The 144179-nt window shown below is 42.8% G+C and overlaps 1 long non-coding RNA gene and 1 pseudogene across 1 annotated transcript; both read right to left on the bottom strand.

The window, feature by feature from the left end:
• Window positions 1–60966: 60966 nt before the first annotated feature.
• On the bottom strand, window positions 60967–143912 carry LOC120096293 (uncharacterized). Its single transcript, XR_005492569.2, has 6 exons — window positions 143698–143912; window positions 118561–118665; window positions 113105–114502; window positions 91380–91448; window positions 76628–76712; window positions 60967–62595 (listed from the first exon to the last, which is right to left on the bottom strand). It is a non-coding gene; the product is annotated as an uncharacterized LOC120096293 (long non-coding RNA).
• On the bottom strand, window positions 89359–89651 carry LOC134481519 (large ribosomal subunit protein eL28-like; annotated as a pseudogene).
• Window positions 143913–144179: the final 267 nt, after the last annotated feature.

The following is a 144179-nucleotide window of genomic DNA, read 5'->3' as shown; positions in this document are numbered from 1 at the left end:
TCCTTGTTAAGTGTATGCTTAAGTAGTGGATGCCGTGTCTATGTGAGCATGGCGGGAGGTACCCATGGTAGAGATGTGGCCAACACAAGCTGATCTAATATTCACTGTGTTTCATTCCTAGAATGTGAGAGATTCCTATGGATTAAAAAGAAAAATGTGGCTAGTTACTCCAGTTGAGCACAGATCTTCAGAACTAGAAAAGCAAGCATCCAGGAATGAAATGTTGGCCTCAGTCTGACCCTCACATGCTCTCCTCACAAGGACCATCACCTACCCACACACACCTAGCTCAGCAGAGCTGCGTCATCAGCAACAGTTGAGCTGTCTGTCTGCTAATCTCTGTCTCTGTTGGCAGAGGCCATCTCAGTCTCTCTGTTGGAAGATAAAGAAATGGGAGGGGAGGGAAGAGATTTTCTTCTTTCCTCACTCAAGACATTGTCAATTCCAGAAACTGAATAAGATCGTGCTGGACTTTTAAAGGGGAACAGAAAACTGTGAGAAAACACCCATGGAGCCATTACTAGAGATGAAAGTTATTCTGACATAGATTGTCTGAAAACAGCGATCAGAGGAAGAATAATTGCTTCAAGTCTGTGCTGTGCTGAGTTTAGAATGTTGACAAAAATGGTTACATATCTAACTAAAAAATAATGATTAATTTTTTTTCTGAAGCACTCTGGAGCTCATATAGACAAATAAGTGTTGTCACTCAAAGTAATCCCCAGGGCCACACTATTCATCCAGAAGTGTTCCCATTGCTCAAAACATTTTTGGAATTGCCTTCTGAGTCAGTTTATGGGCCAAAAAATAAAATATCACTTTACGGCCACAGCTCAGCCTTCCTTGGATTACTACTTTATTTCTACTCCTCTCCCTCTCTCTGGCTTTATTCAGCATAACTCCACACTCCTCCCTCCCATTCTGTCAAATAGGCCAAGTGCATTTCATGCTTGGTCTGCAGAGGCCTGTGTGGGTGTTGAGGGGGATAAAGGTTTTGGAAGATGAAGACAGGAAGCAAAGGTTTTATGAAAACAACCCATTCGGATATTGTGTCCTAAAAGCAGGAAATTGCTAGTTCAGGCACGGGTAGCTGACCATCATAGCTGGGATTCCCCTAGAGTTGAAGACCTCTGCATTAAAAAAAAAAAAATACAAGCAAACAAACAACAACCATTTTGGTCATTTAAAAAACTGACTAAATTTTAAAAGAGTCAAGTCATAGAAAAAATGTCCTCTGATCACAATGAAATTACACTTAAATAAACAATAACCATTTTGGTTGTTTAAGAAAAAAATCTGACTAAATTTTAAAAGACTCAAGTCATCCAAAGTATGTTCTCTGATCACAATGAAATTACAGTTAGAAATCTGTATCAGAAACAGGAGATTTCCCGAGACCTCACCCTGAAGAAGTAGGGAGAGGCAGTCATTTTTCTTGAGTGGTCTAGCCACTGGTAAGCTGCCCATGCTCCAGAAAAAAACCCCATGCCCATGTTCCTGCAAGCAACCCTAGTGAAACTCGGTGCAGCATTTTAAAAACACATGAAAGGAAAAGAGGGACTTGGCAAGAAGTTTAGACAGAGAGTGGGAGGGTAGTTGGAGGGATCATGACCAAGTACATTACAAGTGTATTGAGGCTGTTGGAGAATAAATTTTAAAAATATTTTAGGTAGTATATACAGGAAATAACTCAAAGTTTTTAGATATTAAATAAAGCAGTTCCAACTAACTCATGGATCGAATAAGAAAGCAAAGGGGAAGTTAGAAAGTATTTTGAATTGAAGGAAAATTAAAATACTTCTTCCCAATTTCCCTTAGAACATGGGCAAAGAGGGGCAGAAGTGTGGCAAAACATTGGGCCTTTCAGACTTAACCGACAAACATAGAAACAGTAAATCACGAACATAGATGCCCTCCACCCAAGAGTAAAGAGGAGCGTCAGGATGTAATTGTGGAGCTGTTGGCAAAAGTGTAACCTCGCAGTTACAAATGGCTACGCATCACCACCAGGAAGTGACCTCTCTATGACAAGGACCAGAAGACCCACAGAGACACAGAGCATGTTTGCAACTCTAGTAGGTTACTGAAAATTAGAACAAAGTAGAAGCCTGTTCACACTGGCAGACCCCTAAGATTTTATCCATCGCGTCCTTTGCTCTCTGAGAGGTAGTGGGAGTTGGAAGTTGCCCTGAGAAGAGCAAGAGTCCCTCCCCTGGCTATTCTGCCCAAGCTGAGGTTTTAAATATCTGCATCTCTCTTATCTGCAAAGTACTGGTAACACCCGCCCCACCCCCTCTCAGGGAAGTGTTGGGAGCTGAGATTTACATAATTAGTGCAAAATTAGTGCGCTTTACATTAAAATAAAGACTAGGCAAACTTACAGTGCTCATGTATCTATGAGAATAGTAGTGACAAGAAATAGTAATTCTCCTGTGTTGCACGCTGTGTGCGTGCCTATAGGAAAGAAGGGAAAATGGCAGAAGTTATACTTGCATTATAACCTTCCAGCTTTTTCCTTTTGTTTCTTTCTTCTCCTGCAATTCTCTTTGCTTTTAATTTACCACTTCCTATCCCCAAAGGCAACCATTTTCAACTGTTTCTTTGATGTCTATGGTTTTCAGCTTAGCTTTGGTCCTGAACTTAGCATTTCTTCTCCCATGGTATCTCCATGTTTCTTCCTCATCTATGCTGGTATCGGACTCTTCTTACTTGAGACCCAGAAGAGCAAGTCTTTTCTCTTCTGCTAAACTTTCACGGATGTACACATTCCTGTGCACTTATGCACACTCATTGATAAATTCCCTAGCTCCTGTCAATTCTCTTGCACGGTGCCCCTGGAATTCATCTCTTCATTCCCTCCCCTGCAGCACTGACCCAATTCAGTTGCTGTTATCTCGATAATTCTCTGAATACTTATCGGGAGTCTTCTATGTGCCAGCTATCATGAAAGATACGGAGGATGTGATGGTGAATAAGACATGAGTCTTGCCTGAAAGTTTCTCAGAGCTGACTGCCCTCAGAGACGTTCTATAAAAGGAGCGCACATTAGGTGGCAAGTTTAATGACAAAGGTGATAAGGGAATATTAATAGAAAGAGGTATGGACAATGATAAATTTCTATAAGAGATGAGACCCAGCATGAGGTGAGTGATCGGGCCTCCTGGTGGAAGGGAGTAGAACGTGAAGGTTGAATAGTCAAAATGTACTATGTGGAATGGAGGGAAGTAGGGAAAGAGAAAAATTCCGATCATACCCATACAAGCAACACTAAATGGAGCCTGTATGCTGTGTTGACATATTTATGCATATATGGTTGCAACAATAATAATCAAAGGAAAAGAGACCAGGAACTTGGGAAGGAAGAAGAGAGAGGCTAAAGGAAGACACAGAGGAGGAGTTGGAGGGAGGGAGGGGATAGTTCCCCCGCTATCTAACTTCTGAAACCCACATATCCCAAATTCTTGCCCTATGTTCTCCAAATCTCTATTTCATCTTAACTCCTTCAGTGTGTGTCTCTTTATACTTCATCACAATGTTCTGTCACCCCCACACACATACTGTCATGTCCACTCACTTCATTCAGAATTAGAAGTCAGGCCCAGAATCACCTTGCCTGCAACTCCCAGACCAGCATCTGACTATCTCACGTGCCCAGACCAGGTTCTTGCTCCTGTGCTGTCTATTATCTACTGCCCTTGCTGCTCTTCCTCTGATGATGTCACCGTATCACTAAGTCTTGACACTCTACTAACTAGACTGGATCATCCCTGACTCTCTCGATGGCAGACATCTTCCCTACTCAGAGACTTTGTTTTTAGCAGAAATTGTTTCATGTTCAAAGAATAAATTGTCTCCATCATAAAGCTCTGCCCTCCAGTTCCTGCACTCAGCCACGCCCATAGCACCAGTTCTTCTCTGGGATTCCCAGCCAAGTGACCTCTCTTCCCTCTCTCACTCCATGTAAAAGCTGATGTGCTGTATTGAATCTTCACAGAGCTAATGCAGTGAGCATTTCACTTCTCAAAACCCATATTCTGAGCTGAATAAGTAACCCTGAGTTTAATGATTCCAACCAATGTCATCAGATTCCAAGCTTCTTTCCACTCCAAAAAGAAAAAAGAAAAAATAGCTCTCACTCATTTTCTTTTTTTTTTTAAAGATTTATTTATTTATTATTTATATGAGTACACTGTTGCTGTCTTCAGAGACACCAGAAGAGGGCATCAGAGCCCATTACAGATGGTTGTGAGCCACCATGTGGTTGCTGGGATTTGAACTCAGGACCTTTGGTAGAAGAGTCGGTGTTCTTAACCACTGAGCCATTTTCCAGCCCACTCATTTTCTTAAGACTTGGTTCTGCTTTCCCTGTTACCTTGATCTAAAAATCTTCAAATCATGCAAGTTCAGCCTCCTGAGACTTACATTCACCTGCTTTCTGTTCTTATCTCTGGTTCTGGCCATTTATATCTTCTTTGGGGTCCTTTCTCTGTTCGTGCTGATGTTACTTCAGAGCCCTGTGGCCAATATTCATACCCTTTTCTCTGATCCCTCTAGCCTTCCATACCTATTCCAATCCCTACCCTTGAAAGGCAAGTGCATATAGTTCTGCTTCCCCTCTTAAATGCACTCAGGATTTATCTTGAATTGTAGTTGCCCCGTCTTGTTCTCTCTCAATGCTATGCCTCACTCAAACCTTTCCAGATGTTTCTGGAAGATCATAAGGGTTTTTCACTTCCTTATTGTAGCCAGGGTTTTGTCTTTCTTGGTCCAGTCCCATCAGCAATGTTACCCACAAGGTACTCACCATATGGTGACTCCTCCACTGAGTGGTACAGCCATATCTACATGTGTAGTTCTACTCTATGTATCTCTTTGCTAGTTCCACTCAGAGCTGAAGATGCACCACTCAAGAGAAAAACGATTTCCCAACATCCACAAGCCCTTTGATGCCATCACACAATATAACCTTACAAGAGAGCTTCTAGGCATTTCTAATATCCCTAGGCATGTCCACACCCTAATTGTAGCTTCTCTCTTCCCATTCAGATGTAATATCATAGAGACTGGCTTGCTGGCAAAAATTCTCAAGTTGTTCCTTTCTACACTATCCTGCAATTGAGAGATGTTGGTTCAAAGTGAAAATCTCTGCGTCGTTTAATGGAAAATTCTAGTTCATAGTCCAAAGCCTTGTCCCACCACCGGTGACCTTGGGAGAGAGAGTGTGATACAATTTTTTGACCTACATGTGGCACTGGAACAGAAGTAACCGGGGTGATGCAGTGAATAAGACTATAAATGTCATGAGCTGCAGCATGCACAGAAGTCAAGACCAGAGGTCTCTGAAAATCAATTAACCTTACAAACCTCAGTTTCTCCAACTGTAAAATAGGTCAAAAAATCATCTCATAGGGACAGTTTGAGAATTAAATGAGATGTGGTTTCTTAATAGTGCCCTTGTAACTAGAAAGTAGTCACAAACCTGAGTATCGGTACAGTGCAGACAAAGTGGTTATAATCCACAGAGGATAAGGGCACAGGCCTATTCCGAAACCTGGGGCTATCAGCCAGCTTTCCACTCAAGTGCCAACCTTGCCCAACAATATAGAAAGAAACAAGATTCGACTATCTCCTAGGAAAGGGGCTTTAAAAGTTTTCTACATTAGGATATTTTCCAATACTCATAAAATATCATTCCACGTAATGGCATATATAATTTGAACATTTCAAAATCTATTTAAGATGCTACAAAAAAATCTATTGCTTCATGCAATAGATATATACAATGTGCAATGTTGGCATATTGTACAGACATACTTTTATAACATCAGTTTAATTGTTCTGAGCCAAGTTAATCTCCATTTTTCTGTTGGTAGATTTTTTTTAACAAGATCTAATTTGAGACTAAACAGTCCAATATAAGCAGAGCGGAAAAAGCACCACGGGGCAATATTCTATTTTCTGCACATTGTGTCTGGCCCCATACATTTTTAATATTATAAAATTGGCTTGTTCTGTAATATTTTGATTGGAGATTTATGCATAGTGTTGCCACATTCCTTAAACAGATGTGCAGTAAATTTGATGAAATAAAAACTCTGCCTCCTGAAACTAGGACACTTACTCATTTAAATAATGCCCGACAACAGTCACTGTGGACGTTTCAGAAACCAGGTGTTTACAGAGGGAAAACCTCAACGTGTAGTCACAGATTCATCCCTATTCCTTCCAGATCTTCAGAACATCTAACTTACATATCGCTAGATTCCCACCATAGCCTTTTTTCCCTATTGTCTCCTGCGAAATGACCACACAAAGCGTCATGAAATAAGTGAGAGGTTGCTCTCTGGGCCATTTGGGAATTTGAGATTCATGGGCTTCAAAAGATCCTGTATTTAGGACTCTAAGTCTTCCTTAAAGGCTGTATCAAAAAAGTAGAGAGCCAGGTTTTTGAAATTAAACAGCTTGCATTCCAACCCCAGCCCTCAAACTTAGTATGAAACTCTCATCCTCTTCAGTTCTTATCTACAAAATAATTGAAGTCATAAAATTTACTTTACACGGAAGTTAAAAGAATTTATTTAAAATCTCCCCTGAAGCCCAGAGCAGCACATGGCCCATAATAGATTCTCTTGTATTTAGTATATTTATGCATTTTGTTATAGTTACTATCTTGCTAATGGATATGTGTGATCCAAATGGGCTCTAGGAAATAGAGGGAAAGAATCCTTATAAATCTACACCTGCTATTAGGGAAAAAACCAAAATCTCAGGACCTGTTCCCTACTGAGAAGAGATCTCATATGCAGAATAACAATTACATCAGGCATCTCCCGGTATGCTTCCCTAAAGCCATGGATAGAAAAGACTTTTACCTATTACTCAAAAACCTCCCTAATTTCGGAAACCGTACACTCTAAAACACCTGAAATAATTTACACATTCCGTGTGATGTTTTTATTCAAAGCTCCATCGTTTTAAACCAAGGGTAATCCCAAATCTCATTTAAATGAGTTGTTTCTGACTCCTCCCCAGCTGAGTCTTTTACTAAATAATCTTCTCTAGCATCCGAAGGGACTGATTTGAGTTCTTCCTTCTTTGGCGAAGATGCTAATGAACACCACTTGTCAAAAGCCTAAATGCTGAAAATAAAGTAGAAGGCTGCACCAGCTACCAAGGATAAACCTTTAACCACAAATATATTTTAATTTTGTATATTACTTCTTGTCCTTACATTTGAGGTCACATTGTCAATCAAATCATCCCTTACCCCACAGTTCCTTCCTGTTACCTCTCTATTTTGCTGCCTGAATTTGAGTGTGTGTGTGTGTGTGTGTGTGTGTGTGTGTGTGTTTGCGCGCATGCATGTGCGTGTGTGCATGCCTGCGTGTGTATGCGAACTTGTGCACGAATGCAGGTGCCTGCCTAACTAAGACCTGAAGAAGTACAACACCGATAGACACGCTAACATTAAAAGCGAAAATCTCACAGGGCTCACTGATAGACAAAGACCTAAAGGCATCTAAGGAATGCTGAGACTGGGAGAAATGCCTCCTCAGAGATCTCCTCCTAACCTGCTGTCCAGGACCAAAGGGCAGACGTGAATATACACACAAAGTGCACTTAGCATGCATTTACATACACATATATCCTTGCTGACACACACATGCCCAGACATACACACATACATGCTTGCTCCTAACAGTAGTAACTAAAGAAGAGGCCATGATTTTGAGAGAAGAGTAAGTGTGGGGGGTTACTTGGAATAGGTTTGGGGGTTAAGAGAGAAGGAGGTGAATTATTTAATTATATTTTAATTTAAAAGAAGTGATCTCTGGAAATAAGCTAAAGAGCATTAAAATTTAAATGAAATTTTGCAGAGTTAAGAGGAGATGATGTTAGAAGGAGAGTGGAGGTGGGGAGGAGTTATCAGGAGGAGTGTGATCAAGATTGTGTCAAACTCTCAATTATTAATAAAAAAGGTTATAAAAGAAAAGTTTTAAGCAGCATTTATACCATACCTAAAAGCACAAATAATTCAATGACTACGTGAATACTTAAGTAAAATATTACCAATACTGTTGAAAATATCCTTGTTTCCCTCCCAAATTGCTCAGTCTTCTCCCATTTTCAGTAATGTGTATCCTGAACTTAGTAGCTTTTCATTTCCATGTCTATCTTTATATAGTATTACATAGATTCCCCTAATCAACATTTGTTTACTTACTTTGGGGAATAGAGTAATGATTCAGTGGTTAAGTACACTTTTTGCTCTGGTACAGGACTAACATTTGGTTCCAAGAACCTACATGCCCCCACCTCACAACCATGTGTAACTTCAGTTCCAGAGAATCCAGTGCCTTCTTCTAGCCTTCATAGCATACCAGGCATGCATATGGCACACAGAATTCCCTACCCAATTCCCTATAAGATCCCAAAGGCTAATCAATGAAAGCCCAAGGCCAGCAATTAGTTACCTGATGTGGTTTTGTTGGTCAGTGAGTACCCATAAACCTCTAAATATTATAGGCTATAGCTAATGCTATTGATTCCCCTCCAGAACTTGACAGTAAGACCTCATTGCTGAAGGTGTCACATACTCGAGTTATAGAACATGGAACTATCATGTTGGTGCTTACCTGGAAGCTTCAACCCTATTGGGTTGCTTTCTTAGTACTAAAAGGAAAAACAGTGAATCACCAATCTTACCCAGCTGCACAGTCTGCAGCAGTCTGGCAAGGCATACCCACTAGCGTAATAGTGGTATAACTGTCATGGAAGTAATCAGCCACTTTCTGACTGGTTTGAAGGTCTGATCCACAAAATAAAACCCACATCTGACACTATTGACAGGCCCAGGATCCTGGAGTTAGGTCATGGACCCTAGGATGTGAGCCTACTCTATTATTCTGCTAAATAGACATAATATTAAACTGACCTCTAATGCCTTACTGTTGTACACAAAAACACATCTTTAAAAACATGAATAAAAAGGAATAATGATGAATTCATAATAGAAAGTCCTGGCTTCACTGTTCAGTTTCACCAAACTTAAAGGAAACAAATCTGATTCTCCATCTTTTTGAAAGAATTAGAAAGTACCCTTTCAAACTTACCCTCTGAGGCCAGTATTACCCCGTTACCAAAATCTGACAAGGACACAGCAAAGAACTGTAGGCCAACATCACTGATTAGGAACACAAAGAAATGCTATTTACCCAGACAGGAAACTAACAAAAGAAATTATTTCATCCAAATCCAGATTAGTGTACCAATGAATTTATTAGCTATTTACAGGATCGGGGGAGAATCAAACGCAGCTGCCTCACTGAAAACCAAACACTGGGGTGACCTAAGAAAGCTGTGTTCCTGCAGTTCAACCTCCCTCAGTGTCCTGTGCCCTGTTTTGCTCTAGCAGACCCTGAGACCATGCGCAGATAGAGCAGAACCCTGCACAGTTGATGAAGAAGGAGGGAATATCAAATGACAGTGTGATGACTCCCCCATCCTTCTGTGAGAGGGTGTTAATAGGTCTGAGTGTCTTTTGTGATTAAGTAGCTGCTCTTACATCAAAATGGCAGTGCCCATGTCAGACCCAGAAGACAGAGTTCCAATGTGCCCATTTATATGTACAATTAATATGAATTCATTTAAACATGTCCATAGTTACGGGGTAAGAGAAGACACGGAAAAAAGATAAGTCAGTACCTTCCAAAAGGTGAAGGGTCAGCTTTGAACTGAACTGTAGGGAACAGAGAGTGAGCTTAAAGGGGAGAGAGCACCTGCCTAGACTGAGAGAGACACGCAGAGAGGCACCTTAGTCCAGTAAAGCCTTCACAGAACCTGAGAGGGAAATGCCTAAGAAGGAGCTTGCTAAGGAGACTAGAAAGCCAGGCAGAATATCAGAAACTTGAGTCTATTCTAATCCAACGGTGCAGGAGATGATAAACTAAGGGGCTAATGACCCTCTGGAGTCTTCCAGGATACTGCACGAGCCTAAACAGCTACCAACCTCAGCTGGAATTGGCTGGCAACCCTGAGCAGCTCACACCAGCTGGACCCAGGAAGCAAAACCAGCACTTTCAGAATGAGTCCCATGGACTGAGATGCAGCTAATGCCGAAGGAAAAGTCCTTTCCCAGAGACGAGGAAGGCTGATGGCCTCTTCGTTTCTGTGGCTTCCATCTGCCTCCATTGCCACCTAAACACTTTGTTTTTTTAACAGTCTGGCTGCGGTCTGTGCCTATTAAGCACTTCTGGACACTGAGAAGTGATATCGATTCGTTTTGCTTCCCCCTCAGGGGGAATTTATTCCTATTTGCACCTTTGCTTCTTCATCCTGTTTTTAATACCTACGTGTAGACCTTAAAGCTGATGACTTACGAATTGATGACCTTTGGAGGAAGGGTCATCGATGTTCATCATGATTTCTTGGAAATAGATGGAGCATGCAGTCATCCCTGACTTGACTAGGCAAAGAAGACTCTTCCTGGCTTCTGTGAAGAACTGCAATTATTCTGATCTTGGGAGTGCCTCTTCTGAGTAATTATAGCTACTCTGGTTTCCAGATGACAATGGTCATGTCAGAAATCGATGTCAGAGCACAAGGAAGAATCCTTGACTTCCAAAAGATTAACTAATTTTTTTTTAAATTCTAGACTGAGTAAGGAACGTTGAGCTTATAACAAAAACAAATATGAAAGAAATCCGGCCTTAACCCCCCCCCCAAAAAAAAACCCTCACAATAAGAATTAGATATTTCAATAAGAAGGGCATTGCTTTAACGGGTATGTGAATTCTATGAAGATCAGTGGAAGCACATAAAGGAGTACTTGGGTCATCCCAGAGAGGTCGAGAGGATGTAAGGGAAGAGACTTGCAATGAAGACGTAGGAGTTGGAGCCACTGTGCAGACGGGGAAAGACAGGCATTCACAGGGCAGTACCACGTGTCTAATGCAGTCTAAAAAGACCTCTCCCTCCCCTGCATACCAGGAACAAAACCAGGAACAAAAAATCAGCAGCTCATCTCACACAGGCTACTCTGAAAAGACAATTCAATGATGGTTTTGTAAAGAAAGCATGTATACCAAAAACGCTTAGTTTTCTGTTTTAATCAAACTGTCTCCACCATGGTCTTGGTTTCTAAAATTGCTGGATGTCTGGCCAACCCTGATTCTAGAAGGCTTTCATTGATCTCATAAACCGTCTTCACTGACACCAGCACAGTGGTCCAGGACAGAGAGAGCCATTGGCTTTGTTAATTGATGAAGCCATAGGGAGGAGACAGGAAGTAGGTACGGGACCGGATTATAGAAAAGAAGGCAGGACACAAGAAGAAAGAATCAAGCTTCCTTTGAGAGCTAAGGAATGTCCCACTGGAAAGTGCTTAGTCTATTCAGCTGATACCTTGCCATACTCCTAAGTCTACTGAGGAAAGAAGTCTGCTATTTCGGGGACTTGCTCACCCAGAAACAGAAGGCCTGCTTTCTCAGAGCCCTTTAACAATCTGTACAAACATTCTAAAGCACAGCAAGGGGAAATGACTCCAAACATGAGAAGACAGAACCGCACTGAAATTAACATCAAATTGGAGGTCTACAGGGTGCAACATTATGTCAACTTCACTAATTGTTCAGTCTAATATTTACCCCAAAACAATCTTACTGGAAATGGTCATTTGAGGTTTTCTCATCTGGCTTCTTGATTATGAGCATGCTTGCCAAAAATTCACCCATCATAAATAATGTTTAAGCCAGAATCAGAAAATAATTTAAAAATTTACAGCAAATAGATATGTAATAATAATAATAATAATAATAATAATAATAATAATAATAATAAATGTAGTGGAGAGCATGGAGACCAATTTCATCATACTGTATGTTAAGCATATTTGTAAGATTTTGGGTTGATGCCTCCAAGGCAGGAAAGCATAGGACCTGAAAATTCTTAGAAGAGCCCTGACTCTCCTCCAGAGTCATTCATCTTTTACTAAGGCTTTTTGACCAGCATCTCTCAGACACCAAAAGCTATCTTAAACTTGTGGGTGATTCAAAATACTTCCTTGTAATAAATAGCCCTCACTTGAAGCTATGGTTCATTGTACTAAAAGTTCATGTTCCGGGAATGCCTTCCGGAATTCCCAATGTGTACAAAACACCCTTCCCAAAAATCACTTTTCTCGAAGGTGAGATTTATTTGCTAAGTAATGTGTTGAAGAATCCATGTTACAGAGAAGTACATGGTTAATTTGTTTTTAAATTTTTAAATGTATTATCTATTTAATGTGTATGTATATGTTGCTTGCATGTATGGCACCAGTTTTTATTACAAAAAAAAATACTGTTTAGTACTAAATGATTTTGCTGTTCTCATTTAACAGTCACATATCTCTAAAAAAGAAAACAGTGAGACAATGAAACAGAAATTGGGAGACCAAGTAAGGAACTCGAGACTGTGAATCTAAGATGTACTAATGGCATTTGAATCTACTAATACCTCCTCCTCCACACACCCAAATTCCATCTGCTTTACTCTATAATCCTTGGGGTTTTAATAGACAATGCTCCCACCACGAGTTTGCATGCTGCAAGTATGTGGCCTAGGGAGAGGAAATAGTCACTAGGGGAGTCATGTGCGAGGAGCCTCCCCCTCCTCCTCTTCTTTCTGTCTGCCATCGGTGAACAAGATCTCCCCACCATATACTTACACCACCATGATGTTCTGCCCAAGTGCATAAGGACATTCAACTACAGACTAAACCCTCCAAAACTGCAAGCCCAGTTAATCCTTCCTCCATGGAGTTGTCTACATCAGATAATGGCTATCGTTATTGCTCCTTTGGGAGTCTTAAGATGAATGACCCTCAAGTGGGACAGACTGCATGCTTAGAACTAATAAACACTGAAGGATATCCCAGACCAGCCTATTTGGATGTTTTCTACCCCTGGGCTGTCTTTAGTATAAAGCAAATATCCACTGGCTATACTGTAAAGTCAGAAGGGGACAAAAACCAATGCAAAAGCAGAGTCAACGCCCACTTCCACCCCGAATCCTTCCTGGAGCCGTAGGAGGTAGTAGAGAAGACAAAGTCTGCACAGCAAAAACATCTTTTCTTCCAGGCCCTTCCACTAAGTGGTTATGTTCCCTCAGTCAGATATCTGTGCCACCCTGGATCATCTCTATGGCCCTCTACGGTGCTAATATCCTCTCCACCTAAGTGCCCAATCTCACTTCAACCCTTTCGCCATCCCCAGAGATGTGCCTTTTCTCAAGCCAGGGACCATTTCATGTCCTGCAGCAGAGGATGAATTACCTCAGGAATCATAGCCTTAACCAGGATAACCGCAAAAGCAGCTGTTATTCTTCCACCCCTTTGAAAGCCCAGCTAACCGCCTGCCTCAGTTAATAGCCAGCAGGTTTGGCTTCCTCATAGGTTAATTATACATTGTGTGGAAAGCATTTCCTTTCATCAGTTCTAAATTTGCTCCCTTTTAATTTTGTCAAGTGCCGCTTCTTTCTCAGATGAGGGGAAAGGGCAAGAAGGAGCCAGCAATTGGCTTGCTGCACCCCATTCATTATACTCAGCACCTCGGAGAGCGCTCACCCCTTTACTTCACTCTTTTCAGAACTAAATATGTCATCTTTCTTGGTATGGGAAGAATGCCTCCCCCCCCACACACACACACACACATCCATCCGTTTTGCCCTCCCAGGAACCTTTCCTATTTCTGCTCTGTCCTGTCCAAGATTAGGTGACCTGCAAAGTGAACGAGGCAGTCAAGGTGAGGTTAGAGTGCGGATTTACCAGCAGGAGTCCCAGTGCTTTCTAATCATGCCCCAGTTCTTTCTTAACACAGATACCTCCCCTGCTTGTCTCGCCAATTACCTTTTCTCTTTGAAAGCAGAGTCCACTAGCATGTCCGAGATAAGCAGTGGATCCTTTTCAGCTCAGAGGGGGCTGACAATTTTACACTAAAACATAGCAGTCTGAATGATGGGAATGGCCTTAGGTACTGTGCTCTTTGAAGATAGATGCAAGAGGGAAGAAAGAATCTACTTAGACAACAAAAGAGAATCCAGAGGACCCAGAACCCTCAGAGCCCAGGCTCTAGTTTGGCTTCAGTGATAAAACACACAAGCAACTTGGTGAGGAAAGGGTTTATTTAGCTTACGCATCCTAATGATGCTCCATTATTCAGGGAAGTCAAGGCAGGAATTCAAGCAGGATCAGAAAGTCGCTTGCTTGTGTATTCCCCTGGTTTGCTCAGCTACCTTCTAATATAGTCCAAGTTCACCTGACCAGGAATGGCACTGCACACAGTGGGCTGGGCTTCTCACATCAATAAGCAATAAAGAAACTATCCCTCACTAACTGGTCGGATAGAGACAACTCCTCAATTAAAAGTCCCTCTTCCCAGGTGCCTCTAGTTTATGTCAAGTGAAGAAAAATTAACCAACACAACACTAAGCATTGTTGGATTGTATAGTGGTTTACAAATCCTTCAGGGCTTTTATTAAACCTTCTTACAAGAGTGATCACATATCTCACAAAATACCGTACCCCAGTCCTTAGGACGGGGGTGGGGAGTAAAATGCAAGGATTGATAAAACAGAAACCTTACAGCTAACAATTCTGAGAACTCACCAAGCATCTCCATTGACAACTTCAGCTCATGCCATCCTCTCCTCAACACTTAGTATTTACTTCATTTGTTTCAGGGCCGTGGACCATGAGAGGAAGCCTGCTAAGGTCGAGCTAAAGGCTAGAAGCCCCAGAGACCCTGAAGGGACAGTAGGAGCTTCGCTTGCTCCCCGAATCAGGCCCCTGTCATGTAGCCACAGCCCCCCATAGATTTGTGGCCATCAGTCCCATAAGGTAACGCCCCAAGCCCTTCCACAAGTAGATGAGGCATCCCTAACATCTCGAACCAAGATAGTAGGAAAAGAGACCTGGCCACAGTCAAGTAGGCTCAAAACAGAGTTCTCCCCGCTAATGAAGTGCCTGGTAGTCCAAAGAACGTGCCAATCAGCTTCCCTTCTGAGACATTCCTCCCGGAGAAAGGTGTTTAGTCTCGGACCCACCCTGAGAAATGGAGTATGGCTTTAAAGACCCAGGTTTGGCCATAACAACAATAAACTGTTTGGAACCATGGACTGCTTCTTTTCATTGAGATCCACCATGGGGAGCCATGAAGAAGGCCTTCACCTACAGAGCCACAGCCTGGTCTCCTGTAGAAGGCCTCTCTGCATTCCCAGCCACAACTGCCACGAAGCCTGCTGCTACAGTCTAGCCAAGGATTGACCCTGCTGGGACTAACCGGAGCTCTCCCTTTCCCCCAGATCCAGGGCTAGACGCAGTCTGTGGGCCCCCAACTCCATTCTCTTGCTCTTTTGTGACTCCCAGTGGTGCCTGGATGTCCAAGAGTCTGAGAACTCCATGGCCCAGGCCTTGTCCCAGACCCGGGTAACCCTGAGCCAGCTCCAGTCTTACCATGCCTAAGACTGTACTTTCCTACCAGGAGAGCAGTGTCTCAGAGCTTCCTTACAGCTCAGCACCCACCCTGGAGGCATCGTGTGATAAGCAATGTCAAACTCCATGTTCCGCCTCCCCAAGCAGCCATGCCCTGTGGTGGAGCAGACACAGGGCAACACAACCCAACAGTTTGTGTCAAGAAACTGAGGCACAGAAAAGTTAAAAGCTTTGTCTTAGCTCTCATAGCTAATGAGTATAGATTTGGGAGTCAAACTCAGCAGTTGAAAGTTCATAGAGAATCTCCAGTCAGCCCTTTCCTGACTCTGCCTCAGCTGGTGACCTGGAGCCCTCGAAAACCTTCTTGAGAGCTGATATTGGGATAAAGGTCTTCTTGCTATGCGTCATAGATTACTTCTTTGGTCCCTTTGTACTCAGCCGCACTGTGTTCATTGGTGGCATTTTGACTGGACCTAAATCTCACATTGATACCACAAACCTAGTCTAAAACCATACAGAATGTTTGTACATAAGAGTAAAAAATTACAGTCAACACCATGAATATAACCCACAAGGGCCTGTTCTACAAATTAGGTACCAAACTCAAAGCAGGGACACACCAGGACTTTGCTGAAGTGGGATGATCACCATGCGACTCCCCAGAAGGAGCCTCCATGGAGGAGCTATGAGGACATATATAAGTTCTTGATCATGGGAAGAATAGCATGACTAGCATCCAATGAGTACTCAGTATGTCCTGGGCACTGTAGGGCGCTAATCATAGCCCAGGCTTTCCTTCAGTTAGTCCCCTAATAAACCTCTGAAGTACTACTACTTGATTTACTAGAGGAATTTGAGGCACAGAAAGCTGAATTAACTTGATCTTAACAGAGGACACCTCTCTGTGAAACCTAAAGGAAAATAAACTCAGCCAGGCATGGTGGCTCATGCCTGTAATCCCAGCATTCACATGGCTTAGGCGAAAGGACTGCCATGGATCTGAAACCAATCTGTTTTCATAGTGACTTCTAAGGCATCCTAGGTTATAAATACTATTAAAAAGGAGAGAGAGGTGGAGGGGGAAGAGAGTCAAAGATAGTGGGGGATTTGTGGCTCAAAGACAGTGCAGATCTCTTATATAGAGCCAGTATTTGTGTCTCCTCCATCCATACATGGGCCTGGGATTCAAGAGCTCAGAAGACCCCTGACTGTCCCCAGTGGCCCTGCCTGCCTGATGCTGTGACTATTTATTAGTGACTCTTCTAGGTCTAATGGGAGTCAAATTTTTCATTAATTAACCATATAAATAAATAAGTGGATAGGAGAGAGAGCACAATGGTGGCATGTTGCCCAGAAGGCTTTACTAAAAGCAGCCAGTTTGTCCATCATTGGTATCCTTGCTCTCTGCAAACCTGCTAGCACGGCCATTCTCTATGAGGCACACCCAGGGAACTCCAACACCAAGGTCATCCTTCTATTCTCAACTAAGTGTTTTCCATATTTCTGATTGGGTCTGAAGATGCCCCAGTTTCCCCCAATTCCATGGTACCTCTTCAGCTCATCCACTCTCTTCCTACAGTGCCTTCAAAAACAAAGGTCATTTCTGCAGATGCAGGGGTCCCCGGGATCACCCATGCTATCATAATGTCCTCTTGTTCGGCAATGATTCACCCAGTGGCTAACGTTTGCTATTTGGGTTTTTTTTTTTCCTCAGCTAAATCTTGATGCTCTGGAGGTCAAAGCTCTCTTCTCTAACTTGCTCTGAAAGAGCATTGCTAGAGGTGAGCGTTTTCCCAACAGACTGCTGCCGTAGAACAAAAGCAAATGGTAGAAGGGAGAAATGAAGGAGGCAGAGCAGCAGGAAACCCATTCCACCAAGCACACGTGGTTGCCTGTGACACTGGGCACTTGACTGGAAACAATAGTGGTAGAGGCCATGCCTTCTGCCCTCAAAGGACAGGAGACAATGCGACGGCAGGCAGTGTTTCATAAAGACAAACTGTGTGGCCAGTAGAGGTAAGCAGGAAAGAGAAAGACTCCAGGTACCTATCAAGGGGTGTGAAAGCTGGGCGACTAACTTCTTTCAACTCAGAAACTAGGCTGGAAGTTTGGTGTTTTGTTTTGTTTTTGTTTTTTTGTTTTTGTCTTTGTTTTTTTTTTTGTTTTTGTTTTTTGTTTTTTGTTTTGTTTTTTTTTTGCAAAATTGTCTAGGCAGAACAAGCCCACTATTTACTTTGCTGTGACTCTGATGGAGTCAGTGGAGACAAGGGCTTGATAATTCCCAACAGGTGGCCTCTTGGTGGCACTGCTCTAACTGAGAGTTAGACAATCGGAAAGAAGAAACTTGTGCTGGGCCAAAAAAAAAAAAAAAAAAAAAGAGTCTTTTCAGAGTCCTCGTGAAGGAACCGAGTTAACAGATAAAATGGATAAATATGGCCAGAAATTATAAGTAAATGACTTGTGGCTGAAGACATGGGACCAGATTCCTGACTTCAATTCCTCTAAGAGGAGGCATTTACTGAAATTGTGGTTCCTAAAATTGAGTGGCCAGTCAATAAACAGACATGGTTTGACTCCAAGAAATGGCTTGAATAGTTTTATTAAACATTTTTCATGTAACTTTGGGAGGGGGGTAGATCTTTTAAATCTTAAACTCTTTAAGTTTGGGAACACTCCTTACTTGACCACAGCATACATTCTGACTATCACAGTGTTTTTAAGGAAGGCAGCTGGGAGTATAGAAAACAGGGAGGAAAATAAAGAGAAATGGCCAAAAATTCCTGCAAGTAATCCATGTGCCCATATGCATTACACATTTGAAATTATTGTATATAACGGAGTAGTATATATGGATTTTTTTTTCATTGTAAGATGAATACAATGTAAAAACAATCAAATCTGGGTTTGAAATTTCCCCTCCGACTCAAGGACTTGGGTTCACTGATCAATACAAACCAGAAACACCATAGGAGTTTGAGGGTCAGGTGAGGACACAGAACACATCCCTGTTCTCAGCCCCACCTCCCACACTTAGTCTCAATTCTAGACTCTGCAGGCACGGGTGAGATTCCCTACAGTCAGCCATATCCACTCATCACAGTAGCTCCAAGCTACTGCTCTTGTAAATATTGCTGTTCACTTTTGGATTCTTTGATGTTAGGTTAAATTTCAGAGCCATTACCTTAGTAGTTAGGAGACCAGGGTATGTGAAAAAGCTCGTCCAGCATTTGTAGCTTTCTTGTCAATTAAAGTGCAAATCATATCTATTTCATTTTTTTTCTCCCTCTCCACTCTTGCTCAGACTCTACAGAGGTGTCAGAGGCTAAGCCAACATGCTTGATTGTTTAAATGAGAAAGGAGCGACTATTCTTAGCCTCGGACAGGCACTAACAACCTGCCACTCATTCCCCCTCCTTCAGGGAGCAAGCATCTCTCTAATGTGGCCCAATTGCATACTGTAATCACCTGGGGTACTTTTTTGTAAAAGTACTGATGTCTGAGGACAGCCCTCCGAGACTCTGGCTTAATTGCTCTGGAGAAAGGTACTAGTATTCAGCCAGGTTAAGAAAAACTGCTGTAATGCAGGAAGGAGATTATTAGTCTATTTCTCCAACTCTCAACAATCAGCTATCACCTCCCAAGTTCTGCAGCAGCAGCTATACTAATACTTTGCCCACCTTGTGCTTCATTTGGTTTGAAGCTGTTCTTTAATGACGATATTTAATGATCAGGGACATACCAAAATATCGCAAAACCTAATGTATCCCTCTTTTGACAACAATTAAAAAGAGGACAAAAGCCCCTAGATTTCAAAACAGAATGAATATCTAAAATTCTGTGAGTCGGTGAAACACTATGACAGATACTTGGCATATGTCATCCAATCTTTCCCACCTGTAAATGGTATCAGAATGACCAGTGCCCTGCTCAGAGCCACATGTAAAACCATATTACTGAGTAGCATTCTAGTTCAGTAAGTCCGGAGTGAAGGACAGGAGTGCAAAGCGAAAACAAGTTGTCAAGACTTGCTTGATGTATAGAGGCCAGTTCGGGTAGACCATTGGACAACTTCTCTCTAAACTAAACAGGTAGAATGCCTTGGCTTCTACAGAATTTTTCTTCCTTTAATATGAAAAGTGTGAGTTGTGTTAATAATGTTTAATGCCATTTTCCCAGCACCCCTCATAAAAATGTAATATATCATAGATTTTGTACACTTAGAATTTGTGTTTAAAATTATAAGAACGAATTTAGGGCTAAGATGAGCTAAAACTATAGACCACCCAGTGAAAAATGATTGACTTTAAAGTGTCAGACTGGGAAACAACAATGAGTACGTGTCTGAATTAGAAGTGACACAGAAGAGAAAAGGAAATCTGGGAAGGACTTGACACTTTCCATGCTCTGGTCATGAAAGGGTGAGCCTAGTAGAAGCCATCCTTTTCATCCCTTCTCTTTACTTCCTTGTTAATTCCTCAATGCAAACCAAATAAGAGAAGCCTTAAGAGAACTGGGGGGCTGGGATGATAACTCGGCTGTAAAAAGGTTGTCTTATAAGCACAAGGACCTTGAATTGATGCCCAGAACCAAGGTTTTTGTGTTTTAGAGTCAAAGGTGGCACGTGCTTGCAATCACAGGGCTGAGGATGTGGACATGTGAATTCATGGATCTTGCTGGCCAGTCATCTTACCTTACTGGATAAGTGTGAAACCTATGAGAGAATCTGCCTCAAAAAGCAAGGCCTACTGTGTATCATAAATGACAGCTGAGGTTGTCCTGTGACCTCTATGTGATTATGAACACACGAATATACTATATGCACTGAGACACACAGACACAAGAAGTATATGCATGTGTGTGTGGAGGGGGTGGAATAAGGTAGAAAAGAATTTGAGAAGGGACAGAAAAGAACCCCAGTAAGAAACGACAGTGTTATACTCAATAAGAGTTTGACATTGAGAAAGAAAAAAATCAAAGAGATAGCAAGATCTATTCCATGTTCCATCTCAGAACACTGAGACTCCAAGCCTTAAGCAGGAAATGCCCCATCTGTAAAATTGTATAAACCTTAGGCAGTCCAGAAAGTCTTTATCCTCAAGGCAGTGTCTACCACGAGGGTGTAAAATGGGGCTCTACCATCTTGGTCACCTAGCTCCCTTGTCAATTCACAGTCTGTCCCTCCGCTGCCTTCCTTCTACAGAATTTCTGAGAATGAGCCTACACAACCCAGTCCATTGGATAGAATCACACATAAAAGCATTGAGGCTAGAGGACAAGGGGAGAGTGCTTGGAGCACTTGTCACCAATTCTCTCTAGTCTTACCTTTCATCTTAGAGATCACGCAAAGATAGACATATCATCTCAGTCTATCCTCTGCCCTGTCCTAAGAAGCAGGATCATCACTCATGCCTTACAGATGAGGAAATCAAACTTGAAGAAATGATATAAGCAATCCAACCTGGAAGAGCCAAGGTCAAACCATCTTCCATTTCCCTGCACCCTTGCTCCATTGCACCATTGGCCTCATGCTTTGGGTTTTGATCCAGTGACTTGAATGTTATCCTTTATCCCATTAATTTTCAGAATATATATGAGCCATTTATGCTATAATTATTAAGAACCATAACAGACTTAGGAGACAGATGTATCAGAGGCCATCTCTTATTACTTCAGGGTTTCTTTTCTAACTTCAACTCTCACAACAGCCCATTCCTGTTCCCTGTCTTCTATTCTGAATAATAGCCTAGCAACATTCCCGTGCTGATGGAGTATGCCTGGAGTTACTCATAAATACAAAATAATTGTTATATTTAACAGGTATTGAATACTTATATCAGCGAAACAACTGAGGGTCAATGATAGAGCTCAGAAGATAAAGGTGCTTGCTGATCAATGGTACAAGGCGGATAATCTAGGTTGAATTGTTGGAATACACATAGAGGTGGAAGGAGAGAATTGACTCCGCAAAGTTGTCCTCTTGTGTTTGCTCACACGAATATCATGATGTACACACATGTGCACACAATAAATAATAATAATAAAACAAAAAATTTAAAACCAACTAAGCTTCTTATAGACACTGTCTCCTTTTAACAAAATTTAATGATCAGTCCAATTGAGATTTCTATTTCACTCTTGATTAAACCAAGACACAGTGTTTCTGTCACCCAAGTTCTCACATCCAGTTAATGGTCATTCGGGAGATCTAGATCTATGTCAAACTTGAGAGCTGATGTACCTACACCAACTTAGACGAAACCCTGAAGATCTCAAGGAAGATCTTTCAGAAGTAGCAGATGGCCCACAGTAGAGTTCTACAAAAGGAATAAGCATGAGATTACAACAATAAATAAAATAACCAATAAAAAAATTAAAGGAAGACAACTCCAAAAGAACAAAAAACAACAACAACAACAAAAAAAAAAACCAGAAGTCAGTCAGTGGTGTAGACATAGAAGAGATGGCACTTGTTGCCTTAAATCACATTAGCAAGGAGACCCCTTTACAAACTATAGGCCTGGAATGGCCAGAAGACCAACCATGTTCTCTCCACCGAAAGTTGACCCCAGTAGCTTATGGCATGGTTATCTGATCAGCCATGTCCTCCAGAATAAGAGATAGAAACAATTTTAACCTCAGCTTCCAGCATCAAGATGGAGTAAAATGTCAAAGCCAGTTAACAAAGTGAATGAAGGAGGATTGAGAGAGAAAGGAGATAGACACAGAGAGAAAGACAAAGAGAAGCTAACATTTGGTCACCACACTAAACACACAAATATAATGCTAGACTCATCCACTGGAATATAAATCCACTCACGTTAATTTTACTTTCTGAATCCATATACATAAAAACTAGAAAGCCTGATTAAGTTTAGAGAACTCAAAGACACTATCAGTTAAAAGAAATGAATAAAGTCACCATTTCCATTTTTCAAGTGCTACAAATTATGACTAGGGAAAAAATATATATATTCCAGTTTGAAAACTTACAGATAAAACATTATGGGACAAACATGTAAAGAGGAAGTTAATAAGTTGAAAAAAGCTATCCTGAGAAAAATCACTCAAATGTTACCACAGAATTAATGAAGATATGACGTGAAGCAGTTGAGAAGCACATAGAGGAGAAGGAGAGATTCCTCACAGAATGAGAAATGTATCCACCAGAAGAAAGCAAAAGGAATAACTAACAATTCTCCAAACCTATGGTGAGTGTCATCTAATCAAAGTTATCTCTGACACCTGCTCAGGAAAGGAGCACAAATAGATACCTGACCTTTTCAGTGAACCTTCAAACATCATAAAGAAAGGGGAGGAGAAAGCTCTCAAGAGCTACACAAAGGAAAGTCATATTACTTAAAAAGCAAAAGTACTTGGAATGACAGCTGACTTCTCGGCAGCAACAAAGAGGGGCGGGTGACGATGGAGTCATGTCCTGGCAGTGCTAAGAGAAAAATATGTGTGTTCGAGAGTATGAACCAAAACAAGGTAATTTTCCATTATAAAAAATTAGGTTGTATTACCTATATGTCTTCAATACCAAGAATCACAAAAGGATACACTTCAACAGCAACAACGACAAAAAAGTGAATTTAGAGGGTCATTATAATACAAGACAAAAAATGAAAATAGTAAATCAGACCAAAAAATTTGACCCTGTAAACCATAAAAATTGATAACATTTCGTATGTCTTAAAAGAGGGAAGCTAAAGTTCAGACAAGAGCAAATCATGTTGCACCCATTCCTGTTTAACAGGTTGAGGTTCTTTACCCACATTTACAATGAAAAGCACATTTTTAAAGGGCAGAGTAGGCTATCTATGAAGGGTACTATATTCTTTATCCTCCAAACTAGCAGAGAGAATGCAAGAGCCTAGTGGTGAGAATACAGGGACTTTTCAACCGACAGAAAGAGAAAGGAGGAAAAGGAAATAGAATTGAGGAAGAATGATCAAAAACATAAAGTCTGTCTAAATATACCACAGTAGATATACAGACAAAACAATAAAACAAGGGTTTTCATACCAGAATTTATTTTTAACAGACTATTGTTGCTTACAACTGAACTGTTCAAAGCAAAAAAACCCATGAAAATTAATATGGGAAAGCCATTTAGGACAGCAAATCATCACTATCTAGAAAATTTTTAAATGAACAAAAGTTCTCACTTTGAATATTTATACAACAGAACAGCTTTTTTGTTTTCAAATTGCATATTGTGATCCATTTCTAGATCATAGAATCAATTTAGGCAGCCATAGCTAGAATTCTTTGGATTAAAAATGAATATGAAGTCAAAAGAGTAAAGCTGAAAGGAGAAGAAGGGTGGAGGCTAGAGAGATGGCTCAGCAGGTAAAAGCAAATTCTTGCAAATGACCCAGGCTCAGTTCCCAGCAGCAATATCAGCTTACAACTATATTTAACTCCAGGTCCCATGAATCTGTCGCCCTCTGCTGGTCAGCATGGGCACTGCATATACATGTGTCTACATACCCTCAGGCAAAACGCTCATACACATAAAATAAATAAATATTGTTTTAAAGACAGAATGGAAAGAGTGGAGTAGGACAGAGTAGGATAAAACAGAACAGGATTAACTAGTTACCAGACTATATATCAGAGCACTCCATGGATACAGCGAAAGTATCGCTTCATAAAACTTTTATTTGGAGATAGGAATGACTTATATAAGAAATGCTACGTAAAATCCATTTCCACTTTGTTTTAAGATGTGATAACTCGAGTCTAGAGAATCTTTTGCATTCATTCAGGAGGATACATACTTCCGAATGTACACTGCAGTGTGATTTGTTGTTTTAAAAATTAGAAACATGTTCAGAAGTACAGTGCTGGGTGAACTGAGGTCAATAGAAACTCAGAGAAATGTTATACAATAAAGAAAATGAACTCACATATATGTGCCGATGGGGAAAGAAAGCACAACAATGCTTCACGTTCTTATGAACACACACCAGACCAGCACAGCAATGACATAAAAACACGTAGGGTATGATAAATATCAGATCTGTAAGAGTAAAAATTTCTTGGAAACAAGAATATGAAGGACCAGGAAGTAAAATTGGGAAGGTTTACATGAGAAGCCTCAGCTGAATCCATAATGGCTCCTTTTTTAAAAGGATGAGGATAAATATGAGGAAAATGTTAACGTTTAAATAACTTATTTCTTCTATTTTTCTACATGTACTTTTGGTCCAAAATTATGAAGTTTCAGAATTGGTCTAATACAAACCTCTATGCTCCGAAACCTTCCATACTTGGTTGACTCTTCCCTATTCTGGATATTGGTCTTGCATCTCACTCCAAAGCAAGAGCCATGGTCAACCATGAATTCTAATTAATTAATTGTGACTCAAAATCATTTTATATGGAGCCAAAGTAGAGTTATAACCTGGAAACACAGGTGCACGTACACACACGCACACATAGATGCACATGCATACCCATGTACTCACACACACATATGCATACATACACTCGCGCGCGCGCGCGCGCGCACACACACACACACATACACACACACACAAACCACAGAAAAGCTGAGTGCAACTGAGGTTCCATTGTGCTTCCGATGAGTGAAGATGAATGCGATCACTTTTCTTCACCTAATGAACATTTCAATCTTCTAATAAACATCCTAATAAAGAAAAATTGAGACCTAACTCACTTTTATTATCGTTACTGACATGCCAAAAGGTCTTAATTGGGCTGAAAACAGCTTCCAATAATAATACCCTCTTTAATTGATTCATTAAAGGAGCCCCTGCTGAGAGAGGAGTGTTAACTCCGAGAGAAGAAATGAAATAGAGCCCTGGTTCCCACTGAGTAGCCATGATCTCTCTGCCATCAACTCCCTAGGCCATTGAAGAGGGTGTTAAGGGTGTCCAATGCCTGACATCAGTCTCCATCCCAAAAAGGGCCCAGAAGGGAAATGGCGTTTCCGTGTGTCCCCACTCCTTTATGGGGCAATGGGAAGCCAAACTGGAATCACAAAACATTTTGCCTCACAGTGTGACGAGTGTGCAAGCAGGCAAAGAGATTCATTGACAGCAGAAGATCAAACCTCTAGGTTACCACATCCCTGCATGGTAGATCAGGCGCAGGCGAAGCAGGCTAAAGGCAGGACAATCATGTTTGCAGGAAGGGTGGTTTTGGTCATATCACAGAGACAATAGCGCATTCAAAGCCATGAGGTCTGAAGTTATGCAGATATGGGCGACTCTGCCACTAACTAGCTGTTACTTTGGAACGATTACCCAACCCATGCTGTAGCATAAATAGGAAGAATACACTGGTTATTCCGCCACAGCTGCCAGAGTGAACAAGATCTTTTCCTTTTGCTCAAAACCCTTCTGTTACACCCCATTGCGTTTCTCCATAATTCTCCCTCTCCCCCAGTACCTCCCTGACCTTCCAGTCCACTCCACAGTGCATTCCACCCAACTGCTCCGCAAACGCATCCAGCGCTCTGCCACCTCGGCCTTTGACTAGCTCTGCCTTTGCTTCCAGCGCTCTGCCACCTCGGCCTTTGATTAGCTCTGCCTTTGGTTCCATCTCCCTCCTCGATCTCCTCAAAGTCTCTGATGTACTACCAAGCCCTTCATGACTGCTTTACTTAATGTCTGCTCACTCCGAATATTTTCCTATTCATTCTTTTCCCATGGCACTTATGACGTTCTAGTGTTCTATATAATTTATTTATTATGACAGCTGCTTGTTATCCCCTGCTGTCTCACGCCCAGACCCATCCTAACTGCCTAAAATGATGGGGAGCGGGTGCTTAATTTGTGTTACATGAAAACCTCTTCAGATTGGTCTGGTGACCAAACTAAATGATGCTCGTCAAGCACCTAGCTCAACAGAGACATGCCGAAGTGCTCAATAAATAGACCTTGCTGTTCTGTCATGATTAGTATTATTGTTGGAATTATTAGCTTTTGTTCAGCATAAAAGATGTAAACTAGCCCCCCATTCATTTTTTACCATAATAAAACTTTTCCTATTCCTGTATTAATTAATTAGGGTATGGTTCTCCTCACCCCTGATTTAACTAGTTTTCTGATACTGTAACACACACACACACACACACACACACACACACACACACACACACCCCACTAGCTAAGTATCAAAGGTGATGAGTCATCCCTCCTTCCCTCCTTTGTCTGTATGCAATAGCAACTAGGTCAAGGATACTTGTTGCAATTGGAAGCTACTTCCCCTCTTGTCTCTGTAGGACTCTGTTGCACATAAACATCTCCACGGCACCTATACGCCAGCAAGAGACTGGTTTTCACATTTGCCAAAGCGTGAGGCAGGAAGCAGGAAGGAAGCCGCGTGACTTGCTTGCTAGCTTAGAGTCCTCACAATTGAAACCGCTGCCACACAGTCTGAGACACTCGCGCTTCTCTCCAGGAAAAGAAGGAAACAGCCACCATCTGGCCAACCCATAACCTCCCAGGCGCTAATGAGACGCCTTCTTTGTCAAACACTTAGGAGCCTCTGTGATAAAGCACCACCCTGGGTAAATAATGAATGGAGAAGACCCATTAACTCAAAGTTTGACTGCATCTTCTGTTTTCTTAACATGAAGGAAGACAGGAGCAGCCGAGGCAATGAGCCGTGCAGCACTGGGAGCCAGAGCCTGCTCTCCACTTCTCGGCGATAAACCATGTGAGGTACACATGGCAGCCCAGTCACCGAGAGCTGATTTCTGTCTCTCTCCCATCGCATCCAGACTCCTTTGTTCTGTGAATGGCACCCGTGTGAGGGAACCTGGCTTGGTATCTCTCGGCACACTGATGATCTCATCAATGCGGCTGTCTACAGAGAGCTAAGGAGGCAGGGAAAGGAGGCAGTTAAAAGAGTAAGTTTCTGAGAAAGAAATTCTGGTGTTCAACTCCTAGATCTGTCAGTGAGCATCTCTGTGAACCTCAGGCCAGTTTCTTCACCTCTTGGAGCCTCAGTTTCCATATCTGTTCATGTAGCAATTCCAACACTTGACCCATAAAACTTGTGGCGCTGTAGATGAAATAATTCATGAAGTCATTTAGCACTCACTCTGAAGACCAGCAAGTACTCCATATAGACTACCCATCTGAAGAGTCGCAAAGAAACCAAAAGCCAGGGTTCTGTCAGTCAATAATCCAGTTGTGCCACAAATACTTATTCTACATCTACTGTTCCTGAGTTCCAATTTAGCCACCAAAGATACAGCAGAAAGCAAAGAAGACAAGATACCTTGCCCTTACCACGATTGTTGACTGATAGATGACGACAATGATGGTGATGATGATGATGGTGATGGTGATGATGACAATGATGATGATGATGACGACAACGATGATGATGATGATGACTGATAAATGATATGATCATGCTACAGTATGATGTATACTTTACCTATATTGACTTAGTTAATGTTGCAACCACCCTGAGGCATATCATAATCATCACCATTGTCATCGTCATTGTGGTCATTACCATCATTTCCATAAGACTTATGAATCAGCTGAGACACAAATGGTAAAGTAACTGCCCCAGGTCATGAAGCCTCTAGGCATCAAGTCTACTCTCTTGAGCAATTATACATAGACATATATTTCCCGGTAGAGCTGCTAAGCAGTGAACTGTTTGTAGATAGAAAAATGTGTCTCATTCATTTGTGTGTGTGTGTGTGTGTAAGGGGCGTGGTGAGGGTGTTTAATGATGTGCACTTGGAGAATGAAGGACAGGTTTTCTCTGAGGTACTGGAGCCTCTTTCCTTGTGCACCTCCCCATAAACCCTGAATATATAATGAAAACATACTCCTATACTCTCAAATGCAAACAACATAGGTTTGAGAGGGTTCTCACAGTCAGTGATAAAATACATGGTGAAATGTGCCCATTCTTTAACTTTGGAAACCAACATAACATCCCAACTAAATCCAGTGCCTGTCAAAAGCTTGCACATGCCAAAAGCCTGCGCATGTCTATAATCCCAGAGCTTGGAAAGCTAAGACAAGAGGACCAGGCATTTGATGCCAGCCTTGGCTACACAGCAAGATATTGCCTCAATAAAAGAAAAGAACAAATCTCGCACGTAAGTTCTCCGACTCAAGTGCTTCTAACTTTGTTATTTTGGGGGATATTTAAACAAAAAATTAGTTGAATTGAAAATGAAGAAGACAGAGACAACTATTTCACTGAGGGGGATGAAGGCAAGAGACTGGTACTGTACTGAAAATGCTTGTTGTCTTACCTATAACAGTAATGACTTTTATATTAAGTCCACAATATACTGTATTATATATATTTCAATATATGTTATTATTTTTTCATAGTTAACAAATGACATGTTTAAAATTAATCTAAACCCATCTTACTAATCAATTATAATAATATCATGTTGCATAATATTAAACTATTAATATAATAAAAGTACATTTTACCAAAACTCCCGTTTATTAATAAAGTCTACTGGGTTCTGAATTTTCCACATTGTCTCATTTAAACCCTATCATAATCACGAATAAACAGTAGCAATACAATCTCTATTAGTTAAGAAATTAAACTAAGTTGCTATAACTATGACACCTAAAAATATAGTTATTTAAACAAGAATCTCTAACTGTGTAACAGTTAAGAAGCAGTGCCATATACAGTTTAAGCTGCTCTGACAAGGACACAGAATAAGTGGCTTGCTGAAGATAAGTTTTTTTCCTTGTATTTTTCTTCTTGTAGTGATCCATGACTGCTAAGTCAGCCGCCATCACCCAAGTGAGTGACGCCTCATCTCATGTAGGCACATCCCAGACAGCTAGCAGTTGGGAAGAGCAATGAGAGAACATGCCCGCTTCTTTTTATGAACAAATTCCAGAGGCAATTCACATCCCCTGTGTCTCCTTGACAGGAACTTAGCCAAAGAGGAATGTAAGGAACGAGTAAGAAAACAGTGGTTTTCATAGAAATGTCCATTTCTCATCTTCCTCTTTTGGACATTGGTAACTTTAAAAACAATACTCATATCATCGTTTGAGTTCTTACTCAATCAAAAATTCAGACCCTGGGCTGGGGAGAAAGCTTGGTCAGTAAATCATTTGCTTTATAAGCAAAAAGCTAGACATGGTCATGTATACTCATAATCCCAGCAGTGGAGATGTAGAGACAGGAGGATTGCTGGAGTTCATTGGCCAACTAGTTGAGTCTGATTGATGAGCTCCAGGCCAGTAAGAGTCCTATCTTAAAAGAGGTAGACTGTTACTTAGGATAATAAATGAGGCAGTCCTGTGGCTTCTATATTTACATGTACATACACATACATACATATATACACACACACACATGTTTACCTTCACACACATCAATAGACACATACATTAAAATATTCAGACTACCATAGACAGAGTGGTCTCGTCGCACCCCTAAGGATTATGGGATATCCTTCTTGCACCATGTTAGGCTCAACCATGGAACCTACTTTGTCCCATGGAATGTTAGTGGTTATGGTGCAAGAAGAAGGTTTAAATGTATTGACCGGTTCGACTGGGCTGCTGCCCTACAGGTACACTGTAAGAAGGACTTACCCCCAAAGCGTCACTTCCTCTTTCATTCTGAGTGGAAAGCAACAAGCACAATATATATGACTCAAAGCCAACGTACGATGAGGCTAACCCCACTCCCTAGGAAATCTAAAATGGGGCCATTTGCTGTGCCCAGCCTAGATCTGTTGACTAGACTTGGAAATGTGAGCCTACGTGCCTATTGCTGTAGGTCACTGGATTTCAGATAGATACTCTCCCACATCATTGAAACGATAATTGGCAGGCAGAGAAATGGGATCAGAAGTAGGATACTGCCATAATCCAAACCTAAAATATGTACCTGTGACTTGGACAGGTGGTGAGAAAGCCGTAATGGAAGACTGGAGACATGCCATCCCATGCTATTTCAAGAAGAAGTACTTGGCAAACCTCATCTGTAATGGTTTGGAAGACAGAAAATATACCTAATGAACTTGAAGCATTGGACAAGAAAGGATCCGGGCAGAATAGTGATTGTGTAATATATACTTGTTACCAGCTGGGTAAGATACTACGAGACAAAGTGGGGTTTTAAAAAATAACTGGCCAATTTCCAGCAGAATTGAGGGTGAATAAAGAGAGCTCAAAAATTCCAAGGCTTCCACGTCAGAGGACTAAAATTATCTTTCACCTCGCCATTTTATCAGTCTCGGGACAAAGCCTAAATCAAGGGTGTGGCTGTCACATCCTTGTAACAACTTCTGAAAGGACTAAATGATGCCTGACTGTGCTCTTTGGCTGAACAAAGTGCTCCTGGAAACAAAGGCATGGAACTATAGAGACCTAATATACCCAAAGTAGCCCAAATTAAGTCTTAAGAGAAAGAGACATCTCAGGTGCCTCATAGGTCTAACTTTCGGTGCAGGGAATTGACTGAGAGCAAATCCTTTCAAAGAAGCTATATTGATGAAATGCTATCAGCTTGAGATAACTGTTTGAAGTGGAAAATGATCCCTCCCTTCTCAATTTCTAAAAGCAGAAAGCAGGCTTGTAAGAAAGGCTTGAGCTCTAAAGTCCTCATTAGAGGTGGCCATGCATGGTAGATGACAGAAAAGGGAAGGACATCCTGGATAACGGACCCAAAAGAAACAAAGAGAGCTAGAGGGGAAGCTATCCTCAGAGATAAAACAGAGTCACCCACAGTTCAGCACACTATGACCCAAGGCCAAACCCAGATATACTCTGGGTTTGGAAATACCATTATGTTGGAGCACAAACACACACACACAGACACACACACACACACACACACACACACACACTCGTTATCTACACTGTCTTTCTTTTCTTACTTTGTAACAGATATGTACGATCTACAAAACCTAAAATATTTAGTATCTGGCCCTTCATAGTTGACAGTGATGAACAGAACCCCTGCACATACAGGATGAAGCAACCTGACTTTCCTTGTACCGTGAGATTTCAGAATGGCTGTAGATCCTTTATTCCAGTGTCTGCCTTCCCTGCTTCAAGTGGGAATATGCAAGGCATTTTCTCACCTCCATTCAACACTACTTGTTAGGAAGTTAAAAGGCAAATTGCTTGTCTCTTCGGTTTATGGGTATCGTAACGGAAGAGAACAGAAGTCAACAGAAGTCATGTCAGGATTTGCGGTGATTTCAAAATCCCAGACTTCAAGCCTGATATTAACTGAATGAGAGAGTTGAAGGTACTGGCAAGGCAGTAAGTAAATCCTGCATGCAGAAGAACAGTGAATAAGAGGCCAGCTTATAAAGTTTTGTGCTATTATTGAATTCCCATTCATCCTGTAGCCTAATGACATAGGATTGGCCAGGTGACTTGGTTTGGCCAAAAGAATGACATCAGCCTTATCAGTATCTGAGGCTTCATGTGCTTATGTGGTTTTTTTTTTCTTGTATTTCTACTCTTTATCATGAGAAGAGTATCCCATCAACCTGGTGTTTAGAGCAAACACAAACAGAGCAGACCTGAGCCAAAGATGTAGTCTTGGCCAAGCCCAGTGAGCCTGGAGCCTTGAAGCAATGCTTCCAAGTAAGCCCAGACGAGATCACGTAACCAGTCTGCAGCTCCATCCCTGATGACAGGAACGGGGTCCACTGAGAACTGTGGCTTGTTACCCACGTGGTTGACATACAGTGCTTCCACAAAGTGATAAGGTACTTGGAATCCAGCAGATGGTTTTTTTTAGTTTGGAAACACAAAATCCTTCATGCAAATCTCAACTCTGTTGCTCACCTGCTCTTTAATTAGAGAAAGCCACGGCACCTCTTTGAGTCTCGGGTTGATTACAGAATGAGTATAACAGAATCAGTCCCACACCAGTGATATCTGGGTATTCTGGTGGTGGGAAAGAATCGGAAAGAACAGGGTCCACAAAAATAAATTATATGCAAAAATGTCATAATACAACCTATTATTTTATATACCAATTAAAAATAAAATTCTAAATTAGAAGGGTCATTATAAGACTTGATAACATATTTGAAAATGATTGTAAGTAGAATATACAGATATGAAGTTTCTTCAGCATTGTTCTTCTGTTTACATAAAGCTGCCTGGTTCTATCTTTAATTAATGACAGATAGAGAGTTGATGCCATTGATATCTTCTGACCCCCAAATATGGCCCTATTAGGTTTGGAAAGATAAATATCTCTAAGCTGTTAAGTATTTTAATCATCCTTTCTTAATTTTGTTTATCTGATTCCTGATTTTTTTCTCTCCAATGAATATCTATTAATTCTATTATAAGAAAGCAATACAGCATAAAGGTTATTTTTTTGCAATTGGATTGTGCTACCCAGTCTCTTATACCTAGACATCTCCCCAAGTCTCCCCCCCCCCACATGACTAAGGCGCAGTAATACTGAACACAACGACCCAGCTGCCAGATAGAAGGAATGTTCTCTGAGCCCACATTCCTGCCTCAGCACGGAATGGGGAAAATGCAGAACATTCTCCTTTGCACGCCAGCCAAAAACCCCTGAAAACCCAGCCAGCCAACCAGTTCCTAGCAAAGAGCCCTCCACGGGAAACGCTCATTTAAAACTGTGTCCTCCAAATAGCCTTCCCTGTGCCCTGGTGTCACTCGACCAGAGTCTGGGGTGTTACAACCTGATTACATTGTGTTCGTGTCAAAAAATATTTTTTCTGTCTCCAAAATGCCAAAGGGAAGAGCACAGGCTTCCTAGAAATAGCTCTGAACTGTTTCTCCTTGCCCAAGAATGGAAGCAATGTGGGCGCACATGCTGTCCAAAGGGAGGGGGAGAAGGTCAAGTCCACACCACTGATGAGATCCATTCGTTCCACAAAGACAGCCAACCCTGGTTTCTGGAGAGGATTATTTGAAAAATAAATCTACCCACACAGCTCCCCTCAGCCCTCCAGCTAAAGCAGTAGAACCCACCAGAAACTTCTCAGCTTGCTTTATGACCAAGTAGCCAAGCCGCGCAAGGACACCACACTATGGAACCAATGACCAAATTTCCCTCTGGCACAGTGGAATCTGCTCACGAAGGGTTTATTGAATGAGCGGCTGTGTTATGTTAAGTAGCACATCATCGCCCACTGCCGTATTGCCACCCACTACCGTCAACAGGGTGAGAACAGGAGAAGTCAACGGGAGAAGTGAGGCCTGGGGAGATAGCATGCTAAGTGTGGACTGTGGAAGCCTGCTTCCTGTCAGAGGCAGCTGTCACCCACTGGTTGGGTGGCTGTGGACAGCTGCAGAATGGCGTGCGCTCAGTGGTGGAGGTGGCCAGACGATCTCTGAGTTTCTTTGCATCGTGAGGCCTCCGCCTCTCAGTCGCAGGCAGCATCCACTGAGCACTTCACGTAATCCAGGCACTAGGCTAAGCACATGGCCTTCATCGTCGCAGGTGGTACTGGAGACAGCCCTTCGAGCTATTAGGATTATCTCTACTTTAGGTAAGGGAAGACCCAGGTCCTCAGTACCTCCCAGTGGGAGGGGAACTGAGAACTGGAGTTTAAGTTAGGAGTGCACACGCTCCAACATGACACCGCACCGAATCTGCCTCCACAGCACATCTCAGGGTGTTGGCTGCCCTCTGGGGCCACTATGTCTTCCAAAGAGTTCATTTTCCATGTAGCTGGATTCTTAGACAATCGCTTTTGAAATGCCTTCAGCAGAAGGTAGCTCTGCAAGGAAGCCTTGTTGGGCAGCCATCAGTCTCCTCAGGGTTCCAGACATGGCTTGAGGCCCAAAACGACTGTCAAATATCAAAACATCTGAGAAAAGAGAGAGAGACGGGGCAGAGTTACAGAGGGTAGCAACCAGTCTCTGGAATTTAGTTTGAGCCACCTTCAAAACATGCTCTGAGAAGGAAAAAAAAAAGAAAAAGGAAAAGAAAGATAAGTGTCCTTTTTTTTTTTTTTTTCCGAGCAACGTGGTCCAACTGCTAAGATCGTAACCATATTCCTGATTAGGTAGCTCTGCTCTTCATCTCCCTGCGTCACAAATCTACAGAGGCATCCCCCTGCCTGTGACAAGAAGATACAGATAGAATGTCAGGAACCCTTGGAACCTCACTATGGTCTCCAAGCACACACAAGCTGGCCAAGATCAATGACTTTGACTGAAAATTTGGGACAGAAAACAAAAAAATATTTTTTAATATTTTTATATTCTTTGAGGTTATTACATAATCACATCATTCCCCCTTCCTTTACCTCCCTCCAAACTTTCCCATGTATCCCTTGCTCCCTTTCAAACTCATGGCCCCTTTTGCTTTAATTGTTGTGATATATATATTCCTAAATATATAAATACAACCTGCTCAGTCTGTATAATGTTGCTAGCACGCATATGTTTTGAGATTCAGCAGTAGACACATTTTTTTTCCCCAAAGGAAACAGGAAAATCAAATAAATTTTCTTTGAAGTCATACCTGAGGTTCTCAGAGAGCTAAAAATGAAATCCAATGCCGCGCTGTAACACATGCACGGTCCCCCAAAGTTCCAGGTAATGAACATGTGTGCTTGATGAGGAAGAGAAGGGAAATACAGCTCATGTTTAGTGTTTAGAAAAGCAAACGATATTGAGGCGTTAGGCAGGAAGAGTCAGATTCATTAGCGGCCTGCAAGTGAAAAGCCTGTCTCCTAAACCAGATGGCCTTAAAGCCCAAAATAGCAAAGAAAAAGAAAGGGGGGGGGGGTCCTCTGAAAGTGACTGGGTTTGAATTTCTTCAAGAGAAATCTACAAGTGCAAGTTTAATTCTATGGTGTGTGTATAAATGTGTGAGTGTGTGTGTGTGTGTGTGTGTGTGTGTGTGTGTGTGTGTGTGTGTGAGAGAGAGAGAGAGAGAGAGAGAGAGAGAGAGAGAGTTTTCCTTGGTGACAGATGAATAGCAATCAGTGACTCTAGGTGGCTGCTGTTCTTGCCAGTGAGAGGAAGTCCCATTACGTCTGCTAACAAATGAACTCAGCGAGCCTTCTTGTTAGTATCGGGCAAATGATCCTCTGGATATGCCTAATCCAAACCACACAAAGGAGCGAGGCCATAGGAAAGCAGTTTGCTTGAGGCAAAATGACATTTTTCATGCTGAAATTACCTATTCCTCCCCTGCCACCATTCCCCACTTTGAGCACTGAATCATTGAAGCAGTAGGCATTATGAGAAAATAGGCAGGTAGTCAGATGTGGTAGAAGGATCAATGCTTCTGCATTCCTCTGCCTTGACTATTCGGCCACCACCTCCCTCCTGCTCCCTCTCTGAATGAGGCTCCCTGGGAATCCTACTAACCTGCCTCTGTCCTGAGCTGCATAGAAACATCCTTTTAAAACAGCCCCGTCCTCCCTAAATCTGGTCAACAAGTGTACTCCAGATCTGCCGGGCAAAGCAGAAGGCTCACTAAATCCCTGTAACATGATGGGTCCACGAGAGACACAGTAGGTACAGACCACAGGAGCTAGGCGGTAAGGCCATTTCCAATTATTTCCTAGCTGCTTCAAAAACAGCCACTTCCTACCTCCCCGACTCCGAAAATCATATCCACCTAGACTGCCAAAATGTAAACGGCCTGTAGCAGAAATATTAAAATTTAAAGCTCTACAGTGAGTGTGGAGGCTGAAATCTAGGGTGGGGCTTAGATGTATTCCTTGATCTAAAAATTACACATTGGGATTTTTTTAAAAAAAAATCTGTAAAGAGTTTAATGCAAAAGCAGAACGTGAGATGGAGTGAGAAGAAAGACAATGAAAAGAAAAAGAAAGAAGAGCAGAGGGAGGGAGGAGAGGGAGGAAGGCAGGCACCTGTGAGGGTGATACAGTTTCACAACTTCCCTGGCAACTCCCTCACTTTGAGCACAGTAACACTGCCACCTAGAGGCTGAGACCTGCTTCCCTTGACTTGAGCACCACCGTGCAAGACTTGTGTATATTCCTTTAGGAGGCTTGCAAAAGGGGAAAGTCAGTTGTAGGAAGGAGCAGGGTAGGGTATCACCGAGAATTTCAGCATCTAACCATATCAAAGTGGATAGTATTTATTAAGTGGCTACTTTATAGCAAGGCCCAGGCAGCGTTAGGGATGTAAACATAGATATGACTCTACTTTGTCTGCTCAAAAATCTCAGTCTAGAGAGAGGAGACAAACACACACATAAAACATGAAGAATGGGAATTACTTTCAATGTAGAAACGCATCGTGCACATGACGAAGTAAAGGAGAGATTAATTCTGACCAGAGAAATTGGGATAAGTCTGTGATCTAGCCAGAACTCAAGGAAACAACGAAATTGGAATCTGGACACCAGAGGGAAATACAGATTGAAGCAAACACCAAATGGTGCATGACATCTAGAAAACGCACCATGGATGCTCGCTTTGGCTGGATTGCTGTGCAGATATTATCTATAGGAGAAGGGACAATGAAGATCAGAAGACAGAACTGGTCTAAATTGTCCCTGGCTCTAAACGGGAGGCTACAAGAATTTTCGAGTGAACAAGAACAGGGTTTTGTAGGTTTCATTCGGGGATACCCAAAGCTGTGAGGATAGGCTGGCAATCAGCAGATGCTCAATTACCAATCATGTAATAAATGACCATGACAGGAAGCCCACTGTCTTGGTTAAGATTTCACTGCTGTAAAAAGACACTATGGCCATGGCAACTCTTAATAAAGGACATTTAATTGGGAATGGCTTAGTTTTAGAGGTTTGGTCCCTTATCGTCATGGTGGGAAGCAATATAGGCAGAATATAGGTCAGCGTGGTGCTGGAGTTGAAGCCCAAGGCTCTGCACCTTGATTGTAGGAGATCATCTTCACACTGGGTGGAACTCCAGCATAGTAGACCTCAAAGCCTGCCCCGACAGTGACACTCTTCCTTCAGGAAGTCCACACCTACTTCCAAAAGGCCATACCTCCTAATAGTGCCACTCCCCATGGGCCAAGCGATGAAACACAGAATCTCTGAGGGCTCTACCTATTCAAAACATCATATTCCACTCTTCAAAAGTCCAACTTCAAAAGTCTCCATTGTCTATCACAGTTTCAACAATGTTTAAAATTACAAAGTTCAAAGTCTCTTCTGAGATTCTTGCAATCTCCTAACTGTAAAATCGAAAAGCAGATCTCATACTTTTAACATATCATGGCACAGGATATACATTACCATTCCAAAACATAGGGAAGGAACCACAGTGTGGAAATACGGGACCAAAGAAACACCAAAGCCAACGGGGCACACTCTGTATCTTTGTGTCTAATGTCAAAATACGCTTCAGATCTCCACCTCCTTTTAGCTTTGTTGACTGCAACACAGTCCTTCCTCTTTGGACATGTTTAAGTCCCTGTTAGCAACTTTCCTCAGCAGGTATTCCATGGCTCTGGCATCTCTAACCTCTTGAGGTCTACAAAGCAATCCATGTTTCATCTTCACACCTTCATACAATGGCCTCCAGGCATGGACACCCCTGCTACAATCTTAGCTTCAGTGACTTACCTTAACAGGGAGGGAGAATACATAATCCCTTTCTTCTATTCTTGACTCTAAAGGACAAGATCAAAGCTGCCAAATTGTGCTGCTTGCTGGGGCTGGAACATGGCCCCTTTGTTCAATTACATCTTTACCAGCTTTCTGTTTCCATTGGTTTCCTTCAGTACCTAAGTGTGGTTGTTTAGAACTTCCTCTGTAGACCAGGGTGGCCTTGAACTCAGAAACCTACATTTCTCTGTCTGTCGAATGCTAGGCATGTACTACCACACCTGGATCCGTGCTGTTCTTTAACTCCTTTTCATAAGATAGAAGCTTAGCTGGGTAGGATCTTGCCCCAAGGTCACCACTCCCTTAATTCCATTCAATATATTTAATCTGTTTATCTCCTTGAACACAGAATTTAGCTCCATTCCACTTGCTGGTGCCCCTTTAATCCTTGAACCATACATTTTCTATTTTTTCCTTTGTAAGTTTGCTACATTTCATCAAAACACTCTTCCTAAGAGTGAACCACAGAACAGATTCTGAACTAGACTGTTTCAGTATTTCCTTTGCCAATACAATTGCTCTAAATCTCTTCAACCTAGCCTCAGTCAGACTCCTCAGACAAGGGCAAAAAGCAGTCACATTCTTTACCAAAATATCACAAGAATGATCTCTAGGCAACATACTAAAATTCTTCTCCTCGGAAACTTCTTGAGCCAAGCCTCCACAGCTCAAATTATCCTAAGCACCACTCTCTTCCATGTTCCCACTAAAATGGCCCATTAAGCCCCACTTAAAGTGTTCAACTGATTTTCTAATTCAAAGTCCCAGAATCCACATTCCTCCAAAACATAAACAGGAACATAGCCAGCCTATCACAGAAATACCCCAGTCCTGGGTACCAACTTCTCTCTTAGTTAGGATTTCATTGCTGTAAAGAAACACAATGACCACAGCAATTCTTAATAAAGGAAAGCATTTCATTGGGGCTGGCTTACAGTTTCAGAGGTTCAGTCCATTATATCATGGCAGGAAGCATACAAGCCATGATGGTGCTGGGGACAGAGCCAAGAGTTCTACATCTTGACCAGCAGGTAGCAGAAAGAGACTGTCTTCCATACTGGGCAGAACTTGAGCATAGACGACCTCAAAACCCATTCCCACAGTGACACACTTCCTCCAGGAAAGTCATACCTACTCCAACAAGACCATACCTCCTAATAATGTCACTCCCCATGGGTCAAGCATTCAAATCCATGAGTCTATGGAGGCTGTACTGATTCACCAGACCCAAAAAAGTTTTGGGGAAACAGTAACTTAGTAAGTTATGGGTTTTTTTTTAATAACATAAGAAAAAAATTGTAGAAACAGAAAATGAAGTGCTAGAAAGCCATCATTAAAAATTTATTGCCAAAGCCTAGTTGAACAAGAGTCTAGCCCAAGGCACAATGAGGGGGGAAATCAGAAGGCTTAGATGGCCATGCATAATGTTAACAAAGTTTAATCAAGGGTGGGAGTACATACAACACAGAACTAGAGGTTAATGTTAGGTGTCTTTCTTAATCACTCACCACCTTATTTTTGTAAAGAATTAGTTTACGTACGTGAGTACACTGTAGCTGTCTTCAGACACACCAGAGGAAGGCATCAGATCCCATTACAGATGGTTGTGAGCCACCATGTGGTTTCTGGGAATTGAACTCAGGACCTCTGGAAGAGCAGTCAGTGCTCTTAACCACTGAGCCTTCTCTCCAGTCCCCTTACCACCTTATATTTAAGACAGGGTCTCTCAGTAAAGCTGACTCACCAATTCAGGTAGAGAGGCTGGCCACCAAGCCTTGGTGATCCTCAGTCCAGGGGTTATAGATACTTAGTGATTGGGGTTATAGGTGCTTAGTGAGCTCAGAACTAAATCAGGGACACATGCTTTCATGGCAAGTACTTTACTGACTGAACCAGCCCCAGTCAGGTCTAAAAATATTTAGCAGGCATGGGTTAAACCCGAGTGGTGGCACTGGCTGAGATAGGGAATGTGGAAAAGGCCACAGTTTGAGGTAGAAAATAGTAAATTTCTTTTAAGAAATGAAGCCTCTAGTTTTCAAGAGTACAACCAAGTAGAGAATCTGCCAAACAGTTAAAGATACTGTGGGGTTCAAGACTGAATGGCCCTGGCACATACACACTCTGCACATATAAGGACGTGTGCACACTCACATGAACTGAAGGTTACTGTGTTTCTTCTCATCCTGGAGTTATGGCTAAGGTGAGCCTGTGACATTCTTGATATTAAACTTGTACTCTCTGCTTTAGTAGAGCCAGAAGACTATAGAGAGAGCATCCTACGTTTTCACATCTGGAAAATGGAGATTGCTATAAGATTTAGCTGAGCCAACCTATGAGATGCACCTAGCCCACTGCATAGAAAAAATTCATACACAATAACTATTAGAGTACTACCTAACTGTACATGATGAAGTAGGGAAAGATGGTGAGAGTAAAGTTCAAACCCAAGTCTGTCTCCTCGTGACAGTGAACAGGATAACTGGCCTCTCTCAGTCTCATTGGACCAATAAGAATGGAACTACTACCATCTCTACCTCAGGGAATAAAATGAGATACTGCCCATTCGTTGACTGAAAGTCAACTCAGATGTAGGCCAGATGAGTTGTTAAATGGAAGAGCATAGTGGGAAACCCTCTGGGTGTCATGATACTGTGGTTCTAGGTAACCATGTATCTTCTTAACATCCCTTAACCCCAAAGAAGGAGAATCTTCTCTGTCCCCACTGAAGAAATCTTTCCCTGGTCACTTTTCCACATTCCAGACATGCTTTCATCATACAACATTTCCTTTATTCTGTCTTCAATTGAGATTTAAAAAGAAATCTTTGAAACTCCCCAGCTGGTAGAGCCACTAGGGACTCAAAGCCCGTTTGTTCTGGCTTCTACGAATTCCCCACGACACCCACCAATCAAACTCACACTGTTAATCTGCATTGAAAGGAAATGGGTCATTATTTAAAGGAAACAAAGTGTGACAAAGAGGAACAGGAACAAATAAGGTTATTCAACTTCTGACCCACAAAGAGTCCTTTCTGTTTATTCTTGGCCCTGTCCAATCCCTGTAGACCACACCTGTCATGAAAGTCCAAAATCTGGGCAGCTGCTGGTTTCTGGCCTGTGGTTATCACCCCCACACTGCATGTGTGTTTAGGCCATAGGATGCTCCCAGGTTCATTGGGCTGGACCTGAGGAGAATGGAGTATGATGTGACTTTCTCCAGCTTGACTTACAGCGCAAGGCAGGGCGTCTTGTTATTGACCAGCAAGCATTTAGCTTCAGTTTAATCCCTTTGAAACCCAGGTACCGACCTTCGACCTTCGTGTGGAGGATTCAATAGACAGAGTAGGTCTTTAGAAGGCTCTTCTGGGCTTTGCCTCCCTGGTCCTCCTCTGCTCTCAGAGCTGCCCTCTGGTGTGACACGGACCCCTTATCCCCTCAGCCCTGTCTTATCTGAACCCACTAGCCCTCATTTCCTCAAGATGGCCTCATAAGATATGTTCTGCTGCCCCCACTCATTTCTAAATAGTAAAAATATATATCTACAAAGCACATCTGAAATCTCGTTGTTATCTGTAAACCCAGATGGCTCCTGTACATTAAATCCCCAGTCCCATCCTCTCTGCTGTTGGCACCTCATGTTCTCAGCATTCCTGATCCTGGAGACATGGACCCACTCCAAAAGGTTTTCTGTTCCCAGATCCAGTATGTTGCCATTTATTGTTAATGTCCTCTCTTCCCACCACCTCCTTTCTGCATCCTCTGATCTCCAGGGAACTGATGTCAACATACTTGTGCTCAAGTCCTTGTTGTATTCACAACCATTTAATGGTGTTCATGTGGCCTGATTTAAAATACACATAGAACCTGAGCGTGAGCCTTAATTTCCTCTACAGTCTCTGTGTTTCATCTTTCCTGCATCCTGCCTCCTGCCCAACCAGGGTTGTCTGTTGGTCACGGTTCTGTCAGAAAGCGGATAGTTCTAACACTAAAGGTCTAACAGCACAGAACCCACTCTTGGGACCATTAGTAGGGCATGTCTAGCATCGGGAGAACTGAATCAAAGCTGGGGAAAGTGACTTCACAGAGATCAGAAACCAGGTAGAAGCCCTGTCTGTGCTAAACCAGAAGGAGCAAAGGATAAAAGCAGTGTACAGCCATGTCCCCCTGGATTGAGAGGAAGAGGAGCCTCAGAGAAGTGTGCCTGGAGGAGTGTAGCCTCTGCAGAGCCTTGCCTATGGAAGTGAGAGAATAATAGCAAGAGGACAGGGAATACGGCATCCCACCCTTCTTGCCCTAATGCCTTATCATGTTCCCAAGAGATCTCAGGGCAAGAAAGCTTATGCAATCCATCCATAGATGTCCTAGTCCTGAGACACAGAGAAGGGACAGGAAGAAATACAGTAGAGGGGCAGGGTGTACTGGCTGGTTTTGTGTGTCAAATTGACACAAGCTGGAGTTATCACAGAGAAAGGAGCCTCCCCTGAGGAAATGCCTCCATGAGACCCAGCTGTAAGGCATTTTCTCAATTACTGATCGAGGAGGAGGGCCCATTGTGGGTGGTGCCATCCCTGTGCTGGTAGTCTTGGGTTCTATAAGAAAACAAGCTGAGCAAGCCAGGGGAAGCAAGCCAGTAAGCAGCACCCCTCCGTGGCATCTGCATCAGCTCCTACCTTCAAGTTCCTGCCCTGTGTGAGTTCCTATCCTGGCTTCCTTTGGTGATGAGCAGCCATGTGGAAGTGTAAGCAGAATAACCCTTTCCTTCCCAACTTGCTTCTTGGTCATGATGTTTGTGCGGGAACAGAAACCCTGACTTAGACACTGGGAGAAGCAGCTTCTCACTGCATCCTTCCACCCAGTTTTTAGGTAAGTGCCACATCTAACATTTCCTATCTCACATAGCATTGCCTGATCCTACATCCATGTTCACACCCTCTAGCCTCAGGCGAGATTTTCCCATGGTATTTGAGAGGCATTGAGAGATGGACATCTGTATGCCTTTTGCCTAGTGACTTACCTAGTGGAATGACACAGAACAAAGACACAAACATGAGGCTCATCCTACAGAAGAGTGTTCAAAAAGAATCCCACATACCCAAAACCTGTTCTGTTCATTAACAAGGAGAAACAGGGCTGAAAATGGAACTGTGCTCTATGTGTGGCTGAAATATGCCCCACACAGGTTCTCTTCAGGTGCTTTTCAGGCCTGGATGACATCTGCCCCACACCATGCCTCCCTCAACACCTGTCAGCCCTCAACTGTGGGAAAAGGTAAAAACCACTAAAGAAACTAGCGCTTTAGAGCCTGGGCCCTGTAGAACATTGCCTCTGCCCAGCTGCCAGGTCCTGAGAATTGATCAATGGAATAGTAAGACCAGCTCTGCACTGAAAAATTCTTCTTAGAATAAAGGCTTTCTTCCCCATGCAGTTCTTGCCTTTTGTCAAGGAAAAGAAAAGGAGAATCAGCCCAGAGTGAATTCCTTGGAGTGGGAAGTTGGGAGGCAGCAGATGCAGGCGTGCACACAGCGCATTTGTCTGAAGCCTGCACCGGCTGCACCAGGGAGGGAGGCCTCTGCCTCCTGTGCTCCAGCACCACCCTCGCCTGGGGCTTAGTTTTCTTCCTTCCTTCCAGGAACAGAGAGGCTGTGTCTCCATCTAAAGAAGGTATGTGAGGTCACATGAAGATTTTGGGTGTGCTAGTTGGGTCTACAGAGCTGGTGCACCCCAGTTACTGATCAAAAGAATGTTCTCAGGGAGAAGAGTTGGGAGGCTGAATACATGATGAATAATAGTCTTCTCATCATATATTCAGAAAACATTCTTACTAAGCCTCCAATTCTGTAAGAGCACGGGTTCTGATCCTAGCTACCTGATGAAGAGCTTAAGTAATTTGGGTCTTCTGTATGCCATCCTGCTAGAAGCCCTAAGGAACTTAACCCATGTCATAGTAACCAAAGAGCACAGTACCTGACACAGAGCAATAGTTCTCAAGAAAAGAATCAGCTGTGGAGATACATGTGCAAAAGTGAGAACCATGAGCTGGCAGAACACAGATAAGCCACACTCTTGAAAACTTAATAATAGTCACTAATATGTGTTGGTAATTTACTTCATATTGGGCACCTTTATGGTGCCGATGTGTATAATTTTCACTTGATCTTCTGAATGGGTTCCATGTTTGAAAGCAGACATTAGAATGATAGTTGGTTACATAATTTGCCCAAGGTTATTTCAGCTGTTGAGTGCCAGAGCTTAGAATTGAAGATCAGCAATAACAAACAAGCCAGAAGATAAGTTCATAATTACAGTTGGTGAGAAAGCACTAGGGAGGAAAGGAAACATCTGCAATAGCAGAAGAGAGGGTCGAGCCCTGATGGGAAGGTCATCAGGGCCCCCAAGCCAAGGCGTAAAGCAAGAGATGCCATCAATCGTGCAAAGAGGCAAGGTGAGAACTCCAGGCCGAGGGAATAGCATAAAAGTTAGTGCTGATGTGAGGGAGACCCTGGAGTGCTCAAGAAACTTAAATGGGGGAGAAAAAAACAAAAACAACTGGGATGGTGTAAGGCAGAGGCAGAAGGGAGCGTTGGGAGCCTGAAGTACAGACAAAACCAAACAGTGGCCAAAACTCCAATCTGTATGCTGTGTTTTATAAAAAGGGAAAAGAAGCCAGGGGTGTGTTTGGTGGAGGCACAGTGTGGTGTGGGGGAAGGGGGTGCCTCTGTGGGAGGGGAGTTGAGAATGAACATGTAGAGAGAGGGGACAGGGAAGGAATGGGGAGAGAAGGGACAGAGAAGGAAGAGGGTAAGAGAGGAAGAGCAAGAGACTGAGGAGGGGGCAAGCAGCCCCTTTTATAGTGGGTCAGGCATACCTGGCTGTTGCCAGGTAACTGTGGGGCGGAGCCTAGAAGGAATGCCAACACCATATACAGCAGAGAGCTGCTCGAGGGACTTAGTGGAAAGGGTCATCTGATCTGATTGGTTGATGGACTGAGATGTGAGTGAAAGCAGGGGCACTTAGACAATAACTGTAACAATATGGAGTGACTTATGCCAGAAAAACAGCACAATTGTCAAAGACAAGGAACATACTTGGTGACCATGATGAAATAAAGACACAGTTCACCTCCCAGACAGAATCAGACAAATAAAATTCTTTTCTTGCTTTTGTATCATCATCATCATCATCATCATCATCATCATCATCAACAACAACAACAACATCAACATCACCACCACCACCACCACCACCACCACCACCACTATTGCCAGCACTAAGTCACAGGCCATGATGAGAGATTGTCATGACTCCACTCAGGCTCCCAGATGGGGGGCCTACCATCAGAGTGGCATACCTCAGCTACAACACATACACAGATGCCCAAAGAAACCCTAGCTCTAGGAATCCTGAGAAAGAGGCTTACAAATAGCTCCAAGCAGTGTATGGAAGGATGAAGACTTAAAGCAATCATGGGAATTGACTGTTAGATACAACTGACTATTTATCACACTTCTTTTGCCTATATTGCCCATAAGGGACATCACCATGCCCTGCCCTCCTCTTTCAAGGTCTGAATCTTTGATACATTTCTACACAATATTGAGCTACTTATTCATTCATGATACACACAAAAAATATTATTGAGTGAATCTGCTGTACCACTGTATCGAGCATTGGGGAAATAGACAAATGAAACACCACCTCGAGGCTCTTGATTTCACAGTGAAGAGAACAATTATTATACAATACAACCGAAGCCAGCATACAGGGGAGGAGAAACAGCTGAGAAATTCTCAAGATTAGTCATTAACTGAGAGCCAGGGGGCAGACTCTCAGAGAAGGAAAGTGGAGAAACACAAAGCGGGTGAAGCCTGTACTGGAACAGAGAGCCCTTTGGAGCATCAGGAAGAGTAAGGGATTCCTGTGATTCAAGTTCCACATCAAGGAGCAAGTAAGGGTACTTGAGGCAGGCCCAGTCAGGAAAAGCCTTTAGGCTACACTTGCAAATTAGGACATTTACCAGATCCCCTAGGGAACCTTATTTTAAGACATGTGTAATGGCCTTTTTCTCCATTTGTGATCACTCTGTATACAGAACAACTAGAAGAAATGTCACTGAAGACATCCTGGGCAAGATCCCCGTAGTAACTCCGATAAGAAACCAGGAGAATAAGAATCAATGCAGATGCAGAAAGAAGGAGGAGGAGGAGGAGGAGGAGGAGGAGGAGGAGGAGGAGGAGGAGGAGGAGGAGGAGGAAGAGAAAAAGGAGGAAGAGGAAGAGGAAGAGGAGGAGGAAGATGAGAAAGAGGAGGAAGAAGAGGAGAAAGAGGAAGAGGAGGAGAAGGAGGAGGAGGAGAAGGAGGAGGAGGTGGGAGAGGAGAAGAGACAACCAGAGGAGGCTTAGAGGATGCTGTGATCATTTCTATTCTACAGGAAGACAGAAAAAAAGGGGTTATATTTTGTAGCCATGGATAAGAAGTTATGTCTTATGGAAAGCGGTCCTGTGGGTAAGTTTTTACTAAACCTGGCAAACAACAGGAAGACACTAAATATGTTTGAGTAGAGGAGTCACAAGGTAAGACCCTGGGCTACAATGTGGGGAATATGCCCTTAATACAATGGTTGAGGAAGAGTCGGTGGTGGGACAAGATACTGTAGGATGTTCCTATGATAGCACGCTAGGTAGGAAGAGTTACAGATACAACTGTGAAAAGCTGGGGAGTTCAGACCCAAATGTAAGCAAAGGACATTAGTCACTTCACTGTTGCTATGATAAAATGCCCCGAGCAAAGTAACTTAATTAGGGAAGGATCGGTTTATTCTGCTCACGCCCCCCCAGATTATAATCTATCAGGGGAGGGAGGTCACAGGGACAGAATCTTGGTTTGATGTGAAAAAAAATCAATGAAAGCTTGGATCAGCCTAATTTCTCCTTTGTATACGGCCTGGGATCTCTCCAGGGATGGTGTTACCCAAGTGTAATATGGTCCTTCTATGCCTTTCAGGGATGCCCAGAGGGTAAATAACCCCTCATATATGTATCTCCAGGCTTGTCTCCTAGAGGACTCCAGATCCTGTCAAGTTGACAACACAAAACCATCATCACATAAGGTCTTGAAGAGACTGACCAAGAGTAAGGACAACACAGCAGCCTCGGTGAACAGGGGGTATCCTCTGTCATGGGGCACTGCAGAAAAGAAACACCAAAGATCCCTTCTCGGGGTAAAGAGCATGCATCCCAGGCTCTTAGCAATATCTGTAGCCACAGTAAACCAGCCACCGGTGAGTGGTATGCATACGACATGCTTAGATCACGCCAACTCCTAAGGACACAAAAGCGCTCAGAAATTACTGATACGTTAAAAAAATGAATGAAGCTGCAAAACAACACATGTCATGTAATCGTGTGTGCTAGAAACATGTATGTGGACTGCAAAACCCCACCCCAGAATGTTTACAGTTACCGTCTTGGGGAAAAAAAAAGAGAGAATTATGAGTGATTTTTATTTTCTTCTAGATGGTATTTCTATTTTCTACCATGAACAAGCATGACTTTTGTAATCAGAAACCCAGCAGAGTTTAAAATATATTTGTTAAGCTTATATAGCATGGCTGTCTTGCAGAATTGAAGGGAGACCTGTTTGTTAACTTCTTTTTTCCAGTCCATTTATGATCTGAGATGCTGAGCAACTTAGATATTGCTGCAGGGGAAAGCTGGGGGAGAATTTATACTGCCCAGTGTCCCATGTCACTGAGGACAGTCCTCATTACTCACCAGAGGGTCCTGTCCAACCCCTCCCCACAATAGAGAAAGCACTGGCTTCAGGTAACCCATTCTGAGGCATTCCATATCTGAGCCCAGAGAGAGTCAGCAGGCTCTGAACCCTGGGCTCCCCCGGCCCTCAGCACATCTCCCTCCCTCCCTTCCTCCCAGAGGACAACATTGCTTCTCTCCTTTCCCTCTTCCCTCAGGCTCAACTATAAAAGCTCCATCTAGTGATGAGCTCATCCCTCTCATCTCCCTGCTTCTAAATGTTCTTGTTCTCAGATTGTTAAAATGCTATCTAGTTCCCAATCTTAGCGGGAGTGGGAGAGAGGATAAAGCAAATAGACTTGAATACCTTTGGAGTGGAAGGAGAGGGGCAGGAGGCAGGGGGCTTCCAATCAGACCTTGAAGGTTACACTATCTACATTGAGGCCCACTGTGTTCACAGAAGCTTCCTAAATAGTCCTTGTGACTTCAGAGCTATGGACTCCAGTCTCAAGCAACTCTTCGCAGAGGGTTTCCAAAGAAGTGAAGGCTTGGTCCTTTGCAGCAAGATAAATCCTCTCTTTTCAAGGTAGAGGAGTCATGTAGAAGCAAACAAGATGAAAGGGGGGAGTTCTGCTTGAAGCTGCTCCACTGTGACAGATTTCCCTGGTTACTCTTGGGCTCCAGAAATGGGTAGACCCAGAATTCCCCCACAATGACAAATACCAGTGAGTAGGTCCAGTGGCCTCATTCCTCACTCCACCTCACCACATAGCATAGCCTACAGGGATGTCCTCTTATGCTAGCTGCTCCTTTAAAAAAGAAAAAAAAAAAAGACACTTCTATCCTGCATCTCATCCAGCAACTAATCCCGCATTTTCTGAGTTAAGGAAGTAAAATATGGAGAAGTTAAGTGAGGTACCCAAGACACCCACCTATTCACTTTTATGATTTCATTTACCATTCCATATGGTAATACATATTATCTCAGGCCCTGGTGATCTGTCCAGGCACTACTCTGGGTAGTAGGAACAGAGTCCTGCCTTCCTGTGTTTATGATCTGATTAAGACAGGGCAAGGACTCAGGCAGAGAGCATCCAGTGCTGGTCTAGTGCATCTCCTCCTCGTCAGACATTTCCCCAGGGTGCTCTTATTTAGGAAAACTTCATTTTAAAATTAGCAAAACCTTTCAAGCATGCCACTGAACCTTTTTTTTAACTACAAAAGAACGAAGATGGTTAAGTCTAAGCACACAGCATGAAAAACACAACTATACATTTTCAGAGCACATTTCCCTGAACTCCTGAAGTCAAACAAGCTGCTTTTGGTTACATCAGAGAAATCTTAAAATACAAGTGGGTAGGCTTCGGGCTTCTTGGAGAGTTTCCACCTATAACATGCCAGTTCTTCACACGTTGTAGCTTAAATATTGCTTTTGACTCCAGTCTTGAGCAACTGTCTGCAGAGGGTTTCCAAAGGTCTCATGAGGAGAGAGGGTGGAATCTAAGTTTTGAAATCTTAGTCCAGCCTGGTGGTGCACACATGTCATCTCACAACTTGAGAGATAGAAGAAGCACTTCAAGGCCAGCCTGGGCTATATATAAATCCAAGACCAACCTAGGCTAAGACTTTGCTGTTGTTGTTGTTGTTGTTGTTGTTGTTGTTGTTGTTGTTGTTGTTTTAAGTGAAATCAATCATTACCATATGCACAAGTTACCTAGTTTTCTGTCATTTTTGGTTCCCTAAAACTATAGAGAAAAGTTCCCAAGACAAATATTTATAGAATTTATAGAATAAAGATTAGTGGACAAAGGGACCATAGATACCATTTAGAAAAGCCCTGGCTTATCTAGATAAGAAAATTGATGCCGTTCAGTAGAGTTGCCATCCCCATTTCCCAAGTGGATATCAATCACATGCACTGTCAAAATTCAGACTCCATCCTTACTGGAAGTCGGGTCACAGGAGAAAGCCTTGGGGTGACAACCGATGAAAGGATGTGCCCTGGGTCTGTGATCAACTGAGCAGAGGGCTTAAGTTAAGCAGGACAAAGGGACACAATGATCTGAGAACTGTATTCCGCTGACACCCCCAAGATCAAAAGCCAAAAGGAGGCCCACTTGACAAGGTTACCAGCTGCTTGGTTCCAAGGCCACCTCTGCCAACACCAGCCCAGCCCTGACTGAATGTGGTATGACAACAAGTAGCCAAGAAACCCCAAGGAGTCCAGCCAGAGGCAAGCTTCAGCTCTCCGAGGAACATGGAGGGCAGCTAGAGAGCCGTCTAATAATACAGCACCAGTGAAGGGAAGCCACTCATGTGTTTTGATTTAGAGCTTTGTGCTTTTCCAGTCCAGGTCAACTCAGGATCATCATTTTTTTTAACAAACCAAGGTCCCCTTTCTGTCTTCGATGTGAAATGAAGAGCCTTTGTTGCAGGATCAATCATGGGGAGCAAGTGAGGAGAGTCACAAGCCAAGGAGGCTATAGTGGCTGGCTGGGAGGACAGGGGTCTCAGTGACCACAGGCCCCAGAAGCTCAGATAATTGACAAATTTATCCATGGTAGCAACAGGAGCGGTAACTTGGCTCATTTATATCCATGACTATTGTCAAAAAAAATCCCATTGTAGTTAACAGTTACCTTCACTGACTTTAAGAGCTGCTAATAAGGAGGGGAAAAATGTGTGGTCTAAATTTCCTTTCCGATTACACTTCCTTTCTGGTCAAAATGCTAATAAAGATGAAAGGACACAAAGTCCATAGGGAGAAAAAAATGGCAATGTCTTGGAGAATATGAACTATGTGATCAACCTAAAAATACAGGACAACTGATGCTAACACTGATAGGTGACAGTCAGGCACAGATAGGTCAAAGGGTTTCATTCTAGATGACTGTGAAGATTACAAGGCAAGTAACAGAAACACAGGGTGACAAGGAAGACCTGGCCTGAGAACCTGGGGTCACTAGCTGTGGTTCTGGCTTTACATCTCAGCCTTTCCATTTCTTGAACTATAAACCAAAGAATTTCACATAGAAATTTAAAACCCTGAAATTCATGCAATAAACCTACCACAATCTGCAACATTGTATTCTCTCTATACAATGGTGACTGCCACAATCTGCAACATTGTATTCTCTCTATACAATGGTGACTGCCACAATCTGCAACGTTGTATTCTCTCTATACAATGGTGACTGCCACAATCTGCAACGTTGTATTCTCTCTATACAATGGTGACTGCCACAATCTGCAACGTTGTATTCTCTCTATACTATGGTGACTAGGGCAATCTGCAACGTTGTATTCTCTCTATACAATGGTGACTAGGGCAATCTGCAACGTTGTATTCTCTCTATACAATGGTGACTAGGGCAATCTGCAATATTGTGTTCTCGCAATACAATGGTGAAGAGGTCACACCTATTTTCCAAAGTCACCTTGAAGATAAAATGGAAGCAAGTAACATAAGCCCAGGATGAGTCAGCATACAATTTAGTATGCATTGGATTGTTTATTTTCTGTTACCAGTCTGCCTGATAGAGGTTAACTTAATTCCCATTTCACAGATCAGTGTATTGAGGCTAGGAGGAATTGGTGGATGTCTTTAAAGTCACTCGTGGTAATCACAGAAACTGAAACCCCCAAACTAGTCATTTTGAGTTCAAAACCCATGTCATTAGCCTCTGTAAAACATAGCCACTCTGATAAAGTATGGGTATCCAGCAACACAATAGGTTACCAATAAATACCAACACCTTCATGCTCACCCAGTATGATGAAGTATTTTAATATGTCTATTGAATGAATGAACAGCACATCACAAGAGGCTGTTACACCATGAACCTACCCAATCCTGTGGTCCAGCCAATCTAATTACCAAGAGAACTCTAGCACAATTGCCTTTTCAAGGAGTCAGAAGTTAAAGTGGAGAGAGATGCATCCCTCAGCCCCCCAAAAAATGAAACCCCAGACAATTCTGAAGAAAGCATAGCAGCACAGTATTACACTGTCTTAAGGACACCCCAGGACTAAGATTCTAACTTTAAATGAATTTTAAAATGAATAAGTAGACCAGGAAAGAAAGTACCTAATTTACTGACATTTCCTTGCTCGCCTAATTTAATAAAGAAATAAACAAGTCTTAGGTTCCTGATGCCATGCTCTCCCATGTTCCCACTGCTTCCCTAAAATTCTTTTGACTTCATACAATGTCCTCCAGGAGAGTTTTCAGAAAAGCAGTGATGTGGACATTCAAGGCTGAGCTGCTGAGCAAAGTGCTTGCTGCCTTTGGAGCCTGCAGAAGTGAACAGGCCTTTCCAGAACTGTGGTTATCCACTCCACCCCCGCCTCCCACCATTACCCCCACCCCCACCTCCCACCCCAGCTCCTTAGCACAAGCAGAGTATCTTGGAAGTAAGCATTTTTGGAAATGGTAGCTTTTCCTCCCCTACTTTTTTTTTTTTTTTTTTTTTTTTTTTTTTGGCAAAGATGATGGTCGGTGTCAGTGGATGCTAAATGGTCCTGTCTCGGCTCTCAGGATCCCGACAACCACACAAAACAGTCAATGCCAAGAAAGGTGAGCTCTTGCCACTTCATCAACAGAACCTGCAAATGATTTGAAACAAGAAGGAGAGAGAGGAGGAAACAACATTAGAAGTAAATAAATCACTGAGATGTGAAAGGAACCTTTTCCAAATGCACAGACAAACCCAAGGGCAACTGGAGGCAGAGAAATGGAGAACAATGTAAGCTGTCCTCCAGGACTCATGGGGAACTCATACCCATAGAATGTGTTACTCCAAATTGCTAATCAATGCTAGATACCAACACCAGCAACTGCTAATGATGGAAAAAGAATCACCTTACTTCCTCTGTAATTATTTCTGACACAGGTCTCCATGAGGAGTGTCAAGACTCAGGTTAGCAGCTCGGTGTGATAATAACCCAAGATTACCAGAAATTCGCAATGCCGGAGAAAAGGAGGGCTGGAAGAAAGGGAAATGGCAATTAGAAATACTTGTCATGGTAATTGCATTGTGAACAGCGGACATCCACTTCTCAGCAGCCGGTGTAAAGTTTTTTTTCTGACTTTAGAAAAACATCTTCCGGGCAGGTTGTGCAATAGAGGAATAGATCACATTTTCAAAACTAAAAGTGTGGAAAAAGTATTACTTCTCTCTCAATAATGGTGTGTTAGATGATATATTAAAAAGAAGGAGAACTCTTGAAATTCACAAGGCTGAGAGCAGTGCTACTTGACCGGCTAGTGATGTTACCTTAAGCCAAACAGCAGCCCTGAGATGCTGACATCGACCCACATCCACATATTGTCTTCTACAAAGCCAAAAATAGCTCTCGGCTTTATTCTCTCGTCATTCGCTTCATCCAAAACAGCCACATCCAAAGCTCTCCGGAATGGAGTCCATTGAGTATGCGGTGAGAGCTGCTCTCGGGTCTCATCCTATGAGATGGCAGAGCCCACGAGGGGACCCCAGGACACAGGCCTCTCTTCTGTGATCCTTGCAAAGTTGTGAGGAGACACAGACGCTCATGAAGGAGGGTCCTCAGCTCTAATACTGAAAGATGCAACTTACGTTTGTCTTGAAACTCAAGTGAGCCTTCCGAAAAGCAACCCTAGCATCCAGGACTCACATCCATCAGTGGCTTCTATTACCTTTGGAGTGAATGATGGTCTCCTTGGAATTAATGTTCTCAACCTACAAGGTTCTCAGTAAGCTTCTCTCCAAGTCTAAAAAGTCAGCCCTGCTTGCTTGATGAATAGCAGTTCTTCATGTATACCTTGATCCTCAAGCATCCTATTAATTTTATTTTATTATTTTTTTATTTGCCAGGTCATTCTTTCCAAGAATTCTGTTTACCTAGTCAAGACTTACTATGGGTCCAAGACACAATTCTAGAAACCCCCACCCCGTTCTGAATCCTTCCCCTATTCCCCTCCCTCGCTAACCCCTGATGAGTTAATGCAGGGCTCTTTCTGTAGAATCATATTGCATCTACAGCATGTCTGTCCAAAACAATCCTGTGTTCCCTACCTGTCCACACCTCTATAGACTGGGAGCGGTTTAAGGGCCAAAACCTACTTTCATGCCATTTTTAAGCCAGTTATCACAAGGAGCTTGTCAGGCTCAAGGTTGAATAGAAACCACACAAGGAAGAAAAAAAGAAAGAAGACTATAACATTAGATGACCAAGGGAATAGACGGTACATTCAAAAGTAAGTAAACCTCTTTAAGAGGTAATCATTTTGCCACCTCTAGTTATCAGAGACTAAATTGTGTGAGGCAGGATATCAATTATGGCCAGATACCTATATTTTTTGTAGTATTCGAAGAATTGTCTTTAGGAGTTTGTGGAGGTTTAAGAGAGGATTCAGTAAGGACTAAAGACCTTCTAGAGAGGCAGTAGACTCTGATGACCCTGTGCTGGGCCTCCTCTCTGGAGAACTGGTGTCAAATCAACAAAGCACCTGCTGGACCTTGCTTTGAGCATCCTCTGTGGTTCTCTACAGCTCAGTTAGGGCTAGAATGGAGCTGAGGGGTGGGTGGTTGGTTGGTTGGGATTTTTTGTTTGTTTGTTTGGTTGGTTGGTTGGTTGGTTGGTGGGGTTTTCTGTTTGTTTGGTTGGTTGAATTTGTTTGTTTGTTTGTTTTCAAGAAGGGGTTTCTCTGTGTAATAGCCTGGCTGTCTTGGAACTTGGTCTATAGAGCAAAATGGCCTCGAACTCACAGAGAATTCCTCTCCTTCTGACTGCCACTCCACCTGGCCATGGAGCTGAGTTTTAAGACCTAATTCCTATTTCTGAGTCCCTTCAGCAGAGCGAAAGCATCGGCGGTGCTCCTGTCACTCACATACTCAAGCCTCATCCTGAGTTCAATGTCTTGTTCCTTTGACTAGCATAGCCCTAGCAGGACTAAGTGTTCCTCTGGGCAAAGGTGGTTGTAGAGATGGTTTTAGCGAGTCTTTTCCCGACCCCCTTCAAACTCATTTGAACCACATTTGCATAGGTAAACATTATTTCCTGCATATCACTGATAAACAACCCCTGGAGCAAAGCAATCTGAGACTTGACATCAGTTTAATTATTTGATACTGAGTGGTCCCATCCAGCCTGTGTGGAACCTGTGACATTCGCACCTCATACCTGCCAGATACTTAGTTTTATGGAAGATGATTTGCAAGAGTTTCCTAAAGTGGCCAAATTGGGAGTGCGGGCTGGGAGACGCGCAGTAGAGTGGACATCAGGGAAGAGTGGGGATTCGAGGCATAAGATTCTCCATTTGGGCCTTGCCTATTTGAAGGAAAAGGACTGTCTCGTCGGGCTATTTGTGGTGTTCCAGGCATAGCAATTCTCCATCAGGATGCAGGACGCAGTGCAACCTAGCACACAGTATCAGTGTGGTGATGCCAGGAGAGTTTGTCCATGGGAGCATCGAAAGGTAGCATCCTAGTTAGGAAATCAGGAGACTGGCAGCCTCCCTCAAGGGCCTGGAGGATATCAGGATGCTGAGACTGGAAATGCCCAAAAATAACATTGTTATTAAAGCAACGCTAGTTCTACTCTTTGTTAGGGTTTATCTGGCCAGAAACACAAACTGGAAAGGAAAAATGGGAACCCTGGGAAAGAGGAGGAAAAAATAATACTGCGGAGCAGAGCAGCATGTTGAGTGAAGAGAAGCAGTTCTAGAGACCACCACAGGGCGGCGCTACAGCCGCCGCCAAGCAGGACCCATCCCTGAGCCACCTCACCCTGTTGCTCCTGGATAGGCTGGTAGCCCACAGGCTCAGGCTGCAGCATGGAGACACCACTTGCTCGCCCTGCTGTGAGAAGGAGAGCAAGGCCACAGTGTTGCCAACAGGCTAAACACCATGGTTGCCTCTGGTGTGAAGACATTGAGGTCAAGGGCAAGGCAGTGTGTGCAGCAGCTTGGAGCTTCAGCAGGTCCTGCCCCTAGACGTGCTGCTGAACCACGTGATCACCCTGACTCTGAACAACAAGATATCCGAGATGAAGAATGGGTTTTCTGGGTTAAGTCTCCTCAAAAGACATCCATGATCAGTGCTGCCACGGGAAAACCATGTTGCTGTCCATGATCCATCTGTGCTGCCAGGTGCTACAAGCAGGGCAGATTCTTCTGCAGTGGTATCGATGACTGAAGACTTGTACTTGAGAATTAGAGACATGGGGGCTTCTGTGTCCCCCACCCCAAAAAGAAAATCCTGACATGAAGCTATTGAAGAGTCCTTTATGATTGGGATAAAGATGCTGATATGTAGCTCTTCACAGCTGATGGCATCTAGTGAGGGGCAAGAAGGGACATCAGTTTCTTTAAGGGGCTGGTCACTGGGTGTTTGACCATGCTCAAATGGGTATGTGAGCAACACAAATTGGACTTGGTAGGGTTTCTTCTTCTTCTTCTTCTTCTTCTTCTTCTTCTTCTTCTTCTTCTTCTTCTTCTTCTTCTTCTTCTTCTTCCTCTTCTTCTTCCTCTCCTCCTCCTCCTCCTCCTTTTCCTCCTTCTCTTCCTCCTCCTCCTCCTTCTTCCTCTCCCTCTCCCTCTTCCTCTCCCTCTCTCTCTTTTGTTGAAGGGGTACCCAGGATGAATAGGAAGTGGGTGAGATCAGGGTGCTTTGTATGAAATTAATAAAGTAATTAATAAACAATTAGTAACCAAGTAATTAATAAAAAAATTATGTGGGGGGGGAGAAAAAAGTGAAACGTGAGCTGCCATTCCATTGTCTGTTGCAGCTGCATTGAGAGGCAGAACCTTTAACCGATAGTGAGATGGTAAAAAGGGATTAATTAATGCCTTGCTCCGGGAAAAGAATCCTAATTCTCACAGGTGATTACACAATGAAACCCCTTCTCCTGTTCTCTCTCTTTTTCAGGTACCCACTTGCCTCCTCACTCTGACTTAAGTGGAAGCATGAAACCCATACCATGAAACCCACTTCCTCCAGAACTGTGAGAATAGGGGCCTTACTTCTTATTAACACCCCCAGTCCTGGGTATTTTGTTACAGTGAAGAAAGCCCTACTTCCTGTGCAAAGATTATCAAAAGCACATGAACCTATTTCTGGCATAAAGCAGGTACTCAAAAAGTATTAGTCTGAGGTTGAAGAAGGATCATGAGTGATACCATGGTCTGCTGTTCAGCTCAGCCACACTAGAACTATGACACCAAGTGCCTGCCACCAGTGTCCCCTCTGCACAGTGTCTGTGCTATCCGGTCTATTCCTTTGAATACCGCACCTAGATGAGGTACTGGGAGATCTAAGATTACTCTGCCTGCCTGAGGGATTGTCAAAGTAATTCTGAATTGGTTCAAAGCCTGCAGATTCAGGAAGCTCCTCTGAAAGAAAACCCTGGGAGCACCTTTGCAGATCCCTCCTCGCTTGACTTTCCCCACCTACGTTCACCTTCCCATCCACAGCGTGCACGCAGGCTGCATTTCGAGCCTAGTGCTCTTGAGATCTTGTGTCAGGGGAAAAACCCACATCGGTAGCTTGGGAATAACGCAGCTCATCTTTTGTAGCGTTTTGTAAGTTTTGCCCTTAACGTGGGTGCCAGAGTGCCTGACAGTTGTTTTGTGAGGAGTAAGGAAGGGTGTTTTACAGCTCGGCTGCTGGGAGGCACAGATGTTGCCGGCTGTGTCGTGGCGAGGTGGTAAAGGCTGCGAGGAAGGTGCAGAGCATTAATTATCGTTCTGCAGCTGTTCATTAGCCCACAGACACCTCATCCTGCCATCTTCAAGAATGACAACCACACAATTCCACACACACAACAAACCAGGAGGGGTGAAGGAGAAGACAGGAGCTATCTGAAGGTTACAATGAAAAGCAGTGTGCAGGAACAGCTGGGCATGCCCGCTGTGGGCTGCCTGGAGAACAAAGTGATCACAGGGCACTCTGGGGAGTGCCCTGGGGCTCAGCCCTAGTAGGCACAGCAGGGGGCGGGGTGAGATTCTCCAGGGAGACTCCAGGCAAGGCTCCTCTGTGTATGTAGGAAAGGCTGCTTATGGGTGTAGGGAACAAAAGAAAGCTTTCTCCTTTATGAATGTTATCTTTCAACTGTCTTCGAAACACATGGATTCCATCGTGCTGTGGGCTCAACTTGGGAAGATACATGCTCGCCATCTCTGACCCTGAGCATTGGTATATTTAGTCTGCTGAGATCTCGCTCAAACTCCGTCTCATTTTGCTCTACATAGGAGAACTAGGAATAACAGCCTCAGATACTGACTAACCGAGATTCTCGCTAAGTTCCTATGAGCTTAAGTCTAAATACTTAGCTCTAAGCATGGTGAAGCAGGCAAGATAAGTACTTCCCATCTCCATGCATGGTATACCCTTTGGCCTAGGCCCTACCTTCTGTACATCCCTGAAGTGAAAGCAGAAAGACAAACACCTCTTCTTACCCCAACCTGTGCACACGGTCTTGTTCATTCTACATCGCTTATGTACAGAGTTGAGAAGAAAAACCTTGTGTATGGTACAGGGCACCCACCTGCCACAGCCTAGTAGACTTAACTCTAGAGTGTGCAAAAGGTTCCCTACCAGGCATGCAAGTGATTTCAGCAAATGGGGAGGGCTCATCCCTTCCACAGCATTCCATGACGCTTTTGGTAGGGTAAGGTGGAGCTTCTATATGGCCTGCTTCCCAGCATTAGAGACTGTCTTATCCTTAATCACAAGTACTAGAGACTCACTGATGAGCCAGGACCTGGGATTAGCGCACCCTGATTGCCCTCTCCCACCTATCCCATTGTGCTATTACTCCAACCCATGCGTGGTCCCAGCACAGTTCATCCCATGACTGTTTACTTACCATACCCTGCCCCCAGCTTATCACTCACAGCTGTTTCTGTAGCAACCTCCGTTGTTGTCTTCTTAGCGGAAGTACCTCCAGTGCTCCAGGGAGGACACAGAACATGAGAGCTCTCAAGGCAAGGGGAAGTGGTCATCCTCTCCCTCCCACCACCTCAAATCTGGCCCACATCATTGGAGTGAATGGATCTTCACTTTAGGCAATTAGCTGGGCAGACAAATTCTGGATTTTCTGCGTGAAGTTAGACCTTCACTGCAACAATCCTTCCTTTTGTATAAGTCGAACCTGAGCTGAACCTTTGGGGCTGTTTCTCCGGCACTCTCCTCAGTGGTGTGCTCTCTCCTTCTCTACTAAGACTTAATGGCCGAAGCTACAATGAGGCAACATGAGCTAAAGTCCACTTTCAAAATAATAATAATAATAATAATAATAATAATAATAATAGTAACTTGGAAGGCAAGGTATTAAAAGGCCATCTACACCTGCAGCCTGTCATTGGGTTCTGTCTCTTGTCCCAAACTTCCAATCAGAGGTGATCTGTGCTCCGCCAAGTAGAGAGCCTGTTCTCCCCTCCCCTCTAACTCCTGCACTGACAACACAATGCTATTTCATTTTTTAAGTGGTTTTCTTCGTTCTCCGTGGTTCCACTTTGGGCATTTTGCTATTTTTATATTATTTATACGGGTGTGATTCTTTTGTGATGATTATCTGTGATTAATCCTCGCAGCTATGGGAAAAATCAGTGTAGCAGTTTGTGCCACATCTAACAAGAGTTGATGTCTGCATAGCTTTTCTGTGTTAAGCAGCTTTGCAAGTTCACTTTAATTGACAGGAGGAAAAGAGGATAGGCAATTAAAAAGGTGTTTATTATTTATTTTTTAATTTATAATTTATGGGAATTATGTATCCAGTAGACAGATAATAAGGCAAGCTTTCCCCGTGATTTAGTGAAACCAGGTGGCCCGTCAGCCGGGTCCTAGTGCCCTCTGGAGACTGCTTTTGTGTCCCTTCTCCATGGGTAGACTCTGTCATCAGTCAGAAGTCACCCTCTGCCAAGAGGAAGGAGGAGGAGATGCCAATCCCAGGAACAGAGTGACAGCATGGACCACAAACAACCTTTATCTAGAACAGCAGCCACAGCCTAATGCCTGCTCTCCATCCTCACAAAGCAGAACAGGAAGGAGTGAAGTAACCAGTGAGTGGCCATCTCCCAGATGCCAGCATTCGAAGCTTGACTTAAGTATGAAGGGTTAAAGGGGGGAGAGGATTTTTTTTTCCAGAGCCGTATTTCTATCTCTGAAACGCCAGGCAGCTCATATGTATACATTTCTCTCCACTAAGACCTAATTTTCCACCATTTTCCTTGATTTGTGGCTCTCTTTTCCCCATTTCCTTGATTTAATACCCAATTATTTTTTGTCCCATTGCCAGTAAAACAAAATATTTCATAACTGCTTCTATGAGGTTTTAGGATACTATTTTAAATACATAACTTACACTCCTTATATTGCAAAATTGAGGGGACTCTCGTGAACATATGGATTCTTCATTTTTCTCAGCCAGGCTGACCTAAACTTGACAGTTCAGAGTACTGTGCCAAACTTTAACGGATTTCCTGCGCTCTCCCTTCAGGCTTTAACTCAGCACCTTCCCTCGGCATCACCTCGAAAGCACAATAGTGAGACCTCATTTCACCCTCCCCCACATCCCCCACAGGCACTGAGGACTGAGTGACAGAGCCAGTGGTCAGCTGACTGTTTCTATACCTCCCTGGCCCCACATCTGCCACCAATGACCTGCAGTGCAGGCTGGCTCACTGCGCTGGTGTGGCTGTCCCTAGTAACTTGGTATAAGAAAAGTGAGTGTTTAACATCGACTTTCTTCTAGTTTTCTTACAGTTATGAAACTCTGGATTTCTGCCGGTGTCCTGGAAACACAAATTAAAGCCCCAGACCAATGGATCTGGCTTTACGATATGAAGAGGAAGAATCTAAGGCATCAAGAGGCATGCCTTGTGACTATTAAAATCCTTTTCCCAGTCTAAGCTTCCTTCGGCCTGATTTTTGCATGGGACATAGACAAGGACAGAAAAGAACCTTATAGAATCCCATCTCCGTTTTCTTGGACACTCTCACTCCTTTTTTCTGATCATCCTGTTTCATGGTTTGTCGCTCTGTCCTCAAAATAAAGTAAAAGTAATTTTGCTTTTCGAAGTATGTATGAAGTTCAAGAGAGTGTACAGAGATTCTGGGAACACTCTTGGGTGTCAAAAACCATTGTCACCAAACCTCTTCTGGAAATAAGGTCACAGGATGCAGCCTCTTAAACCTAGGCGAGAGAAACAATGAGGAAGGAGATCAGAAACCGCTGATACACAAAACAAGCCCAATGGCTAGAGAGAGAAGAAGCCAGAGAAGCAAAACTGTAATGGTAGTTATAGAAAGCCCAAGTGAAGATTAGTTAGGGCTGGGTAAGAAGGAACTTTCAAGGCCATCAAAGGAAGAGGCCTGGTTAAGAGACCACTGTCAGGTTAAAATGGGCCTGGGCTGCACTATACTTTGTACTGGTTCAGATCAGCCCTGGCTGAAAGGACTGAGAGATGCTGAAGCCACTGATGCTATCCTGATACTTGATAGAAGCATCTGGGAGTCTGTGGGGGAAACTGAAAGAACCTTCTGCTCTATGTGTCTATGGGAGCCAGAGACTCAGCTCAGCTGCAAAATTCTGCAAATAGAATCAACAGAGCCCAGTGCAACTTGATGGACGTGGATATGTTTCTCACATACAAACATCACAGCCAGGGAACAGAGGTCAGTACCCAGCCTGAATGAGGGCCTTGTTCTCCCAGCCCTACCCACAAAGGCAAGTTCACTGAGTGTTTTCTTTATGCAGGATCAGAAGAACTCACAGAGACCAGGGAGACAAGCAGACCACCCCAGAGCTCAGCCACGTATGGCGTTAGCCCTCCAATTCTTCCGCCCTTCTGCAAAATCCCACACTGAAGATTTTCACCAACCCCAGCCCACTGAGCAAAGACAGCAAGCAGTGATCACCTAAGAACATGTACTCATTAGGACAACATGTTCCCACCCTTTACAGGCTTAAAACATAAGATGGCTCAGCCCACAAAATGCTCACTGCACAAGCAGGATAACCTGAGTTCGTTTCCTAGAACCCACAGAAAAGCCAAGTGCAATGGTGTCTGCCTTCAATCCCAGCTCTGGGGAAATAGAAGCCCGAGGATCCGTAAAACTCAGTAGTGAAAATCAGTGCAGTGAATGTTCTCTGTCTCTCTGTCTCTCTGTCTCTCACACTGTGTGTGTGTGTTGGGTGGGTGTGTGGGGTGGGGACTAGGGAGATAATTTTTTAAATGTAACAAGGTGGTTTGGTTCTCATCTCAATTCGAGAAAAGCATCGCCCTCTTCTGCACAAGGCAGGTAGAGTTGCTCATACCTGGTTCTGCGAGCAGGAAAGGGCCTGCTACCTTCCCCCTATATTTTTTAAGGGAAATTTTTAAAGTTAATTAAGTAAAAAGATAGGACCAAGGAGGATTTCTTCTCTCGTGACTCCTTACTTTTTACCGTATCGGGCATAACTATAAAGCAAGGAAGCCGGTCTCCTATAAAGGCAAAGGAAATTTATACAGCAAAATGAACATAGTTGATGGAGTTCTAGAGTGCTAATAAATAATACCTTTTTCCTGCTTCACATGAACGCTAACACCAAATCAGAGAGATACTCGGGAGTCACATAGACAGAATTGAAAATATCACCAATATTATTGACCATGGGGCTTTTAATATGCCCCATGATCAAGGGAGCTTGCTAATACGTAATCACCCAGTCATTCAGACTCACCCACACAGACCTTCCCAATGTGCAGGCCAAGAGATTTGCAAGCCAGAAAATCTTAGCGTAGAACTGGAGCACTGAGCCTCTCACTCCTGCTGTCCATGATCCAATGCTTGGCCTTTCATATAAAGGAGTGGATAAAGGATGGTCACCAATGTCATTCTGGAGAGTAGCCTTCCAAACAGGTCTATATCTACAGCCAAGGGAAGGGTCATCTGGCCCAACCTAATAACATCTCTAAGTGGACATCTTGAGACACAGTCTATTTTAGTGGTCTGTCCATTACTCAGAGTGCTCGTGAGCTCTTGGGGAGCCTATCTAGAGCCTGCAGTTAGATACCTCTGGTCATGGCATAGTCTCATCCCTACATGTGAAATAATTAGGAATTCTTAGAGTACAGCAAGTGGTTACCATTTAAGGTCAGGATGAGTATGACAACTGAAAGACGGACAGCGGTCTTGTGCGAGCTAAATGCTGATGCTGAAATTTGATTGGTGTTTACCTCATGGTAACATTGGAAATGAAGACCTAGTCACTGTAATGAGACTTTCCAAGGCAAAAAGTGGGGGCCTATAGGTTGACCAGACCTTTCCTCTTTCCTTTTTTGATGACATTTCAAAGCTACATCCAAGTATAAGAAGTTACCTCACAGTATAATTAAGAGGCTGGAATATTGGTTCTTCTGTACTATTTGTTTATGAGCAGGAACACATAACTGGCATGGGTAAAGGATTTATAGGTTAGCAAATTTGAAGAGGACAGCTTTCCTTTCATAAAATTTTCCTATAGGGGAAAATCATACTGACTGCATTGTGGGCATCAAGCAAATGTGTGTGGGAGATTTAACGGACAGTGGAACTATCAGCAGGAAGTGAGTACAGGACCACCGGCTGCAATTCAGGAAAGGCGTGGCACTCAGATGAGCAGGCCATCTCTAATCACACCATGGTTTCAAAGGCAGGATTCCTTGTGCTTTCTACATTTTTCCATTGTTGCCCATTAACTCTGTGAACCCGTCTTCCAGATGCTGCACATTGGTAATGGAATTTGGAAGGTGGGCAGAAAGAGAAGGCAGGTTTGAAATGGGATGAGAAGCCAGACACTCAAGGACCAGAAGCAGGGTCTGAAGCCACAGCTTGAACACCGGGATGGTGGAGCTGGGGACAGGGCTCAGTGAGTCAGAGCACCTGACGCACAAGCATGAAGGCCTGAGGTAAGACTTCCAAAACCCAAGTAACAGCAGGGCACGGGGGCTGGAGGGATGGTGTGTCGGTCAAAAGCACTTGTTGATTTTGCAAAGGACCTGGTTGGTCCTCACATGGCACTTCCCAGTACTCACGTGGTGACCAACAAGCCTCTGAAACTCCAGTTCCAAAGGATCTGACGAACTCTTTTGGCCTCTGCAAATACTGCATATATATGGCACAGATGTGCAGGCAAAACACATAAAATAAAAAAATAATAGTTTCTAAAAGCTGTGCCATGTGTGCCTTTAACCCTGGTTGGTGCCGGGTGAGGAGGAATACAGAGACAAGAGGACCTCTCACTCTCTAGGACTTGTTCGCTACCAGTGTACCATGTTCAGTGAGAGACCATGTCTTAAAGGAGTAAGGTAGAGCATGAGAGCAGAACACCCACCTCTAACCTCAGCATGCACAGACATACCCTACAGACACACACACACACACACACACACACACACACACATACACACACAGACATACCCTACACATACACCCACAAATAAACACAGACATACCCTACATATACAAACACACAGACATAACCTATATATACACATACCTACAGAGAGAGAGAAAGAGATCTTACACTCATACACAGAAAGAGACAGACACACACAAACACACTCACAATAGGACATATGCCAGACATACACTTGCATAAAAATGAATTACTTAATTAAAAATAAAACCCTAGTTGTTGGAGAGATCTTGTCTCTTCCAAGTAGAGACGGGAAACCCCGAACCAGGAATCAGGGGCTGAGAGGCACAAACACTGAAGGCTGGGGAAAGCAGGCTAAGAGAGTTTATGATGATCAGAAAGAAATGAGGTTAATGCATTTGAAACTCCTACATCCTCCTGAGAAGAATGAGAGGCTGAATGGTGTTGGCACATAAGGCAGTAGGAAGTTGGGATAAAGGACATTGTTGTAATGCAGGCCTGAAGAAATCAGAAGAGATAGGATGACAGGTATGGGTGACTCATGTCAGTAAACCTGGCCCTCTGGAAGCTGAGGCAGGAGGATTGCTAAAAGTTCCAGATCTGACTGGGCTACAGGAGTGAATTCCAGGTCAGTATTAGCTATGGTGCAAGATTCTGTCTCAAAAAAACAAGGGGTTGTTTCTTACTCCTATCAGAGAAGAGTGACATTTAGGACCTTGCCACTGACATAGTGAGGCTTAGTGGTTCCCATCTGTGCCGTGCAGGCGGGGAACACAGAGGTCCCCAGAGCCACATTAGCATAATGCACTGCTCCTCTATGACATCCTGGAGAACTCCCATTAGAACTTCAGACTGTTCGCCCCTCTGTTCGGAAGGTATTTTGACTGCTGTCCGGAAGGCGGGAACAGCTGGGCTGTTAAAGTCAACAGGCTCCCACTTCCACACAGACCAGACTGTGTCATAATTGGAAATGTGAAATATGCCTTCCACTACTCAATTCTCGGGGGCTGAGGAGGCTTTTTTCCCCTCCAAATCCCAGAAAAGACCAGTGCCAGGCTGAAGTAGATGCCCCAGTTTTGTGTGCTCCCTGCCAGTGTACCCCTAAATCTGTGGGCTTAGCAGCTCTGTTTGGGAAAGAAGGAGATAAACATTCGGGAGGATGCAGGAAAGCTGAGCCGTTTAAATGGACCCTGTCAACACATTAGTCGCACACAGGAAGCAGCCTTGTCTATCCTTCACCTGGCCGTGTGAGGCTTCAGGCCTCCAGGCCTCTGCTGGATGCCTTTGATTCTGTGAAACCCTCCCAGGGATCTCACAGTGTGCTCGCTTCTCTAACGCAAAACCCCAGAATGCCAGCGTTTGCACAGAAACATTACCGAAATCCAGACGGCTTTTCTGTGGACTACACTCTTTCCTGAAGCTTCCTTTACCCTTTACCTTCAGCCCGGATCTCCTTTCATTACCCCCCCAACCCATCCCCGTCTCCCACTGCTCCTCAGCGCCTCCCTCACTCTGATGTAGAACCTACTCCTTTCCCTGGCTCAGCTTGGGTATCATGTGACTTGTTCATATGTCGAAATGTTGTCCATGGAAGACGGATATACTCTGCCCTGCCCTGCCTGCCCTCCCCCCAACAGTGTCTGGGGTCTGAGAGTCCAGTGCAAAAGGGAGACTTTTGCTACCATTAGAAATTGCAATATGTTCCTCCCTGAGATATCCAGACAAATCAGATACACCTCAAATAGCCAAGATCACTTTTCTACCAAAATCCATCACCAGAGCTACTAAACAGACAAACATTTCTCCTGTTGCTATAATTATGAGTTGATTACACTACCAAAAGCCTTTGTTCCTTGTAGCCTTCCTAAAGGGTAAAAGGCTACTGTAGACAGTGCTTTCTCCCCAGTGTCTAGGTTTCTTTCTGGCTTATTTTGGGGGTAGAATGAAGCATAAGTAAAAGAATTATTTTACCACACAGATAGATAATAGATAGATAGATGATAGATAGATAGATAGATAGATAGATAGAAAGATACATGATATATAGATATAAATGATTTATAGATGAATAGATAGATGATTGATAGGTAGATAGATGAATAGATAGAGGATAGGTAGATAGATGGATTGATAGATGGATAGATGACAGATAGATGATAGATAGCTAGATAGATGATTGATACATAGATAGAAGAATAGAAAGACGGTAGGTAGATAGATGGATAGATGATGGATGGATAGATAGATAGATAGATAGATAGATAGATAGATAGATAGACAGACAGACAGACAGACAGACTTCCTCCTCAACAAGAATGCAAGCTGCTTTTTCTGTCCATCAGGATCTAGCCCAGGTAACAGCCCATGTGGTTGTTTAAGAGCTACTTAAGCCATGTACACCCACATGTTACACAGCCTCTGCTCCCTGCCACCACCTTCCTCTAGTTTCTATGGACTGAGTGTAACATTTCTAAGAGCTGACCAGAAAGTTCTCTGCAGAGCACACAGGAGGCTGTTACATCTTGGGAGGTGGGAGGGGGGGGCAAATCCAGCAAAGATTCCTCCCTTCCCCTGTTCTATGGCCATACAGAAAGTGCCCAGACCCTTGAGCAGAGAAATCGGTTCCACAGTCACTTAACATCATCGGCAGTGCTATTGACAGCTCTGTCCTAACCTTTGCCAAGGAATTTGACCCCCAGCCAAAATCCACACTGTGGCCAGAAAGAAATGGTGAGGGGCCAGTCCAGGAGCCTGACTCCTTGATAATTATTTGGCTGAGTGTAAAAACAGGAAGCATTAATAATTTCTAGTCCTTTTGACAGACAAGACTCATGCCCCAAAGCCAAAGCAAGCAGCCAGGGCTCCACACCAATACCAGGCTCAGGCAGATGCTGTCGAGCATTGGTTAGCATTGAGATCTGTTTGGTTCGGTTTCTGTGACATTTTATAAAGAATCCCAATAGAGGGAGAACAACAAATGTGTTGGAAAGCAACAAAAGGTTCTGATCACCCTGATCAGTCTTTCTCACGAGGCATTGTTTCCCATCCCCCATCCTCCATCCCTGAACCCTGATGAGAAGCCCGGAAAACAACTGTACCAGAGCAAGAGAGGACAGGCAGGCAAGTTGAAGAGCAAATCTGTTCATGCGAGGCCCCTTGAAGAGAGCTACTTTCTTTTTCTGAGTATAAATAATGGGCTGAGGGATCAGAATGAAGCCTGACAAGGAACCTGTCAACATTTCCAACCCTCACAGTCTTTAAATATTCAAACACCATGATGTTGAAGGATCTTTGACTTTTCTCTTCATTTTTTTCCCTCTGAATGTCAACAAACACTGTGTTTGCTGAGTGAAGAGCGCAGCTCCGCCTTTCCTTGTAAAATAAAAGAGAGGCAGTATGAGAAAGAAGATAAAAAGATGGGAGAGAAGCTGAAGATGCTCCAGGCTGCCCTGAAGGAAGGACCACAAGCTAAAAAAGGAGGCAGAAGATGAGGGCGGCCTTGCAGAGCTACAGCGGTCTCTCAGAGACCTTGCAGTCCTATGCTTCGTTTACAGGAAGGAAATTAAGACTGAAGACACTTAAATAGGCTCGCAAAGACAAATTTAGAAAATAAATAAAACTAGTTCAATTTCTCAGGCCTGAAACGGATTTCTTTTTACTATGATCTCCTTACACAGAAAGAAAAAGAAAAAAAAGATGTTTCTCACAGGCTGACACAAATATGATCTGCTCTATCTGTAAGCATTTATTGAACCCCTACTGTGATGGTTAATCTTCACTGTCAACTTGACTGGCTTCAGAATCACCATGGAAACACACTTTTGATTGTGTCCATGAGGTTATTCCCAAAAGGGTTTAACTGAAGGGTAGGTGGCTCCTCCCGTGGGCCAAAGTCCTAGATGAGAAGAAGAGGAGACCAAATAGGAGAAGGAAAAGCTGAAAGTGAGCACCAGAATTCCTCCCTCTGCTTCCTGACTGCAGATTCGCCAGGCAGCCAGCCTCCTCAAGTGCTTGAAGCCACACCCTCTCCGCCATGATGGAACAAGTCTGACGTGGACAGGGAACGAGTCATGAGGAGGAGAAAAACAAGAAAGAAAGCTGTCAAAGGAGATCTTCTTCATCCAGGTTCTTTTAAACTCTATGAGAAGCAGTTACAGTGTAGGTGTTGGTGAGCTGTTGGCAATGCCCAGAGATACAGCCCAATAGGTAATTATGAAATTAATTCATAATTAGTGTGGATGGAAGAAGAATGAGCCTGGAGATGGTGGGGAGGTCAGTGTGATGGTCCAGCTGAACCAAAAGGAAATGTCCAGAGGGCATCAAATACTTAGGAAAGGGTTCCTGGTTAGTGTCAGACCCTCGAGGTTCACCCATAGACCAAGGTGAATGACACATGAAGTGTGACTGTGCCAACTCAAGTGAGAGTGAGCTTCAAAATAAAGGTGCAGGTGGAGGAAGAAGCTTCGAAAGTTGGTGCTTTCGGGACGAGACCATTGGGGATCCAAGAGAGCAGCAGAAGGAAGAAGGAAGAAGGAAGGAAGGAAGGAAGGGAAGGAGGGAGGAAGGGAGGGAGGAAGGGAGGAAGGAAGGAAGGAAGGGAGGGAGGGAGGGAGGAAGGGAGGAAGGAAGGAAGGAAGGGAGGGAGGGAGGAAGGGAGGAAGGAAGGAAGGAAGGAAGGAAGGAAGGAAGGAAGGGAAGGAGGGAGGAAGGGAGGAAGGAAGGAAGGAAGGAAGGAAGGGAGGGAGGAAGGGAGGGAGGGAAGAACAGAGGAAGGAAGGAAGGAAGGAAGGAAGGGAGGGAGGGAGGGAGGGAGGAAGGAAGGAAGGAAGGAAGGAAGGGAAGGAGGGAGGAAGGGAGGAAGGAAGGAAGGGAGGGAGGGAGGAAGGGAGGGAGGGAAGGACAGAGGAAGGAAGGAAGGAAGGAAGGAAGGAAGGAAGGAAGGAAGGAAGGGAGGGAGGGAGGGAGGAAGGGAGGGAGGAAGGTGTAACTCTAACACAAGAGTCAAGGTAAGGGCCACGGTATTTGATGTAACCAACGGAAGGAAGTAATGGAGGTTGTAATGCCCAAAGATCAGACATGGTCAGGGATGAGTTTCAAGCAATAGCAACTCAGGACAGAGATAATAGAAGGCTCTGTCACGTGTCCCTACTCATCCTGTGGCTGATCTCCAGTGTAAGCCATGGGAGTCTGAATCACTGGTTTCCTCTAAAATGAAGAAGGTCCTTGTTTGGTTTGAACGTTTGTGTCACCTCCAAAGTCTGTTGAAATTCTTCCCCCAAGGGACAATGTTGGGAGGTGACTTAGGAGAGAAAAAATGCCTCAGGGGCGGCTCTTCAAGATCATAAGAGAGATCCCAGAGAGTTGGCTCACCCCTTCCACCATTGATGACACACCAGAAGAAACGATCTGCAAGCCAGACAGAAGACTCTCGCCAGACACCAAATCTGATTACATCTTATCTTAGATGCCTCGGCCTCTGGAACTGTAAAGGATAAATCTCTGCTTACTTCTGAGTCACTCGACTTGTGATTTTTTTGATAGCAGCCTAAACAGACTAAGACCCTCAGCCTATCATGGCCCCCATGCTTGCTTGCCGACAGCAGTAGTCAAAAGGCATCTGCCCATATTAAGGGTGGGGATATCCATATGCTGCCATCTCCTTCCCTCATCCCCTCAGACTGGCACATTGACTCTGAAACCACTCACTCTACTGAGGTAATACCCCTCCCATCAATTTTAAAAACTTCTCATGAGGGCCCAGATGGAAAGACCACCTCATCCCGTTTGTCAGGGATAGCCCTATTGTTTGCTCTTCTGAAATGATAATTAACCAATCTGTCTTGGGCATTGGAATAGTTTCCCATAAAGGCTCATTTGGAGGTCTACAAGCCAGTCCCACCCTGTATCGTGGAAAAAGATTCCCTGCTCCCTAATCTCTTGACTCTCAGAGAGGTCCTGCCCTTCAGCAACATGGCTTAGGTTAAAGGTCTATACAAAACTCCCTTTTATTGAGCCCCTACTGTGCGTCAAGTCTTACCCTCCGTTGTCTTATTTTCCCCCAACTCTACTAGTGTATGGTTCTATTGCCTGAGAAAGGACACCAGACCAACCAACATTCATACAGTGGTGTTAGATGACTTGTCCTCAGGATATAAGCACCAAGTCTGTTCACCATTAATATGGGGTGATAAACTGAAATCACAATTCTAATTTTAGCTAGTGAGCTGATTCCTTTAGCTGGGTGAGCTGATTCTTAGTGGTCTAACAGGGTTATTTACAAGTACATGGATGAGTGGTTACTTGCAAGAGCACGAGTGACCTAAAGGCAGCTCTTTTTTCTTATGTAGTAGAACCCATTTCTCCTACGGTGAGACAAATCACAAACATGACCCACTTCATGCTTGGAAATGCAAGCCAGCAAGTTGCACTCCCTGGCTTATTTTCAGATGCTGTTGCTTCTAATTTGACCTCCCTCTGTTATGACTAGTAGATGCCCACATTCTATCTGTTGTTTAAATATTTTTCTATCTGCCCCGATTCTGGAGAAAATGAAGCTGAGCTGAGCTAAACAATATGCCGGTAGACACCCAGCTACTAAATGGCAGAGCCAGGACTCCTAGACAGCTGCAGCTCTACAACCCAACCTCCCAGTGCCAGCATTCTGCATAGCATGACGCTGCCACCCCACTCCATGCTTTTTCTGCACAGATATCTAATGGTCTTCCTGCAGAATGTCCATGATGGAAATTTGAAGTTGACTCCCTTGAACTGCAGTAACAATGAGGAAGGACCATCAGGGGAAAGTGAATCTTTAACCTCACTTTTGAGCATGTCAGGAATCTCAGGTATACTTATTGTTATGGTGGAGGATACAGGACCGAGTTTCGTGGTGGTGGTGGTGGTGGTGGCGGTGGTGGTGGTGGTGGTGGTGGTGGTGGTGGTGGTGGTGGTGGTTGTGGTTTTGATTGGGTTTGGCTTGATCTTTTTTTAATTCTCTGAACTGGTTCCTGGTTCCTAGGAAACGACCATAAATAAGCACGGTTTCCAATTCCGGGCTGTACTCATAATATTGAACAGCTGGTGACCCTTATGAATGTGGGACAATGGACCAGCCTAAACACTAGCCACATAAAGGGAAAGTCTGAAGTGGTAAAAGCACAAATAACCAATGATGTGCTCTTCTGGAAACTAATATCCAGCAAGCAAGAAACAACCAGAGGTGTGCCAGCAGCCTTGCCCTGCAGCAGCCACCAGGCTGGGCATGGGAACAGTGGAACTTGGCTGAACACACTCCCTGCCTTTTGAGCTCAATGTGTGGCCTGTGGTGGCAGCTGCAATAGCAGCTGCAAACCTGAACGGGGTGTGGATGCCACAGTCATTTTACAGAACTGCCGGGCCATGACTGGGGAGAAGGGTGTATCATTGGCACATATGACTTGTATATACGATGGGATTCAAAGGATCTACATCATGAGAAGCTCTCCAGGAGATCCCAACCAGTGCCAAAAATTAAGAGCCACACCACCTCACCTAAACTTTCAAAACATACAAAATTGGGCGAATCTGTTTTTCTGACTAAGGGAAATTAGGAACCTTATGCCATTAAGGAGAAGTAATTGAGAACAGAAGGCAAGAAAACTATCAATCCAAAACGTGGAATTCTATCCCAACTCAGCCCCTTAATAGGCCTTGGCCGAGTCATTTAATGTGTCTACAAATCTGTTTCATAATCTGTAAAGTATCAAACATGACACATTGCTCAATGTAGATAAATCTTAAATCAAAGATAACTCTGTGACGATGCCTTATGTCAATTAGCAACTGGCCAAGAACACGCAGCAACCATCGAGTGCCTTTCTCTTACACAAACAAGTGGTGGGGGAAGTGAACGTGAGAGGGACAATTTCATCAGCAGGTAGCTTCATTGGCTGTGTGTGTTCTCGGTGACAGCGGTGACAGCGACAATAGCAAGGTTATCTGAATCCAATCACAGGCACAGTTGGGGAGCAACAGATACAGAGCTCAGAGCCAGATCTTCAGGGACAGAGTGTCACTGAGGAAGACAGTCTTGTTCCTCATAGCAATGTTCCCCTAATAAACCTTTCCTTTGAAAGACGTCAAGTGCTAGAACGTCAAGCCATGCAACACTAATCAAGACTTCTAAGTGCATCTCTTTTGTAATCACAGAGCAGAGTATCTGCAAGATGAGTCAAAGAATGCCCAAGTCCCCTCACAAGAGGATGGGGTAGAGAGAAAAAGCCAAGTGCCAAGGGCAGAGCAGATACCAGGCCCAGTGATGAACTGAGATGGACATGTGTGATGTGTGACTTACAGCAGAGTTTCACAATGACCACACATGCATGCACGCACGCGTGCGAGCGCATGTGCGTGTGTGTGTGTGTGCGCACCTATGTGTGTGTGAGTGCCTGTGTGCGTGTGTGTGTGCCTGTGTGTGTGTGTGCCTGTGTGTGTGCCTGTGTGTGTATCTATGTATGTATGTATGTGTATGTGTGTGTGTACACGCCTATGTGTGTGTGTGAGTGCCTGTGTGTGTATGTCTATGTGTGTGTGCCTGTGTGTGTGTGCCTGTGTGTGTATCTATGTATGTATGTATGTGTCTGTGTGTGTGTGCCTGTGTGAGTGCCTGTGTGTGTATCTATGTATGTATATATGTATGTGTATGTGTCTGTGTCTGTGTGTGTGTGTGTGTGCGTGCGTGCGCATGTGCATGTTGCTATAATTAACATGCAGATTCTAATTCAAAATAGAGCTTGACACTTAGCACCTCTATATACTCCTGGGAGATCTTAACACTTTATACTTCAATAGCCCCTTAGGACAATATAATATTTAACGTAAGGCCAGAAGACTGGCTCCAATCCTAGTGAAAATATGACACAGGCTTTGAGAATGTTAGTTTCACTGCCTAAATTTGTTTTCTGATCTGGGTTCTAAGAAAGCTCTGCACCTTCCACAGAGACCTTAAGGATTTTACGTGGAATATGGACTAGTCCTTAGCAGAGCGATTGCTACAGGGACAGTGACTATAAACACCATGCACAATAGAGTAACATGAAGGCAAGGAGAGCCCAATACTGACTTGATTGTGATTGCCAAGATATACAGCACCTTCCTTGGTTCCTCTGATTTTATATATATATTTCCTTTTCTGGCCTGGAAGCTTGAGCATCCCCATGCTCTTTGGGCCTCTGTCATGCTCCCTCCTCTCCCTTCCCTTCCATTCACAGCACAAGTTCTTATTTCAAAAGAGATGAAGTCTACATCTCTATCCATCCTTCCTCCCCTGTCCTGATGCTGATGTGGTGACTTGAAACCCCACTGTCGGATCTACTCGACTTATTTACAAGTGTGCTCAGATTATTCACAAAACCAACACCCTCCCTCCCTTCCTTACCTGTGCTCCCACCTTCCCAGTGAACACTCCCTACTCCAGGCAGCTTCCAGGAGAGGCAGGCAGGCAGGCTCAGATGCCCTTGACCTGCCCTAGCATTTCCACTTGCCCCCTTTGCCTCTGGAAGACTCTTTTTTGAGGCTTGGGTCCAATGTCTTCATTATCTTTGACCAGAACTCTTGAAATATGATAGACTAGATTCTAGCCTGATAGTTGCTTATTATCTAGTCCTTGCAGGAGCCATGCATGTTATGAATAAGGACCCAACAGGACAATGGCTTTCACTGGGCTGGTGCTTAATCTTCTCAACAGGAGAGCACAGGCAGAACATAATGGGCCATGAAAGTCAGGTCCAAGTAGAGGCTCTCGGACCATCCCTGTCAGACTCCAGACTCTGGGGGGCTTATCATGTCTGGCTAGTTTATGAAAGAAAGAAATGAAAACTCTATTAATAATCCCTGAGGAAGGGAGAAAGATTAGAGATGGGCAGAGAAGAAGAGGGTAGGAAGGAGGAGAAGATGTAAGGATACTTCCTAATATCTTGCTGTCTTTCTCAACATTTCTTGCTATAGATCATCTCAGTCTCTCTCAGCAAAGAAGAATTCTATGCTGGGAGACAGTTCATATGGCAAAGTTCTTGATAAAGCATGAGAACCTGAATTTGTTTTATTATAACTCACGTAAAAAGCCAGACATAGTGGCATGTGTCTCTAATCTCAGTTCTGGGCAGGCTGAACCCCTAGGGCTCAATGACCAGCCAGCATAGCCAAATCAGTGAGTTCCTGGTCACTGAGAAATCTAGAACAAGGTGGATGGTATCCTGGGAAATAGTGTCCAAGGTTGACCTCTGGCTTCCTCACAGAGCACACACACACACACACACACACACACACACACACGCACGCACGCACGCACGCACACACACACACACACACACCATTAAAAAATAAGAATCCTTTCTTTTAGAAAAAAAAAGCTAGATTTTCTCTTCATTTGAAAATGTAAATTGATAAATTTTTTCAGTTTAATAAACGTTGTCCCTTGGCAGAGGGAAATGTTTTAATTTATGTTGCAAATATAACATATCCAGAAGAATGAAAGATAAATTGCAAAAATATTATATTTCAAGTAGTTAAAATGGAATTTTCATTCCTGAGAATTTTATAACCTGCTTGTACACCTGCCCACCACCCTTAGTCCATGGCTTCAGCAGGGAGGGGAAATAAGAAATGAAGTTTTCTGAGACAAAATGTGTTTGACATTCAAGTCTAATTTTTTAAATTCACAGAAAAAATGGTAATCTAGAAGACCCTGGCATTTCCTGGGCAGGTACCAGGCACTTGAGAAAACAAATGTCTTTCTGAGCTCCAGGGAGCAAGCAAGGTAGCTAAATGGGAGTGGGAGGACTGCGGCTGCAGGGAAGCTCAGGGATGCTGCAGAGGGGAATGGTGGGAGTCCTGAGAGGACCACTCCATTCACAATACCACAAGGTTGCCTTGCAGGATGCCAAGAGAGGAGAAAGGACCTTCTCTCTCCATAGCTGCCTTAGTCCACTAAAAGAGGTAAGTTCTCCAGTGACACACACACACACACACACACACACACACACACACTGCATTGTGGAAATTCCAGAGCAGTGCCTCTACTGAGTCAAGACACATGGTAGTTTAATGTCCCGGCTGCTGGTGATGTTTTGGAAGGTCATGAAACCCTTGGGAGATGGGACCTCACTCCCTTATTTGTGCTTCCTGGCTAAGAAGGCAATTCACCTCCTGCCCAAGCTTTCCCCACCACGATGGACTGCATCCCCTCTGAAACTGTGAGCAAAAATAAACCCTCCCTCCCATAAGCTGCTTCCTGTGAGGTATTTGGTCACAACTAGAAGAAAGGTGATTAATAGAAGGCATGAATGCTTTCAAGAATGTAAACTAGGATTTAAAGTGGCCAGGAATTTGGCAGTGTCACAGGAGGTGACCTATGTCGTAAACCACACCAGCCATTGATACTTAGCAGCCAACACAGTGACAACTGAGAATTAGGACTCAAAGCACATGAAGTCACTACTGCTCACCAGGGCCCAGCCAGGGCCAAAACCAGTAGAAGAAGCAAGCAGAATTCTCCTCCCTGGCATTGGGGCTATGACACCATAGATAAGCTTTTTTCTGCTCATTGCTCTGCTTGGAGATAATAAAGGGGAAGAGGATGTGAGAGAGGACGTGGTCCCAAGAAGAAATATGGGCTTAAAATAACTGAATTTTAATTCCCTAAGTAAATACCGAAGTGACAAGAAATTAGGCTAGAGGTTTTTTTTTTTTTTTTTTTTTTTTTTTTTTTTTTTTTTTTTTTTTTTTCGGAGCTGGGGACCGAACCCAGGGCCTTGAGCTTCCTAGGTAAGCGCTCTACCACTGAGCTAAATCCCCAGCCCCTTAGGCTAGAGTTTTACCAAACTGCATTTGAATGTAGTTTATTTGATGGCTGTAAAAATATATAAAATATAATATGCGTGTATATAAGATATAAATACATAAAAACACTGATATAAAAACTAAATATTAAAAATCCCTATCACATGTCTATACATTTGAATTGGAACTGTAAAGACAAAACAGTCTTTAGGCTTGGAGTTTAGTGGGAAGCCAGTGATATCGCCATTACAGAGCAGTGCTGGGCACTAAAACAGAGGAAACGCTTTAAAATCCTAAGTGTGATTGCCTCTTTGGAGTGGTGACATCAAGTGAGCCAGTGACACCGGCTTTGCCACATGCTTTCCTTGCTACTGCCCAGAATTCAAAGAGGCAATAGTCTGACAGCCAGCCTTGGCCACCGGGACCAGGCTCCATCCACAGGAGAGAGCAGCAGAACTAGCCATGGGGTTAGGACACTTGCTAGACCTGAGTTGTCAGGACCCACCAAGACCTACTGGATGAGAATCTCTAAGTGTGTGTTTTAACAAACACCCAGGCAGTTTGGAAACACATGCAGGCATGAGGAACACAGAGTAGCTTGAAGATATATACAGAAGATATATACAGATATGGCATGGGGAGATGATTACCCAGAGTTGAGGCCTTCTGACAGAGTAGTAGTCTCAGACAAGTCCCCATTCTTCAGAGTGGTAACTCTGACCAAAGAGAGCACCCCTAGTAGAGAAGAATGACAGGAAAGAATAAGAAAACATTATGATAACTTCTGTTTTTGTAACACTTCTTTTTTTTTTCAGTGAAAATATCCAATCCTCTTTCTGTCAGAAAATATCTAAAATTATCTACCAGTCTAAGAAGACTGAGAAAATGCTGATTCAGAATTCTGGGTGTGTTTCCTTGGGAAAGCAAGCTATAGAAACTCTGACAGCTAAAACCATTACTCCAGTGTGTGTCCCAAGATCCCTGCTGCTCTATCTGACAATTCTTCTCACTGCTTCCTGCAGTGCATAATCAGCCCCATGTTCAGAAGAAGAGAAAACTCTGTGGTCCTTGAGAGCACTCTGCACAAATAGCACGGCTCTTAGGTACTGGGATCTCAGCAAAGACCACTGGGTAGAAGCCACAGAGTCAGGTTTCATGTCCAAACGAAAAGACCCTGACAGCTCTCTGAAATGCTCAGACATAGTGTCATTTTCCCAAGAGGGTAAAACGTTAAGCCCATGGTGCCAGATTTTGATTGTGAAGCGCTGTCTTTGTCTGGTCTGTTCTGGAATCCCCTTCCCACTCAATTCTTCTACTCTCAGTCCCTTCCAAACAACCCAACTTCCCTCCTAGAATTTAGTCAATACTAGTTCATCATTAGTCATTACTGCGCATGCCAGTGGGGACGAAGGAATCCCCTGGGAAGAAGAAGCTCTGATGAGAAGTGTGTGGACAGCCCAAGCCTCTATGGCAGGAACCGATTTAGCTGGAGTCCTGAATGGAGGGAGCGCTTCCCTGGGACCACGTGATTCCTGTGGGCCTCCTAGTCTTGACCGAACTAAATGAGTAGCCTCGAGGTGAACACTGTCTGCAGTTCCAGCTGGCCTTTGAGTCCTGGGGTGTGAGCACATATCTCTGAGAGAAGCTAGCCTGTTCGCTGCCTTGATCTCCAGATAAAATATTGATTAGGAAATTTAAAAGTTTGAAGTGATTTAGGAGCCCCGAGACGGGGACATAATGTGCTATGCCCAGCTGCGTTTTGAGTCATCTGTCTCCTGTCAGCAAGCAGAAAGAAGCTGACAGGATCGATACAAACATGTCTGAAGACAGGTTAAACTCATTTCCTTCCCCCTGAGGCTATGGGTGCGATGGGCGAGACCTGGGAGCTGACGACTGAGACCAAGGCTGCACCCCCATCTACCTGGCACTGGACAACGCAGCCTGTTGAGACCATGCCTGCCCTTCCTCCTTCACTGGCTCATTCAGATCTCTCTGCTGATGTGTCTGGAACTTTGGCCCTCTTCTTTCCCTTCCTACAGGTCTAGTAAGATCTGCCCTCTGGCCTAAGTGGAAAATAACAATAACAGCTGTAATATATTTAGCAACTGATGTGTGTTGTGAATCTAGAAGTAATCGCCATTCCTTCTTTCCCAGAGCCTCCGACTCCTTACATTTCTGTGACAGAAGATAATTAAGCCTTCTTTATTTGAGTCGATGGATGCAGATACATGGTGGCTGCCATTAATGACACTGAATTGAACGCTTCAAAAAACTAAAACAGTAAATGTCATGTTTGTGGTGATTTGAGTGAAAATGCCCCCCATAGGTTCTTATATTTTAATGCATAGTTGCCAGGGAGTAGAACTGTTTGAGAAGGATTTGTGGGTGTGGCCTTGGTGGGGGAAGTATGCTTTGAGATATCAAAAGCCCATGCCAGGCCCAGTTTCTCTCACTCAGCCTGAGGACCAAGATATAAAGCTCTCATCTACTGTTCCGGCACCATCCCTGTCCACTTCCTAACTATAAATATAAAGTCTAACTCTAAAACCATAAGCAAGCCCTGTCTTAGTTAGGGTTTTATTAATGTGAAGAGACACCATGACCATGGAAACTCTTATAAGGAAAACATTTAATTGGGGTTCATTTACAGTTAAGAGGTTTAGTCCATTATCATCATGACAGGAAACATGGTTGCATGTAGGTAGCATGCATGGTGCTAGAGAGAGAGCTACAACTGCAGGCAGCAGGAAGATACAAATCCACTGACCTTGGCTTGAACTCCTGAACCCTCAAAGACCACCTCCACTGACACACTTCCCTCAATAAGGCCACATCTACTACAACAAGGCCACACATCCTAATTATTTCAATAATGCCACTCCTTGTGAGCCTAAGGTGGCCATTTTCATTCAAACCACTATCCCCCCAATTAAATAGTTTTTTAAATAAGAGTTACCTTGGTCATAGTGTCTCTTCATAACAATAGAACAGTAATTAAAAGTATATACATATATACTTGAATTTACATATATAAATTATATATTCTTATACATATTATATATGAATATATATCTTTATATATAAGATATAATACATTATAAATATATAATTATATAAGGCTATATATTCTTTGTTACTATATAATATACATATAATAAAAAATGAATAACAAATTAAGCAGATGAAGTGCAATGCACAGAATTAAGAAGTCCTCCATGGACGTCGTCACTGAGGAAAACAAGGAAACCAAGCTTGAGTAACAATAGGATGTCTCAGGTACCAAAGCTTCCGAGTGACAGAACCAAGCACTTGAACTCTGCTCCGCCAGGTGCAGTGGCGCTGCGTCCCAGAAGAAAGGAGAGGTGTGCTTGTTTGCCATGTTCTTCTTGCTATTGCCTGCCTAGTTCCCACCAGCATCACAGGTGCGAGGCTTGCCTTACTCGGTGAGGTTAATAAACATGTCATTCCCAGGGAATGGCTTCACTCCTTCCTGCCTGGATTACGGTCCTAGGCACCTGAATCATATATTAACCATGCTGAGAGGCGTGGATAAAAATTTAATTTATCTAACTAAACAGTGACACAGAACAGAAGGCAAATAGAATTACTTGTTTAATCTTATCATTGCATACTTACCTGGCTGAAGGCAAGATGGCTGACCCCGAGGACACGGTGTCGTCTCTAAGCTTAGGACTCTCAGGGGTGCAGCTACAAAAGGTCTATTTACCGTGTCAGGAAGTCCATGCTTAAGTCCTTTTAACTCAGACCTTCTTTTGTGGTGAGTAACTTTTCTTAAATATATATAAAAACTACTTTTTGCCCAAGAATATGTCAACTCCCTCACACTACAAGATGTGGAACCTGTATTCTCTGTTACTTTCATCCAATTCTCGGGTGCTCAAATCTCAGCGTGGACTTCACTTAACCATAATCTCCATTTTAGTCAATTTTTCCTATGGTCTAATATTTTTCCTTATTATGAATTAATTCATTCAAAAAGTTGTATTGGGCCTCTACTCCTCGACTCTATGGACCATCTAGAGTTATTTCAGACAAACTTTAATTTTATCTAGCAGAAACAAAAATACCAGAAAAAAACGAAAGACAGCAATACAGAGGTCAAAATGATATGGTGCTAATAGAAGGGGAAGCTCTTGGTCCTGCCAAGACTGAACCCCAGTGAACGTGATTGTTGGGGGGAGGGTGGTAATGGGGGGAGGATGGGGAGGGGAACACCCATATAGAAGGGGAGGGGGAGGAGTTGGGGGATGTTGGCCCGGAAACCGGGAAAGGGAATAACAATTGAAATGTAAATAAGAAATGCCCAAGTTAATAAAGATGGAGAAAAAATGGTATGGTGCTAATGGATGAGCAGGATAACTTGTTAACAGAGTGTGTGACGTCTGAAATACAACTTCATTCACCACAGAGAACCCCAGTGGCTGAATATTGAAAACCATTCCACAGATGGATACAACCAAGCTGAGGAATGGGAAAACCGATTGGGAAGCTGAATGTAGTTTGGCAAAGCAATAACACAAGATACAGGTAGTGATAAAGGGGTGGAGTTGGGTGGCTAAATATGGTGGATGAAACTGGCAGGCAGCAACCAGATCTAGGAAGTCAAGTAGATCTTGACTCGCAATTTCACCAAGATGATGTTCATTCACTGCCATTTATTGAGGGGTGTGTGTGTGTGTGTGTGTGTGTGTGTGTGTGTTGTGGATTTTGTCCCCAAAGTTGCATGAGAATCCTCACGTCTACATGTAAGACACCAAGAGATTCTTCCCCCAGTTGGTTTTGATTGGTAAATAAAGTTGCCAGCAGCCAATGGTTGGGCAGGGAGACAGAGACAGAATTCCCCATGGAAGGAACTGAGAAAGGAGCAGGAAGAGAAAGAGCTGCTGTGCCAAGAAAGGAATAAATGTCATGCCTGAGAGGTTCTCTAACGTAGCCATCCAGTAGGTGCTGGGAACTCAGCCCAAGAGGACTGCAGATCTGGGTCCTGGGCAGCCAGGATGGGATACAGGTTTTAGTAAGTGATAACTCATGAATATCAGAGGGGAGAGTGTTAGCCATGTGGAGGTTTGGTAGTGGGCCAGCATTGAGCTGTCTAAGGCATATTCAAATATGTGCTGTGTGTGTGTGTGTGTGTGTGTGTGTGTGTGTGTGTGTGTGTGTGTATACTCAAATCCATTCTTACAAAGAAGAATTATCAGGCAAAAGCTAAAGAACAGAGGATAGTGTTTACAGAATGGTAAGAGGATTTAATTTACTCTTCAGAAAGAGTCCTCATATGGAGAACATACTATCAGGGTATAAAGATAGAGACATGGAACTCAATTAGGGGAGTATTGGAGTAGTCCAGATGCAAGGCATTGATGATCTAAATTCAGGTAACAGAAGAAGAGCTTGGGAAGGGGTCGTGAGTACAGTCTGCATTCCTAGGCCATTTGCTCAAACGTTTTTGCCCAGAGTCCAATGGCAAAGCATTATCTACTCTTGTTTCCTCAGCTCAGAAACATGATAGGTGGAGGCTCACAGAGAAGACTCTTGGAGATGAAAGGGAAAGTGCACATTAGCCAGACCTTCTAGTCACTCTTGATCTCCGTTATGACGTGTCAGGGACGAGAAAATCGTTCCCGTGTAGATGTTTGCTTCTCTTCGGTAGAGGTAGGTTCTTTCATTTTCCTTAATCTACCTCAGGAAAACAAAACAACTCTAATGCTGAGAAATGAACCAGGCTGTCATAGAAGATTACAAACATGTTTTTAACATTTTTTAACCATGTGGCTCTATTATTATTATTATTATTATTATTATTATTATTATTATTATTAACTTGAGTATTTCTTATATACATTTCAAGTATTTCCTTTCCCAGTTTCCGGGCAAACATCCCCCTCCCCCCTCCCCTTCCTTATGGGTGTTCCCCTCCCCATCCTCCCCCCTTGCCGCCCTCCCCCCAACAATCTACTTCACTGGGGGTTCAGTCTTAGCAGGACCCAGGGCTTCCACTTCCACTGGTGCTCTTACTAGGATATTCATTGCTACCAATGAGGTCAGAGTCCAGGGTCAGTCCATATATAGTCTTTAGGTAATGGCTTAGTCCCTGGAAGCTCTGGTTGCTTGGCATTGTTGTACCTATGGGGTCTAGAGCCCCTTCAAGCTCTTCCAGTTCTTTCTCTGATTCCTTCAACGGGGGTCCTATTCTCAATTCAGTGCTTTGCTGCTGGCATACGCCTCTGTGTTTGCTGTATTCTGGCTGTGTCTCTCAGGAGGGATCTACATCCGGCTCCTGTCGGCCTGCACTTCTTTGCTTCATCCATCTTGTCTAATTGGGTGGCTGTATATGTATGGGCCACATGTGGGGCAGGCTCTGAATGGGTGTTCCTTCTGTGTCCGTTTTAATCTTTGCCTCTCTCTTCCCTGCCAAGGGTATTCTTGTTCCCCTTTTAAAGAAGGAGTGAAGCATTCACATTTTGATCATCCGTCTTGAGTTTCATTTGTTCTAGGCATCTAGGGTAATTCAAGCATTTGGGCTAATAGCCACTTATCAATGAGTGCATACCATGTGTGTTTTTCTGTGATTGGGTTACCTCACTCAGGATGATATTTTCCAGTTCCGACCATTTGCCTACGAATTTCATAAAGTCGTTGTTTTTGATAGCTGAGTAATATTCCAGTGTGTAGATGTACCACATTTTCTGTATCCATTCCTCTGTTGAAGGGCATCTGGCTTGTTTCTACCTTCTGGCTATTATAAATAAGGCTGCGATGAACATAGTGGAGCACGTGTCTTTTTTATATGTTGGGGCATCTTTTGGGTATATGCCCAAGAGAGGTATAGCTGGATCCTCAGGCAGTTCAATGTCCAATTTTCTGAGGAACCTCCAGACGGATTTCCAGAATGGTTGTACCAGTCTGCAATCCCACCAACAATGGAGGAGGGTTCCTCTTTCTCCACATCCTCGCCAGCATCTGATGTCACCTGAGTTTTTGATCTTAGCCATTCTCACTGGTGTGAGGTGAAATCTCAGGGTTGTTTTGATTTGCATTTCCCTCATGACTAAAGATGTTGAACATTTCTTTAGGTGTTTCTCAGCCATTCGGCATTCCGCAGCTGTGAATTCTTTGTTTAGCTCTGAACCCCATTTTTAATAGGGTTATTTGTCTCCCTGCGGTCTAATTTCTGGAGTTCTTTGTATATTTTGGATATAAGGCCTCTATCTGTTGTAGGATTGGTAAAGATCTTTTCCCAATCTGTTGGTTGCCGTTTTGTCCTAACCACAGTGTCCTTTGCCTTACACAAGCTTTGTAGTTTTATGAGATCCCATTTGTCGATTCTTGATCTTAGAGCATAAGCCATTGGTGTTTTGTTCAGGAAATTTTTTCCAGTGCCCATGTGTTCCAGATGCTTCCCTAGTTTTTCTTCTATTAGTTTGAGTGTGTCTGGTTTGATGTGGAGGTCCTTGATCCACTTGGACTTAAGCTTTGTACAGGGTGATAAGCATGGATCGATCTGCATTCTTCTACATGTTGACCTCCATTTGAATCAGCACCATTTGCTGAAAATGCTATCTTTTTTCCATTTGATGGTTTTGGCTCCTTTGTCAAAAATCAAGTGACCATAGGTGTGTGGGTTCATTTCTGGGTCTTCAATACTGTTCCATTGGTCTATCTGTCTGTCTCTGTACCAATACCATGCAGTTTTTATCACTATTGCTCTGTAGTACTGCTTGAGTTCAGGGATAGTGATTCCCCCTGAAGTCCTTTTATTGTTGACAATAGTTTTAGCTATCCTGGGTTTTTTGTTATTCCAGATGAATTTGCAAATTGTTCTGTCTAACTCTTTGAAGAATTGGATTGGTATTTTGATAGGGATTGCATTGAATCTGTAGATCGCTTTTGGTAAAATGGCCATTTTTACTATATTAATCCTGCCAATCCATGAGCATGGGAGATCTTTCCATCTTCTGAGGTCTTCTTCAATTTCTTTCTTCAGAGGCTTGAAGTTCTTATTGTACAAATCTTTTACTTGCTTGGTTAGAGTCACACCGAGGTACTTTATATTATTTGGGTCTATTATGAAGAGTGTCGTTTCTCTAATTTCTTTCTCTGCTTGTTTCTCTTTTGTGTAGAGGAAGGCTACTGATTTATTTGAGTTAATTTTATACCCAGCCACTTTGCTGAAGTTGTTTATCAGCTTTAGTAGTTCTCTGGTGGAACTTTTGGGATCACTTAACTATACTATCATATCATCTGCAAATAGTGATATTTTGACTTCTTCTTTTCCGATCTGTATCCCCTTGACCTCCTTTTGTTGTTTGATTGCTCTGGCTAGAACTTCAAGCACTATGTTGAATACGTAGGGAGAGAGTGGGCAGCCTTGTCTAGTCCCTGATTTTAGTGGGATTGCTTCAAGTTTCTCTCCATTTAGTTTAATGTTAGCAACTGGTTTGCTGTATATGGCTTTTACTATGTTTAGGTATGGGCCTTGAATTCCTATTCTTTCCAGGACTTTTATCATGAAGGGGTGTTGAATTTTGTCAAATGCTTTCTCAGCATCTAATGAAATGATCATGTGGTTTTGTTCTTTCAGTTTGTTTATATAATGGATCACGTTGATGGTTTTCCGTATATTAAACCATCCCTGCATGCCTGGGATGAAGCCTACTTGATCATGGTGGATGATTGTAGTGATGTGCTCTTGGATTCGGTTTGCCAGAATTTTATTGAGTATTTTTGCGTCGATATTCATAAGGGAAATTGGTCTGAAGTTCTCTTTCTTTGTTGGGTCTTTGTGTGGTTTAGGTATAAGAGTAATTGTGGCTTCATAGAAGGAATTCGGTAGTGATCCATCTGTTTCAATTTTGTGGAATAGTTTGGATAATATTGGTATGAGGTCTTCTATGAAGGTTTGATAGAATTCTGCACTAAACCCGTCTGGACCTGGGCTCTTTTTGGTTGGGAGACCTTTAATGACTGCTTCTATTTCCTTAGGAGTTATGGGGTTGTTTAACTGGTTTATCTGTTCCTGATTTAACTTCGGTACCTGGTATCTGTCTAGGAAATTGTCCATTTCCTGCACATTTTCAAGTTTTGTTGAATATAGGCTTTTGTAGTAAGATCTGATGATTTTTTGAATTTCTTCTGAATCTGTAGTTATGTCTCCCTTTTCATTTCTGATTTTGTTAATTTGGACACACTCTCTGTGTCCTCTGGTTAGTCTGGCTAAGGGTTTATCTATCTTGTTGATTTTCTCAAAGAACCAACTTTTGGTTCTGTTGATTCTTTCTACGGTCCTTTTTGTTTCTACTTGGTTGATTTCAGCTCTGAGTTTGATTACTTCCTGCCTTCTACTCCTCCTGGGTGTGTTTGCTTCTTTTTGTTTTAGAGATTTTAGGTGTGCTGTCAAGCTGCTGACATATGCTCTTTCCTGTTTCTTTCTGCAGGCACTCAGCACTATGAGTTTTTCTCTTAGCACAGCTTTCATTGTGTCCCATAAGTTTGGGTATGTTGTACCTTCATTTTCATTAAATTCTAAAAAGTATTTAATTTCTTTCTTAATTTCTTCCTTGACCAGGTTATCATTGAGTAGAGCATTGTTCAATTTCCACGTATATGTGGGCATTCTTCCCTTATTGTTATTGAAGACCAGTTTTAGGCCGTGGTGGTCTGATAGGACGCATGGGATTATTTCTATCTTTCTGTACCTGTTGAGGCCCGTTTTTTGACCAATTATATGGTCAATTTTGGAGAAAGTACCATGAGGAGCTGAGAAGAAGGTATATCCTTTTGCTTTAGGGTAGAATGTTCTATAAATATCTGTTAAGTCCATTTGGCTCATGACTTCTCTTAGTCTGTCTACATCTCTGTTTAATTTCTGTTTCCATGATCTGTCCGTTGATGAGAGTGGGGAGTTGAAGTCTCCTACTATTATTGTGTGAGGTGCAATGTGTGTTTTGAGCTTTAGTAAGGTTTCTTTTACGTATGTAGGTGCCCTTGTATTTGGGGCATAGATATTTAGGATTGAGAGTTCATCTTGGTGGACTTTTCCTTTGATGAATATGAAGTGTCCTTCCTTATCTTTTTTGATGACTTTTAGTTGAAAATTGATTTTATGTGATATTAGAATGGCTACTCCAGCTTGCTTCTTCTGACCATTTGCTTGGAAAGTTGTTTTCCAGCCTTTCACTCTGAGGTAGTGTCTGTCTTTGTCTCTGAGGTGTGTTTCCTGTAGGCAGCAGAATGCAGGGTCCTCGTTGCGTATCCAGTTTGTTAATCTATGTCTTTTTATTGGGGAGTTGAGGCCATTGATGTTGAGAGATATTAAGGAATAGTGATTATTGCTTCCTGTTATATTCATATTTGGATGTGAGGTTATGTTTGTGTGCTTTTCTTCTCCTTGTTTTGTTGCCAAGACGTTTAGTTTCTTGCTTCTTCTAGGGTATATCTTGCCTCCTTATGTTGGGCTTTACCATTTATTATCCTTTGTAGTGCTGGATTTGTAGAAAGATATTGTGTAAATTTGGTTTTGTCATGGAATATCTTGTTTTCTCCATGTATGTTAATTGAGAGTTTTACAGGGTACAGTAACCTGGGCTGGCATTTGTGTTCTCTTAGGGTCTGAATGACATCTGTCCAGGATCTTCTGGCTTTCATAGTTTCTGGCGAAAAGTCTGGTGTAATTCTGATAGGTCTGCCTTTATATATTACTTGACCTTTTTCCCTTACTGCTTTTAATATTCTTTCTTTATTTTGTGCTTTTGGTGTTTTGACTATTATGTGATGGGAGGTGTTTCTTTTCTGGTCCAATCTATTTGGAGTTCTGTAGGCTTCTTGTATGCCTATGGGTATCTCTTTTTTTAGGTTAGGGAAGTTTTCTTCTATGATTTTGTTGAAGATATTTACTGGTCCTTTGAGCTGGGAGTCTTCACTCTCTTCTACACCTATTATCCTTAGGTTTGATCTTCTCATTGAGTCCTGGATTTCCTGTATGTTTTGGACCAGTAGCTTTTTCGGCTTTACATTATCTTTGACAGTTGAGTCAATGATTTCTATGGAATCTTCTGCTCCTGAGATTCTCTCTTCCATCTCTTGTATTCTGTTGGTGAAGCTCGTATCTACAGCTGTCTCTTCTTTTGGTTTTCTATATCCAGGGTTGTTTCCATGTGTTCTTTCTTGATTGCTTCTATTTCCATTTTTAATTCCTTCAGCTGTTTGATTGTGTTTTCCTGGAATTCTTTCAGGGATTTTTGTGACTCCTCTCTATGGGCTTCTACTTGTTTATTTATGATTTCCTGGTATTCTTTCAGGGTTTTTTGCAATTCCTCTCTGTAGGCTTCTACTTGTTCTCTAAGGGAGTTCTTCACGTCTTTCTTAAAGTCCTCCAACATCATGATCAAATATGATTTTGAAACTAGATCTTGCTTTTCTGGTGTGTTTGGATATTCCGTGTTTGCTTTGGTGGGAGAATTGGGCTCTGATGATGCCATGTAGTCTTGGTTTCTGTTGCTTGGGTTCCTGCGCTTGCCTCTCGCCATCAGATTATCTCTAGTGTTACTTTGTTCTGCTATTTCTGACAGTGGCTAGACTGTCCTATAAGCCTGTGTGTCAGGAGCGCTGTAGACCTGTTTTCCTGTTTTCTTTCAGCCAGTTATGGGGACAGAGTGTTCTGCTTTCGGGCGTGTAGTTTTTCCTATCTACAGGCCTTCAGCTGTTCCTGTGGGCCTGTGTCTGTTGTTCACCAGGCAGGTCACTTGCAGCAGAAAAGTTGGTCTTACCTGTGGTCCTGAGGCTCAAGTTTGCTCATGGGGTTCTGCCTACGAGCTCTCCACGGCGGCAGCAACCAGGAAGATCTGCACCGCCGTTTCCGGGAGCCTCCATGCACCAGGGTTCCAGATGGCGTTTGGTGTTTTCCTCTGGCGTCAGAGATGTGTGCAGAGTGCAGTCTCTTCTGGTTTCCCAGGCGTGTCTGCCTCTCTGTAGGTTTAGCTCTCCCTCCCACGGGATTTGGGTGCAGAGAACTGTTTATCCGGTCTGTCCCTTCAGGTTCTGGTGGTGTCTCAGGTGCAGGGGTCCTGCCGCTCCTGGGCCCTCCCCCACGGGAAACCAGAGGCCGTATACAGTTTCCTCTTGGGCCAGGAATGTGGGCAGGGGTGGGCAGTGTTGGTGGTCTCTTCCGCTCTGCAGCGTCAGGAGTGTCCACCTGACCAGGCGGTGAGGTCTCTCTCCCATGGGGTTTGGGAGCAGAGAGCTGCTGCGGGCCAGGATCCGCGAGTTTGGGACTCCTGGTAAACACAGGAAGTGCCCAGTCCTAGAGGAATTTTGCCTCTGTGTGTCCTGAGTTCACCAGGCAGGTCTCTTGCAGCAGAAAAGTTGGTCTTACCTGTGGTCCCGAGGCTCAAGTTTGCTCGTGGGGTGCTGCCTACGAGCTCTGCGCAGCAGCTGCAACCAGGAAGATCTGCACCGCTGTTTCCCTGTCTTTAACATTTATAAAACCAAGGAGGGTCCTCTTTCCTCCTCAGGTATCACAAAGTAAAATGAAGTGTGTAAGGAAAGCCTTCTTACTCAATTTCGAAAGCAGTGTGAGAGATCATGCTAATCCTCAATTCTTATATAATATTCTTCTCTAAGAGACATAGGCACCAGGCCAGGGCCTTTACAGAAACCCCATGAAAGGGGCATATTCTCTACTTCCTTGACCCGACTGGCCTCCGTGTGACTTGCTTTGTCCCACTGAATGTGAACCAAAGCAACACCTGCCACATTCTATGTGTGCCACAGCCATTGTAAATTCCAACCATATCTCAGATAAACAGTGACCACGGATATCTGTTCCTTCCACCATAACTTATTGGGGGGGGGGGGGGGGAGTGTGCACAGAAACCAGAGGTTAGCATCGGGTGCCTTTCTCATTCGCTCCCCACCTTGGATTTTGAAACATTCTCTCTCACTGAGCACTGAGTCTCACCAATTTTGCCAGATTGGCAGCCATCGAGCTTCGGAAATTCACTGTCTCCACTCCCCAGGAGCACACATGCAGGCTGCTAGACCTCATGTTTTCTGTGAGTCCTAGAGACTCAAGCTCAAGTCTTCTTGCTTACCTAGAAATCACTTCACTGACTGAGCCATGTCTCCAAGCCCACACCTTGGTTTATTCTTGGAGTACTAATAATAATAAGTTTAACTTTAATTTTTTTCAAACCTTATTTATCTTTTTGGTTGAACAAGTCAATGGACTTTTTACTGCTTCTGGGGTGTGGTGCTCGGGAGCTCTTGGTAAGGCACACCACAGGCTTCTGACTTCGAAGGACAAAGGACTGGCACTGGCCCTGCGGGTAGCCGCCGTATGCAGATCAGGGCGGTACTTGTTCTTTCAGATCATGTGCCTGAAGCTGCTGAGGGGAGCCCCAGCATTCTTGTTGATGGTGGTCCTCACGTAAGAAGTGGCGGGTTTTTGCTGACCGGATCTGCATTTCAAAACCACCACGACCCCTTTACCATCAGCCACCAGCTCCACTCTGATGGTCTTGTGGTGAATTAGCCCGTTGTAGGGGAAGGAGTCTCAGGCCTTCAGTTTATTGGGCTCCGTGCTGCAGTCTACTTATTCCTCTCGATCAAGAAACTGGAGCAGTTCCGAACGACCATCCGTTGCAGATGCATGGACATGGCGGTGGCTCCTTTCCCTATTTTTAATGATGGTTCTTAAATGCTTTAACCTCTCTTTTAGCTCACCACCAGAGGTAGTGGGAAAGAAAGGATATGGGGGAAGCGGACCTGTTTAGAAAGGTTCTTTGGAGCACCTCCTATCTGTGTTGTCTGAGAATCACAGTGGAGTTTACAGGTTAGCAGCAGCAGCTCGATCCACTCACAAACACTTCACAGATACACCAGCAATCCAGTTCGGTAGAGTCAGGGTAACAAACACGAATCAGTAGTGGTGACACTACCCAGCAGAGATTTGAGGATCACTTGTTACTGTGACATATTCCTCAGAAAAATCGGGGAACTAACTACACAAAACTCCAAGACGTAGGCATACAGAGCTTTAACGTTTAAGACTTTACCAACCAGAATAGAAGTTGCAGACAAATGACTAGAGGAATAGAACATTCATTTTTCCAAAGTCATGGACCATTTAGAGTAAGGAAACAGTTTCCTAGCTTGCACACATTGTGCAATATCTCTCAGCCCTCTCACGTTAATATTATCGTGTTTGAATATTATCTTTCTACTAGGAAAGGGACACTGATAGGTCTTCCAAGTTCCCTTGATTGAAATTGTTCAGTTGGAGTCTAATACAGAATAAATCTAGGAAATATCGTTGAGCTAGCTGATTTCATGCTGTAGATTTTTTTTTTCAATTTGCAAACTTGATCATTTCTATTTGTAAAAGACCAGAGCAGTTAACCATCCACCATGGAAGTTTCTGCAGAAACCTTAAAGCAAATAACGCATCTTGACTGAGGAAAGTTATCTTTTGCTAATGTTAGTTTATCCAAGAGAGACGAAGTGAAGTCTTCTTCACTGTCCGAAGGACACTGCTAGGAAGGCTCTTATGGTTTATAGGACCTTCCTCTTTGGGAATAGGAAAAGTAAAGATGCACCATGAAGTACTACTTGGCATACAATAGGTGCTCAATAAATAACTGTTCACTAACTTAATGAACTGAAAGCTGAATGAATAAAAGCTCACCTACACTACAGGTAAAGGGACATCCCCAACTAGACCCTGAATTGCACATCAAATGCATTTTGTGCTAGGTGAAGTGTGTGTGCATGAGTGTGTGTATGAGGGTGTGTGTATGTGCGTGAGTGTGTGTGTGTGTACGCATGCTGAACTTCCAGTGCTGTTCTTCAGGTGCTGTACCCTGTGTTTATTGAGACAGGGTCTTGCATTGGCCAGGAACATACCAACTAGATGAGGCTGAATGGCCAGTGAACCCTAGAAAGATGCCTGTCTCCACCCTTCCAGAAGGGGGATTTTAACTGTGTGCCAACTTAACTGACTTTGTTTTGTAAAACCTAAGTTCTAAGCTGATGTCCCAGTGCATTGATTTCCCCATTCACTCACCAGTTTCAATACCCAATTTTTATTAAATCAGTTGCTACATATTAAATATAAAATTGAGGAGTCAAGGCTCAGGTAGGCAGGGAATAGTCTGATACGACTCTCTTACTAGTCTGCCACCCTGTCTTACATGTTTCTAACTACTCCCACACCCAAGAAAGGTGACCACTGGTATCTAGCAGTTAAGTGGTAATGGTCTCCTGTGTATTTGTTACTAGGGGTGGACTCTGGGGTTTCAGAAGATGAATGCCATTCACAGAATATTATCTTTATCTCTGTCTCTATCTCTATCTGTGTCTCTAGCTCCCAGTCTGCCTGTTACTTACAGATCAAGAAGTGGCTCTCTTCAGTTGTTCCTGCCTCTGTGCCTTTGGCCCACCATTATGGGCTTTAACCTGTTGAAACGATAAGCCCAATTAAATGCTTTATTTTATAAGCTGCCTTGGTGTTTGTTACAGGAATGGAAATGTAAATAAGAATTAATCATAGCCATGATTCTAAATAGTAAATATTTTAAACAGATTTTACTTGAATATAATTGTAATAACCTACCACATAATAACTTTAGGTAGGGGTTTCAAGACAGGGTTTCTCTGTGTAACACCCCTGGCTGTCCTGGACTCACTTTATAGACCAGGCTGGCCTTGAACTCACAGAGATCCTCCTGCCTCTGCCTCCTAAATTCTGGGATTAAAGGCACGCAAACACCTGGCTGTTTTAGATTGTTTTTGGTTTTGTTTTGTTTACTTTTTAAGGTATATTTTTAAAGCAAAAGTACTTTAAGTGAAGATGATATTAATCACATTTACATATTTGTCTACTAGCAGGCAGCCCCCAGGAAACTCTTGTGCATGGCATAGGAGACAGGGATGTTTAGAAAGAACTGACACCCAAGTGTGGTTTTGGAAATGGCTGTATCTCATGATCCTCCAAGAGGTCTTAAGACACTGAGTAATCACTAGACTACAGCTGGGAGCCATCAGTGTGCACAACTTAACCTCCCCCTTTGAATGGAGAAGATAAGGGAGGGAAACTAGGGAGTTATATGAAAAAAGAGGTGCTAATACGTAGGTTGGCTGAGCGTCTGAGCAGGTGCCGCCCTGTGTAGAGAGTCCGACGGAAGGTGGCCCCACTCGGCTGCCACTTAATAGCTTTCTAAGGTTGGAGAGCAACTCTCCAGGAACTTACAAGACTCTTTACATCTGGCCTCATGACATCTGAGACAGAATCATTGCTACTGCGGTCTCATTCCTCTTTTAACCCAGCTCAGTCCTCCTGAGGACAAAATTATTCACAAAGATAAAGATGGTTGGCATAAAGAAAAGGGTGCAACAAAATGTCTGCAAAACAGGTCTGTGAAGTGGACACTTAGAGTTTCTTTGGAAAGTTGGTTATGTCAAATGCTGTTTGGCTGGGGCACACAGGTGAAAAGGATGTCTTGCTAAAGCAGACAGGTGAAAGAGTGTTTTCCTGAAGCAGACACAAGTGAAATGATGTTTTCCTATAGCAAACACATGAAAGGACATGTGATGGAGTATAAACATGACCCTACAGGCAGTGGGAGATGAGCCGTGAGCATTGGTTTGGTTTGCTCCTCCTTGCTATTCTTCGCTAATGACACGCATGTATTGGTTCACCTTACACAGCATTGTTGAGCTCCACTTGTAACACTGTCATTGAGAGAAGCTCTCCCAAGAACTGCTCATGGGGTTCCTGTGGCAGCATGCTGTTTCTGCGGCTTCACCTCAGGCCAATTGACCATCCTAGCAGTTTCTTTAGGATTGAACTACAGCTGCTGGTTTGTGCCTGGTATCTGCCTGCTGAGAGGACTGGACTGTAGCTGCTGGTTCGTGTGTGGTGTCTGCCTGCCTAGCGGACTGGTCTGCAGCTGCTGAGTTGTATTTGGTGTTTGCTATGGGTCTGAACTGCTGAGAAAAAAAGATCAAGCTTGCCCCAAAGAACTACTGCTGAGCAGGTCCACTTCCCCCACATCCCAATAACTTCTCTCCTCCACTGCCTCTGCTGGGTGGTGGGCTAGAGGACGGGTTGAACCCTTATGAAAAGTAGGTTGCAAAACAATTTTGCCTACAGTTCTGTGTCACATAAGCACTTCTACCTCTACACTACTGAAAACAAGGCTAGGACACCCAACAATATTGCTAAGCCCATGGAACGTTGCTTATGTGTACATATTAAGGGGTCCTATTTTAGTTATGTTTCTGTGCTCGAATAAAATCATGACTAGGAGAAAACTGGTCAAGGAAAGTGTTTGTTTGGTTTACATGCCCTGATTATAATTGTCCTTGAGGGGAGCCAATATAGGAGCTCACGGCAGGAAGCCAGAGGCAGGTGGTAAAGCAGAGACTACAGAAGAATGCTGCTTATCGACTCAATGGCTCTTAGATTGCTCATCTTACTTTCTTATACACGCCATGCATTAAGTTGGTACCAGGGAGTAGGATGTTGCTGTGATAGGCCTGACCACGCGGTTTGTTAGAGCAATATGGAAGACATCGGGGTTTTGAACCAGAAAAACTATTGGATGCTTCAGGCAGAGCTGGAAATGGGCAATCCCAGTAGATGTACAGGAGAGCATGCTGACAGTGATTAGAAATGTAGAGGCCCAGCTCAAGACGTTTCTAAGAGGAAGGATATTAGTAAGTGACCTTGCAACTGATCTTGTGATATTTTGGCAAAGAATGTGTCTGTTTTCTGCCCTAATTCAAAAAACACTGCATGAAGCTAACTTGAAGAGTTTGGATTCATGGCATTGGCAGAGAAGACTTCAAGACAGAGCAGTATTGACTGTGCCGTGTGGTTGTTAGTGGTCACTCATATCAATCTATAATAAAAAGGAGAAAGCTAGACAAAATTAATTTTAAAATGTATACTTTGAGCAGAAAAGGCACACCAGGAAGTGTAATGTAGAGGACAGACGTTCCAGTACTCAAGAAGATAATTTTTTTAAAAACCTAAGGCTAATGGAGAGAAGGGAGTCGTGACCTCAGGGCAAAGCCCCTGATCTGGTACTAACTTCTGTCTCAGTCACTGTTTTATTGCTGTGAAGAGACACTGTGACCATGGCAACTATTATAAAAGAAAACATTTAGTTGAGGGGCTTGCTTATAGTTTCAGAGGATTAGCACACGATCATAACAGAAAACATGATAGCGTGAGGTCATACTGTAGAGTAGAAACTGAGAGCTACACTCGGATCTGCAGGCAGAGAAAGAGAGAGTCTCTGGGCTTGGCACGTCAAAGCCCATGCTCTCTGACACACTGTCTCTAACAATGTCATGCTTCTCCACCTTTCACTGAAAATATAGTCTTTTCTCATAAAAGATATCCTGATTACAGTTTCTCCTCCCTCTGCTTCTTTTAGTTTTTCCCCATCTTCTCTCTGTGTCTCATTAGAAAAAACATCAGGCTTCTGAAAGATAACACGCAAACATGACAAAACAAAATATAATAAGATTTAAAAAAAACTGCCACATCAAAGTTGGACAAGGCAAATCATGGCCATACTCCTCTTCTTAATTTTTTATTGGTTATTTTATTTATTTACATTTCAAATATTATTCCCCCTTCTCAGTTTTCCCTCTGAAAACCCCTATCCCATTTCCCCACCCTGCTCCTGTAAGGACGATCCCCCATTCACCCACTTCTGCCCCACCTCCCTAGCATTCCTCTATGCTGGGACATCAAGCCTTTATGGACCCAAGGGCCTCCCCTCCCACTGATGCTAGATGAGGCCTTCCTCTGCTACATACGCAGCTGGAGCCACGGGTCCCTCCATGTATAGTCTTTGGTTGGTGGTTTAGTCCCTGGGAGCTCTGATGGGGCCTGGTTGGTTGATATTGTTGTTCTTCCTATGGGGTTGCAAACCCCGTCAGCTCCTTCAGCCTTTCCCTTAACTCCTTCATTGGGGTCCCCATGCTTAATCCGATGGTTGGCAGCAAGCATCCGCATCTATATTGCTCAGGCTCTGGCAGAGAATCTCAGAAGATAGCTATATTGAGCTTCTGTCAGCAAGCACTTCTTAGCATCAGCAATTGTGTCTGAGTTTGGTGTTTGCAGATGTGCTGGATCCCTAGGTGGGGCAATCTCTGTTTGGCCTTTCCTTCAGTCTCTGCTCCACTATTTGTCCCTATATTGTTTTAGACAGGAGCAATTCTGAGTTAATATTTTTAATATGGATTGGTGGCCCCATTCCCCAACCGAGGGCCTTGCCTAACCTCTCAATAATATCTCTACAGGTTCTCTCTCCCCTTACTGGGTATTTCAGCTAATGTTATCACCATTGGTTCCTGGGAGCCTCTTATTTTCCTGGCATCTGGGACTTTCCCCATCCCCTACAGCTATATACCTCTGTTCAATTTCCTGACCCTCTGTACATCTTTTGTTCCTCCTTCTAAGAAGGACTGAAGCATCCACATTTTGGTCTTCTTCTTCTTGAGCTTTATATGGTCTGTGAGGTGTATCCTGGGTATTTTGAGCATTTTGTCTAATATCCACTTAGCAGTGAGTACATACCTTGTGTGTTCTTTTGTGACTGGGTTACCTCACTTGGGATGATATTTTCCAGCTCCAACCATTTGACTATGAATTTCATGGAGTCATTGTTTTTAATAGCTGAATAGTACCCCATTGTGCAAATGTACCATATTTTCTGCATCAATTCCTTTGTTGAGGGGCATCTGGGTTCTTTCCAGCTTCTGGCTATTATAAATAAGGCTGCTATGAACATAGTGGAGCATGTGTCTTTGTTATATGTTAGAGCATCTTTTGGGTATATGCCCAGGAGTGGTATAGCTGGGTCCTCAGGTAGTACTATGTCCAATTTTCTGAGGAACCTCCAGACTGATTTCCAGAGTGGTTTTACCAGTCTGCGATCCCACCAACAATGGAGAAGTGTTATTCTTTCTCCCATCCTCGCCAGCATCTGCTGTCACCTGAGTTTTTTATCTCAGCCATTCTGACTGGTGTGAGGTGGAATCTCAGGGTTGTTTTGGTTTGCGTTTCTCTTATGACTAAGGATGTTGAACATTTCTTTAGGTGCTTCGTGGCCACTCAATATTCCTCAGTTGAGAATTCTTTGTTTAGCTCTGTACCCCATTTTTAAAAAGCATTATTTGATTCTCTGGAGTCTAACTTCTTGAGTTCTTTGTATATATTGGATTTTAGCTCTGTATCAGATGTAGGATTTGTAAAGATCTTTTCTCAATCTGTTAGTTGCTATTTTGTCCTAATGACAGTGTCCTTTGCCTTACAGAAGCTTTGCAAATTTATGAGGTCCCATTTGTCAATTCTTGATCTTAGAACATAAGTCATTGTTGTTATGTTCAGGAAATTTTCCCCTGTGCCAATGTATTCAAGGCTCTTTCCCACTTTCTCTTCTAATAGATTCAGTATATCAGGTTTTATGTAGAGGTCCTTGATCCACTTGGACTTAAGCTTTGTACAAGGAGATAAAAATGGGTCAATTTGCATTCTTCTACATGCCCACCACAACTTAAGCCAGCACCATTTGTTGACTATGCTGTCTTTTCTCCACTGAATGGTTTTGGCTTCTTTGTCAAAGATCAGGTGACCATAGATGTGTGGGTTTAATTCTGGGTCTTTGATTCTATTCCATTGATCTACCTGTCTGTCTCTGTACCAATACCATGAGATTTTTTGTCTACTATAGTAGAGCTTGAGGTCAAGGATGGTGATTCCCCCAGAAATTCTGATATTGTTGAGAATAGTTTTTTGCTATCCTAGGTTTTTTGTTGTTCCAAATGAATTTGAGAATTGCTCTTTCTATCTCTGTGAAGAATCGAGTTGGAATTTTGATGGGAATTGCATTGAATCTGTAGATTGATTTTGGTAAGATATGGTCACACCTTTTAATTCTTCTAATACTTTCAAAAAGTGCAACTGCCTGGTGACTAAGTATTCAGTTATACGAATCTATGGGGATCGTTCGTATTTGAACCACACTTCAGGATCCACACTCTTGTCCAGGGGTGGCATCACCACAGTGTTCTCCCACATCAATCAATATTCAAGCAAATGCCCAATCTGATGAAGATACTTTTTCAATTGAGGTATTCTCTTCCCAGTTGATGGTAGCTTGTGTCACATTGCCAAAAAGCTAACCTTCCTTGGGCCAAGAATGATTTGATAGAAATTACAAAAGCCTATAAAATACAAAATACTAAATGCAAAATTACTATAACAATAAGGAAATAGTTGTTAACTAACAGTTACATAAAGTCATGGTATGCCAATATGCAAATTTTTAAATCCCTGAACAATTATTTAAATCTTATAAATTGAATATCCAGATTCCTTGTTGTATTTGCCACTAGGCAATATATGCTAACTTTGCTAACATAGCAGGTCAGTGTCCAATGGTTCAGTAACATAGGAAAGGACATTCTTGCAACTTCCCTTGGTGTGAGTTGAAGGTATAAAAGCAAAGATCTTGAACTACAAGTTGAACATCTATTACATGTGAAGGTTTTTATTCATCTGGGTAATCCCTAAACTACTTGTGCACAAAATTTCTTAGTGCTTTCCAGCCTCACTGGTTCCCATCTATACTCTGTACTTAGCACGTAGGGCCCCAACCTGGCTTTCTGAAGCTGTATATCACTCATTTACTCCCAAGTCTCCTTCCGAGAACGCTGTACTGCGCACTCCTTTATCCTGATTTTTACCTCTAATCGTTTATATATACATTTCTCTTACTAAGAATGTACATTGTAGATATGTGTTCTGTTGGAATGTAGGTCATGATCAGCTAAATATGTATGAGTAACTGATCTTCTCCTGAAGTTCTTTCTTGCCTTTTTTCATTCTCATTACTGTTGCTTTAGAAAAATTAGTGCATCACCCAATGACATGGATCAGATGCACTCATACCCCACCCCTGTGATTCACGTAGTGTCTCCATATATTATTCTGCTTTCTTCATTCATTCTACGCTCCATGGAAGATAGTCATTCACCCCCTCACGGACTCAATAACAACAGCAATAATAATGAAGATAGGGTGTTCTGTGTGGTCAGCGAGTAGAGCAGCGAAAAGAGCAACACAATACAGGGTCCACACAGACCAAACACAAGCTGGCAAAGGGAAAAGAAAACATAATTAAGGCTATAAAAGTCACATAAGGAGGAATGAGAATGAGATTAACACTTGCATATATAGGGGATCCAAAAAAAAGCATCTTTGCAGAGTGATACATAAACAAAGGCCTTGTAAAAGTGGGACTTCCACATGTGAAGGGAGAGAGAGCATTCAGATGAAGTATGTAGTTCCTGTGTGTCCAGATGAATATGCAAACATAATCTCTTAATTCACAGAAAACGCTCAGAGTACTGGTCCTAGCCATAGACACAGACATAGTAAACTATATTATAGAGCTTAAATTAGAAGGATTTGCTGGTAAATATGACATTACTGGATTAAGAGGTAACATTAATTTAGAGGTGAAGTTACCAACCCAGGCTGAGGGGACAGCACATATGAAGTCTTTGAAACTTAGAAAGTGATACATTCAAGAGATGGAAAGAAGAATGACAGGACTGGATTGTGGAATGGAAAGAGAGCTGTGGTTAAAAACATAAACAGCTTGGACTTCATACTGCGAGCAGTGTAAAAAATTGAGAGGTTTTGAGTAAGGAAGTTACTGTGGGCACAACAAACTATAATATAGAGAGAGGTCAAACCAAAAGAAAAAAAAAGTCAAGAAGAAGATGGCAGCGCTAGTCAGGATGGAAGATAATGAAAGACATGACTAAGGACCATAATGGTACATTAATAGGATGTAGGTATGATGGCACCATATGGTAGTGGATATGCTACATGGTAGAGCAATGATACCATACAGGTAAAGGATGTAGTTGTGCACAGTAGGGTGGTGGCTATGAGGACACATAATAAGGTGATAGCTATTATGACACACAGTAGGGTAACAGGTACAATAGTACACCGCTGAGTGGTAGATACAATGGTACAAGATAGGGCAGTTGCTACAGAGACACACCATATAGTGGTATGCTGATACATAGTAGAATGATAAATGTCACGAGTCACAGTAAGGTGGTGATGGTACATACTGAGGGATAGAGTACAGTGGGACATGAGCATCACCAGAACCTTCTGTACTCAATTTGAAGTGGCCACAAATATCAATGTCAAACAGAAAATTGGATTTATAAATCTAGAACTGAAAGGGAGGAGTAAGGTTAAAGATATAAAATCAGGTGGCTTGGTGTAGAAGATATGTGCAAGCATGTGGACTTTAAATAGATTAGGGAGAGTTTGGAGGTGGGAAACACAATAACAACAAAGACTCAGTTCTGTAGAAGTAAACACTAAGAAGAGAAAAAAGCCAACCAAGGAAGATTCTGTCTCAATAGAGGTAGGATCAGCGAGGTCAGAGAAGAAATGAAAAGACACATGTAGCGAAGCTGTGAAGTGACTGTTTCATGCGAAAGGAAGCAGCTGCCATTACCCCCAAGCTGTTGTGAGTACAAACAAGATAAGCACTGACCATTGGATTTGTCAACAAAGATGTCATCGGTAATCTTTGCAAACTCAAGTCCAGTTAACTGAGCACATCGTAGCTTTTATATGAACAGCTCTATGTGAGACCAGGTGGTAGACACATGGAGGTTGGAGATCTAGACAACTCTGTTCAAAATCTTTTGACAAAAACAGTATGAGAGAAGTGGGACCGTGTTTGGAGGTGGCAAAGGCCAAGGAAGAAGTCTTACATGACCAATCAAACCCAAGCACACTTGAGGTTCCGTGATTTCATGATCCCATGATTTCAGCTCAGGAATCCTCAGCCTGGCTTCCCCAGAGCCCAAACGAGTTCTGCTTATGTTTACCAGGCTCTGGTTGTACAAGCATTTTTTTCTGACCTATTGTTTCACGTTTCTGGTCTCAGTAGAACATTCCTGAAGTTTCCCATGTGTGCGAGTTTGAATGAAATGGCCCCAACATGGCCACAGGGAGTGGCATTGTTTGAAAGGATCTGGATGTATGGCCTTGTTGGAGTTGGTGTGACCTTATTGGAGAAAATGTGTCACTGGGGATGGGTTTTGAGGTTTCATAAGCTCAAGTCAGGCCCAGTGCCTCTTTCTCTTTCTGCTGATTCAATTGTAGAACTCTTAGCTACTTCTCCAGCACCATGTCTCCCAGCATGCCAACATGCTTCCCACCATGACAATAATGGAGTTAATCTCTGAACCTGTAAGCCAGCCAATTAAATGTTTTCCTTTATAAGACTTGCTGCAGTCATGCTGTCTCTTCACTGCAGTAGAACACTGACTAAGTCACCACGCTAACAGTAATATAACCTTCTCTTCAACTCACCTGGACCGTGGGAGCTCCCAGAGACTGAGCCACCAACCAAAGAGCAGACATGAGCTGGTCTGAGGCCCCTAGCACTTATGTAGCTGAGGGCTGCCTTTTCTGGCCTCAGTGGGAGAGGATGAACCTCATCCTGCAGACACTTGATGCCCTAGGATTGGGGTTACCAGGGAGGAACCCTCTCAAAGGGTAAGGAGGGCTCTGGGGGGGGGAATTCTGTGAGGGGGGACTTGGAAGAAGGGCATCGTTTGGGAAGTAAATTAATTAATTAATTAATAATAAATTAAATAACCCTTTATAATGTAACCAAGCCATTAATTCCATTAACAACTACTTTTGACTTTGGAAACATTAACTTCATCTGTCCTCTTCCTCACTGAAATGCCACCACCTTCCCTCTCACCTGGACCCACAGTGAACATTAAGTTTCAATGCGCCAAAGTAGTGCTCATTTAGATAGATGCTACGGCGAGCCAAATATACTCATTTAAACATCAATAAATCCGACCTCCACCTGAGCTCATTTGTGCAGAGGTAGGCAGGATGGATTTGAGGAACATCAGGGAAACCCGTTAGCTTTCAGGATGTTATTAAAGAGGAGGAAGCAACAGCCTCCACCAGCCGTCCCTAAATGTGATCACTTTCAATTTGCTCAGTTCAGCAGGTAAATGATTCACAGATCTGAGGCTCAGAACAAATCGTAAAAGGAATTTCAATGCTGTGATGTTCCATCAGGAGCCGAGCGTGCACTCCCACACCACCCCGAAGAGTTAGTCTAGATCGTCTGGACTGGGAAAATGTGCTCGTACCCCAAACCAAGAAGATCTGCTTCTGTCACCAACTGGACCCAGCATTCTTCAGCAAGCAAACTCCACCAGGATATTGATATTTTTCATCTCTGCACTGAATCTAAGGGCTTTAGGACACCCACTGTATATAACACCACAACAGAACAAGATGCGAAGTCGATTCTACAATCAAGATGCTGGGTAAACTTTCTACAGTCCAGTATTGGTTGATTCAGAGCGAAAGGTTTGCCCTAAAATTAGGTCATTAGTGTTCAGAAAACCAATACTTATATAGATTTCCATAATAATATCTCGGTTTCATGACATTTCAAAACGCAGGCCCTGTAAACATTTTCATTAAAGACTTTATCGGGCAGTTTTATTTTTTAACCTAACAAATGAGTAACACCAGAACTAACGAATATGCTGTCTGCTTATCCTTGCTACAAACATTCATCATCTTAAAATAATATGGTGGGTTCGGAGAGAAGTAACCTTCTGTTTACTCATGTGTGTAAACTAGGAGCTGAGCTTGGTCCTATGCTTCACTGCAGTAATTTCTGTACATCCCATAAAAGAAAAATGTTATTACTGCGACCAAGCAATCAGAATATGGGCTGTCAAGTGATTTGGCCAAGGTCACACACCTAGCAAAAGCTGAATCAAGATTTGGCTGATTCTAAAGCCCATATGTTCCTCTCACACTACTGGGAAGCCTCTCTCACAGACTGACCCAAAATACATTATAAGTGAGAAAGGGGGGAATTAAAGCAATGATTTGTGAGGTCTACACTCCAGAACAGTCACCTTTACAAGAAATAAATCATGTTACCACATTGATCTGTGCCAGAGACTTAACTTCTCATTTATTCATTACACAAAATAATCTAATTATTTCAAGTCACCAGAGATCACAGAATCACCGCTTTGGTGCACCGAACTGCTCACCAGTAACCTTAAAAAGCTAGCCAAAAGGCTTAGGTTATTTGTGGAAAGGCTGCAAGTTTAGGAATCTAGGAGAATTCACCCACGGCCTGTTGTAAAACGAGGAGTCTCTTCCTATTCCAATCCAGAAATTTCACAGACTATAAACGGCCTACATTGGCACAGTTTTTATCAAGTTTTCTCCAAAGAGATATTACATCAGTTTTACTTACCTCATCCAGAAAATGGGAAGAGGTGGGGAGGAAGGGAGGGAGAGAAAAGAAGAAGTGCTAAGGGCTGCCTGCGTATAATTCACTATTTTCCTCTGTGTTGATATGTTTAACCATCTCTAATAGACTTCACGAATGCTTTCCACATCCAGTTTCAATGGTCTACTTGCTGCCTAGTATAGCATATAATCTTTTCCAAAAGTGGTATTGATCTTGTTAAGTCCCCCCATCATCTAGACTTTAAGCATCCCTCAGCAGCTTCATTCCTGTAGACAAGCCACATGGTCTTTTATACAGCTGCCATTAGAGAGCCGCCTGTTACAATGGGCTGGAAGGCGGGAGGATAATGGTTTAATGTGGCAAACACTTTACATATATTTTCTCTAATGAGGCTCACAATAGCCTTAGGAGCAAAGGATCATTAGTCTCACTTTAGGACAAGCATAATACATTATTCCTATGCAAAGTAGAGAAACTGAGGCTAAAAGAGGTTAAGTACTGGTACATAATTCATTTGTGCTCCTCACAGACATTCAACATTGGCTCCTCCCTTCTATCCATTCTTCCCTTGTTGCCCATCACCCTCAGTTGTTTGGGTTTTTTTGGGAGGTCACTGGTTTGTCTGTCTGGGTTTTTGTTTGTTTGTTCTGTTTCTGCAGAGATCTTACGATGTAGTCCTGGCTCACCTGGAACTTGCTAGGTAGAACAGGCTGCCCACCAACTCACAGAGGTCCAGTTGCCTCTGTCTCTTGAGTCCTAAGATTGAAGGTATCTACAGTGCCCAGAAATCATGGAAAGCTGTGTGGTTAGATGGGTGTTTCCTCACTTGTCACCAAGGATAGTGCCTAACAGTGCCTAGAATCCCGTAATGAGATTTAATGTGAGGTGAAGGACCGTGTTTTCCCAAAGCCAAAATTTAAGATCCTAAGAATATGTCTAACTTTGTCCTAACTGAATGCCAAGTGTTCTTTCTCTCTATGTGTCTCTCTCTGTCTCTGTCTCTGTCTCTGTCTCTCTCTCTCTCTCTGTCTATCTATCTGTCTCTCTATCTGTGTATGTCTGTCTCTCTGTCTCTGTTTTCCTCTGTCTCTCTCTATCTCTGTCTCTGTCTCTCTCTCTCTGTATGTCTGTCTCTGTCTCTCTGTGTGTATGTGTTTCTCTCTCTCTCTCTATCTATCTATCTATCTATCTATCTATCTATCTATCTATCTATCTATCTCTCTCTCCAGCTTCCTAACCCTACCTGTTGCCCTGCCTTCTCTGACATAATGGCCCCTCTCCCTTTATTCTCTAAGTTGCTGTTTGCCTGGATATTTTATTGCAGCAACGGAAAAGTAACTGTCGGAGATGCCTTCCCTCTTCCTTTTCTCATGGTGCCTCCTTGACCATTTCTCAGGGATGACCTTGTATTAAAGTTACTCATATGCGATCACTCTTCTCAACTGAGCTATGAGCTTCCAAATGCAGTCAGCCACATGTTTACCTATGCTGTCATCCCTCTACCTCCTCCAACTAATAGCCGTCAGTGTGTTACCTCCTGGAAACTGGGTCCCTACCACATGTTCTGTGAATAGAACTGACTGGCATCCCAGGCAGCCATTCTCGATGTTAAGCCATTGAAGGTAGAGAGCAAAGGAAAGTGCTGGCCGAAAACTACATCTTTGTCCAAAGGCTTGATGAAAGGGAAAACTGAAAGAGAACAAGTACCACTCAGAACACATCTCTAAATAAAACCAAGCATTTGGGTGCTGTCAGAGTGGAGCTGCCGATCCTATGGGCCATTCTCCACTGGGGAAGCCAATGCCCTGTGAAGCTTCTCTTAGGGAATGGGCTCATTTCTACCTTGCTCAGCAAAGAGGGTTAGGGAGCTGTCAAGAGAATGTCCTATGGAGTCCCACTTTAAAGGGACACAGTGGGGTGCTTTTTGATATAATAATAGAAAGATCTACAGCATGCATTGATTGACAGGAGCATGGAGGGGTATCTGGTAAAAGCAGAGATCCTATGAGCCCTGAAAAGTCTAATGCAGCATACGAACAGGTAGGACAAGGCTGAAGAATGATGGGGAATGATGTGGCAAAGGGTTAAAGGCAAACTTGGCCTTGGACCTTTGCCCGAGAAGAGCTTTCTCTGTAAGGTAACTCAGCTGTCACTCCTAAGTACGCAGGATACCCCAAAGGGAACCTGTTTTCTTGCCCTGTGCTTCTGTCACAGAGGATGCTCAAGGCCTTGGGAAGAGCAAAGACCTGCCTGCTATCTTTTATGATCCCAGAAACATAGCATGTCCATGGCAGAGGGAGAGAGGGAGCCAGTAGAGGAAAGACACCACCCTCACCCCCTCCCGACATTCACACGACCTGATTGTGTCAGCGCCACTTGTCCCCCCATCTGTCACAATGTCAGCTCCTGCTGAGGCCCTGGGATCCACAGAGGTTGCTCCATGTGTCGCCCCATTTATCTTTGCAGGCGGCAGCACTGATGGGTTTGACAGTTCTATTTGTTATCCTGCAAAGCAGGGTCTCCACTCCTCAAAGCAAAGGGAAGAAAAGTCAGGCATGGAACAGGACTGAGACAGAAATAGGCACTGGGAGAGATTTAAAGGAGGTCAGTAATGTTGGCATCATCTGATGGAGATCAGAAGTAAGGCAGGCCATTGGAGAAGCAAGCCCTACACTTGTGTCTTCTGGTAGATGGCTGGAAGTATGCGTGCAGCGGTGTGCGCGAAGTATATGGAAGTGTATGTATGTGTGTGTATAATCAACACATTCTCTACAAACAACATGGCCATCAGATGACAATGGTTGCCTGCTATGCCTTTGGAGAACTAGCTCTTTTATTTTCTGGCCATCATAGTAACACTTCCCTCCCATCTTCTCTGTGACATGTCTTCAAGGAAGGGTTTCAATGAGATGCAGGTTCTCTGCCTGCTGACACCCCAGGATGTGCTTTAACTTTATGACTGTTCATCACTGGTGGTACTCAGAGTGCATGATGTAACTCTACAGAGTAGATGTTGGTCCTGGGATAACCTTGCCCCACCCCCAAGCTCTAGCTAGTCAGCAAACTGCCCTCAGGAAGTGGCCCTGGAACCTTGGAAGCAACACTCTGCACCAAAGACTGATACCAAGACGTCATGTGGACACTAAGACTCAACACAGAGAGCCCCTAGGGATAAGGCTACTGCTCTCTCTAAGATAATCATACAGTGGCTATCACTGATTGTGACCCCTCTGCGCACCAAGAGCTTTACATTAGGGGTGCCATTTAATCTCTGTAATAATTACACACAGCACAATTACCGTCACTATTCTATCGACAGATAAACTGAAGTATAAAGTGTGACTTACCCTGTGTCTCATAGCATGTCATGAACCAGGGCTTTGAACCATATCTGACTCTAATCCCTAAACCATTAATCAAAAAGAACACTGCTTTCCAGAATAACGACAGAAGTGCAACCCCATCCCTCCACTAAAATGATAAACCATCCTAATTTGCCTGGGGCTACCCTGGTTTTAGTACTAATAGCCATGTGCCCCAAGCAGGTCATCCATCTACAGTATAATTCAACACACACACAAACACACACACACACACGCACACACGCACACGCACACACACATCTGGATGTTTAATTACTCTCATGAATACATAAGCATATCCATGTTAGAAACATTTTCTTTGTACTATTAGTGAGGAATCCAGGCCCAGACAGGCCTTGGTGTTTTCACACAAGGGGTCCTCTTTCTTAGCTACCTTTCCTACAGCACCTGATGCTAAGCCTGACTGTGCTGCTGAAGGACACAGAGAGACTCGGAGGTGAGAGCCATTGAACAGTTCGCTGAGCCCTCCCACAACAAAGTGCATGTTGTTATTTATAAAATTTTGACTACTTGTCAAACAAAATGTGACTCAATGTTAAAAGGTGGACAGCTGTAGTTACCAGATAATCGGACACATTCTTTTTGTGGCTCGGTTGCTGATTCCAAATCACTAAATATCTCTGAGATGGGGGTGGGGGAGGGCTTATACGGAATCCCGAAACAATGGGTGATGCATAGAAAAGGTGGAGGAATTAATGCCATGCTTAGCCAATATTTAATTAGCAAGTAGAGTCCTAAAGGATCACGAGGCATAAATAAAATGTAGGGAGGGTACCTACGTACATAGCAGATATTCTAATGGATATTCATCATTAGGCTTTTATCATTATTACTATCAATACCAAAGCCATCTGTAAGTCTCTGTGCCCACCAATCTGACTCTCCTTATTGTTCTTGCATTGAGCCTCGAGGGAAGAAGTCAGAGGGCTGAGTGGCAGCATCTACACCTCGGAGCAGCTTGGATGGGCCAGCTGAGCTGGTTGCAATTCATTTGGAGACCTGAGTGATCTTATTTATCAAGGTGACAAGAATCAGCAGGCCCTTCATGAAAGCATCAAGTGCAGCCAGCAGAGGGAAGGGGCATGCAGGACAAGGCAGAGGCAGGGGAGAGCAACGGAGACCCCAGAGGGGAATTTAGGGCAGAGCTTAGGACAGCCAGGCATGCTATGTTGCCCTGACCTTACTTAGTTCAATGCCATTGAGTGGACATAAGTAATCATGAGTACAGTAGCTGCTGTTCTTGATGTCTGACTGTATTCAAACATTAAAGCGAGGTTTCACATACAGAACGCACCAAGCCTCTCCATAAGGCACATAAATATCTCAGGACAGTCATGCTGGCTTGTTCAATGTCACTGAGCCAGCAGTGGGATCTGGACCTAGGGACTTCTCCTGCCAGAGTTCAGGCTCTCTTTTCAAAGCCCCATGACCTCCGGACAAACAGAGCATTCCCCTACTGATTCAATTCAAGTTCGTGTAGCCTGAAGTGGAGAAATACCAACCACTGTCTTGGGGAGTATGTGTTTTACAGTTTCAAAGGGACAGACCACAGATGCCTGATCGTGGGCCAGGTACTGTGATCATCCACAGACCTGACTTGTTCCAGGCTCCAGGACAACCTGAAAGGTCTTCAGTGGGAGGTGGCCGGAGACCAACAGGCTTCCCCAAAATGTGATCATCTCTGGAGCTTTTGGTAGATTAAAAGTGCTAACATTTCAAGGCTACTGAGCCTCAGAACATTATCCTTCTCCGGGTACCTGAAGGAGCCTTTCTCTAGCAGGCAGTGCTGAGGTTCCCTGACAGTACTCCTGCTCAGAAGATGGGACTGGGAAAAAGTTGAAAGGAGATCACAAAATGGGCCCATGGTTGAAGAAAGACTGAGAGACTGAAGCCTTGCCCTCTGCCAACAGAGTTGTCTCCTCAGCCCTTCACATCTTTTCTTTTCTTTTTGACACTCACTAAGTAATTATTTATCATTGCCTCTAGAGGGAACTCATAAAGTGAAAATGTGGGATAATCTTGTAGCCATAAGGGATTGGTCATCAAAATAACATTATTCCCATATTATGGGGCATTGGGGACATTGACATTGTCAGCAAATATTCATACGACATCCTTTTAAAGCAAATATTCTTCCAAGCATACTTCATCTGAGTGTTCACTCTTCCAGGCCAGCAACCTGCAAAGCCCACCAAGCAAGGAACAGCTAAAGTAAGATGTTCCTGTCCTGTCCCTCCCTTAACAATCACCCCTAGCCCTGTGGACCCAGGCCGTGAGTCGAATGCCGCTAAATGCATATTTACATGATCAATTTTTTAGGCCTGAAGCATGGCCCATATTAGTGGTGAAACTTGAACGTTACCGGCTACTGAACTGGAAAGAGATGTGATGTGACAGGAGGAAAAAATTCCTATTCACATGAGCAGAAAACTATCGTCTACTTTTAAAAGGAGTGCTCTTAAAATAACACTGGAAATCCCACCCTAGCCAATCATCCTTGGCAAGGGGCACAGAAGACAGAGCCAATGTCCACACAAAGCCTCCCATCACTGAAACAACCAGAACACAAAAGCAATGCTAACCTCTGGGCGGGAAACCTGCATCGCCACTGCAAGACCACATCCTGCTTGAGCTACCTCTCTACCCGGTCATACCAGGCTTGCTTGGAGCATCTAGCTCAGGCCCACTGGACTTGAAGCAGTGTGGAACTCATGTTCTCTACCACATTATGTCACAAAGTTACTAAGCCTCAATTTCTTCAACTGTAAAATGAAATTCCTATCTTTCCCGCAGACCTCAGAGAGTTGTGCAGAATTTGAATTTGAATTTGAATTTTTAAATTATAAAACTCTGTCAAGCCAAAGGAAATAACCTTCCTTCACTGCAAATGGAGAACTCCGTAATAGCTTTTAAGTTTGGGGACAGATACAAAGTAGTTCGCCCTGGCAGACAACCCATGTCTCCCTCCCCAGCAGGACAGGGACAAGAACCCTGGGGTCGATCACTCCTGTGTTATGAAGTATATTATCAAACCTGTTGAGCTGCCTGCAGTCTGTGCAGTGTGCCCCAGGTTCCCAGCTTTTTGAGCTGTCACCCACGCAGACATTTCTGCTCCTATAAGTAACCATCCATATAACTATAAGTAACGCCAATAAAACTCATTGGTTCACCAAGTTGGACATGTGTGGACATCTTAGAGTTTCCTTGCTCTGAAGAGACAACCTGACCACATCACCTCTTCTAAAGGAAACATTTAACTGGGACCGGGTCACAGTTTCAGAGGTTAAGTCCATTATCATCAGGATGGGAAACATAGCTGTGTGAAGGCAGACACAGTGCTGGAGAGTTCTACACCTTGATCCTCGGGCAGCAGAAGGAGACTGAATACCACACTGGGTGTAACTTGAGGACAGGAGACCTCAAAGCCTAACCCCATAGCAATGCATTTCCTCCAACAAGGCCACACCTACTCCAACACCTAATACACCTACACCTGACAGTGCAACGCTCTATGGGTAAAGCATTCAAACACATGAGTGTATGGGGACCATACCTATTCAAACCACCACAATGGAGTACTACATGGATTTATGTTGAGATCTCCGGAGGAGATAGGTACAATGTAACCTTCTAAACCTGCATGCTCTTCTCAGTGTTCCTCTGTGGTGCTGCAAACTGTCCCCAGTACACCTATAGTATCTAACACATTGAGTAGCAAGAGCTGGTTTTATGCCTTATAAGACTAAACATTTCTAGAAAGGGATCCAGGCCTCTGTGTTTGGCCCATCAATAATGACAGAATCCCAACAGGTACTTGATAACTATTTGGTGATCTGAATAGCTCTCAACGGCAGTAAATCTTGTTTCTGAGGAGTGAGTCTGAAACATCCCAAGAAACCATTTTCTTATTTCACCCTAGCCCAGAAGACATACCCTGTGTTCCCAGACCAATGAGTTCACCTAAGGTTCATGGTGCCCCACTCACCACTCCCTCTATGTATTACCTCTTGTACATTATTATTGTCTTATATGCACAAACATACTATGAATTCAATTAGTGTTGTATGCATGTATGTGTGTTTAGCACTGAATACTTAAGATTGGAAAATTTAGTGGGGTCAGGTGGTAATGCATGCCTTTAACCCAACACTTGGGAAGAAAAGACAGGTGGATCTCTATGAGTTAGAGGAGAGCCAGGTCTACAGAGAGAGAGTTCTAGGACAGCCAGGGTTATACCGAGTAACCCCGTGTCAAAACAAAGAAAAGGTTTGGAAAATCTATCAAAGCATCTAAGGAAAACTGATTCACCCTCCTTCAGCAGTTAATGACTGCCTGTGGCACTTTATCTGGGCCAGGGAACTTGTAAAAATTTCTCCATCTGCATTAGCATGTCAGCGAGAGTGGTCATTGTGTACGTGTTGTGCAGACAGTCATATTGCTCTTCCCTCTCCCTCTCCTTCTCAACCTCCCCTCCTTCTACCTGTCTTGCAAGCAAGCTCATTCTAGCCTGCCAACAATATGAACCACACGAACCTCAATTCTACAAATCTATTACCATGTGACAAATCACCCCAAACTTGGTGGCTCAAAACAACAATTATTATGTTATACCTGCAAACCTGCAAGTTAAACAGGCCTAGTAAAGACAGCTCATGTCTGCTTCGCCTGGCATGGGCTGGGAAATCTCAAAAGGTACAGTGACACCATTGGGAATAACTTGGCATCTTGAAGTGGGGTGATCCGAAGGCTTACTCGGTCATTGCGGTAGATGCCCCTGCATCTGGTGGTTGTATTTATCATCAGTTGAGACCTAAACTGGAATATTGACTGGACCTCTAACTATGCCCTCTCTGTGAGGCTATCAGTTTCCACACACTATAGGTGAGTTCCAACCACAGTATCATAAACAGAGGGGGGAAAAAGCTGGGCATTCTCAAAGTTAAGCCTAGGACTTAACCCAGCATTGCTTCTGCAATGCTCTATTGGTCAAGGTAGTTGCAAGGACTTGCCCAGATTCAAGATAAAAAAACAAAACAAAACAAAACAAAAAAAACCAAAACCCTATAGATGAGGGATTGCAGAGATGGCACATTAGTTATGAGCATTTGCTACTCTTCCAAAGGACCACGTTCAGTTTCTACCACCTGTACCAAGCAGTTCACAGTCACCTATAAGTACAGTTCCAAAGGATCTGATAGTCTCTTCTGGACTCCATAAGCATTAGCAGGTATGTATGTATGCATGCAAATACTCAGGCACATGTACATACACATAAATCTCTAAAAATAAAATCAATATATTTTTAAAGAGACATAGATTTTAAAAGTTCAATGTCGTAAAAAGAATACATGGTGTGTGTGTGTGTGTGTGTGTGTGTGTGTGTGTGTGTGTGTGTGTGTAACCATCTTTAGAAAATACCATATGTCATACCCTCATATCTCTAATAATAGTCAACCATCCTGCAGACCCATAAGTAAGGCCCATTAGGTAGACACACTTGCACAGCAGCCAACTGGCAAGATGACTATAAATGTATGAGCAAGTTGGTGCTGGCCATGGAGTTGTGAGCAGTTCTAGATAGTTGTTAGCATGATGCATTATTAGTTTTCTTTGTGATTCATTTTACGCAGATGATCTTGGCTCCACCAAGCACTAATAAGAAAGCTGCTTGAACCCCAGTAAGAGAATATGTATGTCACAGGATTGCGAATTCTCAACCTGCAGTGGCATAGTGGGTTTTGCGTGCCTAGTAAAGTGTCGCCCCCGTATCAATGTACACTCATCACCTCCTCTTCCTCACACAGTCAAAACTGCAATGGAAATCATTTCTCATTGCTCCCTGTGCTGCATAAACCAAGGTCACAGGACCTGAACTGGGTGTCAATCTCAGCTTTGCCTTGTAGAAGGTGACTTTCAAAAATAACTCTCCTTACTAATCAATTAAACTAGGGAGAATTTTCAAAATCACTCAACTATTCCGGCAGAAGTGATAAAGGGCAGGACAAGAGGTGAACTGTATGATCCTCCTAATGAAAATTTCAAGGAGACTTGGTTCATAGACATGGCAAAAATCCATTCTAAACAAAAACATCAGCTTTTCCCTGTGCCTTGGATATTAGCCAGCAATGAAGGAGAGATTGACCTGATTTAGGGTTGGTTACACAATATGAGAAGTGATTTTGTTTCTCCTTTCCATAGACCTAGAGCTAATAGCTTGGCTTCTGTCCCTGGTCAACAGAAGAGAACACTGGGTCTGTCCCCTTTAAAGTCTGCAAGTGTTCGAATGGAATCCTGCTTATATTCAACTTCATGGGTGCTTTGAAGCTGCCATTAACATAACTCAAGCAAAGTAAGAAACATATCATGCTCTGAGAAAATTCAAACGTAGAGGATGGCACTCTTCATCCTCTAATTGCCCGACACCCTGGCAGTACCAACGTGGGATCATGTTTACAGTCTTACTCATCCCAGGGCTTTAGGGCATGAGTTCACTCTTTCCTTGTACAGTAGAGCTGTGTGGCAAACAGAGCAAGTGTTGACTTCCTGATTCCACAGGTGAGGAAATTTCATGATTTAATCAAGTCACTGAAGGGTAGCTATGGTGTCAAAGAGCTCTCAATACTGAGGCATAAGTGAGAAATCTACTATATGGTTCTTCAAGGGAATTTGAATATATTTAGACTGCAATTAAACCCAAAGACATGTATTTTGAACAAAGCAAGTTTATCTTTTGATGTCTAAATGATGGAGGGTAGATTGTAGAATAGGAGCATGGAGATAGATGGACAGATAGGTGTTAATATTGTTTAGGATGGGTTTTTACATTAGAATTTTACATACACAAAGGCCATGAAAGTGGAGAAGTGGGAAAACAGCACTGAAAGAATGACAAGGCAGTGCACTTTTCTCTTATATATAAATTCTACAGCTAACTATATAACAGGAAGGTAGAAGAGTGGTTGTTTGAGAGGAGGAAGAGACCAAGTGAGGAGGGAGGTATGAGGCAGGGCAATAAGGAAAGTGAGAAAAAGGAAGGTATAAAGATAGGTATGTATAAAAATCTCATACAAAACTATGTTGTTTCTTACACCCTTTTAAATGAAAATGAAAAAAGTAAATAATGTCTTTTGATAACAACATCACCATTGAATAACTCTTTCTACTGTACAAAATCAAAAGATGAGCTTCTAAAACTCAAACATTAAAATTAAATACTTTGTTTTCTTCTTAGGCCCACACCAGAAAAGGGTTTTAGAAGAACAACAAATAAGCCATCTCACTGATACAAAAAACATCAGAAAGAGCAAGTGAGGCTAAGAGCTGACAGGAGCCACCATGATTATCCGGTCCAACTTACCATCACCTGAGCTGGAAAATAATAGAGCAAATTGTGAAGTCAGAGTCACTGGCCGCCTTGTGTAGACCACAATAGTACCAAAGCACGAAGGCTTCAGTTCTCTTGGCATCCCAAACCGTAGATAGTCAGACTGGAGAGCTTCCCCTCAGCATTGATCCACACATAGTCCACCCTTTCCTGGAGTTGATTACACAAAAGGGAAACAGACTGGTGTTATTGTGGGCTATTATTTTAGGACATTTTATTGAACATACAAATTATTGCTCTCCAATGAATTTCTCATGAACTGATGCTTTCTTGTTCTGTAAAAGCCACCATATTATTTAAAGCTAAAGTCCCAAACCACTGGGACTGTGTTTTCATAATAGACACTCAACGAGTCTGAGAGTAAGGACATAACAAGAGCTATATTGTTGATCTAACCTTAAGTGGGAAAACTAAAACATGTCAAGGGGAATTATATCAACTTACAGCAGCTTAGGCAAAGAAATGGCTGTTTTATGACCCCAGGGATTTATCAGGAAAGACTCTGTTGTCGTGGAAATATCAAACAATCATAAAAGTATTATCACTCCCTTAGCATCTGACCTAAGGAAATAGAAGCTGGTTCTTCCTGCACTGTAGACCTGGTGCCATTCTGCCCAAAGAGGTTTCCACTGCTGTCCAGTTAATGCAGACTCAAATATAGAGTAAGCTTTAGCCTTGATCTGATGCCCACATAACAATCTTGTACCAAGTATCCTCTATAACCCTGTCTGATACAAAGAAATCTTCTTTAATTGCGTATCAATACGTCAGGTGGCAGACTAAGCCCTCCAGACTCTTTCCCATCCTCAGATGCAGAAGTTTTTAGTTTCTAGCCATTCTTGCAGTTGGTTTGCGGTTCTGCGACCGAGTTCTGGCCAAAGGAAAATGAACAGAAATGTGGACATTTAGAAGGTTGGGTAGAAAACTGCTTCCTTAATCATCCTCATCCTCTTTTCTTGCTTATCAACTGGAGGAAACTGAAGACCCCCCCCACAAGGTCACCAAAAACAAAAAATTAAGCTGGTGATGGCGTCCCTACACACATCTGTGCCAATATAAACAGCAGGATCAGAAGTTGACGGTCTTGTGACATTTTCTTCTCTAAGCCGAGACCAAAAAAAAAAAAAAATCAGTAATTTGAACATTAACCAACAACAGCAAAATAGAACAAAAGAAAAGTCACTGCCCTTGTGGACGTTAGTGCTTTGGTGCTTTTTCTGTCCAAGATGGAATCCATTGTCTTTCTTGTGATTGATCAAAAGCACAGCACTGCACAGTCTGGAGGACTTTCTTCCCATGGACTCCTTAAATTGTCTAGTTTCTCCTCATAGTCTCTTAATTTGAAATATTTCCCTTTGACTCATGATGCTCCTAAGGAGATAAATTTAGAATGAACACCTAGCATTTGTTGAGCGCACACCACATGCCAGAGGCATTGCTAACATTTTTACAGCCGCTCTCTGAGATAGATGCCAATTCACTAGTGAAGAAAGGACAGCATACAGCATCTACCTGAAGGCCTCCCGACCCAGAATTTACTTGGCCAGAATGCAGGCCCGTCCAATCAGACACTAGAATCTGCTGCCCTAACAGCATTACATCTCTTGTGACTTTTCTTCCTCTTCAATATGGCTTTGGATGCTCACTTTTCTCTGGTTTGTCTATGACTATCTCATAGTAACCATTTCCTGGAGACAGAATTTCAAATTGGTTATGAATGAAGTTACTTTAATTATGTGACAGTCACCTCTCTAAATGGGCCTCTGAATTGGCCCCTATTCTATTACCCTAAGCTCTACATATTTATAAATGTAACTCAAGTTCTTTTAGTTATGAATTCTTCAAAAGTCTGAACTTTTTTCCCAAAGGCTTAAAGCTTCTTCTAGCCCTCCTTAATGACTTAAAGGGAAACTTTCTTTCTACTTCAAATTTCAAGCCTGCTTACCTTCTAATACATATTCAAATATAGCTATTATAAGAGCAATAGGATTATTTGACATCCTAATTTCCTCAAACCTTATTTTAAATGCCTTCGTCCAAAGGGATGGTGCCAACAGCAGCACTCACACTCCTGGTTAGTTTAAGGACCATCCAGGCAGCTCATCTGATGTGAGTCCCAGGGTTTGACTCAGAGGAATATATTAAGGCCCCAAACTAAACCACTGCCTGAGAAAATCACACCATGTCACCTCTCCCCACTGCCTCCAAATGTATGTGCAAACACACACACACACACACACACACACACACACACACACAAAAGGTTACTTGTTATCTTCATTTTCTTCTGCCGCCTACTGAGAGGGTCAGAATGGCTAGAGCAGCTTGTAATTCATTTTCTACATAGAGACTTCAGAATAGGGTGGTTTATATTATATGTCAGGTCTAAGTACCTAGTCATTTGGAAAAGCATCAGGCTAGGTGTTACTGTGAAGGGATCTCATAGATGTGATATCATTGACAGTCAGTTTAATTTAATAAAAATAAAAGAAAATTAGCCTCAATATGGATGGAGTCCAGCTTATCCATTCAGTTGAAGATTTTAAGAATTAAAACCAGAGTTTTCCAGATAAGGACTTTTGTCTCAAGACCAGCATAGAAAGTCTACCTGAATTTTCATACTGCCAGCCTGACCTACAAGTTCAAATTTCAAACCACAAGAAACAATTCCTTAAAGTATATCAACATCTTAGTTTTGGTTTTCTATGCCTGTTTTTCTTGTTTATTTAGATTTTTTTTGTTTGTTTGCTTGCTTTCGTGTTTTGTTTTGTGACAAGGTCTCACTGTGTAGCTCACACTGGCCTGGGACTTGCTGTGTAGACCAGGCTAGCCTTAGAACTCAGAGATCTACCTGCCTGTGCCTCCCCTCCCAGTATTAAAGGAGTATGTCACCACACCTGGCTAACGTCTAAGTTTTAATTTTTGTTGGTATATAATGGATTTCATTATCATACACACGCATAGATAAAATCTTTATACTAATCCTTCATTACTTGAACCCACTCCCTCTCACCCCGCTTGGCTGCCCAAATAATCCTCCTTCTGATTCCTCATCATGTAAATATAAGATTTTGTACATATGGGTAAATTCTGGCTTGCATATAAAAGAAAATATTTTTATTTTTCTCCTCCGTTATCCTCTCTGTTCTCCCCCCACTTCTCCTTAGTCCCCCCATTCACCCCAAAATTCCCCACCTACTTTCATTCATATAGATTGATTGATTGGTTGGTTTCACCAATAAATCAATGTCTTAATAGCTCTCCCTAACATACATTATATAACAGTATAAGCAATAAATATGTATATATCATATTGTATCTATTATATGCATATGTTAGATGTTAAGTTTTTTCCCTCCAGAAAACTGACTGATACATAGAAGAATCATTAATAATGAAGACCAAACAACCAACACTGGGCCATTGGGTGCAAACCAGAGTATGCTGTTCCCCTGGGAAGACCCCAAAAGCCAGGTAGAATATGATCGGAGAGTGAGAAATGCTGGGTTGGCAAAAAAGACAGCTGGATAAAGACATGATCCTCATTCCCTTTCCCCTATAGTGGTCTCCAGCCTAGAATAAGCTCAAATCATTTTTTAAAAAAAGGTTTGTTTGGTTTGTTCGGTTTGGTTTGGTTTTTAACCTCTAACATTAACATGGGACAAGTCACCTTAGTTGTTTTCTTAACACAATGTTGTGTGGCCTGAAGTGACTGGTGTCCATGTTACTATGACATAGACCGAAAAGTGAAGGGTTTGGAAAAGACATGGGAAACCAAATGAAATTGTTAATCAATCCTCTCTCAAAGGGGATACTCCAGGAACAAGAGCCCGGCACCCAGAGGCTCAGCCTCTGGAGGAGAGGGCTGAGTGGGCCCTGCCTTGCAGGCAGCTCTGATGAGCTCCACCACCTACAGTGATCTCAACAGCTCATCTGACACACTGCACCTCCTCCTCCTCATCTCCTCACATCTCAATTAACATGTTAGCCCACCAAGGCATATGGAAACTGTGAAAGCTCTCTAGCGTGTCCAACAAATACTTCCCACAGTGAAATCGTATTTACTGAGCATCTACCCTGTTCTTGGCATTGCAGAGCAAGAGCACAAATATAGAGCCTCTGACTCTAGGAAACACAAATCACATCGAAGCTTTGGGATAGCAATCGCCTCGTGCGGCATTCTAATCCTCTTACAGATCTATTCTGGGTCAGCCTACATTAACAAATGCTGAAAGCTCCAAACTTGATTTCCTCTTTTCTTCCAAACTTAGCCCTGTAAGTTTTCTTCCTGGCTGTGGAATCCAAAGTGAAGATTAGTTCTGGAGTTTGAATGAAGGCCACAAAATAACTTCAGAGAAATGGTACTGGAGCTTTAGTGTGTGCAAACCTCTTCTGTTGTGAGGAGCACAACACACACACGCGAGCATACACACACACACACACACACACACACACACACACACACACACACTAATTTTAGTTTTTTCAGGTTCCGTTCATGCGATCCAGTACTTTTAAAATACATTAAGAACTGAAAAAAGACATGAAGACTCAAGTAAGTTGCCCCCTACCCCACCCCAGCTATAAGTATAGCATTAAAAGCGTCCTTTTGAGAGGCCCAGAGCTAGAAGGGCAATGCTTACGATCCCTTTAAAACACTTAATTCTACAAGACATAGCTTTGAAAATGGTCTTAGATTTTCTTTCAGGAAGAGAGAATTAAACTAGAGCCTAAGATCCTGATGGAGAGACATGGAACACGGGGCCAAAGCTTTATTCTCAGGTGTACATTCAGGCGTTGTTTACTAACCAAGGTCTGGAAGCATTCAGGGAAGACCCCAAGGATTGAAGACATCAAAATGAGACCATGCGCAGCTCAGAGGGGCAGAAGGTGCTGTCATTTATTAAGTACACTGATGACTCTTCACCCTGGCCGACCCATTTTCACGAAACAAGGAACAACTGGCGTAACAACCCACTCCCCCTCACCCCATGTCATTTCTGTTAAGCTGTGCTTTGGGTCTTGTTTTAGACAAAGCCAGCTTGACCACCTCCTAAGCCTCAGTCCATACTGGTACTTTCAAAACTAAACCCAGGGTCATCTCAGAGACGCCTTTCATAAAGAGAACAGGAGCAAGGTGCTATTGTAGATCGCAAACCAAACACTTTGTACTTTCTGTCTGGCGGCAGAATACTACACACACACACACACACACACACACACACACACACACACACACACACACTCACCAAAAATAAAGTTTGTTTTTTAATTAAAAGCAAGTTTCTTGTAATGAATCTTTGTTTCCTACAAAGGTCTCTACACCTCTTCCCTATGAATCAAATCACCATTTGTGCCTTCAGCAGCCTCCCTTTGTTTCTCAGGAGAGATACCCAGTCTTCCTCCCCCCCAGAATTCAGCTAACTTACCTTTCCTCCAAAGGATACACAAGGCTTCCGCTTCACAGAACGCCCTCAGCACACCACCAGCCCACTCGCCCACTCCTGTTTCGCAACAGCAGAGTCCCTTGAACTCTATCAGAAATGATACAGATGTAATTAAACCTGAATTCTAGTCTCTCCTTATGACAACTCCACGAACAGTTAATGATGATAAAAGAGTCCGCCAGCTGCCGCCTGACATACCAATGTGAGCTTCTAGCTCTGGTGAAGATGGAGGGTGAAGGGCAAGTCCCTCTGGCCCCATTTCAATCTGCCTTTTATCTCAGCTAGCTAAAAAGTAGCACCGACTTTGGGGGAATTTAGAGTCTTTCTTCTCTCCTCTTAGAGACTGGGAACTGACAATTGAGGATAATTCAGTGTCTGTGAAGTAAATAAGAATGCTTCCGGCAAGAGTAACTGAAGCTTTATCAGCAGGACCCGTGTTTGGAGCCAACACAGGAGCGGCAGGCAATGCTGCCCATGTGAACCCAGAGCAGAAGACCTTAGCCCTCAACACGTGGGAGCCACAGGAACGTAGCAGAGGGTAAAGAGGGAGCTCCATCCAGGAGACACTGTTGCTCTCAAAATTAACTTTGATGACATCTGCCCCCTTTTATTCTGTATTCTAGCTTTAGCCACAACTAGAAGCCAGTGCAATAAAAGGGCCATGGATGAACTAAATGCACCCCAAAACAAAACAAGAATCAGAGAAGAGTCAGGTATGAAAAAGGGAGATAGGTAGGGGCAGAAGAGACATAAGAGAGGGTGGGGAATGAAGTAGCATTACATATATGTTTGAAGTGTTTTTAAAACCAACCTAATATTTTTGTGTGCCTGCAAGGAGACCAAGGCTTGGGCAAGGCATGTGGCAGCAGTGACCAGAGAAGAAATCATCAGACTAGGAAGAGGAGAAGGGAGGGAGGAGGCTGCTCAATGCTCACACCTCTAAGCCACGTGCTGAGGCTTCCTGTGATGCTGTCTGTTTAGCAGTTGTTGTTTATGGGGTATAAGGATCCATTTAGATAATTCCCAGAAGAAAATGACTCCTAAGCAGAGGAAATAAGTGTTCGAGATCACTTGTAATCAAAGAAATGCAAATACAAAACAAGAAGATAACATTTGTACCTGCTGAACTACTAGGAATTAAAAAGGAATTCTAATAATCAGCAGGAGTGGTAAGGGGGCCCATCTCTCACTGCGGGAGTGCTAATTGGTACAACCTTTCTCCTGGTAATTTATAGCAAAAGCCTTAAAAATATGCATGCTTGTTGGCCTACCAATTCCCCATCTAGGAATCCATCCAAAGGCTGTGAGCAACAGTTCAAGCAAAAACTAAGTACAAATGTTTCATTAGTATGTTATCTTCTACAAAGAAAGTACAAAGACAAAAAATGTGATTTTATTTTGTTGCATAATTTAATGATAAATAATATATTGCTGATAAGGAAATATATTTCATACACCTTCCCCAGCTAACATTATTATCAAATTTAACATTTTAAGGTTACTGTTATAAAATGAACTAAAAGAAAATATATATATTTATTTATCAGCAGTATATATTTATTTACTTATATAAATATATATTTATATATATGACAGAAATCCAAAATTATTTAATTGAAGAGAGATCACGATGTACATTATTTCTATGAAGACCATTTCAGTGAATGTTTCTATACTTTTCAAAGTCCACAATGAACAGGTAACCAGAAAATATATGCAGTGTTTTCAAATGTACAAATAAGAGATGAAATGTATTTTTTTAAACTTTTATCTGTTGTTTATTTTATGTTGAATTTATTCCCATGCCATAAGTTTTTGTTTCCTTTCCGGGATATCTTTCGCTTCTGTCTGTGCAGCCTTCTCTTCTGGCTTTGGAACAATCTGTTCCTTTTCAGCCAGGATCATCTCAATGTGGCAGGGGGAGCTCATGCATTGGTTAATCCATTCTTGAGCTCTGTAAGTTCATTAGCGTACCCTAGGTCCTTTGTTCAACAAATACGTTCAATGACTAGAGAATCTACATCTAAACCATTAACTCTAGCATTACTCTCTGAATTTTGAAGCATGTACAGTAAAAAAAAAATTAGCACCCTTTTTAGGCCACTAACCCTGTGTCCCCCACATCCCTCCCCACCCCCACTGTTTATCCGGGTGCACCTACCAACTTCTTCATTATATCACCAGAGTAGCACATGTTGTCCTTTAAAGTTACATCTTTCAGACATTTGATGGCTTTTTGAATATGCAAACCCTTAGTGACCTGGGCAGCTTTAAGGGTATTCTTTAAGTGAACGTGAAATCTGGACTTCTTGATTTGCATGATTTTGTAGGATTTTTCTGGGTCAAGAGATTAGTGAATCCTCTTCACAGGTCACCTGAGGCCACTTGTAGCAAAAGTGCATTATTAAGGCATTTTATAGCAAAGGAGCCTCAACGCTGGGTGACTTGAAACAGTAAAAGTGTATTTCTCATCAACTTGCATATCTACTGCAAGCCAGCCAAAGACTCGTCCCCACATTCTTCCACTTAGGGACAAGAGCTCATAGAGCCTGCATCACCTAAAACATTACTCATCACCACGGTAGCTAGAGAAGAAAACACAGGAAGTTACACAGCAGATCTTAATGACTGACACCCAGAGGTAATCTGTGACACTACTCTACCATCTCATTGGACAGAGTGGATCACAAGATCGACTTTTCTTAATGAAGTCAAAGAAGTGCAATACTCCACGTACCTTTCAAAAGAAACAAGAAACATCTGTGAACAGAAACATTTCACTATTTAAAAAAATGTTATTTTTTTCTTAGGAACTCATTAGCAGTCATGCTAAAGGTCTTTTCTTTGCACTTCATTAGCAGTGAGGATGTGACATTGTATGTCGTTCAAGTGGCCCTAAACTATCTAATCTGATGTTGCTTCCTAATTGGCATTTGTAACTAGCTGTTCTGAAGTCACCACTAATGCAAGAAAGAGCATATTTGAAAAGGTTTAAGGTGTGCATACATACACACCTCCACTACACAAAGGAGAAGTACTTTTTCTGCAGAACCCATCCAATAGCTAAGAGAATTCAAGAATTTCTCAGCCAGTATTCAAAACAGAATAATCTAAACAAGCAACATTGAATATCTCCATTTTTCCATTTATTGAAGAATAAAGTGATGGGGGATAGGAGTGACTGCCTAAGCTTACAGGCCCTCTTTTTATTGGTTCCTGCCCCTTTCACCTTATTTTCCCTAGCCAATCAGGGCCCACAAAGTCTATATAAATTCTTGGGTGCCACCTTTGCATCAGTCTGGCTCTTGTGCCAGAGTCCACAGGACAGTGAATTTGTTGACACAGCAAACTAGACTTGGGTAGGATTTGTTCTTTTATCTGTCATCGTTGCTGTATCTGGGGTGAGTAAATACTTGTTTATTTCTCCTCAGGAAAAGTCAGGCCACACAACTGGCACCCAAGCAGGAACTGACAGGATCGAAGGTGAGTCAGGGAGGAGTAGATGCAAGCTCTCTACAAGTGGTTGATAAGACATGCAACTGAACTGATCTGACGGTGGACCTTCAACAGAGGCAATGTTGATATAATCACCTTTCTCTATGTGATCCAGGATGCTATGCTCCTTACTGTGTTAGCTTCATGCTCATTGAATAATAAGACATGCAACCAAACTCAGGCCATCTGAGAGTGAAGTATCCTTGGAGGAAACTCTCGGGTGATCTTCTTCTTCTAAGTAGTATGGGGTAGCGTGCCTCTTGCTTGAAGATTGGGGTTGCTACATGAATATAGGAGTGCCCCAAATGACTGGTGGACCAGAGAAGACTTTGCTACCTCTGAATATAGCATAGCAGGCTATGCAGCAGTTGCAGAGTCTTTGCAGTGAGTGATAATGCACATAGCTGAGCTGAGCTGTCTTCCCAAACAGACCTGCCCAAATGAGGGAGGAACTATAAGGAATAAAAGATGCTATCATCTGCACTAGCCTCTGGCTTGGCATGGAAAGTAGTGGAAAAGGAAAAATGAGATGGTGGTATTGGCCTGCCATTTCTTATTGGTGACACAGTACAAGGGAAAGAGAATACCAATTAGACCTCTATCAAAAAGACTTTCCCGGGATCTTAAGACTTAGAATCCAATGGAAAATCAGAAGAAGGAAAAGAGGAAAAGTAAAGGAAGATACCACCTTGGTTGGTCTTTTAATACAAAGGACAGAGAAATCCATGAGCCAACATGCAAATGGGACCTTCATCATAAAGTAGTATAGGAAAATATCGGTATCAGAAAATAGCCTACTTGGGGTTGGGGATTTAGCTCAGTGGTAGAGCGCTTGCCTAGTAAGCGCAAGGCCCTGGGTTCAGTCCCCAGCTCTGAAAAAAAAAAAAAGAAAAGAAAATAGCCTACTTTAGAACTGACTGAAATAATGGGGAAACCATATAATCAAGAGTCAAGCTCCTGAGAGGGAAAGGCATGGTAATGGACAGGGTCAGTCTGCGCTCTGTGGAAATAAATAAACTGAGTAATATAACTACTTATTCCCCCTTGAGGCAAATGCTGCATAATATAAGGAAATTTAAGGAAAAAAAATCAGTCTCAGATCACGTAGTCATCAAACACGCCTAGTTATCAATAACTGAGGTTTCCACTAATAGCAGAGAGCATAAGACAAAAGAGGAAAGAGGGGCATTACTGAGAGAGCATGTGAAAGGTGGTGTTTGATGCCCAGATTATAACACTGTACTTGTCAGAGAGTTAATAAAATTATTTCCGAAGAACATGGGAACTGGTTATGGAGCCTTAATGTTATGCTGAGCCCTATCATGGGACACGATCTTTGTGTAGGAGAAAGACTCTGTTATATCTGAATGATTTAGACTTGCATGCAAATGGGGTTCCTAGTTGCTAAAGCACTCAGGAGGGAGGGGGAAAAGGGCAAAGCAAAACAAACAGGTCTATTCTTACAATTCAAAGCCAAATGTGGCAACGTTTGTGTCAAAGCAGGGGTCCCTAGAGAAAATGACAGAAAGACGAATTCTGTGCTTATGAGTCTCTGGAAGGTTTTAAAACCTAAGTAATCTTCACCAAGTTGTGAAATGAGGAGAGAATGCGAATGTGGTGCATGTGGAGATGACTACACTTGTCTTGGAAGTGGGCAGTTACCCGCCTCCCCAAGGTACATCCTCCCCTTCAGAAAGGTATACTGGGGGTTAAGACTGCTTGTCTGGTCTGTAATCCTTTAAGCAGCTGCATATGGCAAATGGAGAGAGGCAGTGGCCACCTTGTCAGCCCAGAGCCTGTGAGAACTGGAACACTGTTCTCTAGCAACAAACATGGCAGACATCCCATGGATGTGCTTCCTCCCGGACATTAGCTGAGGCAAGCAACATAAGCAAATCCCACCAACCCTATCAAGAGATCTGTGGCGAGCTCACAGCCATGCCACATGATGAGGGTGCAGAATATGGACAAAAGAATATGGAAAACTTCAGTAAGGCCTAAACTGGAAAAACACTCTCGATTGACTAGCTTTTGTATTGCCTGAAAAGTATGGAGTGAATTGATGAAGAACTTTCATAAACAGTCTTATTGGTTTACAGACCTGACATACTACACTATCAACATGCCAGATAAAATGTATCTGTTGGTATAATAGTGACACAGATGTTAGGGATACAACCAACGATTTCCAACAGACTGAAGACCCAGCCTAAAGAAGGGAACCTGTGTTTAAGGCTGTAAATCAGGGCAAAGACCTGTGTCTGGAGAGGTCACAGGCCCCACAGGGAAAGACACTGCTATTATTTCATGTGACTTCCACCAAATGGCCTTCTGAACATTTGCTTTTACATCCATACATAACCATTGCTCTCAGCCTTGGTTATAGATGGAAATTTAATTTTGCAGTAAGGTCTTGTTACTATAACCCATAACCAGTCAAGCTCCTGGAGCTGCATCTTAGTGGCCCAACAATCAGCCATAGCTACGAAATGTAATTAGACATTTGTATCATAACTCCATCACTCCTAAAGGGTTCGGGGAACATCATAGAAGAGAGGGAAGAAAAAGGAGGATTTAGCAGAAAAGATAGAGAGAGTACTGTGGATATAGTTCCATCTAACTGAAACATTTCCTCCTGGAGGAAGGAGGGACATTTATAAGATTTAGGAAGCTAACGAAACTTACAAGTCTCAAGAAGTTCAAAAGGTTACAAGACTAATAAGGACCTTCCTGAAGGTTATACAAGCTATTTTCAACAATTCCGAGAAAGCTCTGCGTTTCAATGGTGCTGTCTGCAGGTTGAGCAGAGAGCCTCCAGCACCCTGCTTCCACATGCCATCACACGGGTTGTGTTGGGCTTCTCAGTGATACAGCTGTCGGTTAGTCATTCAATGATCATATAAGTAACAACAGCAAACTCACTGGTTCACCAAGCTGGTTTCTGTGTAGAATCATTAATTTGCCCTCTTATAGATGTTATAAATAGATGTTTGTCTATATCTCCCCAGGAAAATCAGACCTCTATAAGGATGCAGAAAATTATAAAAAAAATCTGACCCAAGCCAGAACCTTTCTGTTGTCATTGAATCATTTTTGTTCTCCATATTCTCTAATTAGTCATCAAACATGCAGACTCTAAACTTTCTCACCACTAATTTTATCTAACCCTCTGTTTCCAGTCCCAACTATTGCCTTTAGAAACTCATTATTTCCCCAAATTATTTTAATTACCTGTTCCTTTGTCTTATTCCTTCTGACTTCCCTCTCCAAACTACCTTCCACACAACATAAAAATCACCTAATACTATTACTTTTACTAAATCCTCCAGGAACCTTCTAATATTTAAAACATAAAGTTTAAAGAAAAGACAGGAATTTCTCTGCCTTATGACTGTAGGCTATGTTAAAGCCTAGAGGGGCCTTTGTCAAGCTCTGTTCAATAGGACATTTACGTGGAGAGACAATGTGTTCCATAGCCTAGGAATTTTAGAACTTCTTTAATGTGTTTATTGTGGTCAGGGAGTTGAGAATTTGAGATCTGGTCAAGTGAATGAGAGCTCAGTCATTGGTTCTTGGTCTCTTCACTGTGCTGGTTAATTTTCTCATTGCTGTAGCAAAATACTTGACATAAGCAATTTAAGGGAGGGGTGGCATGGTCTAGCTCATGGTTTAGAATACACCATCCAGCATGATGGAGACAGCATGGTGAACAGCTTAGCACATGGTATCCAGAGATCACGGCATCAGGTTTCCACCTGATGCCAACTTCTCACATGGCCCTGAAGCAGAGGTCAGGGTCTGAACAAGACGAAAATGTCACCTTCAATGCCCTCTTTTAGGAACCCACTTCTACTAGCTAGGCCATACTCCAGATATGTTTTAGGAGCACCAAGTGGTCAAAACAAGCCTATGGAGGACATATGGAATTTATCTATACTTATATTCTGGGTGGCCTTACCCAGTAACTGGCTTTGACTACTGTCTCTATACTGACAAGGTCTCCGGTTTTATGTCTAGCCACATTTCACTGGTTTTTGGACTGCCTGTACATTGTCTACATTATGAAGTTTTATAAATCTGAAACTTGACTGATATCTCATCTTCTCTTTACCCAATCTACTCCACTTAAGCCAATGGCAACTTCATGGTTCAGGTTGCTCAAGCCACAAGTTCTGATGACATTATGTGTCTCTTACTATTTTTTCATACCTATGTGATCTATATAAACAAATAAATACACAGAGAGAGAGAGAGAGAGAGAGAGAGAGAGAATATTTGACTAATTCTCAAAACTCACTGTACTGTTTCTTTTGTTTATTGCCTGTGTTTCACACCAGACTGTAAGCTCCAGATGGGCAGGAAGCATGACCTATAATGTTCACTGGTACATCCTCGGTTCTTATAACAATGCCTGACACAGGATAGACATTTACATTTTATTTTATAAATGAAGGGATGACTTATTGATGCATAGAAAAACTAAATTAAGACTAAAGATGTTGCACAGTCAGTAACATGTTTTCTAGACAAGCTGAGGACCTGAGTTTAAACCTCAGAACCCAACTTAAAAATGGATGAGTGTAGGAGCTCAGGCCTCTAATCGTAACAGTGGGGAGATGGAAACAGAGGAATCTCAGCGGCCACTTAGCTTAACTGATGATCTCCAGACCAATGAGAGATTGCCTCAGAGGAGATAAATGAGGTGAAGTTTTGAGATCGACACCCAAAGTTGTTCTCTGGCCTCCACATGCACACACACACACACAACACACACACACACACACACACACACACACACACACACACACGCATGCATGCATGTGCACATAAACCACATACACCAACATGCAGAGAAACATACATACACTTGAGTATTAAAAAAGGGGGGGAGGTGTAATTCCTGAAAAATGATACCTGAAAAGCTTGACCCCTGGCATCTCATATTTTGAGAGAGGGGGGATGGAGAGGGTAAATCTCAGTTCACATAACTTTTTGGCACAGATTTCTTTTCCATGAGGTATTGTGTAGAGCCGGTTGTGATAAAATATCCCCAGCCTCTCTACTCTCCCTGTCTGCTAATGAAGCCTCAGGCTCTGCTCACTTGGCCTTTTCTCTCTCCTTTGCCAGTCCTTAAGATCCATTAATGTTAATTGTAACAACTGGGCCTGGTTAAACCTGGTAGATATTTTATATATAAGGTGACAAATATTATATATCTTCCTTACAGTTTTTCACCAAATCTACTTCACTTATTAAAAAATATTCATTAAATATTAGCTTTGTCCCAAACAGTATATTAAAGCTACTGGGGTAAAACAGTGATTAGTAGAGCTCAGAATTTTATATCTAGGGACAGACATAGAACCAAACAGTCGATAGCAGTAAATAATAAGACAGACATGTAGCCAACCATTGTGAAAGTATAGCAAAGTAACTCAACCTAAAATGCCCAGGGAATGTTGTCTTGTTCCTTGTGCTAAGTCTGTGCTAAGTCTTAAAGAGTAATTCGAAAGTTTCAGTGAAAACGGACTTATAGGGATCATTCCACACAGAGAGAAAAGAAAGGCCAATTCATGACGCTGTGAGAAGAAACTAGTGGCAGCCAGGATGGCTTAGAGAAAACGGAAAGACCTGGGTAGGAGATGAGGCAGTAGTCAGGGCCCATGGTAAGAAGCCTATCAACCGTCTCTGAGCCTGCACCTGTAGTTCATATCAACTGCCTCTGAGCCTGTCACCCATAGTTCAAGCTTTCCTTGGTTCGCTCGCTGGGTGAAAGAGTAGATCCCTCAAGAGGGGTCCTATGAACACATGCTTATCCACACTCATGGACTGTTATGTGTGGCCCAATTGTCTGCTGTTTTTGTGGATGGGTACTCTGTCGCTGTTGCTCTTGGTCACAACGAAGTCACCCACCTTTGGCCTAGTACTGCTCCAAGTATGAGCAGAAGGCATCAGAGACACACTCTGGCTTCACCCCTCTCTCCTTGCACATTTCTAATTACATATACCACCTTTCCCAAACTAGCCATGTTGCCCACATGAGGTACTCACCAAATGCCAGGCAATGAGTCCAGCACTGTGTCCTAACTCTCTCTCCCCTGCTAATCATGCAACATTCCTTAGAGCTGCAGCTTCACGGAGTCAATTTTTTTTTTACTTTGTGTAAAAGCCCAAGTCTTTTACCAGGTCAAAAATGCTTGAAATCGGGAACTGTTTCAGGTGTCTCTGCATCTCTCAGATACTTTGCACAGCGCCCAGTACACTGAATGTTAAACGCATACCTGCTGAGTGTAAAGTACTTGTACAAGGGAGGTCAACTAGAGGTAGCCATTGAGAACTACCTTCCCAGAAATCCTTCCATAGGACACATAGTCATACCTAACCTGGCTGACTCCAAAATGTAGCACTGAATCCAGAGGAAATTGGAATTCCCAGACTTCTATCAGAGAGCAGCACAGTTATAACATCAAGACATAATCTGGTATCTAATCACTGGTCTGTGGTACTAGGAAATGTGCCCCTGCCCAATAGGCAGAAGGAAAACTGCAAAGAAAGCATTTATGACTATAAACAATTTTTCTTTATTCCTCATCTGGGTCCTGAGGCCTGTGATTTGGCTCCAATTTTTCATTGGTGGTTGTTTGTTTCAGACAATAAAACTGTTCCTTTAAAATAATGGAGACTATATTGAATCTAAAAATAAATATCAAAAGACCAAAGTCCCTGAATGGGAGCAATTATTGCAAAAGGCCCAGCCAAGCTCAAAACAGCTGTTAAGGGATCTAGAAACAGGCAGGAGGCGCCTGGCCTCCCGGCTGATGGAGTCACATGGGCAGGTTGACAAACTGAAACAGAGAAAATGTTAACACATATAGCAACAGTACATATGCTGTCCCAGAACATGGCCCTTGTTTGATCATTATTGATCACTAACTACCGATGGCATTGGAGGACATGTCACACAATGAATAGAGAAGGAGCATTCAGCATATTAGGGAAAACAAACAATGGGGAACCCAATCAGGCAGAAGAGCTACTTGAAAGTCTCTAAGAGGAGGAAACCCAGGTCCAATCTGCTGTGAGACAGAGTAAGTCCCGGTGAGTCACCGATGAGAAGAAAGCCAAGATGGCGGGTCGTTACTTCAACGTGGTGGCTTTGTGTTGCTTGATGCATTCAGAGAAGTGATGAAACTGTACCATAAATGTCAAGGACAATAGTTAGCAAGAGTCTGCAGCTATTTTAGAACTGCCTTCCTCCACACGATCTGGGCCTGGACACGTTACAAACACAACCCATATTCGTATTCAAAATCTTTCTGTGAGGGAAGCCTTACACACTGCTAATAGGAAGGGAAAGTGGGACAGCTATTAGGGAAATCGGAGCAAAGGTCCCTCAGAAAACCACCATGTAGAACCACCATGTGACCCTACTGTCTCACTCCTAGGTACCTGAAGGTACCACGGAGATGCTTACACAAACATGTTTCACTTTAGCAGCCAATATGTGGAAGCAACCATGCCCATCAACACATGAATCAGGGGATGCTATGAAACCCTCCAAAGGACTCCAAGCAGCACATTACAGAGACCACTGTATATCAGTGTTTATTGCAACCTAATCGCTGTATTTAGGTAGTAGAAACAGATAGCCAACAGCCGCATCATGAACTAAAAAAGAGAGAGAGAAATTAATACACAAAGGGATTTTTTTTCACCCATAAAAAAGAGCAATGATATATAAGGAAAATGGATACAACTGGAGATAATTATATTAAGTAAATTGAGCCAAAACATGAGGTTTTTCCTCATTCTACATTTTATATAGATATGTAAAATCATGTGTGTAATTATGACATGAAAGTAGAAGGGAAATTAAAGGAACGAAGTGAACTAGTGAGAGGGAAGGGGTGGGTGGAGGAGGGAGGAGGAGGCTTAAAGGTTCAACATACAATATGTACTTTATGAAAATATCCTTATGTAACATAGTACCATGAATAATGAATATACAAAATGAAACTTTAAAATAATAATAATAAAGGAAATGTGGTTTACATAAAACTGGAAATTGCCTGCGGGCATAATTCAGTTGGTAGAGAGCTTTGCCTAGCATGTTCAAAGCCTTGGGTTCAATTCCCAGCACCACATAAACTTGGCATGAGGGTTCATGTCTGTAATTTCATCATTCAGGAAGTAGAAGCAGGAAGACCACCAGATCAAGGTCATTTTTGACTACATAGCAAGTTCAAATCCAGCCCAAGATACATGAGACCTTGTCATAAAAAGAAAAAAAAATGAAAAAATCTGTGTCATTTGCAGAAAAAAAAAGGAAAATTGAAACCATATTAAATAAAGTAAACTAGAGCCAGAAAGGCAAATGCTTTCTCTAATATGTGGAATCTAGACATCAGAATGTATTAATATGCATTTATAAATTACATGGAGGGGGAAGCAAAGCAAGGTACTGACAGAGAAGAAAGACCAAATAGCATGTTTTCTAGTTTTCTTGTATATGTGGAACTGTAGGGCCCGTTTGTGAGCCCCAAAAGACCACCAAGGAGCTAATTCAGATGCAATCTCACTAAGTCCTTATTATTCAAGCTCAAGCTTGGGCCACACCGCCATCTCTGACAGGAGGGTGAAGCCCCAAGCTCTCAGTGGGACAAGGTTTTATAGGAAATGGTGAGCAAGTGAGGGGATTTCTAGCCTGGCACACATCTGACTGGGGGGCTGTTATGGAATTGTATTGCCCTTTAAAATAATTGACCGGTGCTGAGAGCCAAACCATAAGCTTAACTTTTGCTTTCCTCCTGATTGGTGGTTGTTAGGAATGAAGTGCCAGGGGCAGGCTTGCAATGTGGAGGCACGGGTTTGTTGGGGAGTAACCTGGAAACTGGTGGCAGAGAGTTCAACCTTAGATCAGGATGGAGTCTGAACCCAAGATCTGGTCTTTCAGAACCTAAATTTAAATATATAAATCCATATATATGACATGTGATATGTATTTATATATTCTTATCTATATACATATGTGTGATATGAAAGCATATCTGTACTCCCACCTAGTGTATTAGGGGACAATAAGGGGACCAGCAAGAAGGGGAGGAAGGATGGAAGAAGGAAGTGGGGCAAATATCAGCTAGATACCATGATATGTATATTTTAAAATGTTATAACAAAGGTCATTATTCTGCATGTGACTAAAACATTAATTTTTAAAAAAACAGTAATATATAGAAAGAAAAAGAAGTCTCTCGGTAAAGACTTTCTCTTAATAGCACAGCATCAGTATGCACACATTTTCCCCTTCCTTGAATGCCCTGGCCTACAATGTTGATGTTAAGGGATGCTTCCAACTGATCATCACTGGACCAGTTATTTTTACCAGTGCAATTGATTCTCATTATTATTTTCAACAAGCGTGTATTAAGCTTCTACTATGTGCTAGATACTCTACTAGATGAATCCAGGAGAAATATTTGTTTCTATAATCAGAAAGCTCTAGTGGAGAAATTGCTGTGGTACAGACAGGACACAAAACAGCAAGGAATCAGCCTGGCCAAACAGGGGCTGGGCTAAGAGCTTCAGCTGAAGTTAGAGACAAATGTGAAGGGAAGGCCTCAGGAGTGCAGAAAAGACAAGAGATTGCTGCCATTCACTCATCAACTGTAAAAATAAGACCTAGCATTGGTCAAAGTCTCATGTTACATCAGGCACTAAGCTAAGTCTCTTGGATATTTGATCTGGTTCAGTTAATAAATACAAAACTATATAGAGATAGAGGTGGATGATAGATAGATAGATAGATAGATAGATAGATAGATAGATAGATAGATAGCTATACATAGTCATACATAGATATATAGATAGATACAAAAATGTATAGATAGATACATACATATATATACATAGATAAGTGTACATACATACATAAATACATGTATGATACATGGGTGGATGGATAGATAAATACATACATATATACATACATACATGGATGGATAGATAAATACATACATATATAAATACATATATAGAGAGAGATACACAGATGGATAGATAGATAGACAGACAGACAGACAGACAGACAGACAGACAATCTTTTTGCTGCACTACAAAACAATAATACCTGCCAAAGATGCCAACAGCTTTAACCCTAGAACTTGTGATAGGCTTTGGGGTGCTAAAGATAGGTGGAAGAAGAATTCCAGCCAGTTCACTAAGGACATTGTTGACTCTGAAACAAGAGGAACAGTTACCTAAGTTAGGCAGCATGGGTGGCGTCTAGAAGGTAAGAACTACCCCAGCCTCCAGGTAGCAAGGAAGTGAATACCTCTGCCTCACAACCAGAAGAAGTGGAACTCTGCCAACAGGCTGAAGGGGCCCCGAAAGCTGATGCTCCCCAAAGCCTGGTAACCAGGATACTGGATAACAGCCTGGAAAACTGAGAAGACTGTGCAGCCCACTAAACTTCTGACCTGTGCGTCCACACGGCAGGTAACAGATTTGCATTGTTTAAGCCAGTACATCTGTGGCTGTGGCTGTAATAGACAATGAGCGCAATAACATCTGATTTAGCGACAAGGTAGAGAGAGAGGAGAGATAGTTCCGCTGTAGCTTCATGAGCCAACATCTTTAAATATTTCCTTAATCATCAGAACCAACCAAGGTCAGAGTTACTCTTACCATTTCAAAGACGGGAAAAAAAAAGGAAGAACTGTTTTCTAATAACTTAAGTCACAGCAGATAGTTGGGGTCCAAGATGGGGCCTGGGACATGCCAACACTCATGTTTGCTCCCACAGCCTTGTTGCTTCCCATTGCTGCTTACATGACTTATGAATTAAAGCACTTTCCTGTAGATTTTCTTAATTGAATCCCGAAACAGTCTCCAAGGCAGAGTAGACAAGAATTATCCTCCCCCATTTTTATAAATGGGATGGCAATTTAAACACAGATTGTGAGCTGTCCCCAGGTGTGCTGGAGACCTGCCTTATTGCTTTAAATGCTCTACTGATACCCAGTTCCTCAATGTAGGAGTTCCCAGTAACAAGGACAAGAAAGTCAAGAGACCCATCATCAACCTTGGGCACAGGCACAGACATGCTTCTACACACTTGCTAACACATATACAATGTGCACATTCACACCATATATACACGCACACAGGAAAAGTGTTAAGGTGGAAAATGAGATTGTTGTACACAAGAGATAAAGTAAAAAACGATAAATAAGACCTAAATATAGAAAAGTCCCTTCCCCTCCCTCTCCCCTCCTTCCTCCTCTCCATCTCTGTGTGTGCTTTATATGTATCTATCTATCCATCTGTCTGTCTATGGGAGTATATGTACACGTGTGTTTGGGTACCCATGAAGGCCAGAAGTAAGCATCAGATCCCTTGGAGCTAGAGTTGCAGGCACTCATGTGCCATCTGGCATGGGTGCTAGGATCTGAATTCAGCAAGTATTCTTAACCACTGAGCCATCTCCCCAGCCCCAGATATATAGGACAGAGATCCTGACATGGAAAACAAGAGATAAGAGTTCTGCCTTCTACAACTAAGAGAGTGTTCCCACATAGTACCCACACAGTGTATAAGTCACAGGCACTGTCTCAAGGCAAAACCCAGACAGCCCTGTGGAGTAAAGCACTAGCCTATAAGGCCAAGGAAGTATTTCTCAGGAATTCAAGTGCAGCTTCTCTGATGTGGAGTAGCATCTAGGAAATGATATGCTAGAACCTAAGCTCACAATTGAGGAAAGGAGGAAATCTGGGGTCTCTCTGCAAAAGGAATGGAGATAGAGAGTGAGTCAAAAGAAGAAAGAAATCATGTAGAAAAGGTTCCAGGAGAGGGAGAGGGAGAAAATATAGAGGACAAGTTTCAATGCAAGTCAGGAGTATAAAGAGTTAAGTCATGATTGTATAGCAAAAAAAGAAGAAAGGAGGGGAAGAAGCCTTGTAATAGAACTGTTCTAATTGACTGCTGACTCTACACTGCTCAGATTCACTGGGTAATTGCTCAATTCTCCATTTCATTTCATCTGTACGGTAAGAGCTGTAGAGCTACTGGGGCGGGGGGAGGCTTAAGAACTGATTAAGGGAAATCACTCCTTGCAGGCCTTAGGTTATTCTTGTAAAAGGTGATGCCAGAAAAATCATAATTAAAATGGAAACACGATGAATAACAAGAGCCCCTTTCCTCGAATGTGAAATACGTTTTAACAGCTACCTCTGCTAAGAGACCCAACACATTCGACCTTCCAATAAGGATAAGCAGGATTTTCTATCAGAGTGAAATAGAAACTATAAATCAAATGTTTCATATCTAAAGTCTGAGCCAGCTCCAGTGAGTAAAATTCCTCTCTCCAACAGTCCGGTATTTTTTCACTGGCTGGCTATCAGACTTCCTTGACTCCGGAACTATATGGATCCTGCTTCTCCATCTTAAATCTGTGAAACTACCATCAAGAGCTATAGTCTTGACTGCTTGTGACATACTATCTGAGATAAAGAAGCTGGTCACTAATAAATAAGCCGGTGTGTGAGATTCTATCAAGTACATATGGTCGAGATGGAATCATGGGAAAGGAGAAGAGAGGGGCAGAAAGCCTGAAGCCGGCTAGGGCAAGGTTACAAAATAAGTCCTAAGGGGACCGCAGACAGCAGGAGATAAAAAGGAGCATTAGCTCGAATGCCTTTGGAGAAGAACAAATTAGGATAATCTAATTCTCCTGATTCAGGTACAAGAAAATGCACCTTCACTAAGCTTGGATTATTCCTCCCTAGTTTTCAGGAACCCAATGTGGAGCTCAACACCCTCCTTCCCTGAGGGAGAACTTAGATTTCAAATGATTCAACTGTTTATAGAAACTTCTGGTGGTTTTTTTTCAGGGGTGCTGTTTGCTAATGGAGACTGCTCAGAGCTATTTCGCTGAGGGACACCCTCCTCCTACAGAAAGCATCAGAGCACCTTTCCTCACCCATTTGGTTGGGAGTAAAATAAAGTATGCTGCCATGATTATATTCAAACTCCACAAAGTCTCCAGAACTTTTTGGTCATCCTGATGGTCCACTGTTGAGCACCAGGCTAGAGAACCTGGAGTGTAGTACAGCCTGCGAGGCAGCAGGAACTACCCCAGAACAAGCACTTCATAAATAACAGAGTCCTTCATAGGCCCAGTCAACAGTTTCAATAAGGGACACCTTGGGAGTACCAGGATGCCTTGGTGGCCTCCCCTTGTAGACTCAGACTAAATTAAGTGGGTGAAAGGGCAGTTGACTATTCCAGTAATGAAGCTCACCTCTTTCTCCCAACTTCCAGTCACCTTACTAACCACCCCTCAGTACACTGTATTAGGATAGCCTCAGGACAGCCTTGGAGCCGTAGCTCAGACAAATGACATTGAATGTGACTTGAAAATGAAAGAGAGATCTGTGGAGATGAAAGAGTACATGTGGGAAGTGGGGGACAGACACATGGGGGGCAGAAAAGCCAGAGAGGTGACCAACCAAAAAAAAGGGTATATGAAAATACCATATGGGCCCACAGCTCCCTGTTCCCACCCCCATGGGAGAGAGAGCTCATTGCCCAGACGTGTGGGCAATCCTGAGACTGCAGGGCAGGAAAGACTGCCACTTCTGCCCACCTTTGCCCACATCCCTGGACTAAGAGGAAACTGTATAGGGCCTCTGAGAACAGAAAGATAAGGGCAGTCAAGCTACAAGAGCCCTGAGGTCCAGACTACGCCTGGATCTGAACGGACCAGGGCAAACAGGCCTGGGAAACCAGAGGAGACTACTTTCTGCCCACATTTCTTTTCTTTTTTCTTTTTTTTTTTTTTTTTTTTTTTTTTTTTTTTTTTTTTTTTTTTTTTTTTTTGAGCTGGGGACCGAACCCAGGGCCTTGTGCTTCCTAGGCAAGCGCTCTACCACTGAGCCAAATCCCCAACCCACATTTCTATCTCTAGAGGAAAATACCTAGCGCCATCAGGGCCCCCTGCGCACAGGGACCCAGAAGTAGGGGCAGGCCCTTCAGGTTGCTGCCCTAATGGAGAGCTGAAACGCAGGCCCCGAGGAGCAACTTCAGGCCCGGGACCAGAGGTAAGACCAACTTTTCTGCTCCAAGTGACCTGCATGGTGGACTCAGGACACAGAGGCGAAAATCCTCTGGGACTAAACACTTCCGGTTTCTTGCTGGAGCCCAAACCTCGCTGATCCTGAGCCCATAGCTCCCTGCTCCCAAACCCTGTGAGAGAGAGAGCTCACTGCCCAGACAGGTAGACACTCCTGAGACTGCAGGGCAGGAGAGACCTCAGCACTGCCCACCTTTGCCCACATCCCTGGCCCAAGAGGAAACTGTAAAGGGCCTCTGGGAACAGGAAGATAGGGGCACTCAAGCTACAGGTCTCCTGCAGTCCAGACACCGCCAGAATCTGAAGGGACCCAGTCAAACAGCTCCCTGCACCCAAATCCAGTGGGAGGGAGACCTAAACCTTCAGAAGGGCAAACACACCTGAGAAGCCAGAAAAGACTACACTGCCCACATTTCTGATTCTAGAGGAAAACACCTAACACCATCTGGGACCCCTGTGCACAGAGACCCAAGAAAAAGCAGGGCAGGCCCTTCTGGTAGCTGCCCTCACGGAGAGCTGAAATGCAGCCCCCAAGGAGCGACTTCAGGCCTGAGACCAGAGAGGTAAGACCAACTTTTCTGCTCCAAGTAACCTGCCTGGTAGACTCAGGATACTCACCCACAGGAACAACTGAAGACCAGTAGACAGGAAAGACTATATGCCTGAAAGCAGAATACTCTGTTCCCATAACTGGCTGAAAGAAAACAGGAAAACAGTACTCCTGACACACAGGCATATAGCAGCCACTAGCCACTGTCAGAAATAGCAGAACAAGGTAACATCAGAGACAACCTAATGGTGAGAGGCAAGCACAGGAACCCAAGCAACAGAAACCAAGACTACAATGGAGCCCAATTCTCCCACCAAAGCAAACACTGAATATCCAAACACACCAAAAAAGCAAGATCTAGATTTTAAATCACATTTGATCATGACAATGGAGGACTTCAAGAAAGACATAAAGAACTCCTTTACAGAAATGCAGGAAAACACAAGTAAACAAGTAGAAGCCCTTAGAGAGGAAACACAAAAATGCCTGAAAGAATTACAGGAAAACAAAATCAAACAGGTGAAGGAATTGAAAATGGAAATAGAAACAATAAAGAAAGCACAAAGGGACACAACACTGGATATAGAAAACCAAAGGAAGAGACAAGGAGTCATAGGTACAAGCATCACCAACAGAATACAAGAGATAGAAGAAAGAATCTCAGGAGCAGAAGATCCCATAGAAATCATTGACACAACTGTCAAAGATAATGTAAAGCGGAAAAAGCTACTGTCCCAAAACATAAAGGAAATCCAGGACACAATGAGAAGATCAAACCTAAGGATAATAGGTAAAGAAGCGAGTGAAGACTCCCAACTCAAAGGACCAGCAAATATCCTCAACAAAATCATAGAAGAAAACTTCCCTAACCTAAAGAAAGAGATTCCCACAAACATACAAGAAGCCTACAAAACTCCAAATAGATTGGACCAGAAAAGAAACTCCTCCCGTCACATAATAGTCAAAACACCAAATGCACAAAACAAAGAAAGAATATTAAAGGCAGTAAGGGGAAAAGGTCAAGTAACATATAAAGGCAGACCTATCAGAATCACACCAGACTTCGCACCAAAGACTATGAAAGCCAGAAGATCCTAGACAGATGTCATACAGACCCTAAGAGAACACAAATGCCAGCCCAGGTTACTGTATCCTGCAAAACTCTCAATTAACATAGATGGACAAACCAAGATATTCGATGACAAAACCAAATTTACACAATATCTTTCTACAAATAGAGCCCTACAAAGAATAATAAATGGTAAAGCCCAACATAAGGAGGCAAGCTACACCCTAGAAAAAGCAAGAAACTAATCGTTTTGCAACAAAACAAAGAGAAGACAAGCACACAAACATAATCTCACCTCCAAATATGAAGATAACAGGAAGCAACAAACACTATTCCTTAATATCTCTCAACATCAATGGACTCAACTCCCCAATAAAAAGACGCAGATTAACAAACGGGATACATAATGAGGACACAGAATTTTGCTGCCTACAGGAAACACACCTCAGAGACAAAGACAGATACTACCTCAGAGTGAAAGGCTGGAAAAGAATTTTCTGAGCAAATGGTCTGAAGAATCAAGCTAGAGTAGCCATTTTAATATCGAATAAAATCGAATTTCAACCAAAAGCCATCAAAAAAAGATAAGAAAGGACACTTCATATTCACCAATGGAAGAATCCACTGAGATGAACTCTCAATCCTAAAAATCTATGCTCCAAATACAAGGGCACCTACATACATAAAAGAAACCTTACTAAAGCTCAAAGAATACATTGCACCTCACAAAATAATAGTAAGAGATTTCAACACCCCATTCTCATCAATGGACAGATCATGGGAACAGAAATTAAACAGACACATAGACAGACTAACAGAAGTTAAGAAACAAATGGACTTAACAGATATTTATAGATCATTCTACCCTAAAACAAAAGGATATGACTTCTTCTCACCACCTCATGGCTCTTTCTCCAAAATTGACCATATAATCGGACACAAAACAGGCTTCAACAGATACAGAAAGATAGAAATAATCCCATGCGTCCTATCAGACCACCACGGCCTAAAGATGGTCTTCAATAGCAATAAGGGAAGAACGCCCACATATACATGGAAGTTGAACAATGCTCTACTCAATGATAACCTGGTCAAGGAAGAAATAAAGAAAGAAATTAAAGACTTCTTAGAATTTAATGAAAATGAAGGTACAACATACCCAAACTTATGGGACACAATGAAAGCTGTGCTAAGAGGAAAACTCATAGCTCTGAGTGCCTGCAGAAAGAAACAGGAGAGAGCATATATAGAGAACACACTTAAAGCTCTAGAACAAAAAGAAGCAAATACACCCAGGAGGAGGAGAAGGCAGGACATAATCAAACTCAGAGCTGAAATCAACCAAGTAGAAACAAAAAGGACTATACAAAGAATCAACAAAACCAAATGCTGGTTCTTTGAGAAAATCAACAAGATAGATAAACCCTTAGCCAGACTAACCAGAGGACACAGAGAGTGTGTCCAAATTAACAAAATCAGAAATGCAAAGGGAGACATAACAACAGAATCAGAGGAAGTTCAAAAAACCATCAGATCCTACTACAAAAGCGTATATTCAACAAAACCTGAAAATCTGGAGGAAATGGACAATTTCCTAGACAGATACCAGGTAACAAAGTTAAATTAGTAACAGATAAACCATTTAAACAGGACCATAACTCCTAAAGAAATAGAAGCAATCATTAAAAGTCTCCCAACCAAAAGGAGCCCAGGTCCAGATGGGTTCAGTGCAGAATTCTATCAGACCTTCATAGAAGACCTCATACCAATACTGTCCAAACTATTCCACAAAATTGAAACAGATGGAGCGCTACCAAATTCCTTCTATGAAGCCACAATTACTCTTATACCTAAACCACACAAAGATCCAACAAAGAAAGAGAACTTCAGACCAATTTCCCTTATGAATATCAACGCAAAAATACTCAATAAAATTCTTGCAAACCAAATCCAAGAGCACATCAAAACAATCATATATCATGATCAAGTAGGCTTCATCCCAGGTATGCAGGGATGGTTGAATATAGAGAAAACCATCAACGTAATCCACTATACAAACAAACTGAAAGATAAGAACCACGTGATCATTTCATTAGATGCTGAGAAAGCATTTGACAAAATTCAACACCCCTTCATGATAAAAGTCCTGGAAAGAATAGGAATTCAAGGCCTATACCTAAACATAGTAAAAGCCACATACAGCAAACCAGTAACTAATATTAAACTAAATGGAGAGAAACTTGAAGCAATCCCACTAAAATCAGGGACTAGACAAGGCTGCCCACTCTCTCCCTACTTATTCAATATGGTTCTCAAAGTCCTAGCCAGAGCAATCAGACAACAAAAGAAGATCAAAGGGATACAGACCGGAAAGGAAGAAGTCAAAATATCACTATTTGCAGATGATATGATAGTATATTTAAGTGATCCCAAAAGTTCCACCCGAGAACTCTAAACCTGATAAACACCTTCAGCAAAGTGGCTGGGTATAAAATTAGCTCAAATAAATCAGTTGCCTTCCTCTACACAAAAGAGAAACAAGCCGAGAAAGAAATTAGGGAAACGACACCCTTCATAATAGTCCCAAATAATATAAAATACCTCAGTGTGACTTTAACCAAGCAATTGAAAGATCTGTATGTTAAGAACTTCAAGCCTCTGAAGAAAGAAATTGATGAAGACCTCAGAAGATGGAAAGATCTCCCATGCTCATGGATTGGCAGGATTAATATAGTAAAAATGGCCATTTGAACAAAAACAATCTACAGATTGAATGTAATTCCCATCAAAATTCCAATCCAATTCTTCATAGAGTTAGACAAAACAATTTGCAAATTCATCTGGCATAACAAAAAACCCAGGATAGCTAAAACTATCCTCAACAATAAAAGGACTTCAGGGGGAATCACTATCCCTGAACTCAAGCAGTATTACAGAGCAATAGTGATAAAAACTGCATGGTATTGGTACAGAGACAGGCAGATAGACCAGTGGAATAGAATTGAAGACCCAGAAATGAACCCACACACCTATGGTCACTTGATTTTTGACAAAGGAGCCAAAACCATCCAATGGAAAAAAGATAGCATTTTCAGCAAATGGTGCTGGTTCAACTGGAGGTCAACATGTAGAAGAATGCAGATCGATCCATGCTTATCACCCTGTACAAAGCTTAAGTCCAAGTGGATCAAGGACCTCCACATCAAACCAGATACATTCAAACTAATAGAAGAAAAAGTGGGGAAGAATCTCGAACACATGGGCACTGGAGAAAATTTCCTGAACAAAACACCAATGGCTTATGATCTAAGATCAAGAATCAACAAATGGGATCTCAAAACCCAATCACAGAAAAACACACATGGTATGCACTCATTGATAAGTGAATATTAGCCTAAATGCTCGAATTACCCTAGATTAACAGAACACATGAAACACAAGAAGGATGACCAAAATACAGATGTTTCACTCCTTCTTTAAAAGGGGAACAAGAATACCCTTGGGAGGGTATAGGGAGGCAAAGTTTATAATAGAGACAGAAGGAATGTCCATTCAGAGCCTGCTCCACATGTGGCCCATACATATACTAGCCACCAAACTAGATAAGATGGATGAAGCAAAGAAGTGCAGGCTGACAGGAACCAAATGTAGATCTCTCCTGAGAGACACAGCCAGAATATGGCAAATACATAGGCGAATGCCAGCAGCAAACCACTGAACTAAGAACGGGACCCCCGTTGAAGGAATCAGAGAAAGGTCTGAAAGAGCTGAAGGGGCTTGAGACCCCATATGAACAACAATGCCAAGCAACCAGAGCTTCCAGGGACTAAGCCACTACCCAAAGACTATACATGGACTGACCCTGGGCTCCAACTGCATAGGTAGCAATGAATAGCCTAGTAAGGGCACCAGTGGAAGTGGATGCCCTTGTTCCTGTCAAGGCTGGACCACCAGTGAACTGGATTCTTGTGGGGAGGGCGGTAATGGGGGGAGGATGGAGAGGGGAAGCCCATATAGAAGGAGAGGGGGAAGGTTTAGGTGGAGGTTGGCCTGGAAACCGGGAAAGGGAATAACATTTGAAATGTAAATAAGAAATACCCAACTTAATAAAGATGGAAAAAAAGAAAGAAAAGTTTAAAGGAGAGAATTAAAACATAAAAGAAAGTGCTGGAGAGATGGCTCAGCGGTTAAGAGCACCGACTGTTCTTCCTGAGTTCCTGAGGTCCTGAGTTCAAATCCCAACAACCACGTGGTGGCTCAGAACCATCTGTAATGAGACCCGGTGCCCTCTTCTGGTGTATCTGAAGACAGCTACAGTGTATATATATAAAATACATAAATAAATTTAAAAAAAAAGATTTGCTTTAAAAAATAAATAAATAAATAAATAAAAAATAAATAAATAGAAAGCACAATAAGGAAACCACAATTTTGTATGCTCATGAAATATATATACATATATATACATATACACATACATACACATATATACATATGTATTGCACACACAAATATATAAACACTTAAATTTTTAAATAAATAAAATGAGTCTAGAATTCTGAAAGCATCACTGTCACTTCTGTACTTATTCTGGGGACAGCTGTCATTTACCTCTGGCAACAAGCACTCACCTTCTTACCTGAAAATGCCTTAATCCACCAGAGGTTCTTGCCTCTAGGCCCCATTAGAATCATGAGGGAGAGTGTTTGAAGAGAAAAATACCAGCACCCCCAACACCTAGGCTATACCCCCAGAGAGTCTGGTTTGGCAGCTGCATGCTACTAAAGCTCCCAAGAGAGTGATAATGTGAAGACAGGGTGGCCTGTCAGGTCATGTGCCAACTCCTCTGGGTGGCTCCTCACAAGACAGGTGACTATTCTGAGCATCTGGCCAAGAAGATTAAGCTCTACTTGCTTAACTCAGAACCTGAAGGTCATCAGACATCATCCTCAAGACCAGCTAGAATAAACATTGCCTATTCAGATGCAATAAATATTGACTGACGGTTTGCCATGGACCAGATCCTGTGCAGGGAACAAAGACATGAACATGGGCTTCAAGCTGTTTCTCCATTTACTTAGTGCTCCCTTGGGCCCCTTCACAAAACCTGGTTTATGCACTTATGTGTTCATATATAATACATATGCCCAGATTCATTTACCTAGTAACCTCGCAGTTCATGTGCATCAGCAGCTGATATGTAACATCTTTCTGAGTGTCTATGTGATGAGCATTCAAGAAAGAGGAGCCTGAACACGAGTCACACACCCACTCCTTTCTAAGATTCATCTCCTGATAAACTCTCTATGAGATTAGCTGAAGGATGGAACTAGTGTCCAATATTCAAGAAGCCCAAACTGAACTCTCTGTCTCTGTCTCTGTCTCTGTCTCTGTCTCTGTCTCTGTCTCTGTCTCTGTCTCTCTCTCTCTCTCTCTCTCTCTCTCTCTCTCTCTGTGTGTGTGTGTGTGTGTGTGTGTGTGTGTGTGTGTGTGTGTGTGTGTGTGTGTGTGTGTATGCCCTTTCAAGTCTTTAATTCTTACCAAACTGTCAGGGAAAACAGCACAATCATGAAACTCCCCAACCAGCCTTCCCAGCCCTTGTATGTGACCGAAAGCTTGAGGAGAAAAGAAGGCAATCTGCTGTCATAAACACTCTCATATGGGAGCTTAAAGATCAAAGATCCAGGCCCTCAAGACAGCTCTAATCCACCCCTAACCCCTCTCCTTCTGATGTGCCTCCTGCACACTTTGACCTGCATTCCCTGTTGCAATTATGACAGCATCTGTCTTCCCTGCTAGAAGAGCTGATCCTCAATCTGTGGTCCATCCCCCACCAGAGACTATATCTAATTCTGAGTACTGTGTCTGAATACTGACCGTGTGCTTCATTCTGGAGACGCTTGCTTGTTAGCTCTCACTGTCTCTGAGTCCAGTGAGTTGGATAAGTCTACTGCCCCACACAACTGTTGGCTCCACCTAGCTGTGGAGGTCACAATGGAAGCATGTCATCTTGCATGAGTTCTGGCTTCTGACCCCCCTCAGCGACATTTGGGGATATGCATCAGAGTTGTACAGCCATCACTACAATCAATTTTGGAAACAACTGGGAATTTAGAAGATATTTAGAACCAAACTTAAAATCAATTCTGGGAGCTATTTTGTCATCTGAAAAAGAAATGCTATATTCATTTACTGCCTATCTCCATCTACCCAAGCCCTCCATGACCCCAACCCTTAATCTATATTCCATATGTTCAGGATGTTTCGCATAACAGAACCATGAAGGGTGTGGTCTTTCTGACAGAGCCCTTTCACGATACCAATTTTCAGTGTCAATCCTGCTATAACATGTGTGTTGG

This window comes from Rattus norvegicus, chromosome 13 (assembly GCF_036323735.1).
Source record: "Rattus norvegicus strain BN/NHsdMcwi chromosome 13, GRCr8, whole genome shotgun sequence".
Taxonomy (NCBI): Eukaryota; Metazoa; Chordata; class Mammalia; order Rodentia; family Muridae; genus Rattus; species Rattus norvegicus.
Note: the sequence above shows the minus strand (reverse complement) of the source record. Positions and strands in the feature narration are given on the sequence as shown.